General features: G+C 41.1%; 11 protein-coding genes across 11 annotated transcripts in view; 6 read left to right on the top strand and 5 right to left on the bottom strand.

Annotated features, from left to right (window-relative positions):
* The first annotated feature begins 9,677 nt into the window (after positions 1-9,677).
* Positions 9,678-10,679, top strand: LOC118713471 (olfactory receptor 52K1). Its single transcript, XM_036428074.1, has one exon. It carries the CDS (start codon positions 9,695-9,697, stop codon positions 10,637-10,639), a length of 945 nt encoding a protein of 314 aa, XP_036283967.1. The 5' UTR covers positions 9,678-9,694; the 3' UTR covers positions 10,640-10,679.
* A 5,856-nt stretch (positions 10,680-16,535) lies between these two features.
* LOC118712450 (olfactory receptor 52M1) lies at positions 16,536-17,489 on the bottom strand. Its single transcript, XM_036426165.1, has one exon. It carries the CDS (start codon positions 17,487-17,489, stop codon positions 16,536-16,538), a length of 954 nt encoding a protein of 317 aa, XP_036282058.1.
* Positions 17,490-28,345: 10,856 nt separating this feature from the next.
* LOC118712880 (olfactory receptor 52M1) lies at positions 28,346-29,395 on the top strand. The gene has a single exon (XM_036427123.2). The coding sequence runs from the start codon at positions 28,346-28,348 to the stop codon at positions 29,297-29,299; it is 954 nt and encodes a 317-aa protein (XP_036283016.1). The 3' UTR covers positions 29,300-29,395.
* Positions 29,396-37,518: 8,123 nt separating this feature from the next.
* On the top strand, positions 37,519-38,506 carry LOC118712881 (olfactory receptor 52I2-like). The gene has a single exon (XM_036427124.2). It carries the CDS (start codon positions 37,534-37,536, stop codon positions 38,482-38,484), a length of 951 nt encoding a protein of 316 aa, XP_036283017.1. The 5' UTR covers positions 37,519-37,533; the 3' UTR covers positions 38,485-38,506.
* A 3,869-nt stretch (positions 38,507-42,375) lies between these two features.
* On the bottom strand, positions 42,376-50,866 carry TRIM68 (tripartite motif containing 68). The gene is made up of 7 exons (XM_036427118.2): positions 50,758-50,866; positions 48,785-49,267; positions 47,003-47,098; positions 46,042-46,299; positions 45,465-45,487; positions 44,875-44,975; positions 42,376-44,672 (listed from the first exon to the last, which is right to left on the bottom strand). The coding sequence occupies exons 2-7, from the start codon at positions 49,208-49,210 to the stop codon at positions 44,122-44,124; spliced, it is 1,455 nt and encodes a 484-aa protein (XP_036283011.1). The 5' UTR covers positions 49,211-49,267; positions 50,758-50,866; the 3' UTR covers positions 42,376-44,121.
* An 8,021-nt stretch (positions 50,867-58,887) lies between these two features.
* On the top strand, positions 58,888-59,979 carry LOC118713404 (olfactory receptor 51D1). The gene has a single exon (XM_036427885.1). The coding sequence runs from the start codon at positions 58,950-58,952 to the stop codon at positions 59,922-59,924; it is 975 nt and encodes a 324-aa protein (XP_036283778.1). The 5' UTR covers positions 58,888-58,949; the 3' UTR covers positions 59,925-59,979.
* A 5,616-nt stretch (positions 59,980-65,595) lies between these two features.
* LOC118713420 (olfactory receptor 51E1) lies at positions 65,596-73,657 on the top strand. The gene is made up of 2 exons (XM_036427920.2): positions 65,596-65,757; positions 72,566-73,657. Exon 2 carries the CDS (start codon positions 72,608-72,610, stop codon positions 73,559-73,561), a length of 954 nt encoding a protein of 317 aa, XP_036283813.1. The 5' UTR covers positions 65,596-65,757; positions 72,566-72,607; the 3' UTR covers positions 73,562-73,657.
* Positions 73,658-80,733: 7,076 nt separating this feature from the next.
* On the bottom strand, positions 80,734-81,782 carry LOC118713419 (olfactory receptor 51I2-like). The gene has a single exon (XM_036427919.2). It carries the CDS (start codon positions 81,772-81,774, stop codon positions 80,812-80,814), a length of 963 nt encoding a protein of 320 aa, XP_036283812.1. The 5' UTR covers positions 81,775-81,782; the 3' UTR covers positions 80,734-80,811.
* A 9,332-nt stretch (positions 81,783-91,114) lies between these two features.
* Positions 91,115-99,297, bottom strand: LOC118713473 (olfactory receptor 51E2). Its single transcript, XM_036428077.2, has 2 exons — positions 97,284-99,297; positions 91,115-94,234 (listed from the first exon to the last, which is right to left on the bottom strand). The coding sequence occupies exon 2, from the start codon at positions 94,191-94,193 to the stop codon at positions 93,231-93,233; it is 963 nt and encodes a 320-aa protein (XP_036283970.1). The 5' UTR covers positions 94,194-94,234; positions 97,284-99,297; the 3' UTR covers positions 91,115-93,230.
* A 987-nt stretch (positions 99,298-100,284) lies between these two features.
* LOC118713474 (olfactory receptor 51F2-like) lies at positions 100,285-107,457 on the bottom strand. Its single transcript, XM_036428078.2, has 2 exons — positions 107,320-107,457; positions 100,285-101,539 (listed from the first exon to the last, which is right to left on the bottom strand). Exon 2 carries the CDS (start codon positions 101,502-101,504, stop codon positions 100,560-100,562), a length of 945 nt encoding a protein of 314 aa, XP_036283971.1. The 5' UTR covers positions 101,505-101,539; positions 107,320-107,457; the 3' UTR covers positions 100,285-100,559.
* A 12,426-nt stretch (positions 107,458-119,883) lies between these two features.
* Positions 119,884-120,695, top strand: part of LOC118712918 (olfactory receptor 51F2-like) — a 945-nt gene continuing 133 nt past the window's right edge. Inside the window, exon 1 of the mRNA XM_036427175.1 lies at positions 119,884-120,695. This exon is cut by the window's right edge and continues 133 nt beyond it. Within this exon, the coding sequence (XP_036283068.1) occupies positions 119,884-120,695 (812 nt within the window).

Below are 120,695 nucleotides of genomic sequence, written 5' to 3'. Positions count from 1 at the left end.
ATTCCCTTAGTATTAATCTTGACAAATTGGATTTGTGTGGCCATGCAAACCCTCATACACCATCTTCCACAAATGCATCATGTATTTTTATCTTCTGACTTCCTTATCTTCTCAGAGACTACTGTTTAGTAATTATATATTTTTATTTCTAGCTGTCTCTATCTCTATATATATGGCTATACATATTTAGCTTTGAAAGATGATTTAAATGCCCACATGAGATGGAGTATGGGAGGTTGGAAACTACCAAAGAGGGAAATATATAGCGAGAACCATCTATTGTTTCCCATCTCTGCTCTCATAATTATCTCTGACAAAAAAAGTTGTTTTACTACTAGTTTTTCTTTGGTTAAAAACTTTATGCTTGAACACATTTTATTTCCAAAACTAGATAAAAATACTACAATAAAATAAGATTATAGACCAATATCCTTGACAAACATAAATGCAAACATCTTCAACAAAATACTAGCAAACCAGATCCAGCAAAAAGATCATAAACCATAATCAAGTGGGATTTATTTCTGGAATGCAAGATTGATACAATATCTGCAGATCAATGAATATAATATAATACACAAACAAAATGAAGGATTAAAAAACACATGGTCATATCAATAGATGAGTAAAAGCATTTGACAAATACAACACTCATTTATGTTAAAAAATCTCAGCAAAGTGGAAATAGAGGCATCATACCTCAACATAATAAAGGCCATATATTGATATTACAAACCAAAAGCTAAATTATACTCAATGGAGAGAATCTAAAAGCATTTCCTTTAATATCAGGAATAAGATGGAGATGTCCACTTTCACCCCTCCTAATCAACACAGCACTTAAAGTCTTAGCCACAGCAATCAGACAAAAAGAAGGCACCCAAATTGGAAATGAAGAAGTAAAGTTGTCATTATTTGCAGATGAAATAACACTGTAGATAGAAAACCCTAAAACTCCACCAAACCAAACCAAACCAAACAAAAAAACTGCTAGAACTGATAACTGAATTCAGTAAAGTAGAAAAATACCAAAATAATATTTAGAAATAGGTTGCATTTTTATACACCAATAATGAACAACAGAAAGGGAAAGTAATAAAACAATTCCATTTCAACTGTACCAAAACATAATACCGATGAATAAATTTAACCAACGAGGTAAAAGATCTGTACTCAGAAAATTACAAGACACTGAAGAAAGAAAGAAAAATAGATATACATAAAGGAAGCATATATTGTGTTTGTGAATAGGAAGAATTAACATCATGAAAATGTAGTACACTAAGCAAATTATAGATTTAATGCAATCCCTGTAAAATATTAATAGTGCTATTTCAAAGAACTAGAGTGAATAATCCAAAAATTTATATGGAACTGCAAAAAGTCCTGAATAGCCTCAGCAATATTGAGAAAAAAGAACAGAGTTTGAGATATCATGCTGCCTGATATCAAACTATATACTACAAGGCTATGGTAATCAAAACAGAATGGTAGTAACATAAAAACAGATATAGATCAATGGAAGAGGAAAAAGAGCCCAGAAATAAACCCACGTCTATATGGTCAATTAATATTTGACAAAGGAGGCAAAAACATACAATGAGATGAAAACACATATTCAAGAAATAGTGTTGGGAAAATTGGACAGATACATAAAAAAAGAAAAGAAAAGAAACTAAACCACCTTTTTATACCATACGTAAGGATAAACTCAAAATGGATTAAAGACTTAAATGTAAGAATCAAGTTATAACAATCCTAGAAGAAAACATAGGGAGTAAAATCTTGAACATTTAACTTAGCAATATATTTTTCTGATATATTGTATTTCCTTGGGCAAGAAAAACATAAAAAACAATGAAAACAACCACCACCAAAAAACAAATCGGACTACATCAAACTAAAAACTTTTTGCATAGCAAAGAAAACCATCAACTAAACTAAGAGAGAATCCACCAAATGGGTTAATATATTCATCAATGAGATATTTGATAAGGGGTTAATATCCAAAATTTATAAAGAACTCATACTACTCAATCCCACAAACAACCCAAATAAAAAATGGGCAAAGAACCTGAATAGAGATTTCTCCAAAGAGGACATATAGATGGCCAATAGACATATGAAAAGATATTCAGTGTCACTAATCATCAGAGAAATGCAAATTACAGCTACAATGAAATATCACCTCATATCTGTCAGAATGGCTAACATCAATAAATCAACAAACAAGTATTGGCAAGGAGGTGGATGAAAGGGAACCCGTATGCACTGTTGGTGAGAATGCAGATTGGTCAAATCATTGTGGGAAGCAAAAAATTAAAAATGGAACTGCCTTATGACCCAGTGATTCCACTTTGGGGGATTTATCTGAAGAAACCTAAAACAAGAAATTGAAAGAATATATGGAACCTTATGTTCATTGTAGCATTATTTACAGTAGCTAATCATGGAAGCAACTTAAGTGCCAAGCAGTATATGAGTGCAGCGTTTTTCAACCGTGTGCCGCGAGATGTTGCCTGGTGTGCCGTAGGTGCAGACAAGACAAGAATTTTATAATTTTTCACTATTTTGTTTACTTAATATTTCATAATAAAGTAATTATAAAATACTTTCTTTGTGTTTATTTGATTCCTATTCAAGAGAATTACTTTATATATAGTCAATATAGGCACAGAGTTAAATTTTTTAACATTTTCTAATGGTGGTGTGCCTCGTGATTTTTTTCATGAAACAAGTGTGCCTTTGCCCAAAAAAGGTTGAAAAACACTGTATGAGTGGATAAAAAAGCAATGGTATATACCCTGTTTCCCCGAAAATAAAACAGTGTCTTACATTAATTTTTGCTCCCCAAGATGCGCTAGGTCTTATTTTCAGGGGATGTCTTATTTTTCCATGAAGAAGAATACAGTACACATTTATTGTTAAATGAAAATAAAGGAAATTTATTACCTGTATACGGTACAGTAGTGCGGTAGTTGTCAACACAAACCAGACAAACTGTGAATCCTACAGTATTAAGAATTTACTCATTTATTCAATGACAATCATGTCATCATCTTCTGGAACATCATCATAACAATCCAATTCCTGAATTTTCTGGTGAATTTCTTGTGACTCCATTTCTTTCAGAATCAGTGGACCAAATCTCTCACGTTTAGCCTAGGGGGGCCTTATTTTCGGGGATGCATTATATTTCACTCAGAAGGAAACCTGTAAGTAGGTCTTATTTTCGGAGGATGTCTTATTTTTGGGGAAACACGGTAGTATATACAATAGGATGAAATCTTACCATTTGAGACAGCATGCATATACCTATAGGGTATTATGCTCAGTGCAATATTACCCATCAGAGAGAGATAATTACCATATAAGTTAACCTATATGTGGAATCTAAGGAACAAAACAAACAAAATTGAAACAGACTCATAGACATAGAGAACAAACTGGTAGTTACCAGAGGGGAGGGGCATTAGAACTTGATGAAAGAGGTGAAGGGATTAAGAACCACAAATTGATAGTTACAAAATAGTCATGGGGACGTAAGTAAAGCATAAGGATTATAATGTAGGTACCAAAACATTATCAATAATATTTTGGTAACTACGTATGGTGCCCGTTGGGATACTAGAAGTATCAAAGGGAACACTATGTGAATTCTATGATTGTCTAACCACTAAATTGTACACTTGAAACCTATCTATCTATCTATCTATCTATCTATCTATCTATCTATCTATCTATCTAAAAGCCTAAGTGACTGAATGACTGAAAAACCGGGTGACGGGTTGCTATGATGCTCACTGACTACCAGGGAGCAAACACTCAACACAGGAGCTGCCCCCTGTCCCCCTTCCCTGGTGATCAGTGTGCTCTCATAGCGGGAGTACTGCTCAGCTGACTGACCCAACCCAACGGATCACCAGCCTGGTGGCAACCACTCACTTCCTCAGTAGTCCTGCAAGTCCAATCTCTGGAGAACGGGCCAGGCACCAAAAGATTGGCATGCCACTGGCACGATCCTGACAGCGCTACCAGCCTCCTGGAAGTTGGTCTCAGGTACCATGGCCGCTTCCCTTCCTTAGATACTCTGCAGGGAAGAAATGATATAGAAGCAGCAGCCAGGTGGCTCCCAACAACTGGGATGGATCCAGATCCCTGGCTGGCAAGGGCGTCCCACCTGGAGGGATGATAACATCCAGACTATCTCCCCCCCCACCCCCCCCCACCCCCTCCTCCGCCACACACACACACACAGATGGGCGCCAGATGCAGGCTCAAGGCTAATGAGGCTGCTGGGGTGGCGCAAGCTTCTTTCTATAGGGACTGACTGTGGCAGGTGTAGTGGGGCCAGAATGAGCAGGAGCTGCAGGTAGGAGTGGCAGGCAGCGTTGGACTGTCAGTTTTGCCCCAATCTCTGCAGGCCACGCTGAGAGACCCCACCTGTGCATGAATTCATGCACTGGGCCTCTAGTACAAAATAAAATGGAAAGAAAAGAATACTCAGAAATAAAAAAAACTTCTAGCTTGTTTCTTTTGAGCATAGTTGGGACAGGTAGAGTGCTTTAAAATAGCAGAAATTTTAACAACATACAAATACACACAAAGAGCAACTGGAATTTCTGTCCTTCTTGGTCTTTGTCAGACAGAAGTTGGTTTCAGTTTTTGTTTTAGTGAGGTTCTCTGTCTTAGGAGACTCTGCAAGGAAGGGGTAGAGAAAAGTAGACACATATCAAAGACAAAGCCCAGACAGTCTCTATGTGAAGTGCTCACAGTCTCTGGAGTGTTAAGCACAGCTGGCTCCTGGGAGGCATGACTTAGCACCAAAAAGGAGGTGGGGATGTAATCTGCAGGACCCTCAGGGTTGGGAGCTCTGTGTCAGAGTGGTCCCTCAGAAAATAAGCCATAGTCTTCCATGAGCCTCTTAGAACCCTTCTCACATGCAGCAGTGTTTACTTCCATATCCCTTTGGGAGAAGAGTGAGGGTTTGAGGATAAAGGCAGTGGCTCTCCTCCCCACTCCCTCCCTCCAAAACATCTATCACTGGAATATAAAGGCTGCATTGGACCATGGACAGAGCTGGACTAGCAGAGACAGGAAAGAGGTGACAGGTGTGGTGAGTGGGAGATGATGGGGGCACCTCAGTTACTGCTGGCATTCAGTTCTAGTCTTAGGCATCAGCTTCCTGCCTGCTCCCTATTTCTTTATTGCCTTTACGTTGGCTCTTCAATTGAAGAAGCATTAAGTCTTGACAGTCCAACCCAAATACTATGAATACATACTCCAGACAGGCGTCTTCAAACTACGGCCCGTGGGCCACATGCGGCCCGCAGAGGAGTCTGATCCGGCCCGCCAGGTTTTTTGGGCAGTGAGCGCAGCCGAGGTGTTACAGTAGGAATTAGTAGTTCATATAGTCCGGCCCTCCAGCTCTCTGAGGGACCGTGATCTGGCCCCCACTTTAAAAAGTTTGAGGACCCCTGCTCCAGACACTCCCTCCACTATAGATTTTTGCCTCCTTTCTATGCCAAACACTGTGATCAACTCCAAGCAGTTTTAGCTGATTATACCAGCTTGGATCATGTCACTTCTTACATATCATTTCTCCTCCCATCCCACCAATATCCCTGTTCCAATTAGGAAGCTACTGCATTAGTCAGGAGAGAGAAAATGAAGTCTGAGCTAGGAAGATGCAGGGAGAGGTAGAAATACATTTCCTATTGGTTCTTCCACAAACCACATCCTTTATTTTTTTAATTTTTAATTTTTAGTTTTTAATTTTTTTATTTTTACAGAGAGGAAGAGAGAGGGATAGAGAGTTAGAATCATCAGTGAGAGAGAATCATCGATCAGCTGCCTCTTGCACACCCCCTACTGGGGATATGCCTGCAACCAAGGTACATTTCCTTGACTGGAATCGAACCTGGGACCTTTCAGTCTGCAGGCCAATGCTCTATCCACTGAGCCAAACCAGTTTTGGCACAAACCACATCCTTGAAGGACCTTAGGTGAGTGACTATTTTCCAGATTATCTTTCTGATAACCCTCTTATGATAGAAGTGTAGACTACAAAATATATGCCAGTGTTGAGTACTCTCTGTCCATGGAGACCCATTTAAGCACTTTGGGGAAAAGCAAAGAAATAGAAAAGTCCTCTGATCTTATATGGACATTTTGACTTCAGAAACATAGAACAGGCAGGATAAAACATTCACTGCAAAGCAGGTTCCTATGTTTTGGATGTTTGGTAAGAAAGAAGGCTTCATATACTCCCCTCTTCTGAGATCCTTATTCTAGGAGAAATATATATATATATATATATTATATATATATTTAATTATATATATAAATAAAATTATATATATAATTATATATATAATTTTACTTATAATTATATAAATATAAATATATATTTATATAATTTTATTTATACTTTTGATTAATCCTCATCTGAGGATATTTTCCCATTGAACTTTAGAGAGAGTGGAAGGGAGGGAGAGAGACAGAGAGAGAGAGAGAAACATTGATATGAGAGAGACACATTGATTGGTTGCCTCCCACACACACCCCAACCAGGGCCAAGGATCGAGCTTGCAATAGAGGCACGTGCCCTTGACTAGAAACTAAGCCAGGACCCTTCAGTCCATGGGTCAACACTCTATCTACTGAGCCAAACCAGCTAAGGCTGGTAGGGGTATATTTTTAATGTGCTTCAACAGAAGTAAGGGTCATGTGTTATTGGATATCCTGTATTTGGGGGGAGAAATTGTTAGAACAGATAACTTTTTGTTTGTGTGAGGAAGAATGGATTGGACACAGGGTGGTTACTCATGTTTAGTAGGTAAAGAGAACAAGTCAGGGAGATGTAGAGACTCAGAAGTAAAATAAAATATGTTCAGTTTTGTTAAAAAAAAAAAAAAGCATATTTCCTGAGGGTGATAGTGCAACAGTCATTTATAGACTATCTGATCTGTACCCGGCACTGAAGATATAACAGTGAGAGAAAAAAAGTTCCTGCTGCATTTCCTACAAAGTCAAAGTGCTTTGTTCTAGCAAAGATGTTCAAGACAGAGAAAAATACTTTAACTTAGAAGATTTGATTCTGAAGCATGTCACCAAGGTTGGTTTGGTTTCTTAGAATGTATCTCCTGGTTGAATGTTAAATGGGAAGATAGCCTATTATTGGATCAGCTAGGGATATCTGAGCATAGTGAGAGGACATTTTCAAGTCTGGTTGTCCATTCTTCATTTGGTGAAATATTCAACAAAAATATATACTAGAAGCTGCATTTATAGACGTGAATAAGGCGGACCCTTTATTTTACAATAGGCTGATGTTTGTGGAAGGATAGCAATGGGAGCCCAAAGACAGAGATCTGCACACATTTTAAAACTCTTGTTTCTGTAGTAAATGGGACACGATAGTGTCTTGAATAAGTGTTGCGGTGATTGAAGTGGAGTAGGCAATTTTGAGATATTTTATGGAGGCTGACCCAATTGGACCTGCTGATGGATTGAATATGGTGCAGGACGTAAGGGGTAGATAATAATTCTGGATTGAACAACTAGTTGGAGAGGATTTTATGTACTGACATATGGAATGCACATAGAGGGATGAAGTCAAGCATGATAGGCTGAGATAGCTGTGAAACTTATGTGGGGATAGTAAATTAAGAGTTCGATATATTAGCTTGTGGCTAAAAGGGAAGATATGATATAGAAACATATTTTCATAGTGTTGGGAGCTGATAACAAAATTCATGGTAAAGAAGTAGAACACTAGAAAGAGGATGATTTAAGAACATTTCTGAAGCAATATTCTTCTTTCTCTTGTATATTTTGTTTTCACTTGTTACTGGGTAAATTCTCTTCAGTTTAATAACATGTCTTTTTCTCTTCCTTTTTAAAAACAATTGAATACACACACACACACACACACACACACACACACACACACACTCTCACACACACAGACACACATCTTCACTTCCCTCTGCAGCTGCCCCTTTACTGTTTGCCTTTGCAGAAACCTGAGCCAATTAACAAATTTCAATTTCTCATTTTTCTCACTGAATTCCATCAAATCTGGCTTTGCCGTCCTCCACTCTAGCAAAATTTTTCTTACCAAGGTATCCAACCCATTGCACTTCTAAATACAAGCCCATTTTTTGTTTTATTTTGGAATTATTTGATTTATTGGTAGCATTTAGCACGGTAATAATTTCCACCTCTTTAGTCCGCTACCTTCAATAACTTATCAGGACAACACATCATCTTGGAAACTTTTCTGATGTTTCCCACTCTCAGTCTCTTTTGCTGACTCTTCTTCCATCCAGCTCCTCTCTCATTTTAAAAAATATTATTATTTTAAATATTTTTTATTGATTTCAGAGAGGAATGGAGAGGGAGAGAGAGTTAGAAACATCAATGATGAGAGAGAATTATTGATTAGCTGCCTCCTTCATGCCCCACACAAGGAACTGGGCCAAAACCAGGCATATGCCCAGATTGGGAATCAAACCATGACCTCCTGGTTCATAGGTTGATGCTCAACCACTGAGCCATGGTGGCCGAGCCACTTTTGATTTTTTTATATAACTTGATATTGCTTTCCACAGTGGCTATCTCAATCTGTATTAAATACATAATCTTATGTAATGCTCATAAAAACCACAATAACTGAATTCTATAAGAGAAAAATGGCTGTGTAAAAACTGGGCAACTCCAATGTTTAAGGATTTGACAGAGGAGAAAAATCAACAAGAGAAGAGGGAAAGATGAAAGATTAACAAAGGGCACTAATATGGAAGTCAGAGATCAGCTTTGCTAAACATGAGTTCAGTGATGAAAATGAGGGAGCTAGAAGACTGGAGGGAGAGCCACATGAATAGGGAGCTTAACATAAATTTAGATGGAAGAGAACCAGAAGAAGAGGATCCTTATTTTCTTAGGAAGTTGGAGGTAGGGCTATATTTACAGAAATTTGTGGATGGGGAAAGGACCTGGAAGACATATCTGAGAATAGCTCTCTCTAGTAGAACTTCCTACAAGGATGAATATGTTCTGTATCTGAAAAATCCAGTATGGTCCCACTAGTCACGTGACTTTGGGCACTTATAAAATGTTAGGCATAACTGAGGTATTGAATTTATATAAATTGCTGCATGTGGCTAGTAGCAGTCCTATCCAATAGTGTAGTACTAGAGAAAATATACAAACTGTGCAATTAACAGGGACATTAGAAATTGCAGGCTTTATTCAACTTATACAAGCACCCAAACCTGAGATTTCAGGACAAGAAATTGGCTTTTGTGGTTGTGAGCTTAGCTTGATTATCATGTATTTTGGTACCAATGTATGTTCTAAAGAAATGCATTTGTTTAGACATATTTCTACTTCTTTTAACAGGGTATTCCTGACATCACTCCAAACACAGAAAACACTACCTTCTCTCCATTCCTTTATGAAAGCTGTTTTGTGATATCAGTTCTAATCATTTTTAACATTCTATCTACTCAATGAAAGTTAAAGTTCCTTGAGGTAATGAAACATGGGTTATGCTTTTCCATTTCTATGAGGCCTAATAACTGATTATGTTTAAGGTCTAGCAATGAAAATAAGAGCTAATTCTCCTAAGAAGGTATATATAGAAGGTGAAAGGGCCCATAAAAACTGACAAGGGGACTTTCCAGAAGTCATGTCAGCTTCCAATATTACCTCAACCCATCCAGCTGTCTTCTTGTTGGTAGGAATTCCAGGTTTGGAGCACCTGCATGTGTGGATCTCTATTCCTTTCTGCTTTGCCTATATTCTGGCCCTGCTAGGAAACAGCACCCTCCTCTTCATTATCCAGGCTGATACAGCTCTCCATGAGCCTATGTACCTCTTTCTGGCCATGTTGGCAACCATTGATCTAGTCCTTTCTTCTACAACACTTCCTAAAATGCTGGCTATATTTTGGTTTAAAGATCGAGAGATCAACTTCTATGCCTGCCTGGTCCAGATGTTCTTTCTCCACTCCTTTTCCATCATGGAGTCAGCGGTGCTGCTGGCCATGGCCTTTGACCGTTATGTGGCCATCTGCAAGCCACTGCACTACACCACGGTGCTGACCAGGCCCCTTATCACCAAGATTGGTATGGCTGCTATAACTCGGGCTGTGACACTAATGACTCCACTCCCCTTTCTGCTCAGACGCTTCCACTACTGCCGAGGACCCATGATCGCCCATTGCTACTGTGAGCACATGGCTGTGGTAAGGCTGGCCTGTGGGGACACTCGCTTCAACAATATCTATGGCATTGCAGTGGCCATGTTTATAGTGGTGTTGGATCTACTCTTTGTTATTTTGTCTTATATCTTCATCCTTCGGGCAGTTCTACAGCTTGCCTCTCAGGAAGCCCGCTACAAGGCCTTTGGGACATGCGTGTCTCATATAGGTGCCATCTTGTCTACCTATACACCTGTTGTAATCTCTTCAGTCATGCATCGTGTGGCTCGCCGAGCTGCCCCTCATGTACACATACTCTTGGCTATCTTCTATCTGCTCTTCCCACCCATGGTCAACCCCATCATCTATGGGGTCAAGACCAAACAGATTCGTGATCATGTGCTCAATCTATTCCGGAGAAAGGCTAAGTAGATGCATTCTTTTTTCCTTACTCACCAATCTGAGTGGGTGGTGGATTAAAGCATAGAGGAAATATTTCAAGTAGGAGAATTGCAGAGTCTCCATGTTTGTTAATTCTCAATAATGACAAGGAAAATAAAGTGCTAATCTCACAGATCTACCAGTAAAAACAAAACAGGTATGTCATATAGTCTGATAGCAGAGGTTTGACCTTCCTATTTTCATAGATGCATCACATGGTTAAAGAAAACAAAGAGCCTTCCAAAATGCTATTGTCATATCAGTGAAAGATAGTAGGAATATTGGCTGAGACTGAGTGAACTCTTTATCCAGACTGTGAGTGAGGAATTGAACCCAAATTTTGTTACCAAAAGGCTAAAACCACTTATAGTACTGGAAATAATTCCTTATCTCTTTTGATAAGTGGTTTTCAGCCTCTGACAATCTTTAGCTACTACTGTTGTAGTGGCTTTACAGTTGGACAGCTCCTTTTTTAAGGATACTTATTCCTTCCATTAAGTCAGTTCTTTTCTGACCCATAGTAATGGTCAATTCCTTATTGCACAATTAACAAAGGAGTCTTGGGATATCACTTTATAAAAAATTATATTATGGTAATTTACTTCTCACATGCATATGCCTTTTGTCTCCAAAATCTTTACTAATATTTATTATATGAATTCATAGAAGAGCTGAATAGACTGTGGCAATGTACTCCCCTCTTCAAGATGAGACTACTGAAGCTCAAGAAGAAAATAGTTACAATATGTAGTTGTGATAGGTTATTCTTGTTCACAGATATTTACTATCCTGTTCCTTTCTCCCTGAAGGGGAATTTCCTTACTCTAGGGATGTTAATTCTTCCTATGGCTTCCTTTGGCCAATGGAATTTGAATGGCTTTGAAATGTGTCACAATAACCAGAAACTTGGGGCCTGGATGAGGCTGGTTGACCTATTTGGAAATGTCTTTTGTGTGAAGTGTATCATTGGGCATGTGGAGGTATTATTGATATGAGAAAATGCTAAGTAACTGATTTACTGTCTGAAAAGGGATTTACTATGGGGAAAGGGAAGGAGGAAGAGACTGAACATAAACTGTGCACCTATGGATGAGGACAATGGGAGATGGGGAGGGGACGGAGGGTGGAGTGGGAACCTGGTGGAGGGGGAAAAAATGAGGAACCTTTGTAATAATATGAACAATAAAGATTGATTAAAAAAATAAATTAAAAAAAATGTGTTTGCGTGGTTTGACTCAGTGTCTCTTGCTTTTCACCTCTGCTACAAAAATCAGTATGTTTCTCACGAGTTTTTTCCCCCTCCAACCTAGACCCATGATGAAGAGAAGATACACAGAGCACTTATGAGTCTAAATCACTGCCTGGAACACAGCCACAACTGGCCCTCAGTGTTCATGTAACAGGAGCAAAGAAGGTTTTGTTGTTGTTGTTTTTTCTGTAAACTACTGAGATTTCGGAATTGTTTTCTGGGATGGTGAGTTCTTTCTTGCACTCCAATCAATGTCAGTTCTTGCATGACAGTTCAAGATTCCAAGTACTTAAATAAAAAAAGAAAAAAGATGAAAATCCACTATTTCTTTGTCTAGCATATCCTGAAAAAGAATTTCACTTCTCTGTCTGCTTTTGTCTCCTTATAAAAACTCTCACAATTGAACATTAAAGAGTAAGACTGATCATTCTGGTCAGTTAGCACAGGGTCCTATAGCTGGAATGAAGGTATGAGCATTAGAAAGATTCAGAGTGGACACTGCCACAGACTTGTGGGGATGTGACAGCAATCTCATTCAATCAACAGTATCTGAGAATCTATTGTAGTAGAAGGAGGTCATTTCCCACAGGTAACAATGTGAAGAAGCACCAAATTACAGCACAAGATGTGTCTGGGGTCAGAGCCCAGATAAGATACAAGGAAGCAGGGACAGTCCTTTCCCATGTGACTGGCCACGATGGTAATTTATAAAAACCCATTCATCCCCTACTGCAGTTTTAAATCTAACATAAGGAAGAGGGTGATAGGAAAACTCCTGGGGAAATTTTTGAACCTGTATCAGACTAAATTATATATTGAAATGGACTATGAAATAATTAAAGTGGACTGGATTTGGTCAGAAGTGCTATCTTCTATAACACTTTGATTTTATTTTTACTCTAAATCCTATTGTGAAAACAAAAACATAACCCTGAATCAATGACATATTTTCACAACTAAATCTGTACTATAAATTTTCTGTTTGCTATACAAGGAACTATTTAGAGGTACTTAGCCTTTTACTGTCACAAGACTAGTTATGTGAGTATCACTAATTGGAAAGCCAGAGGTGTACATGAGTGGGTGCTGGGTGGCCAAGGAGAACAGAAGAAAGCGGGCTCTGTTATGGCTTTCTACAAAGAAGCCAAGAACAGAGTTTTCCAGAGTGGAAGCTGGTGTATTTCTAACTGAGGCACAATTACAGACATTATCTGTTTTTCCCAAGAACTAGTTCCAGCTACTCTTCTGCCTTATTATTCTTCTTTGGGCCTTTTATTGCACAATAAAATACTATTATTTTTAAGAGGAAAGTTGTTTTTTCTTTATGCCAGGCACTGGCATTTTAGATTCATTATCTTATTACATCACTAGAGGCCCACTGCATAAATTTGTGCATGGATGGGGTCCAGCCAGCCAGCCCCAATCAAGGTGAATTCGGGCTGGGCCTGTTGGGAGGAGGAGATCAGTTCCTACTAGGACCAATCAGGGCTGAGAAGGCTGGAGGGAGGGGCCATGAGCAATCAGCCAGCAGGCCCTGCCCCTGATTGGGGTTGTGGAGTAGGGCAGGCCATGGGGAGGGCTGTGGGAAGTGGGTTAGCTGGCCCCACCAACGAAAAGTGTGGGGGGTGCCAATCAGGGGCCTGTGGCCTGGGGGAGGGGCCATGGATGGTTGGCTGGCCAGTCCTGTCCCTGATTGGGGTGGAGGAGGCCAATCAGGGGTAGGGCCAGCTGGGGGAAGGGGCTGGCTCCACCTCTTGATCAAACCGGTTTGCTGGCCACAGTGGTCATAGTAATGACGAGCCACTGGCTTTTTATATATGCAGATTATGACAAACCCATAAGGAGTTAGTATCATTTTCAAGGAGAGGAAACTGAGGCTTAGATTGTGCAACACATCCAAAGTCTGACAGTTATTGATTCAGATCCATCTCTGTCATTACTGTAATTCCAGAGCCCAAGTCCTTAACCACCTGTGCCATATGACCCTTTACAAATAATTATAAAAATGACTCCTCCCTCAACTGCTTCCCAATTTCACTTTTCTATGAAGTCTTGCAGACTCAAAAAAGACTGATGAGAGTGTCCTTTACTCCCACTCTGGGGCGGGTGATAAAAAGGGAACAGAGATATTTGTGTGAAGAAGTAAGATGTTGGCTTTGAATAAGAGAGAGATTCAATTATTGGACTTCTGTCAGCTCCCTATACTGCATTCACCACTATGCATTCCCTCCCATCTTGTTCTGAGATAACCCCTTCACCATGAAAGAGCCCAGCAATGAGTATAGTTGACAATGGAATTAAATGCTCTACTATAACCAAGTTCACGCCTTGAGTCTGATAGGAATGGATGTTGTCACGGGTGCTTATCCCTGTATCCAGGACCATACAGACAGATGGCATTTTCTCTTCTTTACCCCAATCATTCAATGGCATCCACATAAAGAAGCTAGAGTTGATTGATATTTGGTCTTGATCTAAGGTAGACCCAGCAGATTTCCAAAGAGAAACACTTTACTGTGAGGTTTCTGAGAGGATTTGGTCAGAAATTTAATTACATTTAGAAGGATTAAAACTAAGTCCAGATTAAAAGCCCTAGATCTCCATATATATTCTCTGCTTACACAGTAAAAATGAACTTTAAGCATTATGTCAAAGAGCCATTCCATGACAAAATTTTCTTGTCATTTCCTCAGCATCAGTTCTAGTGATACTTTTTCTTTTTTCTCTCCAAAGCCTAGGATCATGATCAGGAGATATTTTGTAAAATAAGCTTCTATCACTGAGATTTTTATAGTATCTCTTTATCGATTCCTACTAAAAACATTTGGCACTAAAATTATGTTCATAGAACACAGCCTTTTGTAAGTGGGCTTGGTTTTGGCACTTCCAGGGCCCTTGATAAGAAGATGGGGGAAGGATCAACCCTCATTCCAAAACAATGGAGAAAATATATATATGAGCCAACCAACCTTAGATTTAGGAATAGGATTATAAAGAAATAGAAATTTGAAATTAGCTAAATTTTAGAAAAGAGTTTGAGATATCCTAAGTTCCTAATTTTTCCTTTTTTGGGGTGTGTGTGTGGGGAATGGTAGGCAAAACAAGGAGGTAAGATGTGCATTTTAAAGTCTAGAACTGAAATAGACATGTAATTCTGAATAACTACAATTAATAGTGATTACTTCATTTCATTTTTCATGCATTAACATCATTTCTTAGATTTCTTGCCTGGAATAGTAATTTAATTATGAAATTTCTATGATCAAGAAAAAGAAAAGGGTTAAAATAATATAAAATAAATAAGTATGAAGCAAGAATTCACCAAAGCCGAAACCAGTTTGGCTCAGTGGATAGAGCATCGGTCTGCAGACTGAAAGGTCCCAGGTTCGATTCCAGTCAAGGGCATGTACCTTGGTTGTGAGCACATCCCCGGTAGGGGGTGTGCAGGAGGCAACTGATCAATGTTTCCCTTTCATCGATGTTTCTAGCTCTCTATCCCTCTCCCTTCCTCTCTGTAAAAAAAAACCAAAAAAACAAAAAACAAAACTGGTGTCTGAAGTTATTTCAAGGTTTGTATCTACCAATGTGTCTCTATTCTCATCGCCTTTACTCCATTCTCTACCTAATTCTTTTAAGTCAATCCCACTGTGACCTTCTCATGTCCTTTTATTATTTTAGTATAGTTGTTGTCCTTCATGTATGCCATTTCAAGGGCTCCAAAATAAAATCCCAAATTATCCTTTTGTCTCCTCCCATCTGCTTCCAATGAACTCTATCATTAGGAGAAGATGTGGGATATTACATTTCCATATATCTATTAAATGGGGGAAATTATCTGGCTTGAGGACTTTAACTCCTATGAGCAGTAAGGTCCTATTAGGTTAAGATTTCTAACATTCATATTGCCTCCATTCTCAACAAAAGGTCTTTTCTGGGGCAAGCCAAAAGGATTGGGAGAGCTTGCCAACACAGTTGGAATTTTCCCAGGCCTTTGCTGACAGAATTTGTACATAGTCTTCAAGAATGTATTAGGGTAGCCTGGCCAGTGTTACCTAGTAGTTGTGTGTTGATTGACTCTTGAACCAAGAGTTCACTGGTTTGATCCCCGGTCCGGGCACATACCCAGGTTGCAGGCTAGATCCTGAACAGGAGGTGTACAGGAGGCAGCCAGTCAATGATGTTTCTCTCTCATCAATGTTTCTCTCTTTCTATTTCTCTCCCTTCCTCTAAAAACCAATAAAAACATATTTAAAAAGAAGGTGTTGGATAATTTTACCTTCTAGAAATTGTTCAAAACATTCTCCAAAGAGAAACTAGAAATCCTTTAACCAAAAAACATCAAAAATAAAAATAATCCTAGTTCTGTGGTTGTGCATAATTTGATGAAGTCAAATAGGAAAAGGGATATTGTAGTATAAAAACTTATTTCTTGATTTCTCTCCACTGTCATATGTGTTGGATGTTACCCTCTTCAGAAAATCCATGGCCAAACAGAATATATTTTAGCATTTGTCATAGACCCTTATCTCCACAACTCCAGTAAGACCCAGTTGCATGGGCCTTATTGCATTGGCTGCCTCAGTCAGAGCCTTTTCCTTCCATCACCAAATATCTACCTGCCTTATAGGTGCAGAATCGTCACTTGGGATGAGCCCCTGCTTTGAGAATGTAGAGAAGTCTCTCTCGAATCTTTCTGGTACGGACAGCATAGACAACTGGGTTGAGGACGGGTGGGATTAGGAGGTAAAAGTTGGCCAAAAGGATATGGATATGGGGAGGCACATGATGTCCAAAACGGTGAGTGAGAGAGGAAACAGCAATGGGGATGTAGAAGACAAGGATGGCACAAATGTGAGAACTGCATGTCCCTAGGGTTTTAAGCTTAGCCTCAGGGGTGGCCAGTCCCATTACAGCTCTGAAAATCATCACATAGGAGGCAGTGATGGCTAATGAATCCAGGATCAATACTAGGAACCCAATACCCATTCCATAAAAGTCGTTGACTGTTGTGTCACCACATGCAACAGTGACCACGGCCATGTGCTCACAGTAGGAGTGGGCAATGATCTGGGTCCGGTAAAGGGACAGCCTCAGGTGAATCATCAGGGGCAGGGGTCCAATGTAGAGTACTCCACGGAGGAGGGCAGCCAGACCCAAGCGACTCACCACTGTGTGGGTGAGCACCAAAGTATGGTGTAGTGGGTCACAGATGGCCACATAGCGATCAAAAGCCATGGCAAGGAAGATGCCTGACTCAACTGTGGCAAAGCAGTGGATGAAGAACATTTGTGCCAAGCAAGCATCTAAGTCAATGCGGTGGGCACCAAACCAGAAGATGGCTAGCAGTTTGGGCATGGTAGAAGTTGACAGGACCAAATCAATGACAGCCAGCATGCACAGGAAGAAGTACATGGGCTGATGCAGGCTTCGCTCCACCTTTACCACAGCCAGGATGATGACATTCCCCACCACAGCCACCAAGTACATGGAGCTGAAGGGGATGGAGAGCCAGATGTACATAGACTCCAGCCCGGGGATGCCAGTGAGCCAGAAAGAAGTAGGCACCAAGCAGGCATTGTTAGACACAAACATATTTGAGGGTGTGAAGTAGCCAGAGGACAAAAGCTCTTATTTTTAGATTTTTACTTCTATGAGAAATATTGACTCTGGAAACCGTAGGCTACTAGTTCTTTTTTTTCCATCCTGGGGAACTGATGGAACCTATAATAAAGCAGGATTTTAAGTGCGTTTTTGAAAATTGGCATATGACATATTTACAAGAGACTATGCATAAAAACACCCACTACTGGTAAATGTAGAAACAGGCATGCTCATGATTTCTACTGCTAAATTACCCTACCCCACTGTAGAAGTCCCCAAAATGTTCATCCCCTTCAATGAATTTTGCTTTTGGAAACATTTTTTTTTTTTAAAAGAAATGGAAAAATACAGAAAAGTTCTATGAGCCATGATTAAATGTAAGTCTATGTAATGTGTTTAGCTCAGTGTCTGCATATACTTCTCTTATCACTGTATATACAGTATAGTAACATGGTAACATTAACAGCAAACAATGATTAGCTATTTGTAATTATTGATTTTATAATAATAAAAAGTTGGGAGAAATATATATTCAAAAATAAAGCACTGTTTAAATTCTAGTACATGCATTCAATGAGCTAGAATTATGTTTATAACCTTTTTAGAGCTATAATTTACATAGTAAGATGTTTATATATTTCAGTAAGGGAGGGCATGGCAGGAGGTATATTCTGATATAATTATTTAAAAAGATATGTGTGGCATTTAAAGACACATTTTAATGTAAAAATACACCCTTTTTTGACTTTTCCTTTTGTATGTATATTGTGGTGTTGTTTTTTTAAATGGTCAAGAGCTTTAAAATAATCTTAAAAATTATTAGAACTCAATAAAAAAAATTTTCCTTAGTAAATTGTGCCCTTATATTAGTCAAGTGCAATTCCCTTTTCTCTAAAGGTTTAACACTGATTTGGTTATATTTTCAAATCAAATTGATTTCTTCAAAGATACTTGACATGAAACCTAATATTTCAAAGAAAAAGGTCTCTCATTTATGGCTGCCTAGATTTCTTGGTTAAAAAGATGATGAACCGATATAGTTCCTTAAGAAATGTTTAGTTTAAGGACAGACCCTATTAAACTTTCTGAGAATCTGAGCATTGTATATAATTTGAGGTAGATAAAAGAAGAGGTGTATCTTTTTATGAGCAAATCTCACTGGATGTTTAGTCCCATTATTTGATGATAGTGATAAAAAAGAATAGACTGACAGAGATCAAGAAGTGTGTGATCAGCCGAGACCGGTTTGGCTCAATGGATAGAGCATTGGCTTGGGGACTGAAGGGACCCAGGTTTGATTCCGGTCAAGGGCATGTACCTTGGTTGTGGGCATATCCCCAGTAGGGGGTGTGCAAGAGACAGCTGATCGATGACTCTCTCTCATTGATGTTTCTAACTCTCTATCTCTCTCCCTTCCTCTCTGTACAAAATCAATAAAATATATTAAAAAAAAAAAGAAGTGTGTGATCAATGAAAAGGATCCTGTTGACTGTTTCCTATTCTTTGAAGAGACAAAGAGGTCGGCATGAAAGCACTGGCCACCACCTGTCCAACTCCTTGCTCTTTTGCCCTTTAGGTACCTCTTGCTAAGCATCTAGCAATGGCTCCTATGGCTTCACATCCTTGGGGTGCAGAATCTGAGAGTCTAATTTGCATCCTACTCTGCCTTGAGCTTGACATCCTCATGTTTTCCACCAGATACTCAGCAGAGTCAAGTCTCAGACTTCCCATGATCTCACTCACCAGGGTGCCTTCAAATAGCCATGTTTTTGCTGACAGGTTTCACCACCTTTTGACTTTTATCCAGGCAAATTTCCTCCATTCTTCAAGGCCTGTCGCAGATCACCTCTCCTCTACACAGCCTTCTTTGTAGCTCTAGTCTATACCAGCGTAAGTGGCCAATAGTCAATGCATTCTCCCCAATTGTCTCAAATAAGCCATGCACATTTCAAATATTCTTGTCTAAAACATAAATAGCAAATATATTTTCAAAGCAAATAAGCATAAGAAATACCCCCATGTAACCTCATGAATTCTCAATTCATGCACCAACATGATTTTAAGTTTTTTACACGTTTTCTTATTTCTGGTTCAGGCTTTGGGTGCTAAAAGAGAGAGAGAGAGGAGAGAGAGAGAGAGAGAGAGAGAGAGAGAGTAAGTTTTATAAATTTTAAAATGGTTCATAAATGTTCTCTTATATTAACTCCGACTTTACAATTCTGTGAATTGGGTACTTAATATGCTAATGAGGGAATACATGTATGAAATAATTTCCTTGGGATCAAATAGATGTTTCTGTGAATCTGCCGAGACCGGTTTGGTTCAGTGGATAGAGCGTCAGCCTGCGGACTGAATGGTCCTGGGTTTGATTCCAGTCAAGGGCATGTGCCTTGGTTGCGGGCACATCCCCAGTATGGGGTGTGCAAGAGGCAGCTGATCGATGATTCTTTCTCATCGATGTTTCTAACTCTCTATCCCTCTCTCTTCCTCTCTGTAAAAAAATCAATAAAATATGTTAAAAAAAAGGAGAAGTTTCTGTGAATCTACAGGATAAGATAGAAAAGGGAAAGAGATCTCGGGAGGCAGCAACAGGTCAGGCACCAGCTTCACCATCTTGTAAACAAGTGTTCCCACGCCAGAGCTTCATCTTACTCAGTGTTTGGGAAGTGTCTAGCCTCTTAAGGCCAAGTCATTTTATCGATATTATGAAAAATGAGAATACCAACTGTAAGAACAAGTATAAAGAAAAAACAACATAGGTGTGAGACTCTTGGTACATAGCAACAACTTCTTTTCCCTGGATTCTACTGTTCATGGAGGGGAGAGGCCAGAAATGTACATTCTGCAAGTTGGAATAGTTTCCTGTGTTTCTCTGTTTCATGGAATGTGCTAAAGGATGCCTTAAAAGTCCAGGAATTGTATAGATGGAACAGAGATTTAGGCGGAACAATAGCTAATAAACAATTTTGTCTCATAACAGGGAGGATATATGAAGTGATCTCTGAAAATATTGTGATGAACCACCATCCTAAAGTAGAAAGGGGCCTAATTACTCAACGTAGTGGCTACTCATCACAAAACAATCAATGTTCATAGGATTGAGTTAAACCCTGTCTTATAACTTAGATTTGTGCTAGACCCAGTTTAATCAGCGAAACTGTCTTAGGCTGGGACAAAGAGAATGTGAACATATGTATAAAAATAAAACCCACCAAGTTTATAATTGGCACCTTGAGTGGTGGTTTGATCTAGATTGTGGCACCTAAGTTGTGTTACTTCACCTAGAATATTTCAGAGAAATGTTTTCTGTGTCAGCCTACATAAGGGCACTAGTAACGTTCCTGGACACGAGTAATGTTCTTTCAAGTCCTGGTAGAAGCATTCTGACGGTGGGTCTGAGGTTCCTGAGAGACATTTTGTTATGGTGAAATAAACATGGATTAGAAGTAATAGCCACTTAGGTTCACATACTAACTTCACTGTTCCTGGCTACATGACTTAGGGAATGCAATCTCTCTACCTTGACTTTCTATTCTATTTCCCTGCCTGAAATGAAGGGAGTGATAGCTATGTTAAAAATGCTTGAACTGTGTGTGTGTGTGTGGTCAGATGATAAGTGCACTCTCTTCCTAACCGATCCCTCCCCTCAGTCCTTTGCCCTCTTCCGCAGAAAACAGACACAGTGCTCTCCTTCTTCCCCAGCTCTATGGATAGACCTTAAGACATGGATATAATCAATTGAAGAGACCTGTTTATCGTGTAAGGATCAGCTCAGGAGATCTTGCCTGACTTGAGCAGAAGGCGAGAGGTCACATCTGGCTGGAATTGTCCAGTCTTTCCCTTGTGCTATGGCGAGCACTAGGCAACAAAGCATTGAGAAAACCTTGGGATATTTCCTCTTCCTTGATTCATAATCTAGGTCAAAATTTGCCAAGTTATTTCCTCAACTTTTGACTAGAACTGTGAAGAAGGTAAGCCCTGGATGGACCAAAAGACATATGTGGTTTCTGAAAATTGGAGTGTTTCCAATGACTTTGGTTCCATCTCTGGATATACTTACCCACTGGGGTGCCGTCCACAGAGCTGTAGGCTTTGTTTCTTACAGTGGTCACCTTTTCAGGATGCTTGGACGCATTTAGTTCACAGGCAAGGGGGAGGGCATGGCTCCCATCTCTTTACTATTTTCTCTGCTGTCCCTCCCTCTTTATCCAGATGCTGAAAATAGACAGTTATTTCTCAAGGGCTGCACAGAGAAACCTGTGCCCTTCCCTTGGGACCTTCAGTTATTCTCCTTGGGAGCAATTTTCATTCCTTATCCCATTCCACCTCCTAGGACTAGATGATAAATTTATATTTCTATTCTCCTGATGGGGTTCTTGGCTGGCCCCAGGTCACTCTTCTCTCCCTAAGCCTGAGGTTTTTATTTTATTATTATTATTATTATTTTTAATAAACTAGCTTTATTTCTTATTTTTTTTTTAAAATATATTTTATTGATTTTGTACAGAGAGGAAGGGAGACAGATAGAGAGCCAGAAACATCGATGGGAGAGAGTCATCGATCAGCTGCCTCTTGCACACTCCCTACTGGGGATGTGCCTGCAACCAAGGTACATGCCCTTGACCAGAATCGAACCCGGGTCCCTTCAGTCCCCAAGCTGACGCTCTATCCATTGAGCCAAACCGGTCTCGGCTGCACTTGATTTCTTTATTATAGATTTAAGATATTATTCTATGGGGAAAATTAATTTAATGGTCTTCTGCATATTTCATATGCATAACTCTATAAGTTTTAAAAGGTTATCCTTTTTTTTCTGGGATATTGATTTATTTTTGTTTTTTGTTTTATTTTCAACCACAATTTACATTCAATACCATTCCACACCAGTTCCAGATGTACATTAAAGGGGTTGGAACACCATGCAGACTAAAGAGTGGCCCCCCTGCTGACACAAGCACCCACCTGGGCCAGATCCAGTTGTTTTATTCCAGCTTCTTTCTTCCTCTTCCTTCTCATCTTCCTCCTCTTCTTCCTCCTCTTCTTCCTCCTCTTCTTCCTCCTCCTCCTCCTTCTTCAAAATAACTATTTATTGTTGAAAGTATTACATATGTCTCCTTCCCCCACTCAATAACCCTCTCCAGACTGCCTCCACCCCCACCCCGGGCCTTCAGCACCCTATTATCTGTGCCCATGGGTTATGCATATATGCATACAAGGTCTTTGGTTAATTACCTTCCACCCACCCTGCCCTGCCTTCTCTCCGGGATTTCACACACTGTTCCATGCTTCCGTGTCTCTGGATTTACCCTGTTCATCAGTTTACTTTGTTACTTAGATTCCATATATAAGTGATATCATGTGATATTTGGCTTTCTCTGACTGACTTATTTCACTTAGCATTTCAAAGGGTAAGAGATTCTTTCTTTTTTACTGCTGCATAGTATTCCATGATATAAATGTACTGAACTTTTTTTTTATCCACTCATCTCCTGGAGTGCACTTGGGCTGTTTCCAGATCTTAGCTATTGTAGATTGTGCTGCTAAGAACATAGGGGTGTATATATTCTTTCTGATTGGGGTTTCGGGTTTCTTAATATATATTCCTAGAAGGGGATCACTCAGATCCAGTTATCTTGACATTACTGGCTATATTCCCTATGCTGCAGACCACATCTCTGTGGCTCTTCTGCAACTACCAAATTGTACTGCCTGATCCCTTCACCTTTTTCACCCAGTACCCCAAGCCCCATACCCTCCTGGAACCATCAGTTTTTTCCTTTGTATCTATGAGTCCATTTCTATTTTGTTCATTAGTTTTCACATATAAGTGAAATCATATGATATTTGTTTTTCTCTGACTGGCTTATTTTATGGTTGTCTTGAGAGTTGGCACATAAAGTCAAATTATTAAAGGAAGAAGCCTTACTACATGAACCTTTAACAATATAATTCAAGTCTAATTGATTTGATTTATTGAATACTTATCATTTTTAATATTATACAAGACGTCCAGGTATTAAACATCCTAGCTTACCTACAATTACATTTTCAATTTAAAGGCAGAGCTCAGTTGGTGGTGATTACTGAACCAATTTTCAAAAGCTAGATATGAATCTGTATGGAATGGCATTCCTACGTTACTTGACTGAGGGTATAACATGTGCACAGGCATAAAAAGAATAAACAACTATGTATATTGCAGCAACTGAAAGCAGTTTTACATAGGATGTAAAATTTAAGGTTGGGGAGCAGGTAGAAAGCGTCTAGAAATTCCTAGCTTTTCCTGAGGTTACAGAGAAGTCAGATCCTCTGAAAGGGGTATAGGAATTGAAAATTAGATCCTTTCTGTACTGATTCTATTACATTACCCCTGCTCTGACCATCTGAGCTCCTTATCTGAAAAAGACAATTAGGATGTCTCTTCTAGGCTTATGAGAGCTAATCTCTCTCAAAGACACAAAAACAACAGCAATCATGTTGACAACAAGGATGCTGTTTATTAAGCACCTAATATGTTTGTTTTCTTTTTAGCTTCTTTCCATCCAGTATCTCAATGAATAAAAACTCAATTATAAGAACTACCCAGAGCCGGGACCGGTTTGGCTCAGTGGATAGAGCGTCGGCCTGCGGACTGAAGGGTCCTGGGTTCGATTCCAGGCAAGGGCATGTACCTTGGTCGGGCACACCCCCAGTAGGGGGTGTGCAGGAGGCAGCTGATTGATGATTCTCTCTCGTCGATGTTTCTTTTTCTTTTTTTTTTTTTTTAATATATTTTATTGATTTTGTACAGAGAAGAAGGGAGAGAGATAGAGAGTTAGAATCATAGATGAGAGAGAGTCATCGATCAGCTGCCTCTTGCACCCCCCCCACTGGGGATATGCCCGCAACCAAGGTACATGCCCTTGACCGGAATCGAACCCGGACCTTCCAGTCCCCAAGCCGACGCTCTATCCATTGAGCCAAACCAGTTTCGGCTCTCGTCGATGTTTCTAACTCTCTATCCCTCTCTCTTCTTCTCTGTGAAAAATCAATAAAATATATTAAAAAAAAAAAAAAAAAAGAACTACCCAGAGACAGGCATTATTCTCACTTTATCCTTAAAGCAATGGAGCTCAAAGTTACATAGTGGGTACGTGTGTAGAGAAGGCCTTTGGTAGTAGCTGTGTTGGCTTGCAAACTTAAACCTTTGGTGCGTCAAAGGCCATGTCTTGACATGCATCCTAAAGCGTAATGCCCCAGCAAACCATGAGGATCCTATTAAGATACAAGAGAAACTGCTCTCTCCATTTGGCTTCTCTTCTTTCTATCGAATGGAACGTTAGGTTGGGAAGGTTAGGTTAAGATGTAAGAGAGATGTGCTGCTCAACCCACAAGACCACAAATGTAAACCAAACTGGGGAGAAGTCTGCTGTATCTAGTTTTTAGGGAATAGCCTTAGGGATTTGTCTTAACGTTAGTTCAAGACTCTACCATCACCCTCAAATGCTGTAAGGATATCAAACTTCGTTAGAGATTTGCTTCCAGGCTGAGATCTAATCTCAAGGATATTCTTCATCCCTCCTTTAGAAAGGCCTTTCTGATTTCTATTTGGTGTCCTTAGAATAGCTTCAGATTCCAGGGAGGCCAGCAACGAGCAAGAGCAGGAGTTGGACCCAAGGGATCAGACTCAATTAGGTCTGTCTCCTTAGACTTCTCTGGACCAACCCTGACATAGCAGGGATAGCTGTGCCTAAATTTAGGTTCTGTGTCCATCCTTATCTGAAAAAGACAATTAGAATGTCTCTTCTAGGCTTATGAGAGCTAATCTCTCTCAAAGACACAAAAAAGCCTGCTATTTCCTTCTCCACTGAGGGAAGTGAGAAGGTTATGAGTCCAGGTGGAATTCTCTCAAGCCCTGAATAGAATGCTTATAATGTGCCAGGCCTCAGAGGTATTTGCAGAGCCACAGGCTCTTGTTCTCTGACACTACCCAGCCCAGGTAAGAGCATCTTATAAAGGGGATTTTAGGAAAGAAACAGGGGTCATCAGGAAGAGTTCCCAGTCTATAAGGATGAACAGTTGGGACACTTAGCTTGTGCTCTTGTATAAGTCTCCAAGATAAGATTTAGAAGGAAGGAATTCTCTCAGAGTGGGACTTAAAAGGGGTGGAGTCCACAGAGTCAAACACAAGAAGGCTAAAAAGGCCTTTAATCCACTAACACCAATTCAAGTCCTTCCGAAAACATCTCCGGGTGCTTTAAGTAGGTACAATATTTTATTCTCATTCAACATGTGTAGACATTGTGTTAGCAAAGGGATTACACTAGAGAAAAAGAGAAGGCATGCTTTCTGTTCTTTTTTTTTTTTTTTTTTTTTTTTTAAATATATTTTATTGATTTTGTACAGAGAGGAAGGGAGAGAGATAGAGAGCTAGAAACATCGGTGAGAGAGAGTCATCGATCAGCTGCCTCTTGCACACCCCCCACTGGGGATACACCCGCAGCCAAGGTACATGCCCTTGACCGGAATCGAACCCGGGTCCCTCAGTCCCCAAGCCGACTCTCTATCCATTGAGCCAAACCGGTCTCGGCTATGCTTTCTGTTCTTATGGAACACATTCTGTTTGGGGAAACATGCATTTAATCAGACAATTCAGAGCATTATGTGTGCAGTACAAAGACAGGTACCAAGCAGAGAGTAAGTGTTGGAGCAGACCATTTAAAGGTGACATCTAAGTTGTGGCAAGGTGCACATGTAAGGATTAGCCAGGTGGAGAAGATGAGAATATTTCAACATCAGGAAAGAGCATAGGTAATTCTCAAGAGGCAGAAGACCATGATACCGTTAGGAAATGGACAAAATTCAGCCTTGTTGGAGGGTAGGAGGCAGGATGAGGAATGGTAAAAGCTGTGGTTGATGTTGGCAAATGTACCTGGGTAGAATTCAGGTGGGAGGTTGTTCTTCCGTGATTCCTTACACCCTCACGGTAACCTTGAAAAGGAGGTACAGTAGCCTCCTTCTGTTGTGTTTAAGGTGTGAGGGCTGCTCTGACTACAGAAACATAGATAAGGAGTATTGGGATCATAGGGAAGAATGAGTGGTCACCAATGGTCAGCCTACCCCCATCTAGCAGCTGAAGAACATCTCTCTAGTTGTGAGATGAGGCCTGATTGCTTTCAAGAGAACTCATATGCCCCTAATTCGTTATGCATACAAATTTAGCCTCATATTTAATTTGGGCTGTGAGATGACAAGACTTTTAGGTCCAAATCTAGAAGGGAATAACTGCCCCAGGGTGTGATTGAGTAGTGATGAGACACAAATGGCATCAGAAGGGAAGACAAACTGCTAACACAGTTTCCTCACTAACAGGAGAGTAATTTCTGCAAGCATGGGAACAGTAGGCATAGTCACATGTCAAGTCCTGCCTATTTTTCCACTTCAAGGACTCTTGTTTTCCTGGAGTAAAACAACATTCTCCACATTATTACACCTTTGCTTAGTATAACATAAAGTTATAAAAGTCAGTTAATAACTGGTAAAAGTAAAATAGACAAGTCCCCTTTTATTGTTCTTAACTTTTTCTGTCTGAGTTATTTCGCTTAGCATGATATTCACAAATGGCAGTATTTCATCTTTTCTAATGGCTGAGTAGTATTTCACTTTACTGTTACTGCTATCACTGTCTCTATTTCCATTTGTAGTGATCTATGAGAACCCTGAGATGGTGAAAACACAGTTTATGGAGAGGAATTCTGTGGGATAAAGTCACCACAACAGATTTACATAGGTTGCTATCCTCCAGAATCATGGCTCCCTTCAGCTACAGGCATTCTAGAGTTCTTTGGAGTTGATTGAATGTATTTTGGGTTTTGCACATTATTCTTTTTTTTGTGTGTGTGTGTATTTATTGGTTGCTTCTTTTTTTTTTAAAATAAGTTTTTATTGTTCATATTATTACAAATGTTCCTCCCCCCCCCCCCACCATTGCTCTCCTCCACCAGGTTCCCACCCCACCCTCTGCCCTTTCCCCAGGGTTTTGCACATTATTCTAAAAAGATATAATGCTTGGTGTTATTGTGTCAGATTAAATTAGAAAGCATTTAATGACTTCTCTAGGTCACAATGGCCTAAGTCTGTTGTGGAATGAAGTTAGTTGTATTTATCTAATGAGTTAAAGTAACTTGTCTAAACTCCTATTACCAGGATCTGACACCATATCTGGGAAATTCTAAAGCCCAGACTACTTACTAACTACTCTGCTCATTCAACCCAACTGGTTCAAAATATAGAAGACAAAGCTTCTTCTCGTCCTTGACATTCCTGTAATATAGTACATAGGAACACATTCTGGTATCTCTTAGACCCTGAAAAAAAAATACACTGTAAGAATGACATGACATAAAAAGTGCTGAATAAAATTAATTGCTATTTGTATTTCTCAACATTAATATGTCTCTTCTTTCAAGGAATCCTCGCTTTGAAGCAAAATATGATCCTGGGAGATACTACACAGTTCTGAAGAGTTAAATGACTGACTAGATACTTGTCTGCCTTAGGTCATTTCATTCCTTGATGCAAGAACATTACTCCTTGAGAACTATATTACAAAAAGATGTTCAGACATTTCATCAAATATGTATTTTGGCCTGTGCTTGGTAAATTTGTAAGTACTATAATAACAATAATATGACATTTACACTGTGACATTTTATAATTTCATCTGAGAAAGAAGTTTATGGCATCTTATCAATGATCTTATTCTTTATTATAGGACTTAAGAATAAAATCCTCTTGTCTTTTATTTCTAGAAAAAAAGTTCTACTGCATTTTGGGGTCTAAGGGAGAAGGTTCATTTATGAATAGCTATGCTCACTTTTCATAATGTCTGCTCGGTACCCAGCTCCTTCCAGCTCACTGGCATCCCAGGGCTGGAGTCCCTGCACATCTGGCTCTCCATCCCCTTTGGCTCCATGTACCTGGTGGCTGTGGTGGGGAATATCACCATTCTGGCTGTGGTAAGAGTAGAGCGCAGCCTGCACCAGCCCATGTACTTCTTCCTGTGCATGCTGGCTGTCATTGACCTGGTTCTCTCCACTTCCACCATGCCCAAACTGCTGGGAATCTTCTGGTTTGGTGCTGGTGACATTGGCCTGGATGCCTGCTTGACCCAAATGTTCCTTATTCACTGCTTTGCCACGGTCGAGTCAGGCATTTTTGTTGCTATGGCTTTTGACCGCTACGTAGCCATCTGTGACCCACTGCATCATACCACAGTGCTCACTCATATTATGGTGGGACGTTTGGGACTGGCTGCCCTCCTCCGGGGTATACTCTACATTGGACCTCTGCCTATGATGATTCGCTTGCAGCTGCCCCTGTACAAAGCCCGCGTCATCATGCACTCCTACTGTGAGCACATGGCTGTGGTCACCTTGGCGTGTGGTGACAGCAGGATCAATAATGTCTATGGGCTGGGCATTGGCTTTCTGGTGCTGATCCTGGACTCAGTGGCCATTGCTACCTCCTATGTGATGATTTTCAGAGCTGTGATGGGGCTGGCCACCCCTGAGGCCAGGCTTAAAACCCTGGGGACATGTGGTTCCCACATCTGTGCAATTCTGGTCTTTTATGTTCCCATTGCCGTTTCCTCCCTCATTCATCGATTTGGTCACCAGGTGCCTCCTCCAGTCCACACTCTGTTGGCCAACTTCTATCTCCTCATTCCTCCAATCCTCAATCCCATTGTCTATGCTGTCCGCACTAAGCAGATCCGAGAGCGGCTTCTTCAAATCCTGAAGATACAAACTATGATCAGATGACTACCCCTTTCCCCTCTCTCAAATAAGTGCATGTGTTTAAATATGGGCAGCCTTCCAAATGGGAACTTCAAGAAGTCTGAAATGCTAAGCCCAGTGGTCTCCAGCTTTAATAATTCTAAAAGAATGCGAAGAAAGAATGTACAGCTCTGAATTCTAAGAGGAAAAGATATTTGTTTAATAACTGTAGGATATTTGAGATGTGGAAGGTAAAACAAGGACAGTATCAGTAATAGAAATATCAACTAATGTTTACTCAGCAATTACATATCGTGTAATTCTTACAAATGTCCTGACATCTTATGAGGTAAGTAGTATTCACATTTGATACATGAGGAAATAGGACAGGATACTCTTACTTTATAAACTGCACATAAAGTTTAAGCTGCGTGGATCAAATGGTTTGATTAGAAATTATAATATATTGTGGTGTTATATAATACTCTCTACTCTGTTTTCTGTGTATGTTTTAATATAAGTCCTAAAAATCTGAGGTCAGCCTAACTAATGTGCCTCAGTGGTTGAACATTGACCTATTAGCCAGGAGGTCACGGTTAGATTCCCAGTCAGGGCATATGCCTGGGTTGCAGGCTTGATCTCAGTGGGGAGTGTGCAGGAGGCAGTTGATCAATGATTCTCTCTCATCATTGATGTTTCCTTTTCTTTCTCCCTCCTTTTTCCTCTGAAATAAATAAAAAAATATATTTTTAAAAGTAAATAAATATAAATCTGAGGTCATTTTATTAAAATGGTCTGAGCTACAAGAAAAGTATTTTCATAATCAAGAATCTGCTAAAGATGCATGTACTAATAAAGCATTAAGTATTCTAGAAAAAAAACACTGATCTATATGCCTGACTGGTATGGGGAATTCCACTCATGCAAGAATGTGGCCTGAAAAAAAATATCAGCTCAATGAAGGAAATGAGGCAAAAGACCATGTCTCAACATTGCTCTCAATTTTCTCTGCAGGCCTGATCCCATCAAGTGGCCTGAATCTTGTGAGGGCTCCATGGAAAGAAACACCTTCTCCTTCTCACAGAAACACTCCTTAGTCCCTGGGTCTGCCCACCGGTAGGATCCTGGATCATAATGTGTTTTGTGAATGGGTCACACAGTGAGATAAAGTTATGAGTTCTAGCATTTATAGGAACATTGGCTTTACCTTCCAGGTAGAAAACGGATAATATATATAAAGCACTAAGCTATTTAAATTCTATGAATTTAAAATTACTAATGTGATTCTTATAACTACACTGAAAGGGCAGAAATTACTCTCCCCAAATTTCAGATGAAACTGAAATTCCCAAAAGTGGTAAAACAATTAATTGTCCAAGGTAAACTCAGTTTATAAGAGGTAATAATTAAGCCTTAAAAAAACAAAAACAAAAACCCTCCAGAGCTTCTACTCTTTCTTTGATCCTCATTTTCCTTAACTGTGAAAGAGCTGAAAGGCCTTTTCCTCAAGGTCTGAATGGTTGTGCATTTAACATTTCGAACACAGCAGACATTAGCTGTACCCTATTCCCCAAACTGGGAGTGCACAGATCAACAAAGCAGTCTCCTCTCAGTGTTCTCTTCCCAGAAGGATGACAAAGGATAGAGCTGGATTCATTACAAGTCTGATCACAATGCCGGGACCGGTTTGGCTCAGTGGATGGAGCGTCGGCCTGCGGACTGAAAGGTCCCGGGTTCGATTCCGGGCAAGGGCATGTACCGTGGTTGCGGGCACATCCCCAGTAGGGGGTGTGCAAGAGGCAGCTGATCGATAACTCTCTCTCATCGATGTTTCTAACTCTCTATCCCTCTCTCTTTCTCTCTGTAAAAAATCAATAAAATATATTTAAAAAAAAGTCTGATCATAAACTCCATAACACATTAAACAAAATAGGCAAGAAGACGTTGCAATTATTGGGCTTTGGGTATGCAAAACACTATCATTGGGCATGACACAAAAGGAGGTAATCAAGTGCAAAGGAAAGACCACTACATAATAACCACAAAAGTGACTTCTGATTTTTCTTTGGGTATTCCAGTTACTTGCCCCACGACTGGGATATCCAAAATGTATGATCACTTAGGGTTCCAATTATATTCACACTAGGGGAGTTCAGTGTGTGTGTGTGTGTGTGTGTGTGTGTGTATGTCCCTCAGCCTGGGGATGTTTTCCAATCTGGAACCTCTCTTATAATCCAGGACTACTAGCTCCCAATCTCTCACCTGCCTGCCTTCCTGATTGCCCCTAACCACTTCTGCCTGCCAGCCTGAAAACCCCCTAACCACTCCCCTGCAGCCTGATCGAAGCCTAACTGCTCCCCTGCTGGCCTGATAGCCCATAACTGCTCTCCCCAACTGGCCTGGTCACCCATAACTGCTCTCCCCTGCCAGCCGGGTTGCCCCTAACTGTCCTCCCCTGCAGGCCTTGTCCCTCCCAACTGTCCTCTCCTGCCAGCCTGGTTGCCCCTAACTGTCCTCCTTTGCAGGCCTTGTCCCTCCCAACTGTCCTCTCCTGCCAGCCTGGTTGCCCCTAACTGTCCTCCCTTGCAGGCCTTGTTCCTCCCAACTATCCTCCCCTGAAGGCCTGGTTGCTCCTAATTGCCCTCCCCTACAAGCCTGGTAGCCCCCACCTGCCCTCCCCTGCTGGCCTGATTGCCTACAACTGCCCTCCCCTGCTAGTCCTCTTGTGTCCACATGGGGGTGGCCATCTTGTGTGTTGAAGTGATGGTCAATTTGCATATTACCTCTTAATTATATAAGGTTTTTTCTAATACCTCTAATTTTCATTTCATCATGATATTTAGCTTTCCTGAACCTGATGTCTGAAATCAATAAAAAAAGAAAAAGAAAGGAACCATGAGACAGATGTAACAAAAGTCATAATTTTAAAATATAATCAACATTAAGACTAAAATATAAGTAAAATTTAATGAGATGCAATGTGAACAGATATTATAACAAAAATACATTCACTTTCTCATTTTTTTAGTACTGCTTTTGATTCAAATATAAAATAAATATGAGAAACAGATACATTTGGAAAGACAAATTAAATGCTCACTTAAGTGTTGTTTGTATTTATTGGTTAGCTTTCTAGCAATGGATACCTTAAGGAAGGATGCATGTAGAGAGTTGGAAGTAAAGAGTCTCATGACAGAAAGCCAAAGATCATAAGAATTGATGTGACCCTATCTAAATCCTGACCGCAAGAGACTTGTTACACTGAACCAACTGTAAGGAGAATTATTCTGCTGAATGGAAAACTTGGCTGTATTTTATAATAAAGAGACGCTTTTTCTAAAGAAGCAACTGAAATCTTCTAGACTGTTTTCATTGGGTGGCATTGTGGCTGGATTCTCTGGCACAAAGTGAAATTTTTCCCTGGGGTCCTAATGAAAAGCAGCTCAAGTGAAAAGGGCTGTGTGATTGAAAGTGGTTGTGTGTCAACACTTACTTGCATTTACTCTTATATACAAATGCAAACACACCTACATACAAGCCTGACACTGGCCCTTATGCCTAGGTGTCATGTTCAAATAAAACTTTGGCCTAGTGAGTTGTAGATTTAATCTTTCTTATTATATTCCAAAGGGTGGGAAATCAAAGATGTTGAAAGCTCTGGCTTCTATTGATATATGGAATACTTTTTCTCTGTATCATTATTCTGTTGAGTAATCATCCTTTGGGAATGCTTCTTCTTCTTTTTGAAACCCTTCTGCCATGATTCTGGGTGTGGTGAGTTTAAGGCCACACCCTGTTTATGAGGATCCACTCCTGCCATTGATATCTTAATAGGAAGCAGGTTGAATCCCAGAAGGAAGTGATCCATCTATCCCATTAGTCTGTCACAGTTTAGCCTCATATCATGCTGGGGCCATTTGGGTGGCACCTCCTTTGTATTCTTCATCTGATTGCCCACCTTTCCTATCAATATCCCACATTGTTGTTAATTATGCTTATGCTCTGGCCTGTTCTCTGACTTATCCTATAGGCAACAGAAACTCATAGGCTAAAGAATTTAAACATTTAAGTACAGCAGTTTTGGGACTAGTTCTCCCACAGGTTTGAAGACTGGACCTTAGGCTAGTAAATTGGACTTCAATCACCCACTTCCATTTTTAGGATTGTGATGAGTCAGGTTGAGGAAGGCATGAAACACTCCCCTGCCCCCCCCCCTAAAGGAAACAAAGGCCTCTCACCAATCACCATCACTAGTAACTGTATCTCCACTGAGGACCTGGGGCACTGGGAACAGGTAGCATCAACTCCAGATTTTTCATATTTCCATATGGCTCTACTTCTTTTGCCATTAAAAAATTAATCTTATATCTTGTGCTTGTTGGCTTCTTTCTCTTCACTTTATTTCTGCTCTGTGATGATGTCCAGGTAGAAGTCATGACTTTTAAGATATGAACCATGCACCTCATTTATTTTCTGGCCTCATTTATTTTCATTCTTTTTCAAGTACTTACCCTATGCTCTACCTTCTCTGGTTTATTCTCTGTTTGGAGAATATTTTGTCTTTTCATATCTTTGCCCTTCCTTTAGTTTGAAAAGCTTATCTTCCTTGATTTCCTTACACTCTATTTTTATTTTTTCAAATAGGACTTTATAATAGAGACACATGAGAAATATTGAAACAGCGAAGCCCACCTCAAGCCCCCAGGTAGAACTGAGGAGCTGAACTGAACAATGGAGTGGTCTTTGAGAGATTATGTATATTATCAGTGTGAAGAGTTCTGTACCAATGAAATGAATTATGATTGCTAGAATGTGAATCCTGACTCTGGCTTACTAGCTTTGTGACCTCTGTTCCTCAATTTCGTCTACAAAATGAAGATGTAATAATGGCAGCTACTTTAGAAGGTTATGGCAATTGAATGAGATCATCTTTGGGAAAAGCCTTCAGCAAGGTCTTGGCACATATCAGGCCTTCACAAATCTAATTTAGGTGTTTTCTTTTCAGAATGCACTCCACATTCTTCTCACTCTTAGGTACCCTCTGAGGACTTGAACAAAGATTCTTTATCCACTAAGCATCTGCTTCCTCCTGCAATCTGGAAAACCTCAGGGGACAGAGCACAGAGAAAATCCAGTCTCTGGAGGAGTTACAGTGTTTGGCTAATGGGCAAAGGCCAAAGGGAGCTGGGGTGTCCAGAAAAAAAGCAGGATGATAGAGAATCTAAAGAGGAAAGAAGGCTCGCAGTGGGACATCTTTGAAAGTGGCAATGACTCTCTGTTGTTCATATTTGATTGTAAGCTGCTCTTGAAGGATCCTGTATAAGTCTCCATTCTTTAGAGTAAAAGACATGAGGACACATCAGAGGATGTTGAATAGAGAAAACTCCAGGAATGTAGGTAACTGACCTGGGACTGGGTGTTGGGCTGATAAGTCTGAAAGCCAGGGTCATCCTAGAAAGGAGAGATAAGCCTTCCATTCCATTTAAAGGTCTGGGCAAGTCAGGTGGGTACTTCTGATGTCAAGATCACCTTCTGGAAATGGTGAGAGGATGGAGAGAGGGAGAGAGTAGGGGGCACATGACTACTTTGGTAGAAAAAGGGGTAAGTTCCACCATGGTACAATGGAGAGAAAGTTTTCGGAGACCACAGGAGTTATAAGAGAGCAGTAGGCCTGATTGAAAGCATCTTTATTTGGTTGGAGAGGGGAGGCATAGGGTTATTATAAACACAAAGGCTCCATAATATACATTACTGCCTTTACTTTTAAATAATTTTAATTTGGATTGTGTATTTCCCATCCTTTAAATAAGAATGAAAATCCTCACATCTCTTACGGTCCATTTCTTGGAGTTAAGTGACTTATCTAAGCTTTTCTTCAGCGATTGGCCCTCCAGGTTTTTATGTGAATGTCATAGCAGGACTGAAGGCAGAGGCTGGTTCTGTGTTGGAAGTGTCTTAAGAGAGCTCTTGATCAGAGTTTTCTGAAAACCATCTTAACCAGGGAGCAACTGTGTTAGTATCTTGCTCTAAGTAGTGGTCATGTGGTGTGCTTGTATGTTCTCTTTATAAAACATTATAAAGCTGCATACCTGAGATTTGTGCATTTTACAGTATGTAAAATAAAAAAAAGGAGTAGGCAGTAATAGGAAATGTTTTGGATAGGTCATGTAAAATTTAAAAAATGAGAAGAAATAATTAAATTGGGCATTATGGAGATCATTGTTGATCTTAAGAGAAACTTTTCAGTAATAGATTGAAGAGAGAAATAAAAAAAAATATATGATCAACAACCCAAATGTCCTGTCATTTAAAAGGAATAAAATATATGAACCTCTTAGCAGAATTAATTCAGAAGAAAAAAATAAGAAAAATGAAAGCCTCAAAGAAATGAAAAATATGACCAGCTAGAAGTTGCCAGAGTGCAGAGAGGAGGGATGAGCAGTGCACAGAAAAAAGGTAGATTTGTACAGGATATGTATAACAAAGCTTTCCGTTTTCTTCTCATGATCTATCACTGAAGATGTCTCATTCAGTGACTATAAACATCAAGGTTGTTTTTGTTTTGTTTACTTAAATATGTTTTTATTAATTTCAGAGAGGAAGGGAGGAGAGAGATAGAAACATCAATGATGAGAATCATTGACTGGCCGCCTCCTATACTGGGGATCGAGCCCACAACCTGGGCATGTGCCCCTGACCGGAGGCCAAACCCAAATCCGCAGGCTAACACTCGATCCACCAAGTCAAATCAGCCAGGGCACATCAAGGTTCTTTTTTTTTTTTTTTAAAATAAATTTTTATTGATTTTTTACAGAGAGGAAGAGAGAGGGATAGAGAGTTAAAAACATCGATGAGAGAGAATCATCAATCAGCTGCCTCTTGCACACCCCCCACTGGGGATGTGCCTGCAACCAAGGTACATACCCTTGACCGGAATTGAACCCAGGACCCTTCAGTCTGCAGGCCGATGCTCTATCCAGAGCCAAACTGGTTTCGGCTCAAGGTTCTTTTAATATGACCAGGAAGCAGAGCTTATTATTTTATTCAGTCTATTCCATTATAAGGCATTTCTTACAATTAGGCTTTGTTGTTGTTAGTGGTGGTTTATCTGGTTCAATAAAGACCATGGTTTGCAATCATATCCTCAAAATTCTAAATAATAAAGTTTTATTGTACTTTTCAATGTCTTTACAGCTTATCAGAGTTATTTATATAGAACACATGTGTCAAACACAAGGCCCGCGGGCCAAATCCGTCACGCCAGGCCTTGCAATGTGGCCCGCACCGCGCTGTCATCACTGCACTCCGCTGCGTTTCCATCACAATGACAGTTTATGACTGTTCAGTAAACCATTTGGCCCGCGATTTAGGCTGGATTTTAGATTTTGGCCCCTTCTCTGATTGAGTTCGACACCCCTAATATAGAAGAATCATAAAAACCTATTGAGGGTCATCGTTAAAGGAGCTCTAAAGTTTTATTTGCAGCTATTTAATCTATTAAATGAACCTAGCTCAACGAGGAAATCCGGGCTGAAGTAAAGAAAAGGTAAGGATTATAAATATTTCCAGTTTATTATCTCCTATGAAAAATTATGTTGTTCTTTAATGACATTTTCATGAATTCACCAATTCATTTTGTTAATCAGAAGGATGCTACATTCATCTTTTGCCTAGCACTATACTGGGGATACAAAATATGATATGTATAGATGTTCATTATCAGGAAGTTCATTGTTTCATTAAAAATATTAGGAACTGAACATATAAAGATAAAAGAAAAACTCTTCTGATTTCTCATTCATTCATCTGTTTGCTATAATGAGCACACATATCTTCTTTTAATGGACTTGCACACCACAGCATGTGTCACAAACTTGGTATAAGTCCAAGACCAAGATACATATGATTGAATGTAATAAAGTCAAGGGTAGAGCATTGGAATTGTTAATTTAGGTCCCTCAGAGGTCAGTATGTGAGATTCATTGAAAGCTCAGAAGGTATATAATTTAGCTTTGACATGGAATGGCGGACGAAGTACAGAAGAGACTTCCAAAGGAGGTAACCCATAAGACGATCTTTGAATAATGAATAATGAGGCAAAGAATAATGAGGTGGATGGGAGGTGTGGCAGGATAACTTTGTCAGATGTAAGTTTTCTAGTTCTGAACTGACAATACCACCAGGCTTTCCTAACACCACAGCTAGGAATAAATCTCACAGGATTGCATTCTTTTCTTACATCATTTTATGCAATTAACAGGAAAACAGACTCATCTGTGATGATGGGGACACCTTACAACCACACAATGGAAACCCCTGCCACCTTCTTCCTTGTGGGTATCCCAGGTTTGCAGTCTTCACATCTTGGGCTGGCTATCTCAATGAGTGCCATGTATATCATAACCCTTTTAGGAAACACCCTCATCTTGACCATAATCTTGATGGATTCCACTCTACACGAGCCCATGTTCTGTTTCCTCTGTGTTCTGGCTGCTGTGGACATTGTTATGGCATCCTCTGTAGTGCCCAAGATGGTGAGCATCTTCTCCTCAGGAGGCAGCTCCATCAGCTTTAATGCTTGTTTCACTCAGATGTATTTTGTCCATGCAACCACAGCTATGGAGACTGGGCTGCTGCTGGTCATGGCTTTTGACCGCTATGTAGCCATTTGTAAGCCTCTACACTACAAGAGCATTCTCACGCCTCAAGTGATGCTGGGAATGAGTATGACCATCACCATCAGAGCTGTCATATTCATGACTCCATTAAGTTATATGGTGAGTCATCTACTTTTCTGTGGCTCCAATATTGTTCTCCATTCCTACTGTGAGCACATGGCTGTGGCCAAGTTAGCATGTACAGACCCCATGTCCAGTAGTCTTTATAGTCTAATTGGTTCTTCCATTATTGTGGGCTCCGATGTGGCTTTCATTGCTGCTTCTTATACCCTGATTCTCCAGGCAGTCTTCAATCTCTCCTCAAAGAATGCTCAGTTGAAAGCATTAAGCACGTGTGGCTCTCACATGCTGGTTATGGCTCTGTACTACGTACCTGGGATGGCATCCATCTATGTGGCCTGGCTAGGGCAGGACATAGTGCCTTTGCACACCCAAGTGCTGCTAGCTGACTTATATGTGGTCATTCCACCTGCTTTAAACCCCATTATCTATGGCCTGAGGACCAAACAAATACGGAAGCAAATATGGAGTTTGCTGATGCACTCTCTTTGACCACTTCAACCTGGGTTCATGAATACAGTCTATTCAGGTCTTGAGCATTCAAGCCTACTTCAAATAGTATGTCTTAGAGATATGAGGAGATGGTTTGTTAAAAAGGTGTCCTAAGATGAAACTGTGAAGAATATCCTTGTGTAACTTTTCAATTTCTAGCAAAAATGTGAATGGTTAATTTTTTGACATGTTCAATGGTTTCAATCAACTAGTATCTGAATTAGGGACAAATTTGGGCAGAAAAATACAATAGATTTGGGGTTTTTCTTTCTTCAGCTTCTGACCTATATTTCCAACTTAATATCCCTCTGCAAAAGAAACAAACTGTTTGGCTTCCTCACACTTGGCTGATTTGATCAGAATTGTCCATTTCCTTGTGTGATTATATGGAAGCAGCTATTAATATATGACTCTGTCTTCTGGCCCATTGATGAATCCATTCAACTTGGGGCATGTGCTCACCCCTGGTCTAGAGTCCTTCTCTAATAAAAACAGATTCCAGTTTATCCCAGGAGATGTAAACTTGGGATCACTGATGGTGGCCATTTTTCTAAAACATGAACGTGGAAAGAGAAATCTATTCCATAGCAGAAGCACATTTATAAGACGGGATGAAGAAACTGAGTCTCTGATTCTCTGGTTTCAATCCATTTTGGATACTTGAATATACCTTTATTATTAAGTCCTATAGGATCCTGCTATTTCATTTTACTATATCCCCATTGTTAAGCTAGTTGGAGTCGCTGTGTTAATTACAAGCTTTTTATTGTATTTATTTATTTTAAATTATTTCTTTAAATATATTTTATTGATTTTATACAGAGAGGAAGGGAGAGAGATAGAGAGCTAGAAACATCGATGAGAAAGTCATGGATCAGCTGACTCTTGCACACCCCCTAACGGGGATATGCCCGCAACCAAGGTACATGCCATTGACCGGAATCGAACCCGGGACCCTTCAGTCCCCAAGCCGACACTCTATCCATTGAGCCATACCTGGCCACAAGCTTTTTATTCTTAAGCAACAGAGGCCAAGGCAATGTGAGTTCAGTTTTGGACATCTTTCACTTTTCTTCCTAGTCCTGCTTGTATAACTTAACTGTAGACACAGAGGAGAGGAATCAAATATAAAAGGTCTTTCTTCTTTTGAACACCTCTCAGTAAATGTGCTCAGGGATGAAAAGGTTAATAGAAAACAATAGCAATATCAATAATGAAGCTGAAATGTCACTGCTCTTCTCCAGCTCACCAGATACTTTTTATATTTTACTTTTTCAAAAAGTCTTAAAGAGAATAATCAGTATAAGCTTAAAAAAAAAAAAGGTTTCATATGTAGGAGTACATATGTTTAACTCTGATAGAATTGAAAATCTTAATAGAGCTGATAACAATTATATCTGAATATTAATATCTCCTTTCTATTGATGGAAGAACCAATGATAATTTATAGAGGGTATTAAAATAAAGGATAGCTCATAAGATTAACATGTTGTACATACTTAAAATATATGCCCAATATCTCTCTTTTAAAAAATTATTTGAATTTAGAGACAGAGGGAGGGAGGAACATTGTTTTGTTGTTCTATTTGTTTATGCATTCCTTGTTTTTTTCTTGTATCTTTTATCTTTTATGTATCCTAACTAGGGATGGAACCTATAACCTTGGTGTATTGGATGATGCTCTTACAGTGGCCGGCAAACTGTGGCTAGCGAGCCACATGGGGCTCTTTGGGTTCTTTGACCCCTTGAGTGTGGCTCTTCCACAAAATATCGTATGTGGGCACACACATACGGTGCAATTGAAACTTCGTGGCTCATGGGCAGAAGTCGGTTTTCAGCTCTCAAAAGAAATTTCAACCATTGTGTACTGTTGATATTTGGCTCTGTTGACTAATGAGTTTGCTGACCATTGCTCTAACCAACTGACCCAGTGGCCAGGGCTACACAATAGATTTATAATTCAATGATTTGAGGTACTATTAGAACTGCAGTCTTCTAATTATCATTCATGTAATAATTCTTCCAAACAGACATGCTATATTCATACCTTTTGCTAACATTAGACTTGTCTGTCTACTAGGATATATTCTGTTTCTGAATACCAGTGGAGCAGAAATCAGCCTCTAAAAATCTGATAATGCATTGAGCTCCCAGAGTAGTAAAAAGAAATCTTCCTCCTCTTGCAAACCCATTTATAAAAACAAATCAAGATGAGGTGGTTCAGTATATTTGATTTCTATTTTGAAAAGTCACACTATTCTTTCTTCATAAGCAAACCAAATAATTGACTAGTATCTGATGAAAAGCAACAAAGGCACAGTCTAGCTCGCCCCCAAACCAGAAATGTCTTCACAGCATTTCCATTAGAAACCTACCCTGCAGCTGTTTCATTCACGTTAGTATTCCCTGAAATTGGGATCCACTATTGGACCTCAAATCTTTACTGAACTGAATCCTTTACAAAGTGGACTGGTTCCCTCCCTTGGCTATACCCCAAACAGAAAGTCCTGTGCTTCCCCCATACATTCAGATACAACTCCTACCATATCACATGAAGCAGCTTGTGCTCATTTAACTAGTGCCTATAATTCACAGCACTCTCAATGTTTGCTTTTAAGACATTACAACCAATCCTGCTTGAAAAAAGGTAGACTATATTTCCTGTGGGTTGTAAACCCACCTATTTGCCCTCTGTCTCTTCCTTTTGCAGAACTCAAGCACTTCACCCATTTAGTAGCCTCTCCCTCAAGGCTCAGGCACTGTACCCCTTGGTTTCTGTCAGTAAAACAAAAATAGGCAAATCTCATGCCTGAACCCTGCCTTGTGGTGAATTATCACATCAAATTGGAGGTGCCAGGGTAATAATTTTCAGGGAATATGCAGGCACTTTACCCTTCTCATAGCTATTTGCCTCTTCCCCTTCCAGAACACTTTTATAATTATTCATCAAATTAGTTTTTGAATAAGATTAGAACTAAATGTTATCTAGTCTTTCATGCCCCTTTGAGGCAAGGGGAGCTTATTTTTTGCTTTGATTCTATGAATAAGATTCAAAGTTCCCTCATTTGTTTATTCACACACACACACACACACACACACACACACACACACACACACTGCTAGACTGAGGGTACAATGGTGAACCAGACAAATAAGGTCTTGTTCTTTCTTCATGGGGTTCTTAGAAGAGAAGGGCACATAAATACCCTAAAGAAAAGGGTTTTTCATATGCTTAAAAACTCCAATCTTCTTGCCTGGTCTTAACAATCAGAAAATATGAAATAACGTGCCATCACTTAACCTGTAATTCTTCTAACAAACAATCATAGCTCCAAAATGATCTTATAAGTAAAAAAAATCCCAAAGCCCCCCCCCCCCAAACACACACACACACACACACACACACACACACAAACAAAACCAAAACCAAAACCCCAAAGCCCCCAAAGAATACTTAACAAATTAAGCCATCCCACTCCTTAGTTCATTCTAGGTTTGAATGAATTTATCAACTTTTCTCTGAACCTTCCAAGGATGATCCTAATAAAACAATAGTAAAAGAACAATACTGACTTTTCCCTAGCCTCTTTTGCTAAGTGTCTATGGACATCTAATGGGAAGCACTTCCTACAGAACTATTTCTCAAGTCCATAAACAATTCCCAGGTACTCTACCCTCCACATGGCTACTTGCCTACCTGCCTCTTCCCCCTCTGGGCCACTCTGAGTCCTCCCCACAAAAAGACACACGGCCCCTCTACTTTAGGTCAGCTCAGTGCTTTGCCAAGACCAGGTCTGTGACTGATGCACCAGTCCATTCCCCTTCTGTTAATGCTCAAGAAGTGACTTGGAAGCCTGGTGGGCAGAATGAGTTTATTTTTCCATTTTGGCCTTTTTTTTTACCTCTTTCATTTACTAACAAAGTAGAAAGGCAGTTTTTGCTATTATTTATTACAGGAATTACTTTACTTCTGTCCATACATCATCTACTATCTTCTTTGCTGTTCATTCCTTCCCCAACATTATTACCTTCACATCTAAAGTACATCAGAAATTGTGTCTTTATGTTGTAGCCTCTCGCAACAGGCAAAGCCATGAACTCTTCATGCTAGTCTTGCAGTTCATTTCTAGACACAACCGTCCCACATCACACTCCTAAGGCCTTCAGTGAGTTATTTTTGCCACACACAGCAATCACTCATAGGCCAATAGCACAGATACAGTCTTAAGTTCCCCTTCACTATAGATACAGCTCCCAAACTGGCTTCTGTGCCTAGTCCTACTCTTTCCCTCACACTGCCTCCCATTTCTCCTTCTGCCACAGATTTAAAGAAGACAAAGGCAGGGAGAATGTTACATAGTTACCAGAACAATTCAGACTCCCTTTGTGACACAAAAAGATCTAAACTTTAGCTCAACTAGCTTATAGGCGAGCGAGTCTTTTTCCTGGGCATTTTGTTTTTCATTTTAAATTATCTCGTCTCTATCCTGTGGTCACAATCCCAATTCTAATCCAAACAAGAGACAAACCTACAACAGATACACAGAATACTAAGTAGCCCAGAGTTTGCCCTGGGAGGGCCACCTTCTGTCTAAAGAGCTCTAGACTGTGAGGAGAGGCCTCGAGACAGAGGCCCTGCTGTAAGATGCTGGCTGAGAATGTGAGATAGGAAGGTAAGATGGGCAATATTCTCAACTTGCCTTCCTCTGTCCCTGAGAAAGGAACACAAGTATGGGATGGATCCGAGATCCTCACAAAAACCCTGTGAGGTAGGAGAGTATACAGCCACTCCACCCATTTTTCCAGAGGCTGAAAAGCCTTTCAATTGGGTGGGAAGTCTCAGACCCAAAAGTAATGAATGACACGCAGACATGTGACCCGAGAAGTGAGCCTTGCCGATCTTGATTCGTTTGAATGTGAGAAATAAGTTATAATCTCTACAATCTGCTTTCAATAGCTCTGCGAGAAATAACTTACTCTATTAAGGCCATTTCAGTTTTCTCTTCCACAGAGTGAAACTAAAAACAAGGCTCACAGGTTCTCTGATTCTTCCAGCAAGAAGGAGACACAGGCCTCCTTAGAGCTTGAGACAGTGGTGTGCCCAGCTCGTGCTGAGGAGGAGGGCCACTGGAGTGGTCTGGGCAATCCGCAACGAATGACTCTAGTTTGCATGTCAGAGAGCAGAGCTCAAACGTTTGCTCATCAGCAGCAAACCTCAGGGGAGGCCTCCTCCAACTGGCCTCTATGGAGCAGCCAGCTCTGGATGTGAGCTGGATTTTTTTGCCAACAGGTTTCCAGAAGGTAGGATCTACTTCATCGTCCTTCATGACTTAGTTATGGCACCAACAGGGACTGAAAAAGAGGGGCCTGAGCTACAGAAAGGACAAGTTCTCCTGTGAGAGTCACTGGGTCCTTCACCATCAGCCCTGTCATGCTTCCCTCACAGGGACAATGCCCATGTGACTAAGCCTCACCTCCTTCACATGAGAAGTTTAGTGAGAGATGTGGGCTGAGGAGCAGCAGACCACTGGGCCAGGCAGAGGAATCCCAAATTCTACGCTCAACTCAGTTTAAGGGAACCCTTGTCAGGGGCGGGGCCCTGCGAGACCCCTGGGGCCTCTGGCTGGATGGTGGGTCTCAGTCCTCTCCGTCCAGGGAACAGATGGCCAGAGGGGCAGTGTTGTTGGCACCGATGCTGTAGCAAGGACTAAAGTAGGGCAGGAGGCGCCCGGGAAAGGGGTGGTGGGGGAAAGTGAAAATGTGGGAGCCGTTGTCGGTCACGTTGTAGAAGGAGATGTCTTGGGCCTCATAATCCAGGAAGACACCCACCCGCCGGGGAGGGACTGGCAAGGGCAGGAGGGGGTACTCGTCAGTGCCTGCCCGGTACTCATTGCCCTTCCTCAGCCTTATCACCCAGAAGCCATAGTTGGGGGATAAATAGACCACCTCCTTCCGGTCGACATCTTCCTTACACACTCCCAGGCCCCATTCAGACCTGTCTCCCACCTCCACCTCCCAGTAGTGCCGGCCTGAGGAGAGGCACTGGCTGCCCAGGACGATGTTATAGCGGTAGAATCTCTCAGGATTGTCGGGCAGTTTCTGGTTGGTGTCTCCATAGCGCACGCACTTTCTGTCTTCAGACACGATGAGGCGGGAATAAGCAGTGTCGGGATCCAGGCGCACATCAGCTAGGGACAGAGATCCCGGTTGGCAATGCTGGTACAGAGCAAGGGGCCCTAGGAGAGGTCTCCCTGATAAATACAGCCCCGGATTTCTCAGTGACGGGTGGGAGCGGGGCCGGTTGGGATATTCAGAAGACACTGAGCGGTCTTATTTTTCTGGGCGGGGACCCTCCCACTGCCCATCACAACCTCCCCCAGCACTCATTACCTGCATACGTCTTCAGGATCTCCCTCAGGCCCGGCACCCGGCAATCTGTCTTCAGTTCCAGGGAGACTGGTTCTGGCCGCTGGAAGCTCCAAGACTTGCTCCTAATAGAGGAGGGGTAAGCCCTGGGTCGAGGAGTCTTAGCTCAGCCACATGGACCCTCCCTTAGTACAGGGAAGAGGGGCTTGGCAGGGAGGTGCCATTCCCCAGCATCACCAGGCAAAGGCTGTGATGCGTATTCGACGGAGAGGAAGGTTTGTGGCACAGACAGAACATTCACCTGACACGGGGAGAGGAACCGCTGTGCCACACTCAGAGCTTAGAGACTAACGGACACGTCTGTGGTGTTTTTCCCTCCCTGAGAGATCTATTTGAAACCACATATTTTATAACTTTTCTGAGATTCTTATTGGTAACACTTGAAACGAATCTGATCAAGTACAAAGAAGAAAGGTGACTAAAGCTCCTTTGGCCAATGAGAGGAAAGAGGGAGAAGATTATGGAGCAGCCCCCCGGTTCTCTGCCGCATGGGTCTCTGTTCCTTTCCCACTTCTGGCCAGGCCCCTCCCGGGGCTCCAGGGATGGGAACGTACCTGTTTAAGACCTCCCGAATGCCCTGAAAGGAGAAAAAAAGAAATGCAGCACATGAGTATCTGCTGTTCCTTGGAGGGACCAGACAGACATTAAGCGCCGGGAGGGGGTTTCTCTAAGGCAGTGTTTCCCAAAGTGTGGTACACGTACCCCCAGAAGCACGGGAAGAGTTTGGTGGGGGTACGCGCTGCACCGGAGTTTGGTGGGAATATGCACTGCACTGTGCTTAGCTGCACCTAATATACCCATTTTTTTTTTTTTTTTTTGACAAGGGATACTCAGTGTTACAAAAATTATAGAAGGGGTACACATATGTCAAAAGTTTGGGAAACACTGCTCTAAGGGAAAGGGAGGCACAGAGCAAGGCTGGAGAGAAGGTGTGCAGAGGTGGACGGGAGAAGCCTATGGGAGGGGAGGATAGGCTGAGCCGGACTGGCTGTCTCAACAATCTGGCCAAAGGAGCAGGAGTGCAGAGCTGCCTGAACACCGCCCCGCCTACCTGCCTACAATGGGCCAGGGCATCCAACCAACCAGGGGCAGGAGAAGTGCAGGGATGGAGGTGGGTACGGGTGCACTCACCTGCAGCATCCAGCGGACAGGCCTCTGAGACCTCTCTTCCAGCTCTGCGATGAGCCGGCACAGGACCCGGCTCTGCTGGATGAGCGTGTCGTGACTCAGCTCCAGTTTCTGCCTCGTGTCCCTCTCCTCCCGCTCCAGGCTGGCGAGAGCTGAGGCTGCCTCTGCCTCCAGCTGCTCACCGGGTGGCTTGTGCTTTAGTAACTGCCGATACTTCTCAAACTCCCACACGATACTCTGCTTTCGGGTTTCCACCTGTATCTACACAGCCAGGATCGGAGAAAAGCGCTGATATTGTTCGTGCAAGGGCCACCAGGGACTGTGCAAGCCCCCCCCCCCCCCCCTCTGGAATGTTTTGGTACCAACTGTATGCCTGGCACTGTAGAGGCCAAGTTAAAGGCTACTATTTTTCTTATCTTCTGTTCTCACATGCTTCTGGGGCCCTATTACTGATCCTTGTCCACTTCAGTAGGGCCCAGGCACTATGTGCTCTAGACTGTTTCCTATTTTCAGAATAGTATATGCTACTTTCAAAATAATGACCAGAGCATTACACTTGAGCCTCTAAGGCAGGTAACAACTACACTGGTAGATGCTTTTGCTTCCTACTGGTATTATCCCGGTTCAATACGCTATTTTTGACTGGTTCAGTGTTACCTTCTGTTGACCTAAAGTTCTGATAGTTTGGTAGTTACGGCCACAAATTTATTTCAGAGGCGATCTTCCAGTGTACGTGAGGTGTGTATGAGGACATATGAGGTTATCCCTACATCACAATCTAGAAACTGGAGTGAGAAGAACGTGGCCAGCCTAGGGCTGCACAACCTGTGGAGGAAGCTGGCATGAGGATCCCTGGCTCTGAGTTCAATCCCCACATTGTGCTTCTAGAGATGACTAAGTCACCATGGCCAGCTCCAGGACAACACCGGAACCACCCAAACTCCTTCCCCAGGCGGCAACCTGCCTTCCAGGTGGCAGTTCGTTTCCTCTCACCAACTTCCAGCTTCCAGGCCTCTTCTTGCTCTTTCCTCAGGTGTTCCAAAGCCTCGTGGAGTTTCCACTGAAAGAGAGAAAACCCCCAGCCTGGTTGATAATGAGGCTTGTTAAGTAATGGGGGGAAAAGCGTCCCTCCGGTGATGAGCCAGAATGAATGCTGGGAGCAAAGTGATGCCAAGGAGGGAATAGAATCCTGCCCACATGACATCCAAGGTAGCTCTCGTTCTGAGAATCATTTCAATTCCCACAGTCTCTAAATTTCTGCGGAGTGAGAGAAAACGTCTGTTTCCAAGCTCCTTGGACTTCCTACCCAGCATCTTTATACTTGTCTTCTACATTACCCTATGGCCTCCTAAAATCTTCCTATGCAAAGTGTGGACTAAGATGGTCGACAGCATCAGCAACACCTGGAAGCTTGTTAGAAATGCAGAGTCTCGGGCCCACCCCAGACCTCCTGAATTAGAATTAGAATTTTAGCAAGAATTTGGGGTGGTTCAAATGCTCATTAAAGGTAAGAAGCACTATCCTAGAACACTCATGCAAAAGATTACTACTGGAAAGCATAAAGTACTCTGATGATGATATTAACCATTTTGTTAAAAAGTTACCAATGCCACACATACGCTTAAATACTAAATAAACATTCAATACTCAACCTTGAGACTGGGATTATCCCCATTGTACAGATAATAAAACTGATGCTGAGAGAGAGAGAGAGGGAGGGAGGGAGGGAGGGAGGGAGGGAGGGAGACATGCTCAAAGCTATTCAGCTAGTAACTGGTTGAGCTGGTACTTAACATGCTTATGTGATACCGCCTTCTCTATTCTAATACTCAAAACAAAATGAGCAAGTAAATACTTTTAATTTTGTAGAAATTCTTCTCACATATAAAACAGCTAATTCTGGGAATTTGTGTTACACTCTTACATTCTAATCTCAACTTCCAGAAAGGAAATTAAGACCAGTATTGCATCAGAGTTATTGGCATAATGATTCTGTAAAGGTATGTCAACACAGACAACTGAGGAAAGTATAAGAAGCTGGAAGTCGATAAGGGTAGATTAAAAAAAAAAAAAAAAGGAATAGCAGGGGTGTCAGAGATGATCCTCCCTACAGGCCCTCCACAGTGGCCCCCCCCCCCCCAAAAAAAAAGGCCTGAAAGAGGAGAAAGAATACTGGCCCAAAAGCAAGACCTGAATCATATTTGATCTTCCTTTAACTAACTTAACGAAAAGTAAAACCTAAATGTTTCAGCCATAGTCTCTTCCAGCTCTAAAACCAATTATCATGATCTCAAATTTCTAAGCCTCAGTTTTGTGTATAAAATGATGGGGTTAGAGTGACTCACACAATGTCAAATGAGTATTTGTGGCATTGCTAGGGGTTTGCAGTTCCTGATAGCTGTAGCCTTGACTACCCCATACCAGACTCATTCAAGGCACCAAGAGCTCCAGCTAAACCAGACTGCGTCTCCTTCAAATTCTCGGTAAGGAAGCATCTACGGGTTAGGCATTAAGCCATTTTGGGGTTGGGGATGGGGCACGGAAGTGGGAGGGAAGGAAGTCAAAGGAGGTCATAGATGCAAGGAGAGACGTGGCTCCCTGTATCAGGTCCCAAGGCTCTGTGGACACAAGGAGCAAAGGAATCAGTTCTCCTTTGATCTCTGGGGCCTCTGGTCAAGTTCCTTATTTAGACATAGCCGCGTGAGAGGCGGGGGAGAGATCGGGGTAGCTAGCCTCGGCCTCCCACCTTGTACTCCCAGGCGACATCCTCCATGGGCACGACGCTGTGGGCCTCGTGCTCAGGGGACCGGCTGCAGGTCTCACATGTGACCAGGCCATCCTCTTTGCAGAACATCTTCAGCTGTTCTCCATGGAGCTCACACACATCGCCCTTCAACCCCATTCCTGGGTGCAGGCCTAGCAGGCAGACTTTTTCTACCACGTTGGCCAGCTGCCAATTAGGCCTCAGGTTCCCTGGCTGGACGGGAGTCCGGCAGAGGGGACACGTGTAACCCCAGTTCTGGGATTCCCCCGGGACCTCCCAGAGCCCGGCGAGACAGCTGTGGCAGAAGCTGTGGCCACAGTCGATGCTCACGGGCTCCCTCAGGTAGGCCATGCAGATGGGACAGGCCAGCTCCTCCACAACGGCTTCCACCAGCGCTGCCGGGTCCATGGCTCCTGGTCACACCCTCCTCGGAACATGAACAAAACCACGCGGAGGCACTGGAGGCTGAGAAGAAGAAAAGAAAAACAGGTAAGAGGAAAACGTAACAGAGGGCAAAGGGATCCCTAAGTGGGATAATTCATGTGTGGGGAAAAAACCAAGTTCCTCCTTCCAATCCTTCCTCCGTCCTTTACTGACCCTCTTTAATAAACCCTGGCCTTCCCAACAGAAGTTCTGACCGGGCCCTATTACTCACACCACAGAGGGCCATCGGGGGATGCTGGAGCAAGTGAATGCTGGGAATTCTCACTGTTCATCCATTCAGTCATCTCTGACCCTTCTCTGGGGTCATGAGACCCACCTCAATCATGCTCTTCAAATCAGCATTATTCCTCTGGAACTTGGATAAGGTCACAAAGATGGGATGTTTCAGTACCTAAACTAAGGCCAGAAATACCCCTAGTCCCACTCTCCGGTAGGTTTATTCATATACTTATATACTTCAAGGGGCAAAAAGAGGCTGTGTCAGAAACCCATTGCCTACATACTCAACTGGCAGATAAAAAACAAAGGTCATCTGATGTTAACCAAACCCATATGATGAAGGCATTCCCCAGGAAGACAGAGGGGCAGGGCACTAAGAGCTATCACAATACAGGTTGAGATCTATGATTGAAAGCTACAAAGATCAACAGGAGAACTAAAAATTAAAAAAAAAATAGAATGGAAAACCTGGTGGGAGGTAAAGAAAGAGCAAAATGATAAATCAAGAAATGCGGTGTAAATAAGGATATTATTTAGATTTAGATTTCTGCATAAAAAAAGTTAAAAGCGTGGTCTCTGTAAAAAGGATTTAGAGGTGGGTATCTACTACTCTTAGGATATAAAATCTGCTTCATTGTTTCCTTTGTTCTGCATAAATTACTTGGACGAAACTTTATTAAACATTTAATTGCTTCGAAATTGCCTTTGGCAGGGCGGGGAGTCAGTCTAGGAAAGACCTTTTATTTTTATTTTTAAAAAAAAATATTTTTTATTGCTTTTTTTACAGAGAGGAAGGGAAAGGGATAGAGAGCTAGAAACATCGATGAGAAACATCGACCAGCTGCCTCCTGCACCCCCCCCACTGGGGATGTGCCCGCAACCAAGGTTCATGCCCTTGACCGGAATCGAACCTGGGACCCGCAGGCCGACGCTCCATCAACTGAGCCAAACCGGTTTCGGCTAGGAAAGACCTTTTAAAGGGAGGGGGCAAAGCTTGGAAAAGCCTTGCATGGGGGGTGGGGGGGTTTGAGTGGAGGCGGCGATCTTCCGGGTTCGAGCAGAGGTGGGGGGCAGGGGTGGTAAACCCTAGGCCCAGGGCCGGGGGCAGGGCCCCAGAACAGCGGCAGAGTGAGGAGACTTGGCAGGACCTCTGACTTCCGAAGCGGCACGGCTGTCTACCCACCTCCCCCCTCAGACCGCAGTAGCGCCCATGGCGACCGGGGAAGTGGAGATGCCACGTTCCCACGGCCGAGCGTCCGCCACGTCCGAGGCGGCCGGACCGCAGCACTTACCGCCCGCGGGCACAGGTCCCCGCCGCCGCCGCCGCCGCCGGCTCCGCGGCCTCTCGCCGGCTCCTCGGCCCTACGCCCGCCCTCAGGCCCCGCCCACAGGGCCGGAGCCAATGAGCGGCGGGCGAGGGCCCGGCGCCGGAATTCGTCCAGCGGCATCTTTGTGGAAGCAGCCAATCACAGACAGGGATCAGGACAACCCTAGCCAATCAGAGGAGGGGACGGGGCCTCGGCGCACCTGTCTGGGCATGCCTGTTTTTTAATCTGTTATCTGGATGTTTGTGTCCCGTTCCACCCGCCCGGAGCCCCTTAAAACCGTAAACGGACCCAGGAGGCCGTCCCAGGACGAACCAAACCGAAGGGTGGGGCTCTGGGATGCGGGCGCTCAGGCTCGGTATTAGCGGAGGCCCAGTTGGTTCCCGGTCCCAGGAGCCATGGACGTCCCGCGCTTCAGCTCCAGCTGACCAGCGGCTGTCCTGAGCGGAGCTGTTCCTTCCGGGTGACGACATCTAATGCTGTTCCTTTGCCAGTTTCCTGTGTTAAATTCACCAACATGTGAGATCAGCTATGCCTGGTTCAATGACTCAAGGTAGCGCAGGTCTGAGCACACAACTGAGCTCTGCAGTTTTCCAGCAAGAGAAGCGACCTCTCCTGGCTCCAGGCGGCGGATCCTGGGTTTTTACAAAACCTTCTTCCTGAGTATTTTAACAGGCAAGGTTCATCACTAGTGCTGCAACACGCCTTAAAGTTAGAAGCAGATATTGGGAGCTGCTGGAGTGAAAGTGAAATGGATGCTTGGTCACAAGTTGTCATTAAAAAAAATTTTTTTTTTAATTTTGTTAAACAACTGATACCCCTCCCTCACCAAAAACAGACAGCCAGGCTTCTATACAGACATACAGCGTCTAAAGGGAATGAATTGGATTTTTCTTTGGACTCCCTGCACCTTGTCCTTTTCCTGACATTTAGGTGTGTACTGAATAAGCAGATAAAGGCACATGTAATCTACATGGGAAATAACAAGGAAATCCTCCAATTGAAGCTCATTTCCATTTTTTAAAAAATTTCTTTTAATTGAAACTCTGGATCCTCAGGCCAATGTCAGGACCCAGGAGACGGTTGAAATTCTGAAGGGTGAGGCCCAGAAAATTTCTGAGACAAATGGGGGAGCAAAAAAAGAAGAAAAGAGATAACTGAGGTCTGAGCTGGACCTTCTGCTCCACCTGAATCTGGAGAAATGGCTGCCAGGACAGAATAGGGAGTGGATTCATTGAAACAAGCCACTTTAAACATTTATTGACCATCAGCTTTTTGCAACATTTTGTGCTGGATGCTGGGATTGCAACTGAGTCACACAGTCTCTGCTCTTAAAAAGCAGAGGATCAAGTTGGTTGTGTTACAGGGCAGTAAGGAGCTCAGAAAATTGCAGGGCAAGTGGAATAGGGAAACAGACAGGAAAGTTAATGTCAAACAATGTGGGAAATTTGTAGCCAGTTTATAAATAACAAGCCATTATCTTCCCCAGACAGGAGCAAATGGTTAACCTCTCTAAGGAGAGAATGCAGAAAAGGAAGGGGGAAGGTGAAAGGAAAAAAAGGCCAGTTTTATTCCCGAAGCAGAAAATCCAGCAGTTTTAAGGCTTGACAGGATAAAATGGCCAGGTGCTTCTCATGAATTCTGGGAAGGCCACATTAAAGTAAAAAGCGTCCTTGATCTGTACCAAAATATTCAGCAGAGGAATTCTGAAACCTATAGATAGAAGGATTTTGATGGATTTTGATATTACATTTAATTAATCCATTTTGAGTTTATTTTTGTATATGACATAAGAAAGTGGTTCAATTTCATTTTTTCTATGTATCTGCCTAGTAATCACTTACTGTAGAGACTGTCTTTACTCCATAGTACCAGTATAGTCTTGTCTCCTTTTTCATAGATTAATTGATCATATACTAGTAAGTGAGGATTTATTTTTGGGCTATTTTGTGCCATTGGTCTATATACATTGTATCTGTTTTTATGCTAATACCATACTGTTTTTTTAAAATATATTTTTTTTATTGCTTTCTTACAGAGAGGAAAGGAGAGAGAGAGCTAGAAACATGGATGAGAGAGAAACATCGATCAGCTGCCTCCTGCACATGCCCCCTACTGGGGATGTGCCCCAAACCAAGGTACATGTCCTTGACTGGAATCAAACCTGGGACCTTTCAGTCTGCAGGATGACTCTCTATCCACTGAGCCAAACCAGTTTCAGCCATACCGTTTTTTTTGTTTATTTTTTAATTTTGGGGGGTGACAGTGGTTAATAAAATTATATAGTTTTCGCCATCTGTATATTGATTGTATTGTGTGTTCACTCCACCCCAAGTCAAGTCTCCTTCTAGTACCATGTTTTGATTATTGTTGTTTTGAAGTATAATTCGACATCAGGGACTTGTTTTTTTCTCCAGATTTTTTGGGCTCTTTGGGGTCTTTTGTGGTTCCATATAAATTATTGTATTAGTTGTTTTAATACTGAGAATACCATTGGTATTTTAATAGGGGTTGCATCAAATCTATGTATTGTTTTAGGTAATAAGGATATTTTAATAATATTAATCCTCCTAACCCATGAAAAGGTATATTCTTCCATTTATTTGTATATCCTTTAATTTCTTTCTTCAATATCTTACAGTTTTCAGAGTACAAGTTTTTCACTTTCTTGGTTAAATTTATTCCTAGGTATTTATGCTTCTGATGCAATTGTAAGTGGGATTGTTTTATTAATATCTCCTAATTATTCATTATTTATGTATAGAACACAACAGATTTCATATATTAATTCTGTATCCTGAAAGTTTGCTGAATTCATTTATTCTAATAGTTTCTTGGTGGACTCTTTAGGTTTCCTATATTAGAGTATTATGTCATCTGCAAATAAAGTTTTACTTCTTTCTAATTTGAATGCCTTTTATTTCTTTTTTCTTGTCTGATAGCTGTGGCTAGAATATTCAATACCATGTTGAATAGAAGTGATAGTGATAGTGGGCATCCTTGCCTTGTGAAAATATTAAAACAAAAATATAAGGATAGAGTGTTATTTTAAAAGCCATTCCATGGTCAAACTTACACAGTATTCTTATTGCTGACACAAGTAAAACACTTCTTGAAAAGTTCCTTTGGAAAATAGTCATTTAAAAATGGAAACAGCATGGTGCTTGATGTTGGTACCAAAAACGTAAGGGGATCTTCCCATTAAACATGTCTCAATAGAAGTAATAGAAATGTGAGTTATGAGTGAACATCAACAAGAAAACCAGTAATCTCTGCATTAAGAGGGAACTAAAAAGGAATCTGTAAACCTCCTCCTTTAACTGTGCACATCAGTGTCCATCCCCCCTACCAAAAAGGAGGATAAGATTGCTCAGAGGTATGAAAAAAATTAACTTCATAATGTTAAGTGCTTTAAGTTAAACAAAAGGAAAAGAATAGCCAGTTGGAGAGTCTGCCTGTTCCATCAAGGTTAGGAGTCAGGGAAGATCTTAAGCAAGGATGTTTAAACAGACATCTGAAGGCTAAGTATTAATCAGAACAGGAGTAAAATTAATGTCCTTTCCATGGGTAAAAATATGTGAAAGCTGAAGGGTGAGAGAAGGCTTGGCACATTGTAGCCGTGGGGTAATTTTGGTACATCTGGGACTCAGTATGCAAAGGGAGGTAGACTTGCTGGTGATGGGTTTTAGACGTACACAGAGGTGACTCATGGAGGCCTTATGAGCTGGGGTAAGAAGTATGATGCCTCATGTTGTTACCAAAACTTTTCATTCTATGTCACTGGGAAGATACTACAGACTGACTTGTGCTTTGAAGGTTACACTGGCCACAGTGGAGAGTAATAATTGGTAAATGGAAAAATATTCAGGGAGGCTGTCCAGTGAACGAGTTATTCTAATGATCTTATTTTGGCTTGAACTGGAGTTAAGACAAAGGAGATGGAGAAAAAGAATCTAATTCATGAGCTATCCAGGAGGAAAACAAAGAAAACTTGATGGTTTTTTAAAATTATTTTTCAATTGAAATGGTATAATTTCAATACCATTTTGTATTGGTTTCAGGTGTGGCTAGACAATTATATACTTTACAAAGTGTTCCCTTGGATTATTCCAGTACCCACTTGACACCGTACATATTTACTACAGTATTATTGACTTTTTCCATATGTTGTACTTTTCATCCCTGTGACTATTTTATAATTGCCAATTTGCACTTCTTAATCCCTTCACCTCTTTCACCCAGTCCCTCAATGGCTCCTACCCTCTAGTAGGGGGAGTTCACTGTTGGGGGATTGGGTCCAGTCTCTGTGTCTATGAGTCTGTTTCAATTTTGTTTGTTCATTTATTTTATTCTTTAGATTACACATATAAGTGAAATCATATAGTATTTGTTTTTCTCTAATTGACTTATTTCACTGAGTATAATACCTTTTAGGGCCATCATGCTGTTGCAAATATCATTTTTTAAAATGTCTGAGTAATATTCCATTATATATGTACCACAGCTTTTTTTTATCTATTTATCTATTGATGGGCACTTGGGATCCTTCCACATCTTGGCTATTATAAATAACACTTTGATAAATATAGGAATGCCCTCCCTTCTCCCCCCCCCCCCCCACACACACAGAGAAGTGTGACGATTAGTGGTTTAAGGAAGAAAGAGCTGTCTTGAGAGAAAGGGAGAGCTAAGGTGCATATATTCTTTCAAATTAGTGATTCTTTTGATAAATCCTTATAGTGGAATTGTTGGGTCATAAGGCAATCCATTTTTAATTTTTTGAGGAACCCTCATATTGTTCTCCATGGTGGTTGCATCAATCTGCATTTCCACCAATATTGCACAAGGGTTCCTTTTTTCTTTTGCATCCTCGCCAATACTTGTTTGTTGATTTATTCAAGGTGGCCATTCTGACAGGTGTGATGTGATGTCTCATTGTAGTGTTAATTTGCATTTTTCTAACAATTAGCCATGTTGAGAATATTTTCATATGTCTATTGACCATCTGTATGAAAAGGACTTGGTACTTGACTGGATGTGTTTGGAGAGGGAAGTGAGAGAGAGACAGGAAAAAGGTGGAGAAGATGGTTTCTAGATTTCTAGCTTGGGCAACAGAATCATTTCTGTGACAAGGAACAAAGCACACTGGGGCACAGACTGGGGACCAGAGATAATGAGCTTAGCTGGAGGTACTGAGTTTAAGGTGCCTTGGGGGCACCTAAATGGTGATGTCCTATAGACATTGCCATGCCTTGAGTTCAGGATATTGGTCTGAATTGTTTGGGAGATAAAAACTGTGGGAGCAGGTGGTATTACTCCCACTCTACTCACGGTTACCATGTGGAGGGGAAAAGACAGAAGGTCGACCAGGGTCATAGCTTTGAAGAACTCCACTAATAATGTGAGAAGTAAAGGACAGAGAGCCTCTCAACTAACTCCATCTTCTTGACATTTGTGCTCAATCTTTTCTAGCTCCAAAATACACATTTTAAAAACTCATTTGAGCTATCAGTTCTTCCCACTGTCTATTTCCCTGCTTCTCTTCAAGTGCAAAATTATTTTAAAAAGTTATCTACATCCAGTTCTCCATTTCTTCCCAACACACTCCTCATTCTACATTCAAAATTCTGTTCCTACAGCTTGCTTCACACTTATCCCAAGGTAACCAGTGGCCTCTATTTTCACTCTATAAACTGCTTGATCTCTCCGCAGCCTCTGCACTTCTGTGTCCCCCCCCCCCCCCCCAAACACACCAAACACACACACACACACACACACACACACACACACACACACAGACACACACACACACGGGCGCTGCAAACCGAAGCAGGATGATTAGTGGTTCAAGGAAGAAAGAGCTGTCATGAGAGAAAGGGAGAGCTAAGGGCAGCATAGTACTGTGGAATGAGTTGATTCCTCAGGACCTTAAGGGGCTGCAACTCCCCAAGATTGCCACAAGAGGACAGTATTAAGAAGTGAGAAGCTGCCTGAGCACAGCTCTGGACACCCTTGGATAGTGCATTCTAAGCTCAGGTAACAATATCCTTGTCTGTGTGTGCCCACACTGCCATTCCAGTAGCTCCTTTCCCCCCCAGTGTGGTTCATTCCTTTTCTTCTGTCCAACCTACAGCACTTGCCTTCCCTCTAGTCTCCTGAGCTGGCCTTACAATAGTAACAGAGCGCAGCCCCTTTGGGTAGAATTCAGGGCTCAGCTTTCCCGGGTCACCTGAGCAGAGCGTGGCTCCCAGAGAGCCTGGAGTAAGTCACTCTTCATTATTCCTCACACTCCCCAAGGTCCCAAAAAGCTATATATGGGCGGTGGCTTTGGACAGAGATACTGTAGGTGAGTGCGTTAGGCTCAGCTCAGGTAGGGTAGGTGAAGCTTGACACAGAGACCTGTAGGACAGGAGGCATTTCTGAGGAAGCCTGGCCTTTGTGAGACAGCCTGGTTGCTGGAGAGTCTGCCTGCTCCTACACCTTCCAGATGACAGAGGCCTGAATTCCAGACCTTATTCAGAGACCTACCCAAAGAGGAATTTCTTCAAACCACTATGAGACCTATTCTGAACTTTCAACTCCTCAGTTCCAGCCTCCCACCCTTCACTGAAGAAACAAGGCAAGCGAAATTAATTTACCCAGGAAAATTATGTGTGGTGATGGTGGTGGTGGTGATTGGTAATGAAGAAGGAAACCGATGACTGGAAGGATAAGCTGGAGTCACACTGTGAATGGCCTTTAATTCAGACCAGGTGATTTCAGCTCTATCTTGACGGCTTTGGGAGTCACCTCAAGTTGCTAACTAGAAGCCTGACATGGCAAGTTTGCTGTGTAGGTGGTGGTAGTGATGTGAAAGGTGGATTGACACAGACTGGGTTTAAAGTCAGGAAGATGAGATAGGAAGCACTTTTCATAATCAGAGCAGAGTGGAGGATGTAATGAGGTTGGGAGAGAGGGAGTGTGTGTTAAATAAGGGGAAAAGCCATAGTAGATTTATTGGAAAACAAAATTACACCTGGAGGTGAAAGAGTGGAGAAATCAAGGTGGGACTAGACGGGACTGGATGTCTTGAGTGAGTGTTTCCATTCAGAAAATGTCTCTCTTTGGGGCAAGATGTGTATGAGGATAGGCTATCAAGTAGAAGTATGAAGAGGCAGCAGGTTATCCTGCTGGATCTCAGGACAGAGGCTTAAAATACTGAGTGGTCTAGGTAGAGAAAAGAAATTGAGCCTGGGATGTTATGGGTTCATGAGGGAGAGGAGTGGGGGGAGAAAGGTATGCATGTGGACACCAGATAGCACCACCAGCCACATGGACTGATGTTCTTTCCATGTCTCATGTGCATCTGGTTTACATGTTGCATCCCAGACAAGCAGAATCTAGGTCTGACTGTTATGTGGGCCTTGAGAAATCCTGATGAAAGAGTCTGTTCTTTTTTTTGAGTCTGTTCTTTCTTGGGGCTAAAATAACAGTTTTCTTTACCCTCTCTCCCCCAGAACTTCAGATGAGCTTTCCCCAAATTTCTTAGATTAAAAACAAACCAGCTTGGGAAAAGAGTATAATAGCCTTTTTTTTTTTTTTTAACTGAATTTCTGGATCCCTCTCCTGGAAATTCTGGAGTAGGACCTGGGGGTAAGTTCTCAGTAACTGTTTCAGATGAAACTATCAGGGAAGTCTGAGAAGTGCTGCTCAGGACTAAATAAAAATTTGTCTCTTGAAAGCCAGTCCCAGACTCAATCCCTGTTTCCTGCCCTAAATCAGATCAAAGTGATCTTAAAGGCAACTACAGACTGAAGCTCAAACTCGATCCAAACCAACCCTAACCCCACATGCATTAGAAGAGCTGGGGTTAGTGTAGATGGGAGATTCTGTGCAAGGCAGTCTACTCTGTTGGGGAAGTGGCCAAGGTCAGCTCTGGATGTGAAGAGCTGTTGAATATGCTTTCTGAGTGTGTCATCACACACTGAGATTAATGGACCTCCAGGGAGGGATGCACAAGGATGATTAGAGTAGAGGGAAGATGGAGTTCAGAATTAGTGTACTCAGTCTTTCTCTTTGTTACTTCGGTACTTCAGTGGTCTGTCCTTATGTCCTTTCTCTCTGCTGAGCCACTAACTGAAGGATGTTTCTCTTTTTCATTTCATAGTCGTTGGACTCGGATGCAAAAGCCTCAGCTCTTAGGTCCTGTCATGGCTACTCCAAATGGAACTGTGGTCCACCCAGCATACTTCCTGCTGGTGGGCATCCCTGGCCTGGGACCTAACACTCACTTTTGGTTGGCTTTCCCACTGTGTCTTATGTATGCTTTGGCCACCCTGGGCAACCTGGCCATTGTCTTCATCATCCGCATAGAAAGGCGCCTGCATGAGCCCATGTACCTCTTCCTGGCCATGCTTTCCACCATTGACCTAGTCCTCTCCTCTGTCACCATGCCCAAGATGGCCAGTCTCTTCCTGACAGGCACTCAGGAGATTGAATTCAATGTTTGTCTGGCGCAGATGTTCCTTATCCATGCTCTGTCAGCAATGGAGTCAGCTGTTCTGCTGGCTATGGCTTTTGATCGCTTTGTAGCCATCTGCCACCCACTGCGCCATGCTTCTGTGCTCACAGGGCCTACTGTCGCCAAGATTGGACTAGCTGCCTTGACCAGGGGATTTACATTCTTCTTCCCACTGCCTTTCATCCTGAAGCGGTTGTCATACTGCCAAACACATACTGTCACACACTCCTTCTGTTTGCACCAAGATATTATGAAGCTGTCCTGTACTGACACCACGGTCAATGTAGTGTATGGACTCTTCATCATCCTCTCAGTCATGGGTGTGGATTCCCTCTTCATTGGCTTCTCCTACATCCTCATCCTGAGGGCTGTGTTGGAGCTGTCTTCTCGGGGGGCAGCACTCAAGGCTTTCAACACCTGCATCTCCCATCTCTGTGCCGTGTTGGTCTTCTATGTACCCCTCATTGGGCTCTCAGTGGTGCATAGGCTGGGTGGCCCTACCTCCCTGCTCCATGTGATGATGGCTAATATCTACCTTCTACTACCACCTGTGGTCAACCCCATTGTCTATGGAGCCAAGACCAAGGAGATCCGTTCACGGGTCCTCCACATGTTCTCACAGGGTGGCAGGTGAGCAGGTTAATCTTCCCAGTATCTTCAATTCCTACCAAATATGGGAGGACAAGGATCCTGTTCACCGTTGTGGTGATTGGATCATCCATCCCATTGGGCTGTCATTTAGTTATCTAAATGGATCTTGAATTCTGTTTCTAGGAATGTGTCAATATATAAGAACTCATGACTCAGTCTGAACCAGCCATCCTAGAATGGTTACCCTAGTGTCTCTGCTCTGGTGGCCTTGCCTTATTTCCCTCCTCCAACTAGAAAATATGTAGTTTTTACACAATAAGGCTATAAATGCCATAGCTCAGGATAATTCCAGTTTTGATATATGATTTTAATTATTATTGTTCCCATGAACTCATGTCATTAAAATTGTTTTGGTCATAAAGCTTCTTTTTTGAGTCCCAAGTGGTTATGCAGGTTTTTTTTTGTTTTTGTTTGTTTTTGTTTTTGTTTTTGAGGGGCAGGGGTGGGGGTGGAAGGGAAGGTGATAGTAATTGAGGAGAAGGGAGGGAGTTGGTACAGGAGATGAGGTAGCTCACATAAAGTGTTTACATTTCTGGGTTGTATTTATGTGGAAGGAGCTATGAGAACAGGGTTTGATGAGGGATAGGAAGAGAGAGAATGGGTTGTATTTATGTGGAAACTGCCAATGCTCATCAATGTGGCCCTACTGGAGATTGCTTTTCCATAAGAGTACTCTGTATTCTGAGTGTGATAATGAGTGTGTAGGTATATTTATGTGGGTGTATGTGATTTTTAGTGTGTGTGTGGTATGCGTGAGTGTGTCTGTATACATAAGAAATGGGCCAGTTGTGCAGTTGGTGAGTGTGATAGCTATGACTTGGCATATATATTTCATGAATAACAGATCTGATTGCACATTTATTGTGTTTATATGATCTCTGTTAGTTGTTATGTGATATGCACCTATTTGAGAATGTTGAACAATATCTTTATGAGTATCAGATGAAAATTTTGCCTCTATCTTTTCTTCATATTTGTAGTATGGAAAATGTAGAGTGTAATATGTAGAATGTAAAATATTATATATTTGTAACAATGTAGAATATGTAATATGCATGAGTATATGGAATGTATGGTATTAGGATGGCAATTTGATGTTTATCTTTGGGCATATGCCTGTTGTGCATAGTATTTGTGATATGAAATAATTTTGTGTGATACATGTGTCTTTAGTCACATGTAGGTAGAATGTAATGTCTGAAAGATATGTGTGTACACGTGTGTGTGTGTGTGTGTGTGTGTGTGTGTGTGTATGCAGTATTTTAGGGCATATGTCTGCTGCATATACTTCAGGATACATTTCTTTTATTTTTTATTTTTTGAACTCTTATTATGCTTCTAATAAAAATGAATCTGTTATTCCTGAAATGCTTGCATCTTCCTCTCCTTCTACATATTCTCTTCTTCTACACTGAGATCCAAAAGGAAATTGAAAAATTCTAGCCATGCTGTTGATGCAGGTGATACTTACAGGTCATCGGTCTTGCCATTTTTCTCTTAGTGAATAGGTACTTCTTTACTGATTCCCACCTGATGTTCTCACTAATCTCATTCTCTCTCTTCCTATCCCTCATCAAACCCTGTTCTTATAGCTCCTTTCGATGCTACTTGCAGTGAAGCCTGATAAAACTATAAATGTTGGACTGCTCAAAAATAAATGCATTTCTTTTTTTAAAAAAATCTTTATTGTTGAAAGTATTATACATGCGCCTTTCCCCCACCCCATCAACCCTCTCCAGCACACCTCTGCCCCGCTCCCCAGGCCCTCACCGCCCATTGTCCGCAGGACACATTTCTTTTGTATGGTAGGTGAGGATTCTATGGCACAAGAATGAGTATACTAACTGTGTTTCTGGGCGGCGATTATTGACTGATGTCTCTATGTATTGGGGATGGCAATAGGAAGTTAAGGTCCTGATTATGGAAGTAATTTCCAAATCTGAGAGCAATGTCAAAGGCCCAGTTTCTTGGTCTGGGCTCAGCATGGGCATGGCTCAGCCTCTGGAAGTGATAGGAGAGGAGAGTGCTACCTCTTTACATCTTCTCAAAGTCCAGACCACACCTTCTTTTTCCTGACCACATGATTTGAGGTGCTTCTGTTACCTCTTCCCATCTTTCCTCCCACACTTTCTGCTCTTCCAGAGGCATTGAACTCTCTAAATCCCTGGCATCCTACCTCAATATCAGGTCCCAGTATCTTCTCCTTTCCCTTCCCTTTCTTGCTGATCTACCAAACATGTTTAAATGGCATTGGTTCTAGGGAGGTCCCCAAAACCCACTGGGGAAGCAGTGAACAAGAATGAGGGGGTTGGGGGCACTGGTATTAGACGTTTACAGGCTCTGGCATCTCCTAGAGATAAGAAATGTTCACATTGATGAAAAAGTAAAAAATTAAAAAATGTTCCCTGTGAAGAAAACAATGCAGGTTCATTTGAAGCAGAGGAAAAACTACTAAAGTAGTACTTATGAGGTTAAAATCCTGAAAATATCATAAAGTGGTATACCATATAACCACCCTGGATCTCATTTCCTCTTCTATGTAATGAAATACTATAATAACAATGATGCTATAAAGCTCAAATACTATAAATATCCTTTATAAGTTGCCAAGTATTGTAAATGTGCAATAAACTATTATATTCATGTTTGTTTTATTGCTTTAGGAAACATCCACCTTCTGGTCTTTGTGAATAGTGCCTCAGAAATGTGCATCACCAGTTTGGCCTGATTTATTGTTTTAATAAATAAATTAAAACAACTTTTTATTTATTTATTCATAAATTGTTTTCATGAAGCTTCAAAGAAGTTGAAATTCATTTTCCTGTGAAATTAAAATTTACGAGTGAAATTCAATGAAAGCACAACCTTGCCAAGAAATTCTTTTAAATGTGGTTGATATTTATATCAAGAAAAGAGATATTGTGGGCTTAAAATGAGGTGCCATCTAGGTTAGGATCACTAGCTTTGATATTTAGGCATGTTACTTAGCTTACTGAACCTCAGTAATTTGGGGGACAGTAAGCACTGTAAAACAGAAACATACTCCTGTGGGTGGTTGTGGGTTTAAATAGAATAATAGATGTGAAAACTCATGGACAATAGAAAGTGATCAATAAATGTTGGTGCCAATTCAGTCATTCCTCACGTTAAGTAGGTCTTGTGACTTTAAGTGAAACGCTTGAAAGGAAACCAATTTGACCACAGGCTAATTGATACAAGCAAGACTTAAGTTCATCAATGTTATAACAAAATGACATTATTCGAGGACCTGCCGTAGTTTTAAATAATAAAGCAAATAAAATAAGATACGCTTATTTTATTTTGACAACCAATAGGTTTTTGTATTAGAAAAATATTTAAAAGTATAGTCATCTTCACCTTTCATAACCACATTCTGTGCCACGGCCAGAGCCAGTCCCTGATCTATATTGCAATGTCCCTGGTTTTAGATGAACTCATGGCCTTCTTTTTTAGGAGATCTGGGGACATCTCTGAGTCCCCTAGAATCTCTATATCTAAATAACTGGTGGTAAGTGCAGTAACTGTTGCTTGAAAACCTGGCTAATAGCTCAATAGATTTAAGATTTCCTCTAGGCTCCTACAGGCTCTGTGCTTTCCTCTATCATACAGTTAGGGCTTTACATCCAACTGGATGTTTACCACTCTGTCACAGAGCTTAAATAGTTATATGACTGTGTGTTCATCCTCTGTTATAGAACTTAAATATCCATATGATAGTTGTTATGTCTCCCTTGAGGACAAGGGCTAGGTTTTCTTGTCTGCAGCACCGGGCATATAAGGTGCTCAATGGCTGTGGGGTTGGGGCCTTTCCAAGAGAGGGAAAGTCTGAGCAGTTTTTTTACTTTACATAAACAAATTTACTCTTATCCCACCACCTACTCTCATCTCTTCTTCCTTTCTCAATAAATTATAGTCCTTAAATTTTATAAAGTCCACGAAGTAGTTTCTGCAGCTATTAATGATCAATTATGATCCAAACATAACATTATATTGTAGGCAGAGTTTGGTTAAACATTCTCACTTCTGAGGCAAGATCCTTCTGTATTCTCCACTCATTATGTCATGAATCTTCAAGTTTTCTTGTCTGGCTGAAGTCACTATGGTTGACCCTAAGTGAGCACTGGATATGCAAAAACTAAGCTTTTCTGGTGGAATTTTCCCCAGTTTGCTCCCATGCATGTGCTGATCAGTGTTCAGATGAATTTTTGAGGACCCTCTACATATCCCTGGAGTTCTCTCTCTGTGTAGAACTCTCATCTCTAATCCTCTGCATTCAAATTCTAGCTAGCTTGGTCTTCCTGAACTCTCAGCTCCATATCCTCATATGAAGGTGTCCTCTGTCTGGGGCCTCCGCCCCTGTGCCACAGCATGAAAACTCTCTAAGGCTGTGAACTGAGAACCACAGGTTCACCTCATATGTTTCCCATGTTTCAGGGCTCATTGTCCTTTGTTGCCTGATATCCAGTATCTCCCAAACCAATGTTTTATATATATTGGACACTTTAGGTCTCTCTGGGTGAGTGTTACTTTCTGTTACTCCACCTTGGCCAGCAATGGAAGTTTCGGGGGTATTTTTAAAGTCTTCACACAGTGTAAGTCTAAATGGGAAGTTGTGGGAGGTGGCTTAAGGGAGATGACAAGAGTCAGGCTGCAGGTGTGAAGTTACCTCGAGCCCTTGTAAGCTTAAGTTTTGATGTGGTCTGAGTTGAAATGACCTGATTCGACATTGTCTGTTTGTCCACAGCTTAAAGTCAGCATACCCTGTGTTGTGAATTTAAAATTTACAATTGCAAAATTAGTCAGTAAAAAGTAAGAAGAAATCAACTAGAATTCACTTTGCTTTATTTGTAGACATTTAAAAAAATTTATTTAAATATGTAAGGTATTTACTTTCACATTCAAATTGTTTTCCAACTCCCTAAAATGTTCTCTCGCTATTTTTGTCCTTAAGAGAGAAAGCAGATGTCCTTGGTCTTATATGGCTGGCGTTGGTGTTAGGGGAGGATTAAAGAAATCACATTCTCCTTCCTCGGCCAGACATTCAGAAAGCCAGGACTAAAGAAGAAGGCAGAGGCATGGTCCCTGGGGACCACTGGTATGAATTAGCTAGACACAGGACCCAAAGGCTGGAACTAAAGAAGATGAGCTTTGGGGGAAGGCAGATGGGTCCATAAAGCTTGTTAAGGACCCAACCAGGTGCCACCAATGGAAAGAAGGTGGACAGTGACAGCTTCAGGAAGGTAATGAGCTGACACTTAGTCATGGGGTCTTCCTAAAAGCATATGTAACCTTTCCTCTGGCTGAGTTTGATGAACCTTGGAAGAATCTTGGAGAAAAGCCCCTCACATAGACCATGGACACACAAATGAGTGTTGTTGTTTTTTTGTTTGTTTGTTTGTTTGTTTGCCTTCCCTTGCTCATTTCCCATGTCTAACTTCACATTTGGAACTGGCGCAGGGCCCATCTGAGGAGGACTCTAGGGATCTCAGCTCTTTCTGCTCCTCCTTCCCCATCCCCCAGGCATACCTTCCCTGGACACAAAAGCCAAGAAGGACATAGGACCACAGTTGGCTACTGAAGGGTACCTGCTGATAAACCCTCTGGGCAGCACTCCTTCCCGCTGCAGGGAGAAGCAGAAGGAGGAGGAGATAAGACAGGGAATAAATAAATAACCCTGATCAGGGAAGTCCAAAGGAGGGGGCAGAGACAGAGACGGCTGCACTGCAGTGTAGCTGCCAGACCTCTTCTGGAAAAGTACTGGAGAAAAGGGCACAGGTTCCTGCAGTGCAGCTGAGGTGAGTGCAGGGAAGCAGGGGTACATCCAGGCATAAGGCTGCTTGCAGATAGGGTCTCCCAGTAGACCTGCTGAGTGAATGAGAAATCAGACTGAAGAACCAGAAGCATAGGGGTGGGGCTGGGGATATGAAGGTGGCCCCTGACTCATATGACAGAACAGCCTCAGCAATTTCTATGTTTGTGTGGTAAAGGGAAGAACGAATGGTAGTTTTCAAGCAATTTCCCAGTGATCAGTGTACTGGGTGCCCAGCCAGAGCCTGGCATGAAATGGCCTAAATGAAGATGAAGAGGGACAGAGAACAGATAGGGTAGAAATAGACTGTGGTTTGGTGTGTGAACAGGGCTAGTTCCGGGTTGGTAGTGTGGTCCAAGCTCAGTTTGTCGTTAGGGGATCACACTATAGCTCTGTTGGGGTGTGAGCTCTGAATGGGGTTCAGGCTAATTGGATGCTCTGCATCAGGAGTCAGGCTGTGGCTGAGATTGAGATGTAGCAATCTTCCTGAGGCTCTGTGCCTAGAATCAGGATTTAGTCTTCAGCCCATTTAGAAAGTGAATTCGTGTCTACACTGCAGTGTCCCCTGGCTTGTACTCAATCACTTCCAGCTTCCTAAACAGGTATGTTCTCTTTCTCTCTGGTTCTTTGCATTTGTGAGAGGGCACTTTTAAAAACAAATTGGATCAGGTCTATTGCTTAATTTCCTCCAAGACTCTCAGAAATAAATCAAAACTCCTTGACTGTAGGCCACTACATGATCTGGTTCCTTCCCTCACTCTGCCCTCATCTAAAACTCTCCTGTGATCTTGATGCTCCAGCCACAATGACCTTCTTTCTGTTTTGTGAAACTTCAAACTCATTCTTGCCTCAAAACCTTTTTCTCTGTTATCTCCTCTGTCTGTAACAATCTGCCCTTAGATCTTGGAATGGCTGGCATATTTCATCACACAGCTCTCAGTTTATGTGCCACCTCCACTGATTTCCATCTCAAATATGGGTACCTTGTCCCTGTCTTTTGCCTTCTATTGCTCTGTCTTGTCTTCAGTGCTCTTATTTTTGTCTGAAGTTTTCTCGTTTATTCATTTGTTAATTTTTTTTTTATTAGTGCATGAGCTCCCTGAGAACAGTGATCTTTTCTGTTGTACCCATAATTTTCTCTCCAGTTTGGGGTAAATAATAGGCACTCTACATGTTTTTGTTGCCTAACTGAACATTGCTGTCTCCATGCCCCTGAGCTTGCTCTATTAACTGCTACTAGCCCCCCCAACCCCGCCCCCCAAGTCTTGGCTCAGATGTCACCTCCTTAAGGAAGCCCCCTGAGCATGACAACTTGGTGAGCTATTGTCTATTTGCTTCTGAGGCCCTTGTAGTTTCCCTGGTCCTGGCATTTATCACAACATGCTGTGATGGCCACATCATTGTCTCCGTTTCTCCCCACTGTGGGAAGGATGAACTATGACTTACTCTGTATCTTAATATCTCCAGCCTCTCCATTGTAGACAGCCAATCAATAATTGTTGAAGAAATGAGTGTTTCAATCAAAGTCCCAGATCTGACTCTCCACTGCACCATACTTCCCTGTGTGCAGGCAGGAGCCAGAATAGCTGTGATGGACACTGACAACTAGGTCAAGCTTTCCAGCTCTCTGGGACTCTGATTGGCTCTGGTCCTCCTTGGGAAGGAGAGGGGCAAAGACCAGAACCCCGGGGCTCTGCATAGGAGTGATTTTAGAGGGCCAGGATGACTTGTGCTGAGTAGAGTGGGGCTGGGAGTCTCACTTTCTATTGAGTTAGAAATTGCACTCTCTTATCTTTTAATTCTCATCTTGGCCAGTCTAAAAAAAATGGACAAGCCGAAACCGGTTTGGCTCAATGGATAGAGCGTCGGCTTGGGGACTGAAAGGTCCCGGGTTCGATTCCGGTCAAGGGCATGTACCTTGGTTGTGGGCATATCCCCAATAGGGGGTGTGCAAGAGGCAGCTGATCGATGACTCTCTCTCATCGATGTTTCTAACTCTCTAGCTCTCTCCCTTCCTCTCTGTGAAAAATCAATAAAATGTATTTAAAAATAAATAAATAAATAAATAAATAAATAAATAAAAATAAAAAGAATGGACAAGACCCTTGCAAGGGTTCATCTGCTTTATCAAATACAGAGAATATGATAATTTGGAGTGGATGTGATTCTGGGGCTGCCACCCTGATGGAGTACTAGAAAAAGGGCTTTTCCACAAATTGGGTGAAGAACTCTAACCTCCTTGCTGATCACAGCATTGCCCCTGAGGCTGGCCTTCCCTCTCTGGGCCTGGGAGCAGAAGCTAGACTCTCCCAGGTATCTCTGGACTTCCCTCTAGAAACATTCTCTGACAGATGCTCCCACAGGGGCTGGCAGTGGTACCTGAGACCTCCACCCACTGTTCCAGGCTTCCCAACAGGCCAGGCACTACACATGTGCACAAAATTAAAAGAAGCTAAAATCAGGGGAAATGTATAGGCCGTGGAGTTAGACAATCTAGGTTAAATTTTTGCTTTACCAGTCAACTGTTAAACCCTGGCAACATTGTTTTTCCCCTTGGGACACCAGTTTTCTCACATATAACATAGAGAAGATACACAGAATTGCCATCATGCAACCTTGTTCTTGGGCTAGGGATACACGATGTAGTGCCTGGAATTTTGCAGGCTATCGATGATTTCTGCTATTATCATAAAAACAATCAAATCAGTGTTGGCAGTGACCTCGTTGTTCTGTTTGGTCAGAAGAGGTGGAGCTGAGATCCCGGCCTGTCTCCCTGACTGCTTTTCGGTGGGTCTCTGAGAAGGCTGGAGCTGAGAGAGTTCTGGGGAAGAGTGTGAGGAGGGGCTGATCATGAGGGCGGAGCTGGCCCTGGGGGAGTCTTGGAGGCCATGGAGGAAGGAATGAAGAGGATTTAAGGCCTCAAAGTGGACTGCCACTCTTTGTAGCTGGGGGCTCCTGGTCCCTCATCTTTAAGAAAAAGCCAAGATGTCCTTCACAGTCTCCAAGAAACATTCCTGGGACTTGCTAAAATAGTGTGACTTTTTCAGAGAATTATCTTAAGCACAGGATTATTATTCCTTAGTAGCAAGAGCAGTGTGGGTGGGCTCTCTAAGAGAAAAGGAAAGAAAAGAAAAAATTCCTTTATTTTTCCTTGATTATGCCTTATTTTCAAATTAGAGTGATTTAGTTCCAATTTCCTCCAGATCCCTCAAGTCCTACCCCTGAGTATGTGCCAGTGGATCTAATTACCAATAGCTGCTCAGGGTGGAAGTCATTGGGTCCTTCTGCCTGCCTCCTGGGAGGACTGTGGGAGACGGGGATGCTTCAGAGATGGGCAGTGTGAAGGGTGACACCTGGGCCCTCTGGCTGGCTCCCTTACCCATTCCTTTATTTCTCTCCTGCTGCAGTCTTCTGAGGTGTAGCCGCATATTTTACCTCCAGCGATAGCTGCCTGTTTCCTGCTGCCAAGGCACCTCCCTTCCAGCATGTGTGTGTGTGTTGTATGAGTGTGTGCTTCCGGTGGAGTGCAATGAAGGAGACGAATAGGAGGGAAATAAAATGTTGTTAGAAACTTCATACCTCTTTAGAGATCTTCTTTCTCATTTTTATGGAAATGTTCAGAAACAGTGTTTTGCACACTGAGATACAATTTTTGCAATGTCTTTTGACATGCCTTATATGATTTTGCAGCAGCACTATGATTTCTTATTATTGCTGAGACTTGCATTCCTAGCCCCAGGACTCTGCTCATCACATCATTTTACCCTCAGAATATGGCAATCCACAATTCCTTCCCAACACATTGCCTAAGGCAGCACATTTTAATTCTAGTCATTCATTGTACTGCACTACCACGTCTGTTCATGGGAAATTTCTGGATGACATGGGTATCTGGCTCTCTGGAAAACCAGAGCCTTCTTGCTAATGTCTCCAGGTGAGGCATCCTAGGTCCCCTCCTCTCTTGGGCATAAATGTCCTCTTTACATTTATATAGAGCCAAGACTTTGCACCTGCTTTGTTCTCTATGCAGCTTCTCATGCCCTCTGACTCCCTGGGTAAGAAAGACTTTTCTGTTTGACCTAAAAATTCTTGTTCTGAAGTGAATACCACCCCACCCAAACCTTCCAAACATTTTTTTATTCTTCTCAAGAGTCTCTAAAATTTAGACAACTAGAAATCCTTCCTACACTCTTGATCTTGTTGTTCTCATTAGATGCCTATTGAGGGATTCTTCTTTTTAGAAAACTCATTTTACTTTTTAAACAAACACTAACTAAACACTAATAAATATGGTAGGGTTTCTACTATTAAAAAATCATAATTCAGGGGAAAACTATAAATATGCAATAATTATAGTTCAGGAGGATAAATTCATAAAATGAGACCTAAATGAAGTTCTTTGGGAGCATAGAGCAGGAAATATTTCATTATACCCAAGGGAAAGAGAATTAGGAAAATAGCATAGGAGAGAGACAGTAAAACCAGGATGTGAATGGTGAGTAAGATTTTGCTCTGTGGAAAGACAGGAGAAGGTAAGAGACATTCAGAAAAACACTGATGTGAGAGAGACATATTGATTGGTTGCCTCCTGCACGCATTCGTGATTAAGGTATGTGCCCTTGATTGGAATTGAACCTGGAACCCTTCTGAGGGCTGACCTATCCACTGAGCCAAACTGACTAGGGCTCAAAGGAATTAAAAAAAAACACACAACACAAGACAATGTCTAGTGACCTGATTTCTTTTGGTTAGAAGTCTATTGGGATTGTGCCAATGAAAAAGATTACATGAGAGTCATGGCAGTCAGAAATGGAATATCTAGCATGTGTGACTATTTCAGCCACCCTAACAGAAAAGAGGAAAAACTAGAGAAAAAAAGTTAACAACACAGACAAGATTTTTGCACATTAACTATGTGCCCAGCATTGTGTTAAATGTTTCATCATCTCATTTGTTCCTCACATTGACATTTTTTATTTTATTTTATTTATTTATTTTATTTATTTATTTTTAAAATATATTTTATTGATTTTTTTTACAGAAAGGAAGGGAGAGAGATAGAGAGCTAGAAACCTCGATGAGAGAAAAACATAGAACAGTTGCCTCCTGCACATCCCCTACTGGGGATGTGCCCACAACCAAGGTACATTCCCTTGACCGGAATCGAACCCGGGACCCTTCAGTCCGCAGATTGATGCTCTACCACTGAGCCAAACCAGTTTCTGCTCATTGACATTTTTTAGTCAGGGACTGTTATCCTCATTCTAAAGAGGCTTAGAAAGGTTAATTGGTTTGCCCCAGATTGCACACTTCAGGAAGTCTTTGACTAGGATTTGAATTCAGGATTGATTTCATACCTCATATTCTTAAAAAAAAAAAAAAAAGATATATATATTATTGATTTTTTTTACAGAGAGGAAGGGAGAGTGATAGAGAGCTACACACATCGATGAGAGAAAAACATCAATCAGCTGCCTCCTGCACACTTCCCAATGGGGATGTGTCTGCAACCAAGGTATAATACATGACCTTGAACAGAACTGAACCTGGGACCCTTGAGTCCTCAGGCTGACGCTCTATCCACTGAGCCAAACCAGTCAGGGCCATACCTCATATTCTAAAGAGCTATACAACCATGCATCTGTAAGAGTTTGTTTTTGAACAGGGAGAGTTTGATGTTCTTGAGTGACAGACAGGTAGATCCTTTAGTAAGACAAAAGATAATTCAGAGCTTGCTATATAGATTTTGGAGTCAATAGTTTATATGTGACAAATGGAAAGGAATGAGACGGCTCCAGAAGGGGGATATAGAACAAGAACACCGAGGATAAAATTCTCAGAGCATTATCATTTAAGAGCATGCTTAATGATCAAGCAGAGAAGACTGAAGATCCAGAAAGGAGACCAAGAACTAGTGATCAGAGAGAGATGAGGAGCAGAGGGAAGAGGGAGAAGTTATAAGAAGGAGGGATTTGCTTCCAGTGTCATGCTACAGAGAGGTCAGGACAGAAGACTTAATGACTTTGATTCTTTGCCTAAAAATCTAGGTTAAATATGGCTCCTTATACCTTCTCCCCTCAGCAGTTTGAATTAAGTTGTTATTTTCTGTTCTAAAACTTGTGCTCCTAGTGTTCCCCTGAGTGACAGTTTAATGGTAGAACAAAGATTATTGACACATCCTGAACCCAGTGTTAGATGCAAGTCCTTCCTATGAGCTCTTCTTCACACTCAACTCTTCTCTGGTTACCCATGCAGAGAGGTCCTACCCTGTTGTCAAGAGCCAGATCTTGTAAATCTACCCTGGATATTTTCTTCCCAAGATAAAACTATCTGAAATATACCCTAACAATAAATGTCACTATTTCCATAGCTAGCTTCCAAATTATAGCTGAATGTGTGTGTGTGTTGTAAATTTATACAATTTACATAATCTCATAAAAAGTAGGAGCATGTGAATATTATGGATGGTAGAAAAGAAAGGAGGAAGTTAGTTAACTCTAATTGTTTTAATTAAGAGAGATGATCTGAGCAAACTCATGTCTGACATTTTCACCTCAGCAATCTCTACTTACATCCCTCACTTTGTAGCCAAGGGTGGGGTTGGTAATCATGGCTGGGTGAATTATCTGAACCTTGGCTTTTGAAGGAGATTAGGTTGAGTTTAGAATAGGCTCAGAGGGTGGATAGACAATGACATTAGCATTAGGGTCAGAGAATGGGGCATCAGCATGGAGGGAAGAGGTGTGGTGCTGTGATTCAGGAGGATCTGATAATTGTTTATCTTTTCTTTCCAGCCTCCCCAGGTCTGGCATTGATTGCAGCTCAGCTTCTTCACTATGGTGGGCCCTAATGGCAATGAATCCAGTGCCACATATTTCGTTCTAATAGGCCTCCCTGGCTTGGAAGAAGCTCAGTTTTGGTTGGCTTTCCCTTTATGCTCCCTTTACCTTATTGCTGTGCTAGGTAACTTGACAATCATCTACATTGTGCGGACTGAGCACAGCCTACATGAACCCATGTATATTTTTCTTTGCATGCTTTCTGGCCTTGACATCCTTATCTCTACTTCATCCATGCCCAAAATGATGGCCATCTTCTGGTTCAATTCTACTACCATCCAGTTTGATGCTTGTCTGCTACAGATGTTTGCCATCCATTCCTTATCCGGCATGGAGTCCACGGTACTGCTGGCAATGGCCTTTGACCGCTATGTGGCAATATGCCACCCACTACGCCATGCCACTGTGTTAACACTGCCTCGTGTTACCAAGATTGGAATGGCTGCTGTAATACGAGGTGCTGCACTTATGGCCCCTCTGCCTGTCTTCATCAAACAGCTGCCTTTCTGCCGCTCCAATATCCTTTCCCACTCCTACTGCCTACATCAAGATGTCATGAAGCTGGCCTGTGCTGACATCCATGTCAATGTCATCTATGGCCTCATCGTTATCATCTCTGCCATTGGCCTGGACTCAGTTCTCATCTCCTTATCATATCTGCTTATCCTCAAGACTGTGTTGGGCTTGACACGTGAAGCCCAGACAAAGGCATTTGGCACTTGTGTCTCTCATGTGTGTGCTGTTTTCGTATTCTACGTACCGTTCATTGGATTATCTATGGTGCACCGCTTTGGCAAGCGGCAGGACTCCCTCCTGCCCATCATCATGGCCAACACCTACCTCCTTGTCCCTCCTGTGCTCAACCCCATTGTCTATGGAGTGAAGACAAAGGAAATCCGGCAGCGCATCCTTCGTCTTTTCCATGTGACAACCCTCCCTTCAGATCCTTAGGTGTCAATGATGAAACTTATTTTTCACTCAAAGTTCTTTAATTCAGATTTTAATATCAATATTTTGAGAGACAGTATTAGGAGAAACACATTTTCCTTAATGAAAACACAATGGGTCCTTCAAAGATGAAACTGGTGGGAACATCTCCTGTGGATAGCGGCAGCAGAACAGTATACTCCCAATTCCCATTTTTAAATATTATTTCTCCCTCTAGTTATTTTCTATATATAATTATTAAATTCCTGAGGTGGTTGTAGTTGTAGGATTATTATTTCCCATTTAACCATCCAAGTCCAGTTCTCTGAACTGCTTGTACTAGTCCACAGCATTCTGAGATAAGGTTGCTACATCTGAAGCATATTTACCAAAGGCTTAAGCATGAGATAAACTTAAGAATACAATACAATCAGATACTTTGGCTTAAAACTATGATTTTTTTTTCTCCCCAGAAACCATATTGGATCTCATAAAAGAAGCTATACCTGGATTTTCTTCTTCAAAATGATCTCCAGAAGAAATAGATAATCTGTTTTCTTTTGGGGCACCAGCCTTTAGGAGGGAGGTTGGAAGTAAAACCTTACAAAAATGACTGTTATCTGCATTAATGAAAGATGACACACTGTTCTGAGAGTTTTTACAGCCCATGGATACTTCTTTTCAATCTGAATAGAAATATAATTAGTACCTCCACTGAACTAATGGGGAAGTTGATGTTCAATGGGACACGAGGTCACAGAAAAATGTTGTCTTTTGATGCTTAATCCTATATTGTGAGCAGGAATTGTTAGGCCATTGGGATAGTAAATTAGACATTTCCATAGTCTTACATTTTCTAGGGGAGGTATTTAATTTCCTTTCTCACTCATCCAGTATTGTATGTAGACATTTTCCATTAATATTGTTGGTGGCTTTAATCCCAATAGCTTCTGGTCCATTTACCAATGAACCTGTGAAGTAGAAGCAGGTGTGTGTTTGGGTAATTCCTAACCAGTGGCTAATTTGGGAAATAGCATGATTGGCAGTGGAAGCACTCAGTGGGTATCTGGAGAGGCACTTTATAAAGAGATGTATCAGAAGACACCTTGAAGCTCATGGGAGAAATGGCAGGTCTACCACAGACCAGGCAATTATGAGCATGACACATCATGAGACTGAGGAAGCGCACGGGGCTAGCCATGAAGCAAGGCTAAGGCAAGCATAGGTCCACAGAAACAGAGTAGAGCATATAGGTGGACAACTGCATCCCCAGGGCTCTGAGCTGCCTTACAGGGGAAGCCCACAACATCAATGTTTGGAAAACAAATATACAGGAGAGACCAATAAAGCCTGCTTTCTTGCCAGTTATAATAACAGCATAAATGTGGTCCCAGTGATCCCAGGACCCCCACAAGCTAGGTAGCATAGCACTTTCCAAAGGAAGCTGAATGGGAAAGGTGGTTATGGGCTCCACAGAGTGCAATAGGAATAAACAGGGCAGAAGCAAGACCACTACCCACAGGGGGAGTGCTAGTCAGACCCAAAGAGAGGTAGCTAAATGTGAGAAGCAGGTAGTATAGTGGAGAACATGGCACAGGGCCAGACAGACTTTTCTGGCCATAGCACAAGATTACTTAGTAGAGAGGATATGGAGTGAGCATATCTGATTTCTTGGACTGGAATCCAGGAGGCGAGAGTTGTGAATAGTATGGAATTTAATATACCCAGATGAATGGTGGCCAGCATCACTAAGAGCAAAAACTTGAGTCATTGCAGGCTTCATTTGGAGGGAATGAAGGATTAGCCCATTGCCTAGTCGAGTCCAGACACTGGGACTGAGAGAAAGAGACAGAATGAAAGACAGAGATCGGCATATCATTTTTTTTTTCTTATTAGGAAATCAACACATGATTACTATAAATATAAATTTTAGACATTGTGAAAATATTTAAAAAGTAACAATATATCGATAATAAAAATGCCAATAAATTTGTCACCTTAAAAGAAAATAATTATTAGCATTTTGGTGTTTATTTTTTCCGATTTATATTAAGTGCTTGTATTCATGCTTCTGTAGAGGCATATGTTAAATGTGTATGTCTGTTTTATATTTGAAGTGCTACTGGAGACATAGATAGATGAATAATAAAAAGATAAATATAGATCCGAAACTGGCTCAGTGGTAGAGCGTCAGTCTGCCGACTGAAAGGTCCCAGGTTCGATTCTGGTCAAGGGCATGTACATTGGTTGCGGGCACATCCCCAGTAGGGGGTGTGCAGGAGGCAGCTGGTCGATGTTTCTCTCTCATCAACGTTTCTAGCTCTTTATCCCTCTCTCCTCCTCTCTGTAAAAAATCAATAAAATATATTTAAAAAAAAGATAAATATAGAGATGTCAATTTCATTATTTCAGATTTTAGAAGGGATTCCAAGTCTATGGTACTTAATATATTCTGGATAACATTTCATAGATTTTATCCTATATGACTTAAACATTTTGTGAGTGTAAACACACACACACACACACACACACACACACACGCACCCTACCATCTCAGCCACTTGGACCTTTTTGAATCCTGAAGAAGTCTGAATGTTAAATCTGTCTATAAGTCACTTAAAAAAAAAAGGTTTTATCTGTTTATAAAACAGTTTATGAACTGTTTTACAAACATGTCTTGTAGTCTCTATTCACCAAACATAATTCCTCTCCATTCTAAACACACAGCTAAGCATTTCTCAGCCTCTTTTGAGATGGGTATGATTAAATGCTCACCATTACTTTCAATGTGAGTGGAAGTGACTCACATTGTCACTTCTCTGCCAGGCTCAAAAATATTTGCATGTCCAGTCTTCCACATTTATATCAAACGTGACTTGGGAAGCCATTAGTTGCACATGGTAAACCATAAGCAGCCTGGGTTCCTAAAAATTATATAGAGATAGATCCTTCATACCTGCCACCCTCCATCAACTCATATTTATACTAGGCAGTTGAATAAATAAAAAATAAAGTACTAATGTGTTAAGACTTTGTACATGTTTTTGTTGTCCTTTAGTAGGGTAGTCTTGTAACAATACTAAATAAATAGTTATTGAATAAAGTGAAAGAAATAAAACCTGGAAAGTAAGGAGCTGAGGTAAGACTGCTTTTTATCCTTTTAGAGAAAATACTGAATGTATAATATTTATCAAAGAGGCAGGTATTTATTTACATTAATATAATTATCAAAAGTCTTAATCAAGCTGGGTCTAATATAGATTATTTATTTATTTTAAAAATATTTTTTATTGATTTTTTTACAGAGAGGAGGGAAGAGGGATAGAGAGCTAGAATCATCGATCAGCTGCCTCTTGCACACTGGGGATGTGCCCGCAACCAAGGTACATGCCCTTGACTGGAATCGAACCTGGGACCTTTCAGTCCGCAGGCTGATGCTCTATCCATTGATCCAAATCACTTAGGGCTCATATAGATTTTTTTTTTTTTTAATTTACTCTGGGTCAATACCTTCTCATCTTCTCAGGAAACTTATGTTATTGTTCCTTCTCCTTATTAGATATTCAACCTCACTATTTCAGTCATTGTTAGCATTTATTATGTTCCAGTCTCTTCCATATTGAAAATGACAATGTGAAGTATAATCCTGCCAAGATACTATATTCTTCTTTTAACTCTTCCCTTTCATAAAATCTCTTAGAGAAGTTAACTGTAACTAATTTTTACTTATGCATCCCTCATCTAGCTCTTCAGTGCTCCAATATAACCATAGCCCTAGGTGGAATTGCCAAAAGAACTTTTACTATCATCATCAAGGATTTTAGTTCTTATCCTATTTGACTTCTCAACAACATTCAACACACTTGACCATTTCCTCTTTCTTGATACAGTTTCCCCTTTAGCTTCCATTGCTTCATACTCTTGGCTTTCCTCTTATCTCTCTTGATACTTCTCTGTTTCCTTTGCACCTACAGTAGTCTTCTTCCCTTGATGAGACAACATGTTATAAGAGAGCCTACAATCAGACTTTCAATTGTTATGCAATCACATTTGTGTTGATGGTGTCTATAGTAGGTGCTGTGGCAAACCCTGACTACTCTCCATGACTTAAATTTATCTCTCTACTAGACCATTCAGCTAGTCTAGTGCCCCTTTCCCTATTCAAATTTATTTGCACATTTAAAAGAATTATCGCACTGCTATTATTTCATGAACACCACTAGACACTGAGTATATGTTGGCACCTTTGGAGTTATGGCATAGTAGGGGGGCAGAATATTTCATATGTGCAGGAGACAAATAAATTCCAGTGGGTAATATGGAAAAGAAAATTAATTGGACAAGATTTTCTGAGAAATTAGACTTATACTTGACAAATGAGGAAGGTAGCTAGAAATGTGATGTAGAGTGGGGTGATAAGAATGTTGCACGCATAGTAAATGGTAGACCTGAGACCAGATAAAACTGATTGTGTTTTAGGTTGTAATTTGCAATTCACACTCCTAAGTTATTTTATAGTAAAAATATTTAATAAATAATTTGTATGTATTAGATACAAACCAAATTACTTAGTATAGTATGTGCATTCCTTTATAATCTACCTTTTTGACTTCATCCCATCTTTAAACTCTATGCTGCAGGCAAATTGGTTAAGATATACAAAGTGGTAGAGATGTAAAAAAGTGCAGAAATGCTCATCTTTCCACAAACACATGTACTGTTTCAAAATATTGAGCCTGTTTTTTTATATTGCTCATTTCCCTCTTAGGTTTTTCTCTTTTAAATTCCATTCCTATGTTGCCTAGGAAAAAACACACACCATCCTACATTTTTTTTTCAAGATGAAATGAAAACATCCTCTTCTTTGTAGAGGTTTGTCCAATCTTTCTAGGCAAGATGTAGCAACTACTAATTTGCAGTCTCTATTAATTTCTTGCAAAAATTTTTATTATGATACTTATAAGTCTGTATTCTAGTTGTGTAAGTATATGTCTTTAACCTGGTAGAAAATTGTGAGTTTCTGGAGAAGACCATGTTTTATATATTTTCAGTCTTTAATTCTTAGCACAGCTTCCAGTACAAAGCAAATGGTGAACATAAGTTTGTAACAGGAAGAAGCCTGATGGCCCTAACCAATTTGGCTCCAAAGATAGCAAGGTTGTGCCGAAACCGGTTTGGCTCAATGGATAGAACGTTGGCTTGGGGACTGAAGGGTCCCGGGTTCGATTCTGGTCAAGGGCGTGTACCTTGGTTATGGGCACATCCCCAGCAGGGGGTGTGCAAGAGGCAGCTGATTGATGATTCTCTCTCGTGGATGTTTCTAACTCTCTATCTCCCTTCCTCTCTGTACAAAATCAATAAAATATATTAAAAAAAAAAAAAAAAGATAGCAAGGTTGTGTGAGACATAGGTGTTGAGGGCCCGGATGTGCTTTCTCAGGGAGGCCAGCCCCAGGACTGTGCACAGGATGAGAGTGTAGGACAGGATGATGAACAGGGAGTCTATGCTCCCAGTGGACACAACCACATAAAGCCCATAGCAAATGTTTATGGTGATATCAGCACAGGCTCTTCTCATTACATCTGGATGGAAACAGAATGAGTGGGACAAGATGTCAGAAGTTAGGTCAGAAGTTCAAACGTTTAAGCAGGAATGGCACTGGGAGGAGAGATAACATAACACGGGCCCCAACGGCCAGTCCAATTCTGAAGATGACATTATTTGTGAACACAGGTGTTCTTTCTATCCCTTATTTAGGGCCGTAGACCTACTTATCCAATAAGTAGACCTCCTTATTTTTCTTCCAGCTCATTCCATCCGCTCATTCCCCATTCCATTGGCTCCTATACCTGGCAGCAGCTAACATAGAAGGAATGTCAGACTCACTAACCCGGTCCCCCATTCTTCTAAATAATATAGATGGGATTGTGCCTAGGCCTCACATTACTCATCCTGCTTGTTGTGACAGCCCTCTCTGCCTGCCCACATTCTGAAGGAGCCCAAGACAACTCTGCAACTGAGATGTTACCTTTATGCCACTGTCTGGATGCCTTAGTGAGTTGCTGCTCCCCAGATCACAAAGGAGGCTTGGTGTTTATGTTTTTCTGAGCAATGGGAATGTGTGGGCTACCAATATTGTCAAGGAGAGTTATAAGGAAATACAGAGAGATAATTTTTAAAAATCTACATTTTTTTTTCATTATTGGTGACACTGATAATTTTAGCTTCCATTCTTTTTTTCTCTCCCTAGATTCTTACAACTTCCAAAATGTTTTCCTTGCATTCTTTCTCTCTTCCACTTTCACCTTTTCAATACAATTAAACTGGTGCAACATTTTACAATTTAATAACATTTCCATGCCTGATTTTTATACATATTTTTAATCTTTACACAAGAATATTTTTCCATTGATGTTTAGAGAGTGTGGATGAGAGAGGGAAAGATAGAGAGAAACACAATGATTGGTTGCTCCTGCATGTGTCCTGACCAGGGCCGGGGCAGGGCAGGTGCCTGCAACTGAGTTAGGTGCCCTTGATTGGAACTGAACATGGGTCCCTTAGGTTCATAGGCTGATGGTTTATCCATTGAGCAAAACCCACTAGGGCTCCATGCCTGACTTTTAAACAAAGGACAAAGGACAAAAGCTTTAATCAGATCTGAAAGACCCAGCAAATCTCACCATCATCCTTAGATCATCTTCTGTCTTTTCCCCAAGACTCACACAACTTTTGAGCCACATATGCCTACTCACCTTTATGCAAGCAAACCAAATATTTCCACACCTCAGTTTTCCCCCCTTTACTAGGTGTGTCTTCCCCTTGCCCACCTTTTCTGCCTGACTACCTCCTCCTCACCTTTCAGCCTCTTTCTTCCTGTTTCCTTTTTGATTTCCTCTCAACAAGGCATTAAACCCTCTTTGAGGTTCCTCCAGTACTGGGTGTGTATCTATCGTAGCCTCATTACATTTGGTTTTGGTTGTGTATTTACAAGCCCCTGTCCTCAAAAGAAGGGGAGATATCGTGCACAGTTCACTTTAATATATCTAATAATGAGCACAGGTTCTTACACAGGTAAACACTGAACAAAATAGCTGAAATTAATGAGTGCAGAAAGGAATCAAGACTGTTTTTCACCTGTCAATCTAAGGGTTTCATTTGCTTACTGTACTCTTGATTGTGTGTCTGAGTCAAGGTTCTAAACAAAGGCTTTCTGGACATCAGATTTGACTGTTTGGCCATGTTTTCCTCAGACTCTTGGTTTATAGTTGGTTGCATCAGCTTTGCCACTTCTCCCTCAGCACCCTGAGCATGGCCTCCCTGATGGGCTTGGATTTCACACTGTAGATGATGGGGTTAAGTACAGGGGGCACTACCAGGTACACATAGGCAATAAGAGCATGTACAATGTGAGGCAGGTGCCTTCCAAAACGGTGGATCATGGATACACCTATCACTGGTATGTAGAAAACCAGAACAGCTAAGATATGAGAAACACAAGTATTGAGGGCCCGAATGCGCTCCTTGGGAGAAGCCAGACCAATCACTGTATAAAGAATAAGGGTATAAGATAGTACAATAAGCAAGGAGTCTACACCTACTGTGGACAGAACTACATACAACCCATATAGGATGTTGACAGTAATATCAGCACAGGCATTTTTCATGACATCTGCATGGAAACAGAATGAATGAGACAGGAGCAGCTTGCTAGGGCAAAAGTTCAGTCTCTTCAGTAAGAAGGGTACTGGGAAGAGGGACACAGTGGCTCTTGCCACAATGGCCAGTCCAATTCTGATGATGACATTGTTTGTGAGGACAGCTGCATAGCGCAAGGGGTTGGAAATGGCCACAAAGCGGTCAAATGACATGGACAGGAGCACCGAGGACTCCACCACAGAGAAGGAGTGAAGGAAGAACATCTGCACCAGGCAGGCATTGAAGGCGATGAGACGATAGTCAAACCAGAGCACAGCCAGGGTGGTGGGCATTGTGGACAAGGTGAGACCCACATCAGTGAGGGCCAGCATGGACAGGAAGTAGTACATGGGCTGGTGCAGGCTGGGAGTCCTCCTCACAGCCAGGAGGATGAGGCAGTTTCCAGTGAGGGCCACAGTGTACATGCAGGAGAAGGGAATGGAGATCCAGCCATGAATGGCCTCCAGCCCTGGGATGCCAATCATCAGGAAGGAAGCTGGCTGGAAGAAGGAGATGTTGACATAAGACTGGGAATGGAGCATCTTTGGAGGACAGATTAGGTCTCTAGAAAGTTGTGATCTGAAATCGGGCAGAAAAATAAGTAGACATGACAAAATTACTGGAAAAAAACACCAACTCTAATATTAGGTGACTGGGTACATACACAATACCAAATATAAAGTGGATAGATTTAAAAATATATTCCAATCATATGATTCTTGTCTCATATGTGGGATATAAAACACGAAGCAAGAAATGGACAAACAAACAAACAAGCAAATTCATAGAGTCAGATAATAGAATGATGGTTACCAGAGGGGCAGGAGGAGTGGGGAGATTGAAGAGGGTAAAATGGGTCAAATATAGGATGATGGAAGGACTTCAGATGGTGAGCACAGAATGAAATATACTGACACTGTATTATAAAGTTGTACATCTGGAATTTATCTAATGTTATTAATCAGTGTTACCTAATGTATTTTATATAACAAAATACTGCATCTAAAAGCAAGCTAGTTAATAACTATACTTTAATTTATTGACTATAAAAGTATCATTTCATAGTGTGAAAGACTGATCTCTTCACATATCCTATATAATAAAGAGGTAATATGCAAATTAACCCTCACACCCTCACAAAATGGCTGTCTACAACCAGGCTGGCATAGGGATTAGTGAGGGACAACCTAATGACTGAACAGCAGGCTGTGTAGGTGACCAGACCAGTGGGGAGGAGTGGGGGTGCTGTGAGGGGTGACAGGGTGGGGCAGTAAGAGGCAAACAGGCTAGTAAGGGAGCAGTTAGTAGCTACAAGACTGGTGGGAGGCAGTTGGGGGTGATTAGGTTGGCAGGGGGGGGGGCAGTGAGGGGTGACTAGGCCAGCAGGGATCAGTAGGGGGTGACCAGGCCAGTAGAGGGGGGCAGTTGGGGATGACCAGGCTGGCAGTGGGGGGAAGTTAGGGGTAACTAGGCAGGCAGACAGGTGAATGATTAGGAACCAGCTGTCTAGGATTGTGAGAGGGATCCCAGTTTGGCGAGGGTCCAGGCTGGTCTGAGGGGACCCAAATGCTCAAATTTTGTGTACCTAGTTTCTAGTAGGTTAATAAAAAAACATAAGAGAAACCACCACCAAATATCTTTTAGCAGAGATTTCTTTAACAACCACCAAAAATAGATCTGTGAGCAAAGAGAGTTTTAGTCTGAACACCAGGGTGTACAGTTATGCCATATTTAGCCAATATCATGGGCTTGCTCTGAAGGGAAAAATGACCTTTTTCTTTCTCATTTAAGTTTGTGGGGGTTGCTTCTACAGCAGAGGATTATGCATATTCTGGTAGAAGACTTTAAAAGGAAATAAGTTGCCCATAGTATCAGTTTTGCATCCTCCATTCCTTCTCTTTCAGTTACTGTTTTGAGCAAATATGAAGCTCTGGTGGAAGTCACCCCATTAAAAAATGAGCAACAGAGAAGGCCAACAGAATTTGAGCAGATGTATTTTGTAAAAAATCAAAGGGATAAAAGAAGATACAGATATTTGAAAATACTCTTGGAGATAATTATTCAAAAAGAGAAAAAAAGTTTTTGCACAAAACTTTCTTAAATAAAGAAATGATTAACCAAATTAAAAGTTTTTGATATTAGAGTATAAAAATAATCTGGATTCTAATGAACAAAGTAGAAACAGAGGCCTGGATACAAGGAACAGACTGATAGCTGTCAGATGGGAGGGGGAAGGGGGAACTGCATGAAAGAAGGTGAAGGTATTAGCCAAAGAACATATATGCATAACTCATAGTCACAGACAACAGCGAGGTGCTGGCCAGAGGGAAAGGGGATATGGGGACTGGGTAGAGGTGGGCAAAGGGAGTGGAAATAGGAACATCTGTAATAGTGTCAACAGCAACAACAACAAAACTAACTGATGAGAATGCCAGATGAGAAGAGGACTTGACACATCGTCTCATCCACTCCTGCTCTTGAGAGACTTTAGGGGACATCTCTCCCCAGAAATGTGGTCTGGGAATCCGGTTCATCTCTGACCTGTAACTTTCTGAACCTCAGCCAGGCAGCCTCCTCAGGCCGTCCTTTTCAAGCAAAGGATGAGACCACTGTCTCTTGTGTTGTCCAAGACTGACTTTTCTTCTTCTCTGCATTACTTCCAGACCTGCCCACTGATATCTCCATCTGAGGCTAAGGTGCTGGCAGTTACCCATCTAGGAAGTGGAGAGGCAGGTGTGTTGGGGGCCTGATTACTCACCCTGGCTGTTTCCTAGGCTGCTCTGCCGCTCCACATGCTGCAGAAGTCTTTGTGGCAGAGGACTTGTTTTATCCCAGTGCACAGAGACGCCTTAGCAGCAGTGCCCAATCTCCAGGGAAGGCGAGGTTTGGGCCACAGAGGAAACACTCCACTCAGGTTCCTGGGGAATAAGAAAGTTGGAGAATCTTTGGAATCAGGGGAAATTGTTTAGAGGAAATAAACACTAAGTGCGAAAGAGAGGCAGAATCATAGACTCTACAATACCCCATCCAAGTTTAAATGATGATAATCGTTGATTATCAGCTTCAAAGGCCCATCTGAGTTTGAAATCTTTCCAGGACAACAATCCTGGTGAGGCTTCAGAATGAGTCCTACCGGAGTTCCCAGTCTTTGCAGTGGGTAGGGATGTAGAGTGATGTGTTGGGAGCCTAGAAGTGTTGGCCTAACCCAGGCTGAGGGAATCAGGGAAGGCTTCCTAGAGGAGGAAGAGAGGGAGCAGACTTTTGAAAGGCCTACAGACATTGTTCTAAAAACTCAGCTCTCATTCTGGCACAGACACCAGGACTCTGGGCTTATAGCTGCCAAAGATTGTGCCCACACTTTTTAGCCTAGGACTGACCTGATGAATCAGGCAGGTGCAAGAGGGGTGTGTGTGTGTGTGTGTGGACAGTGAAAAGAACATGAACTGTTACAGAATTTCCCAGGCAACCGAAAAAAAATACGCAGGAGTACTCTGAGATTCAGGATAAACCCATTTATTTCCAGATGTACTAGTACCATGACTCAGGGAAGCCTGTTTTCAAATCCTGAGCAAGCCAATATGGAGGAAGCTTTCTCTTTATACCCTTTGGTTTCTTTGCCCCCCTAAATATGGATAAGACTTCCAGACCTTTCACATGCTTTGCAAAAAGTCCCACGTATTAGGATGGGGGCCGGAGACCACACCTAAAGGCCTGGCCTGGCAGCAGCACTGATAATGCCCTCCGGGGGTTGTGTATGGTTCATGGTTTATGGCCTCTGTAAAATGGGAATATTTAGGTATCGTAAGCAGGTCTTGCAAGACCAGATAATTAAGGAAGGGGCAGTGACGTGCATATAGATTAAAAAGAATGTGATTAGGAATACTGATTAACTAGGTACAGAGTCAGGCTGCTGGGCCATCCCTCTTACCCCCAAATAAAGTCTTATTTTCCTCATCAGAACTACAGCCAGTCAGACATGGGTTCTAATTTTTGCTCTATTTCTCACCACATACAAGGCCTGTCCTTGTTCTTTCTCCACCCCCAAAATAGCTGTGGCCTCAGATGTTTCATAAATCAATTTGCACTAAGGTCATTGACCTGGAGCTGTTTTCTAGGGACCCATTTGACTTTGACTTTGATCGCACTCTCCCAGCTGAACTGGGTCCAGCCTGTTACTTTTTTCCTCTTAAGGAAAATTTTGTATATATATATTCTCCCACTCTGTAAGTTGTCTTTTCAACCTCTTAATTGAAGCTCAATATAGCAACAGGTTTTAATTGAAATAAAGCCCAATTTATGAAAATTTTCTTAAATAAATTATGCTTTTGGTGTCAATACTAAGAAAGCTTTGCCTTGGATCCTGAAGATTTCCCCCCATGTTTTTCTAAAAGTTTTAGATTTATACTCACATTAAAAATTTTTTACATTTAGGTCAATGATCAATTTGAGTTAATTTATGCATGTATTGAGGTATAAGTGTAATATACTTAAAGTGTACAATGTGATGATTTTATATACATATACATTGTGAAAGGATTCCCACCACTGAGTTAATAATATATTCATCACTTCACATATTTACCTTTATTTTCTGAGACTATTTAAGTTCTACTCTCAGCAAATTTCAATTATACAATATTGAGTTATTAACTCTTAAAACCATATTAAACATTAGAATTTTTTTTTTTTAATCTTATAACTGATTGTTTTGTCCTGATTAAAGAAAGCGCACTCCAACTTGGCTGAGTCCTGGAAGCTCACTTAGAAACTCGGCCCATCCTCCACACCCAGGAGCTGCCTATTATGATGCAAAGATGAACAACATTTGGAATCGCCAGCCCTTTGAAACTCCCAGCCCTTTGCATACCTGCAGGTCTTTGCAAACCCCATTTTGCATATCCATTCTTATTTCTTTTGCTTCCTTCCCCAAGTAATCTTCCTCCTTCTACCCAATATAAGCAAGCAGCTGGCTTATGGTGGGGGGAGGTCACTAGTGGTGACGATGCTGGTGGCATTATTGGAATAAGTGCTCATATACGGTTCAACCCTGTCTCTGCTCAATTGGCTCAAGTAGGGACAGGCAGCCCTGACCCATTGATTGTCCAGTTACACTTAGACCGTGTGCCAAGGAGATCCCACTCCTGCAGGAGGAGTGGAAGCCTGTTGGACTCACCTGAGGCAGAGACATCCCACATGTAAGTGATGCCATGCAGTATTGGTCTTTTTCTGTTTGGTTTATTTCACTTATCACAATGTTTCAGATTCATTCATCTGGTCGCAAATAGCAGGATTTCCTTTTTTGTTTTTAAGGCTGAATATATGTGTTGACATGTATACCACATTTGCTTTACTCATTTTTTTATCGACAGACACTTGGGTGGTTTCCAATATCTGGGCTGTTGTAAATAATGCTGCACTGAATATGGGAGTATAGGTATCTCTTGGAGATAATTTCAGTTCCTTTGGATATACACCCACACAAAACTGGGATTGCTGGATCATACGGTATTTTTAACTTTCTGAGGACCCTCCATATTTTCTACAGTGGTTGGCGCCAATGACATTCTCCCCAACAGTACACAGGATTCCTTTTTCTCCATGCCCTTGCTAATACTTACTATCTCTTATCTTCTGGATTCTATTTGACACCCACTACAATATCCTCTATTCTTTATTTTTGGATTTTCTTCACCTTTTACAGGGCCTGGGACACTGAAATGATTTTTGAATATTTAACATTGAATGACATCAAAGAAATGACCACTGGGCATGACTTTTGGCACCAGCAAAAGAATTGGTGGTGATCATTGTGGGAAAGAATCGCAAATATGTGATGGTGGTAATCTGGTCATAAACATGTACTGAGAGTAAATATTGCCTTTAATTATAAAAAAGGCCAGGGAGAACTCTCTTACTAGAAACAAACAAACAAAAAAATTATGTTCTGTCCTTATTTTTTGTTAATTCAGTTTGGGATAAATGATGTGCTACTCAGAGAGGAGAGCCTCAATGAAATTACTGGGGGATGAACTGTTCTAGTTAAGAGACAACCTCACTCAGACTCTGGCTCTCAAGGGGACGTGGCTACCTAAACTAGTGCCCTTCATCGACCAGGCCAACATAAACATGGCTGGGAACGGGGCAGTGTTTTTATGGTCTTCGGTCCCTGGAGGCACTTTTTCCACTGGGAAAGATGTACTCACTGTGATGAGCAATTGCCTGAGACCCAGAGTTCTCTCATAGCAGCGCAGCGGCTGCCTGCCTGGGACCAACTCTGTTAGTTAACTCAGCTCTCAAGCACCCAGAGGTTATCCTCTTGGAAGCTCTTCCTGATCACTGGGAACCAGAGGCAAACACTCTCTCAGAACCCTGTGAACAAGTAATAAACAATGGCCATATCCTGCTTTAGTTTGGCATCCTCTAGAATAGTTACGTTTTTTTCTGGAACAGCTTTGAAAACTATGACCTTTCTGTCAGTCTTCATCCTCTAGTGCAGTGGTCTTTGGCCCCTTGAGTGTGGCTCTGCGTTAGAACCACCTCTTCAAAATAGACTTGCCCAGGCCAAAAACTGACTTCTGTGAATGGGCCACGAAGTTTCAATCGCACTGTACTGTACGCCCACAGGTGGTATTTTGTGGAAGAGCTGCCCAAAGAGCCGCATGTGTCTCGAGAGCCACGTGGCAGTTTGCCAACCACTGCTCCAGTGCATAAGATCAGTCATTTCAATCTCATTTAAATCCTACCTCTTTCATCTACCATACTATACTCCCTTTTACCTATCCCCAACCTCAGACCTGGTACTGGTGTGTGTAAGATGGTGTGTGTTTGGGGGAGGGGGGGAAGGAGAGGGGCCGGAGAGGAGGTTGGGAGGGTGGGGAGAGATGGGAAATCCAGTTTTTAAGCTCCAAACTCCCAGGCTAATATGACTCAATGAATGTTCTGTGTGGCTTGCTTGTTACATGAGAACACACATTTTTATTCTTCCAATATCCTGTCAGGCAGGGATTATTATTTGCTCCTCCCTGGAAGTAATAATAATGAATAGTTATTGACTACATACTTTGTACTAAATACTATCCCAAGTATTTTACATGGATGATTGTACACAATTCTCATAAAACACTGATGGTACTGTTATCACCTCTAATAAACAGATGAGGATAACAAGTCTCACAGAGGATGGATTGACTTCATAAGGCACAGAACTGTCTGCGCTTTCTGTTGCACTGAGCTTCCTTTTAGAGAGCTTGTGAATACCTCCAGGATTGGCTTTTGGAAAGAGCCTTAAGTGGTAGATTCAGGGAGTAGGAGATTGAGTTGGTACCATGTTTGGGAAAACAGCAGGTGTGGCCTCAGGAAAGGGGTCCCTGAAGGTTTTCAGCCTCACAGGCTCATGGCTTCTTCTTCTTCTTTTTTTATTTTATTTTATATTTTATTGATTTTTCACAGAGAGGAAGAGAGGGATAGAGAGCTAGAAACATCAACGACAGAGAATCATCGATCAGCTGCCTCCTGGACACCCCCCACTGGGGATGTGCCCGCAATCAATGTACATGCCCTTGACCGGAATCGAACCTGGGACCTTTCAGTCTACAGACTGACGCTCTACCACTGAGCCAAACTGGTTTTGGCGGCTCATGGCTTCTTAATGCTCAGAGATTACATCAACTAGACAAGGTCATTTACAGAAACCATAGCTCAGAGCTCACAAATCCCTTTCCAGGGCTACGTCTCCCTGGAATGCATTAAATATCCTCTCTAGGCCTTGTATTAAAGAACTTTAAATAATATATTTTCTTTATCCAAAATACAATCATTTCAACATGTTCTTGATCTAACATTGATAAGGAAATAGTTTATATTCTTTCTTTGGTAAGTATTGTAGTAAAACATATAACATAAAATTTGTCATTTAAATTTTTTAAAATATACAACCAAGTTGGGTTAAGTATATTCACATCGTTGTGCAACTATCACCACTATCCATTTCTACAACTTTTTCATGATCCCAAGCTAAAATTCTGTACCCATTAAATAGTAACTCCTCATCCTCCCCTCCCTTCAGCCCCTGATAACTTCTATTCAGCTTTCTGTCTCTATGAATTTGCCGATTTTCTATACCTTACATAAGTGGAGTCATACAATATTTGTCTTTTGGTGTCTAGCTTATTTCACTTAGCATAATGTTCTCAGAGTTCATCCATTTTATAGCATTCATCAGAATTTTGTTCCTTTTTTATGGATGAACAACATTCCATTATATGTATATACCACATTTTGTTTTTCTGTTGAGTTGCTGATGAACACTTGAGTTATTTCCACCTTTTGACTATTGTAAATAGTGCTTCAATGAATATTTGCATAGAACTCTTCACTAGGCTTTTTTTAAAATATATATATATATATATATATATATATATATATATATATTGATTTTTTTACAAAGAGGAAGAGAGAGGATAGAGAGAAACATCGATGAGAGAGAATCATCAATCAGCTGCCTCCTGCACACCCCCAACTGGGGATGTGCCCTCAATCAAGGTACATGCTCTTGACTGGAATCGAACCTGGGACCTTTCAGTCCGCAGGCTGACACTCTATCCACTGAGCCAAAACAGTCTCGGCTTCACTAGACTTTTTAAAAATAAAAATCGTAGGGCAGTGGGAAGGGTAGGAAAGACAGAAATAGAATATGAATATATGTTGGGCTTGGTGGGACACAGTGAGGAATTTGGGAGCAAGAGATACCCACTTTATTAAGTTATTTATTTGACCATGCTCTTAGGCATATGGAAGTAGGCAGGAGGGTTTAACTGAGATATATAGTAATGCTCAGGAAGACAGAAGCAGATGGAGGTGGTGGGGACCTCGTTATTTGGAGTGAGGCCAAAAATCTGACTCTCCATTTCCACCAAGCATGGACATATCTTTGTTTCTTTAGGGAAGTTACAGCTTTCTTCCATTCTCTCCTTCCCTCAGTCCTGAACTAGCTGCATTGATTGGCTGCATGACTTCACTGCTCTGAGTAGGGAATCAGTTGAATGCTCTGAGGTTCCCTCTTCTTAAGCAAGAGCCCACAGGTTGGACTCTCCACATGGTTTGTCCACCCATCTCCCCCACCCAAGGTTTGTTCAGTGAAGCAACTGAAGGAACATATAGGCCCAAGGATTGCAGTCAGATTTCAGCTTCTCATCAGATCCTGAGAAAAGATACATTAGCATCTTTACAAATGGTACCTATCAGGATTCCTGCACTGGTGGGAAAGAAGACTAGAAAACCTCTTGTATCTTCAAATCTGAGTTTATAGGATTCTGTAATTATAAAGTCAATAGGCATAACAGCAAAATTTAAAATAAAATTTTATTTTATCTTATTGTAGAAGACCAGAGAAACCCAAGCTACACTGAAATAAATGAAGTTACACAGCTTTATTACTAGGGTGATCTCAGAGGAGTTGCATCCAGAGTCTGAGCAAACCAATATAGTGGAAGCCCTTCCTTTATACCCCTTTGGTTTCTTTTGTTCCTCCATGTGTGGGATAGGACTTCTGGATCTTTAGTGGGCTTTGCAAAAAGCTCCGTGGGTTGGGATGGGGTCTTGAGATCATATCTAAGGGCCTGGCCTGGCGCCAGCGCTAATAACCCCCTCTGGGGGTTCATGGTTTATGGTAGGGGTGTCTTACTCAATCAGAGAAGGGGCCAAAATCTAAAATCCAGCCTAAATCGCTGGCCGAATGGTTTACTGAACAGTCATAAACTGTCATTGTGATGGAAACGCAGCGGAGTGCAGTGATGACAGCGCGGTGCGGGCCACATTGCAAGGCCTGGCGGGACGGATTTGGCCCGCGGGCCTTGTGTTTGACACGTGGTTATGGCATCTGTAAAATGTGAGCATTTAGGTACCAGGTCTTGCAAGACCAGATTGTGGAGGAAAGGGGCAGTGAGTTAATAATAAGCTATCAAGAATGTACATTAGGTTACGGGTACAGATTCAGATTGCTAGCCCCCCAAACATCAGTGTTACATTGGAATTTGTCTTTTAGCCTTCTCATGGTAGTTAAGTTAAAACTTAGACACTTGAACTGTTTGACAGATACAAAATGCACTAAAAAAAAAAAAAAAAAAAGGGAGACATAATTGAGAAGGTGCAAGAGGTAAATAGACAAAAAATGTTATTCTCCCTTAATCTGGAAAGAAGCAGGATGCAGAATATGAAAGGCGGTTGTCAAACATGAAAAGTAATCTGAATTTGTTGCCCACTACAAGGGCAGGGTTAACTCTCAACACACATAGTCATGCATCTCATTAAGCACACAGCAGAGAGAAAACAGAATTTGCACAGGCTGAGGAAATCAATGGCAGATGTTAAACAGGAAGCAATATAACATAGAAATTAAGTAACTATATTTGATCATCAAATGTAACTTCAAATCTTGGGATAGCACACACAAATTGTATGAGTTGTCTTGTTAATGTAAGCCTAATTTCTCTCACTTATAATAGGGGACAAAAATATACTTACCTCGTAAAGTTGTTGTGAAGATCAGATAAAATCCATAAAACACTCATTACAATGCCTGGAACATTGTAAGCACTCAAGATATGTTCATTGACATTATTATTTAGGGCTTAGATAAATTTCCAGATAATGTGCTAAGCCCTGGTTTATATAAGTTATCTGTTTTATTTCCCCTTTAAAAAGTTACACATGCCAGCTAAACATGACCTCCATAATAAATAAATTTAGAAATTAGGAACAAAAATAAGTCACTAATGATTTGAGCACATTTCCTTCAAGGCATGGTTCATTTTTCAAGTTAGTTTCAATCATGTGTCTATTGTTTTTCTTAAATTAAAGCATTTTTTTTATAGCAGAGTCTTTAAAGGCCATATAATATTTTTTAATATGAGTTATTCCACATAATATTCCATTAAGTAAATGGACCATACTTGAGTTTGCTCTTCCTTATTTTTACACATTATGGGAGATTTCTAGTATATGATTACTGTAAATAGTGGTGTAATTAATATCTGTTTTGAAAAACCCATTTTCTGCACTTAAAGATATTTTGTTAAGATGCATTTTCAAAAGTGTGATTTCAGCATTAAAGCATACAACTTTTAAAAAGTTCTTATTTCATACTGCCAATTATATCATCAACTGTGATATTCAAGAATACACAGGGTGTCTCCAAAATGTATACACACTTTGAATGATTATTAAGCTAATGTTTATTAACATACAGTTCATTTTCAAAATTTAAAAGAATCTACAGAAATGAATAATATTTTTGTCAATGCCTGTTTTCAAACTGATCATTCTAGTCCAGGAACTGCTAATAACACGAAGCAATGGAATCACAAACATCAAGAATCATTTTGTTCAGTCTTTGTGTGCCCTCAATTCATTGACTGTTGCTGGTTTCGTACCATAGACTTTATATTTTGTCTAGTGGTACTTTAGGATAAAGTTTCTTTGTTCAAAGCCTTGTCTGGCTTCATTCATTATTTCAAATCTGTTAAAAATGAAAAGGAGTGAAAATTAAGTGAGTTATCAGCTGTTAAAGTGTGTATACATTTTTTGGGAAACATATATGTTTTAATATAATCTCCTCTTTTTATTGTAAATTTTCACTATTAAAAATTGCCAATTTGATAGACAAAAATGCTACCTTGGATTACTATTAGATAGAATAATTTGTCCCTTGTTTCAAAGCCAACTGTATTTTTGTCACTCTTCTTTATGTTTTCTTTTTAATACCAGTAGTTATCGGAGCACTGGTGGATTTTCTACTTGCATTTTTTATATAGTAAAGATATAAATAACTTTTTGACCTATGGAAGGGAATTACGGTATCTCCCCAGATTTCACTCTGAACTGAGACAGAATTTGGAAATCAAATTAGAGAAAAGCATTGGTATGCTTATCGGCTAGCATCAGTCAGTCATTATCAAGCCCTTAAGGATAAGGGAAAATGGAGTCATAAAGGTCACCTGCTTCACACCGCCAGAGGGTCCTTGTCACAGCTGATCTTGAACATAGCCAGAACTCGAGTTCTGATCTGTTTGGTTTTGGCAGCATAGATAATAGGATTGATCACAGGAGGCAGGAGTAGGTAGACATCACCCATGAGAACATGCACAATGGGAGGAAGGGTTTTTCCAAAGCGATGTACCACTGAGAGGCCAATGAGAGGCACATAGAAGGCCAATACCACACTGATGTGTGACACACAGTTTCCAAAGGCCTTGGCCCGCTCTGACTTGGAAGGCAGTTGCAGAACTGTTCGGATAATCAGAAAATAGGACAAGGAGATGAACAGGACGTCCACGCCCATAATCAGCAGAATGGCAGTCAGACCATAGACCATATTGGGCAATATGTCTGTTTGGGCTAACTTCATCACATCCTGGTGTACACAATAGGAGTGCGAGAGCACATTGGATTCGCAGAAGGCCAGCCGTTTGATGAGCAGAGGCAGTGGGATAAAGAAGAGGGATCCACGGACCACGGCCACTACACAAATTTGGGCTGTTACTGTGTTGTTGAGCACCGCAGCATGGCGCAATGGATGGCAGATGGCTACATAACGGTCAAAGGCCATGGCCAGCAAGATGGTGGACTCAATGGCTGAGAGAGCGTGAATGAAGAACATTTGGGCAATGCAGGCATCAAAGGTAATCTCCCTGGAATCAAACCAGAAGAGGGCGAGGATCTTGGGCATGGTGGATGTGGACAAGGCCAGGTCAATGGCTGCCAGCATGCAGAGGAAGAGGTACATGGGAGCATGCAGGCTGCGTTCCGTCTTTACGATGAAGACCACGATGCAGTTTCCAAACACAGCCACAGCATACATTGAAAGCAGAGGGAAGCCCATCCAGAAATGGATTTCTTCTAGTCCGGGGAAACCAATAAGCACGAAGGTGGTGTGTGTGAAGTTGCAGGAACTCATAGCTGGCATGGAGAAGAGGGCATGGGAGAGGGTCAGGTCACATTGGCAGCCTGGTAGGAGATGGAGCACAGTCAGAGAGGTCAGCCCTGGAAACCTGGGGACTGATGCTCCTCAGCCCTCCTGCTTTTATTCTCCTCCCTCTTCTAAGCCTTTTAAACTCCTTCATAAGCTATGAAGCCCTCTCCAAAGAGAAAAGTGACAGCTCAAATTCATGTACTATCACTATTCTCAAAGCCCATTTATATTTTTAAAAGGAAACTTGGAAGAACATGCTTATCCCAAAATATATCTTCCTCAAGTTCCCCTAAACTCCTTTTCCTGGCCCATATCTGACACAGGGTGGTCCTTTTCTCAGATAGGTATTAAGAGTACCTTTTTGGGAACTTCCAGATACTGTGTCCTCTGTCCCCCTCCCCTCCTCTCCCCTCCCCTCCCCCTCCCCTTCCTTCCCTTACAACTTCCCCTTTCCTCCCCTCCCCTCTTCCTTTTCCTCTCCTGTCTCCCTCTTTTCTTCAATTTTTCATTCATTCCATAAACATTGACTTACATGACATACTATATATAAGGTTATTTGTTAGATGCTGTTGATACAGAGGTGAAAGATAGATACCTTTTGCCTTTCAGATGCCCTGCTTAGAGTGAAAAGGGGACAAGTAATCAAATTATTAGAGTTTGGGGATGTGCTAGCATAAGGTGTGCATTTAATGCATGGGAAGAGGAGAAACATAATCATATTCTGAAAAAGATCCTTCTGTTCATTTTTGAAACATAAGTAGAAATCAAACAGAGAAGGGAATAAAGGGATATTGAGGATAGGGAGGTTTTTTTTTGTTTTGTTTTACTTTGCTTTGCAGTTTTTCAGGATTCCAGGTCCCCAGGTCTAAGGTCAGGGTGGGAAGAAAGAAACACAATAGTATTTTTTAAAAAATTAAAAGGAAAAAAGAATATGAAGCAAAAAGGCCAAAAGTCAATCTATTAAAAAAAAGAAGGAAAATCTGGGGGTCATTGAATGAAAGGCAGGAGCTCCCTCCAGTAACTTCTCCGGAGATAAAAGTGCTGGCAGTGGGGGCCTCCAGCAGACCTTAGTGTCTGGCATGTTCCCTGTGAAGGCTCTTCTCCCTCTCCTTGCTGATGGGTTCCTACACATGTGAAAGCTGCCTACAAGGCCACTCATTGCCACAAGAACTTGGGCCGAGTCCAGATATTTCTAGAGCTTTGTCTTACCTGGAACATTGGCCAACATGGCATTGATAGGGCAGACATTTCCTTTTTATTTTTATATTTTAAATATATTTTATTGATTTTTTTTACAGAGAGGAAGAGAGAGGGAGAAAGCCAGAAACATTGATGAGAGAGAAACATGGACCAACTGCCTCCTTCACACCCCCCACTGGGGATGTACCCACAACCAAGGAACATGCCATTGACCGGAATCGAACCTGGGACCCCTCAGTCTGCAGACTGATGCTCTATCCACTGACCCAAACCAGCCTTGGCAGACATTTCCTTTTCAGAAACTGTGTGTTGTTCTGCCCACAACCTCCTCACCCTAAACACATGTGCTGTGACTTCATTAAATGTTTCCCTGCGAGGCTCCCTAGTGTCCTGGCTTTTAGAGCTAATTGTCTCTCAGGAGCTAAGGACATGGCTTCAACAAGAACCTCTGAATCTTGGGAATAAACTCTGCAGGAGTCTTCCTCAATTGTGTTCAGTTAACTGTTCATCTTGCCAAGATTCTTCTTCACTCCTAACCTCAGTCCTCAACTACAAGTGGGAGATGTTCTTCTATTTGGCCTTAGTGGAGATAGTTTGGAAACCAGCAGTCTTTCATAAATATGATAAGATGAGAACTAAAAGATTTGACTTGGATTATCCCCATTGAAGAAAAATTAGTAGTAACAAATCCAGGGATTAAAGATGATAAAATCCACACATCTGACTGCTATTTGCTCTTCTCTATCCTCAGAACATGTACAATGACACAACAGCTACCCTCCTTGACAAGCAAAAATGCAATAAAGGCATTCACTTCTTCAGCTTTTCTTTTCCCATCTTTTCTTTCAGTTGATGAAACAGACCTTGATGTATGGAAATCACTTTGGACCTTAGCTGCTGTCAGAGAATAAAAAGCCCCTTTCAGAGGCAGATAATTGCATCCCTCAGTGAGATCAAAGAAAGCTTATGTCTTGCATCTGTCCACCATCTATGTATCTGACATAGGTAACTTGGGGAAAGGAGATTCAGAAATCCAAACAAATCAGGCTGATAAGTATGTGGTAATGTTCAGGTAACTTCCTTGGAGGGAGGCCATATCACTGGACCTCTGTGTGCAAGAGAAATGGGGACCAGGTGCAGAAAAGGGTAGGCATGGAAGTAAGCGGGAGGAGCACAGCAACATATTTCTTCCTTTTCAAAACCTCCTACTCATCCCACTGCATGTAGCACTTATAGATATAAGGGTCTTTGATGGCTACAGTCAGCCACTGTCCTGACCCATCATTCCGCAGGACAAGGTTTCTGCTTTGCTGGCAGCAGTCTAAGACTGGGCCATCATATTGTTTCCCTAGTTAGCTATCCCAGAAGACCTCATGTCTCCCTCCCAGGTTGTCTTGCCTTTTGCCTAAGGTGACCCCTGGCTAGACCCAATTTCTGATTATCTTTGGGCCCAAATGTGGCTGTTGCATTTATACTCACTTGCTAGTGCTCTGAGACATTCCTTCTTGGCCCATGGAAGTGTAGGTGGCATGCAAGGGCTTTCCCTGCCCTGCTAAGAGGCAGTGTGTGGGGTCTTCAAGGTCCCTTAGGATGCAGGATTTGGGCTGCCTAACCCCAGATGAGGTTGCACTCACTTGAAAAACGGTGCAGAGAAAACAGCTGGAGCTGGCTTGCCCTTTCAGGCACAGGCCTATTTATAATGTTGCCCAGGAGGCCCATGGGAACAGGCTGTGGGAGCATGAGCTGGGGCCCCAGGGGCCTGGCAGACAGGGAAAATATCTCCCTGTCCTTTTGTGTGCCACTCCCACAGGTTTCCCACTGTTTCTGTCTGGAAGGAGGGAAAATCACAAGGGCCCCTGCCTCTGCCATCACTCCCACACTTACAGATACAGGGCTCTCGCCAATCTGTCTCCACTCTTCCAGGTAACTCAGACTCCCTCAGTCAGCCACAGTCACTGCTCTTCCTCATTAGCCACTTTGCCAAACACAGCAGCCAGTGTGCATTTACTGTCCTTGGGCTCTAAGAGTTCATAGTCTCTTTAAATACCAAGGTAAGCCCAATAAATGCGCAGTCCCATCCTTCAAAATAAGGCCATTCACTTCTTCAGTTTTTCTTTTCCCATCTTTTCTTTCAGTTGATGAAACAGACCTTGATGTAGGGAAATCACTCTTTATTGCACCTGTGTCACAGATAAAGATGAGATGAGATAAAAGCTCTTTGCATTATGTCATATAGTTCATTAGTAATAATATCAGTTGGATAACCAGATTATCTGACTCTTTATTCATTCATAGTCAACAAATATTTATCAAGGGCCTACAATGTAAAAAGAAAAATAGACAGCCCTCCAGAAACACCCTTTCCTCTCCTCCCCCCACTCGAATCCTCATGTAGAGGGACATACAATACATGAAGCTAATAGGAAAAACCAAAGAGCATGTTAAATAGTTTAAGGAGGAAAATAAAGGGAATGTGGGAACAGATAACTATCAGGGGGCAGTTGACATTTTCAGTGAAGCTGCCAGGGAAGGGCTCACATCATAGAAATATTTGAGGAGAAGCCTGAGGGGAGTGAGGAATCTGTCTGTGGAGATATTTGAGAGAGGCCATTTCAGGAAGAAGACCAAGATACAAATAAAGTTCCTGAGAAAGGGGTGTATCTGATATTTGGGACAACAAGGGAGTCAGTGTGCCTGTGTAGACAGACAAGGGGCAGAATAGTAGGGAGATGAAAGCACAGAGGTGATAGGCCCTTTAGGACATTTAAGGGTTTTCACTTGGGCTCTGAGTTCGGTAGCTACAACAGTGGTCATGTGTCTTCTTTTATTTTTCTCCTTAAACTACTGGCTCCAATTCAATATGAGCATGTCCACCGTAGTCATTACACAACATTTGCTTTGCATACCACCCATTCCTGATGTGTCCCTATAACCCACACCCTATGGATGAAAGCTTTTAAGTTTCCAAAATTGTTAGGCAGTGGGGCTGTTCACATGTTAGTGTGTGGGGGTGAGGTTGGGGAGATATCTGAGAAGTAGTGTGAGCATCTTGGCCATCTGGATCTTGAGACTGTTCCTTTTCTTCCCTATTTGTAAGACTCTGAGTAGCCCCAACCTTTTTCTCTAGTCTACGTCACTCTTGTTCTTTCTCCTCTTCCTCTTTCATACTCCATCTTATGTGGTGTGTTGAAACAAACCAACACCCACTTTGTTTGTTTCCACATCATCTGAACTTTTTTTTTTTTTTTTTTTTTACCAGTTTCCAACAGTGAGTAAAATATTGCCTTTGGTCTTGAGAAGTGGGCATAGAAGTGGGCTGGTTGCAATAGATTCTGAAGAGGGAAGTTGTGGATGAGAAAAAAGCACAGGTACTGTAGGAGCACCTGGAAAGGACACCAGCCAGACTTGAGCAGTCAGGAAGAAGCCTCTCAGGGATAGTCACTTTTAAGTCAGGAGAAGGGAGGGAGAGTGAAGGTGACACAGGTGAAGGTAAGGACTTGTCAAAGGAATAAAGTGAGATAGAGCAATCAGGGTTAAGGAAATGCAAGATGTTTGTTGTGCCTGGAGTACCACATACTGGGGAAGTAATAAAGCTTGAGAGGAAAATAAAGCTATGTCATCAGAGATTTTATTATTTTTACTATGTGGTAGGCCTTGTTTCAGGGTCTGGAAGACACCATAAATGAAGCAAAGGCCGTATACTCAGTGATCTTATCTTGTAATGGGGAACAAGAGAAGAAATAAACAGATATGTATTAATAGTATGTTGAGGAATGAAAGTGCTAGAAACTAAAAACAAGATGGGTAGAGATGAGAGTAAATGCAGACAGGAATTGAGGGAGAGGTGGTATTGTTATTTTTATGTCAAGAGCCCTGTAATAAGATGACACATAAGCAGAAACCTGCATGAAGTGAGACAGTAAGCAGAAACCTGCATGAAGTGAGACAGTAAATCATGTGGATACCGGGGGAAGAATATATCAGGTAGAAAGAACAGCAAGTGTGAAGTCTCATGTTGAAGCATGTTTGGTGAGTTTAAGGAAATATTGGAGGCTAGTGTGGATGTAGGATAAAGCGTGGAGTAGCTGGAGCAGTTGAGATGATGGAGAAAAGTCAGATATAACATATAATGACTGTGAATATTCCCTGGGTAAGAGAGGAGACCACTGGAACATGTTAAACAGAGGAAGTGACATGATTTGTCTTGTGTATTTGTCTTGTCTAGACTGTAAAGCAAAAGTGGATAAAGAAAGATCCATCAGGAGGCTATTATATTTCAGGTTCAAGATGATGATGGATTGGCTCAGTGGACAGAGCATTTACCTGAGGACTGAAGGGTCCCAGGTTTGATTCTGGTCAAGAGCATGTACCTTGGTTGTGGGTACATCCCCATTAGGGGGTGTGCAGGAGGCAGCTGATCAATGTTTCTCTCTCATAGATGTTTCTAACTCTCTATCTCTTTCCCTTCCTCTCTGTAAAAACTCAATAAAAAATATTTTAAAAAACCTTTAAAAAATGTGTTAATATATGTAATAAAACACACCTAAAGCTATGACTGGTCAAAGGAAATAAATGTTAGTTAAAATTATTATTACAGTTAGGAAGTACTCCCTAATTTTCATAAAGGAGTGAATTTTTTCATAATGTGTTGTTCGAACTGTTATGAAGTAGATGAAGTAAAAAGGATTTTTGGCAGGGTTAACAAAGTTTAGAATGAAAGGCTATGGGGAGAAGAAATTCTAGACTTAGGGCTTTAGGCTGTTTGTTCCTTTTATTCTATTTAAACAATTTTTAAAAAATATACTTTTATTGATTTTAGAGAGGAAAGGAGAAGGAGATAGAGATATAAACATCAGTGATGAGAGGGAATCATTGATTGGCTGCCTCCTGCATGCCCCATACTGGGGAACAAGCCCACAACCCAGGCATGTGCCCTGACAGGGAATCATAATTTCATAAGTTCAATGATCAACCATTGAGCTATGCCAGCAGGTGTCTCTCACATTCTTATGTCTGTGTATTCACATTTGTAAAATAAAGGAGTCAAGCTAGCTGATATTCTACATATTACCCAATCTGTAAATTTTTCCTCAGTTTTATTGAGCACTAGTTCTATTTTTTAATAACATGACTCGATGTAGAGTGGCTAGAATTCTGAGTCTATATATCTTTGGAATGGAGAATTTTTATCACAGCTCTACGTATCTGTTTGGTCTTCACACTGTAGATGATGGGGTTCATCACAGGTGGGATCAGCAGGTAGGTGTTAGCAATCATAGTATGTACATATGGTGGAGCCTGTTTTCCAAATCTGTGAACAAAGGATAGACTGATCAATGGAATATAAAAAATAGCAACAGCCCCAATATGGGAGATGCATGTGCTGAAAGCTTTCTTCCTCTCTTCTGGGGATGCAATGCTGAGGACAGTCTTAATGATCAAAACATAAGAAAGGAGGATGAGGATTGAGTCTACCCCAACAGTAGAGATCATGGCTGTCAACCCCACCACATTGTTGATCTTGGTGTCTGTGCAGGAGAGCTTCATTACATCAGGGTGGAAGCAATAGGAGTGGTGGAGCACGAGGCTGTGGCAGTAGGACAGTCTTTTCAGAAGGGCTACCATTGGTGTCAGTGTCAGTGTCCCCCTGATGACAATTGCTACTCCAATTTGAGCTATTCTGGAGTCAGTTAAAATGGTTGCATACTTGAGAGGATGAGAGATGGCTACAAAGCGATCAAAGGCCATGGCCAACAGCACCGAGGATTCCATGACTGTGAAGAGTTTAATAAAGAACATCTGTGACAAGCAGGCGTTAAAGCTGATCTTCCGGGCATTGAACCAGAATATACCCAACATGGTGACTAGGGTGGATATGGACAAGCCGAGGTCAGTGGTGGACAGCATGGAGAGGAAATAATACATGGGTTCGTGGAGGCTGGGCTGAGTGACAATGGCAAAGAGAATCAGGCTGTTTCCCGAGAGGGCTGCTATATAGAGAAAGCAGAAGGGGATGGAGATCCAGATGTGGAAGGCTTCCAGCCCAGGAACACCAGTTAGCAGGAAAATGATGGAAGAGGATGTGGTATTCTGCAAGTTGGACATGCTGAATTATAAGTACAGAATTCCAAGGTGAAATTCTAGAACAATGAAAAGACTACATTTAAAAAATTAATCTAGACTACAATTAATTTAAACTACAATTTAAAAATAAAACCTATAATTTTATTGAATCCCAAACAAACCCAAGATGAATATCTGTATACTACATAAATATGAATAGTTCATTTAAATTGATAAAAGAATTGTAAGTTTCCAGCTGCTGTAGTAAGTACGATTTAAAATGTTTGTATTTCTTATTTTTTGAATTTATCTCAGTCCACAATTTTTCTTCCCCGGGGGCCCTTTGCTTGTAGCTATGTTTATACTATGTGACCTTTTCATTCATTCCTCTTGTCAGAGATGTCTGGACTAAATAAAGACATTTTACCAAAGAATGGAAAATCATATTTCATTCTTTTTGCAATGTTTAAATTGTGATAAAGAGGTAGCAGGTTGAGTTTCCTGTATAGTTGACATAAGAGAAACATAGATTGGGGCTTTAGAGCAGCAGTATTATATCAGCCATAAGTATAGAATGCAGAGACTCTTAGGACGATTTTGGAAGCCAGAAAATAGGAGCAATGTTTATAATACATGGAACACATATCAAATGATAATAAATGGCTTAGGCACCAGCACAGTGTGTCTACAGTATCTATCCTTTGCAGTGACCCTTAGAATGCAGCACCTGGCATCACATTTGAATGGGATGGAGAGTTAGAGCACAGATCTACCACCACAGGGACATTTTGTGCTGCCATGTTCAGCTATATTTGTTTCTTCAATTTGCCTGAAGACTAGTTGTTCTCCACAACAGATATTCTCCATTTTGTTAAGACATTCTTTTCAAGAGATACCTAGTACACTGTTTTGCTTTGGAGGAAAAGATAAAACTTTATGGAAAACATCTTGTTTCTTTTTTCATTGAGTAGAAAGTTCAAATTAGGCATATGGGTTTGTATGAGTTGGAAGAGAGGGGTCTGGAAGAGAGCAGAATTTAGGGTTGTGGCTGAAGAGGGCTTGATCAGTGAGAAGTAATTGTTCCTTTCGAGAACCTAAGAGTTTCCAAGACACACAAGTTTACCCAAATAAAGTGCTACCTCAAGGATTACCTAAAGAAATATTAGATTGAAAATTGGGAAATTTTGGCCCTGGTTGGTGTGATTATGTTAATATGCAATGACTGAGTTATAATTTTGCTCACTGAATTCTAGGAAATTTTATGAGATCAGTTTTATTTTAAAATTATCAATTGCTATCTAAAATTTCTCATTCATCCTAGCTTCTTTATAGCTCCCCTTACATTATTTCATTAACTCAAACAATTTCTTCATTGCTCATTTGCATTCTTCTTATCAATGTCTTCCCTTTCTTTTCTGGCTTGGATATCAGAGGAAAAACATAGAGTTTAGGTTGAAATGATCTGTGCTGAGTCTGGCAGAAGGGAGCTCCTCAAAATCCTTTTTCCCCTCCTTCTACATCTTCCTGCACTTGCTCCTTATACATGCTGGGCTCCAACACAGGGGATTTCTTATTCCGTTTCATAGCCAGTAATTCCACTCAAGCTCTTGATCATCCCTCATAAACACTAGTTCATTTCAGTATCAAACTGAGAGCACACACTGTATTGTGTCAGCATTAAGCATATGAAGCAAGTAAAATAACAGTCGTTTGGTGTCTGAGAAAACCAGAAAGTTTGCCAGGACCTCATCTTTTGGCTCATAAATTGATGCTTAACCAATGAGCCACATAAGATAAGCAGAATCTCATCTTTTTAAAGCTGAAAACCTTATTTTTAGTAAGACACCAGTAATTCTTTTGAAAATAAGAAATGAAAAAGTTCCAATATTGAATTACCTACTAAATGCTAGGCACTGTATTATTTACATATCAGAGAATATGTAACTCTACTGCTACCTGTAGAGTGCACAAAGATAAGATACTTCTGAGCAACTAGAGGCCAGGTGCACAAAATTCATGCATGGGCGGTTTCCTTAGCCAGTCTGCACCCTTTCCAATCTGGGACCCCTCTGGGGATGTCTGACTGCTGGTTTGGGCTCGATCCCAGACATCCCTCTCACATTCCTGGACTGCTGGTCCTATTCGCTCACCTGCCTGCCTGCCTGGACACTCCTAACTGCTTCCCCTGCAGGCCTGGTTGCCCTGAACTGCCCCCTCTGCCAGTCTAGTTGCCTCTCAGTGACTCCCCTGCCAACCTGGTTGCCCCCAACTTCTCCCCCTGCCTGCCTGGATGCCCCTCATGGCCTCCTCACTGGCTTGGTCACCCCACACAGTCTGCTGTTCAGTTGTTTGGTCTTCCCTCACTAACCTCCCGGCCGGTTTGGTCGTACACAGCCATCTTGTGAGGGTGTGAAGGTTAATTTGCATATTACCTCTTTATTTATGATAAGACAGAAATAGCGTGGGGTGACAGATAGTGTGTGTATGTAAGAATGTGTGTGTGTCAAGAATTATTAGTTCCAAGAAATCTTAACAGAGTAGATAAAATATAACTGTATAAAGTTCTGATGAGCGGAAGTGAGTTCACAAGGATGAAAAACAGGAAACAGTGTTTTTGACATAAAGACATAAGCAGGAGCTGAGTGAAATAACAAAATACAAAAAAAATCACTATGCTGGAGCCTCACATGCAAAGCTAAAGGAATTGGTGGGGGCAAGGACATGGAACTCTTGCATTCTAAGGGAGGCATAAGGAACTTATATTTTTAGTTGCAGAGCATCAAGAGCCAGGCATTTCTAAATATTTTATGAATAAGTAAACAAATCATTCTCATCTCTTCTGATTTAACTCCAACAAAATTCCTTTCCAGTTAAGTATCTTATTTTGCAACATTGGCTCTCATTTGGCTTTCTACAATATTCAAGTTTTACCCTCCACCTCCCTCACATTTTTCTATAGATATTTTCAACACACACTCAATTTACCCAAGATATATTGACCATACCTCATAACTGGCCATTGTGCTTAGCTAGTGAGGGCAGTAAGACAAATCCTGTTTCTCCCCTCCATTCTCTGCCATATATTTTATGACAAAAAATGTTCTTTGGACAATCTGTTTCAACTTTAGTAACAATCTGAAAATTTTCTGCAACCACTCACAGAAAGTTCTCCAACTAATGCCATCAATGACTTTCTAAACAGCAAATCCAAAAATTTATTATCAGATTTGTTTCCCTCCCCCTCTTCTCAAATTTCTTCCATGTTGCCCCCTCCTCTTTGAAACTTTCTCCTTAATTACCTTCCAGATAGTTATTCTGTGGACTCCCCACTACTCCGATTTACCAAACAATCTTTTAATTGTGGTATTCCTTAAAAGTCTGTTTTTAAAAAAAAAATGTTTTTATTTATTTCAGCGAGATAGAAACATCAATGGTGAGAGAATCATTCATTGGCTGCTTCTTGCAGTCTCCTTACTGGAGACTGAGCCTGTAACCCAGGCATGAACTCTGACTGGGAATCAAACCTCAACTTCATGGTTCATTGATGCTCACATGACCTACTGACCTACACTATCTGGGCTTTTTGTGTGTGCTTCTTTTTGAGAAGTCTCTCTCTCTCTCTCTCTCTCTCTCTCTCTCTCTCTCTCTCTCTCTCTCTCTCTTTTTTTCCTTGCTATCTCAGATATTATACTCTCCTTGGGATATCTTAGTTATTCCTAGGGTATTAAATAGTATTTATATCCAAATGACTTGCAAATTTGAAGTCTAATTGTGGCCTTTCCCGAGTTCTATATTTCAGAAATTGATAAAATTTTTAAAGCTGTGGCAAGGTTTCAAACTTGAAGGCAGTAACAAATTTTGGAACTAGAATGAGATCACATCAACAATTTGGAAAATGCTGGAATCAATAAGTTCTCTGCTTAGTGCCAATGAATAAAACTTTATCTCTCCCTGAGGGACAGCTTCAGTCGTAATCCCTCAGATAACTCAACCTCCACATGAGCCATACCCAGGGCATTCCTTCCCCCATTTCAACTTCTCTCTCTCTTCTATGCTTTATTTGTTACAAAATGACATTAAATTCTAGCAAATCATCTACTTAGCATTGCTTTCCTCCCACACACAAACATATACACATGTTCTTCTCTTCCCTCTCATCCTCTTCATGCCAATATTAATTAAATTATTATTGATTTTACTTTTGAAATGTCAAAAATGAGAGCATCAGGTGGTCTACATATGAAGATTAAGGACTAGCAATATGGTTGCTAGTGGGTACTTGAAGCTGTATTTCATTGCATTTTCTTACATTGAAAGGATGTAACTGTTTCATATCAAAGAATAAAGGAGAACTAATGAATACTTTTAGGGAGAGGCACTAAAGTTCCCCCAAGATACTCTTTAAAAAAATTATTGATTTCAGAGAGGAAGGGAGAAGGAGAGAGAGATAGAAACATCAGTGATGAGAGAGAGTCATTGATTGATTGTCTCCTGCACACCCTCTACTGGGGACTGAGCCAGTAACTCAGGCCAGAATCGTACCTGGGACCCTTTAGTCCACAGGCCAATGCTCTATCCACTGAGCAAACCGGCTAGGGCTCCCAACTTACTCTTTTGCACTGCAATCACTCTCAGATCTGTTCAATCCATCCTCTCCAATCCATGCACAATCTTCATTTTTTTTTTGTGTGTGTGTGTATGTGTGAGAAATGAGCTACAGTCTCTCAACTAATTTTTCTGTCCACTGAGATCACAATGATTCTCTTTTTTTGTTGTTGCACTGTTGTGAGCTGCAACTCATGTTTATGTCTTTAACTGTTGAATTAGAATTAGACCATATGACATTATCACTATTATTCTAGCCATGGTCAATGTGTGTGACTGATGTGGGTTCAGATCCTTTCTCAAACACTAAGTAGTTTTGAGACCTTATACAGCAATACTAATTAAAAACATTAATCATAACAATAGTTACCATTGATTGGAGCTTGTTACTTGAATGTTATGTCACTGTACTGAGCACTTTATAATCTTACTTTTTAATTCCTATGAGGCAAGTATTATTAAATTCACTTTAAGTTATTTTTTCTGATAAAGAATCTGAGAGGTTATGAAACATATTCAGGGTCCCTCACAACCAGTGAATGTCAGAGCTGGGATTCTAAAATCAGTTCTTTCAAATTCCAAGGCTCATGTTCTTAACAACCATTGTCACCTGCAAGTAATATAAACTTTTTTTGATCTAGTTTCCTCATCTATAAAGAAGAATATGCCTAATGCACTGCCTGGCATAAAGCAGATGTTCAAATTGGCATTTCCCCCCCATTTTTTATTAAGAAACAATGATACTTTTCCTTTGATTTTTTGAAAGAGTGGAAGGAAGAAAGGGGGGAGAGAGAGAGAGAGAGAGAGAGAGAGAGAGAGAGAGAGGTGAGAGAGATGCTTCTGACTGGGGTCAGGATTGAGTGAGCCCACAACAGATGTATGTACCCTTTACCAGGAATTGAACCCATGACACTAACCACTGAGCAAATCAGCCTGGGCTAGAAATAAGGTTTTAAGCCCCTGACAACCTTTTTGGTTTCTTAAGCACCGAACCAGTAACCATCATATAAATATATTAGCACAATGATTAGATCATATAACTAACAAACAACCAGCTAACCAAACTATGCCAGGAAGAAAAAACACATATTTCCTAATAATAAATAATTCTATAATTCTACCATCCACCTCAGTCTATCACCTCACTGTCTAATCTAACTTTAAACAATGTGAGGAAATTCTTCCCTATGGATAAGACATCTCAGCTAATCCAGAATTAAGCCTTTTCATTGAACAAAACATTTTTACTTACAGAGCCAGTTCTCTCGGGCTGACTTAGAAGGCTGAGGAGGCTTTAGATTCCAGGGGAGATCCGAGCTTATGAGACTTGTTCCAGCTTGGCTGCAGACAGTCGGAGAGCTGAGAGACCAATTCCTTGTGGTGGTGTAACTCACTGAGTCTCCAGTGTCTAGAGGTTCCCAGAAGACTTCTTTTCCCCCCTCAGATAGTCTTTTTATATCTGTTCCATTATGCAATTACTTATTGTGGCTATGTGCTTCATAGGCTGATATAATTTTTTAATCCTTGTGTACTCTTTTATGGGAGGGCTTAAAAACAGTTTTAGATATAATTTATATACCACTGAATTCATCCATTTATAAATACAATTCAGGAGGTCTGTACATTTACAGACTTGTGCAATAAAAGGCTTATTATCACAGTCCAATTATAAAAAATGTCATCATTCCTACAGGAAATCCCATACCCAGGGACAGCCACTCTGAGGAGGCTTTTTAAAAATGAAATCTATACCAGATTGTGAAATGGCATCACTCCATAGCATCAATTGCTATTCATAGCAATTATGGTTCATTAACCTACCTGTGCTTCTTAGCATCAATTCTTTACACTATTTATTGCCTTGTAAGACTCTCAGCCCTGAATTCTGCTTTTCTGTTTCTTGCTTCAGCATGACCATCCATATTAGCTGCTACATGCATGAATTGTAAAGGTTGTATAACATCTTACAACGGACTATAAATCCTTCACTTATGTGTCACTGAGAATTTTTGTTACCTGTAGTTTTGACTACTGTTGTGAACAATGCTGCAATCAATGATCCTCTCTGTAAAACATGGCCTGTGCCTCTGATATTTTGCTTTGGATGAATTGCTAGAAATAGAATATTATGGGCCTGTTGAGGCAATAATATACTGGAAAATTCACTTCCAGAAATCAGATATCATAAAACAGTGCTTAGTTCACCAAACACAGAAACATAACTCTGTGTACTGTAAGGACAGACAAAGGCCTCTCTCTTCCTTTGCTGTGGCCTTCCACCACTTATGAGAAGCACTTGGTAGCTAGATGCCAAGATTGTTGGCTCCTCTAATTCAAACTGCCCCTCTATTCAAACATGGGGAGGAAATAAGACTATACTCTCAAGTTGGCATTTTTGCATCCCCCTCCTCCCTGCTGTTTTAACAAGTCAGGGATAATTCACAACAGGGAGCCTCTAGTTGGTAGAAAGTTCCCTCCCACCTCCCTTTCAGAAAAGTCTCTTTTGAACTCTTCATAACTTGTTCTGAAGTTTATAACTAAAGCTTGTTTTAGTTATTTTATTTTATTTTATTGATTTAGGTATTACATATATGGCCTTATTGCCCCATTGGCCCCCTCCATCCCTCACTCATGCCTTCAACCCCCTGTTGTCTGTGTCTATTGGTAAGGCTTACATCCATACATACAAGGTTTTTGGTTGATCTCTCCTCCTTACCCCCACCCTCCCCTACCTTCCCTCCGAGGTTTGGTGGTCTGCTTAATGCTTCTCAGTCTCTGGATCTGTTTTTGTTCACCAGTTTATGTTGTTCATTATATTCCATAAATGAGTGAGATCATGTGATATTTATCTATCTCTGACTGGCTTATTTCGCTTAGCATAATGCTCTCCAGTTCCATCCATGCTGTTGCAAATAGTAAAAGTTTCTTCTCCTCCTCCTTCTTCTTCTTCTTCTTCTTCTTCTTCTTCTTCTTCTTCTTCTTCTTCTTCTGTTTATTCTTCTTTTTTTTACAGCAGCATAGTATTCCATTGTGTAGCTGTACCACAGTTTTTTAATCCACTTATCTGCTGATGGGCACTTAGGCTGTTTCCAAATCTTAGCTATGGTAAATTGTACAGCTATGAATATAGGGGTGCATATATCCTTTCTGATGGGTGTTTCTAGTTTCTTGGGATATATTGCTAGAAGTGGGATCACTGAGTCAAATGGGAGTTCCATTTTTAGTTTTTTTGAGGAAACTCCATACTGTTACATTGGTTGGCTGCACTAGTCTGCATTCCCACCAGAGGGACGAGGGGTTCCTTTTTTTCTGCATCCATGCCAGCACTTGTCGTGGGAAAAATACTGATGAAGACACCTCCTTAAGACATTTGTTGGACTGTCTCTTGGAATGCAAACAAACTGTAACTTTTTAAGACAAATCTCCTTTCCTCCTCATCAACTCAACTTTAACACAGTCCCCCTTCCTTCCTTGACTCTTAGCAACAGCAACCACTGGCTCTTTAAAAAGAAGCCACTCTTTCTTCCCTGCCCTGTATTAACTATAATACACAGGCTCTTTTTTCCCTTAGAAAGTAAAATAAATTTCCTCTCTGCATCTCTTCTCTTAGTTGTGAATTCTTTCAAGCCTACTTCACTGGCCAAAACCTAACATGTATTTCATTAAAAAAACAACAACACAAAAACAACAACAACACATTTTCTGATTTGATATAACTAATTTATCCATACAGATATCTAGTAAATATTTCCACAGGGTGTCCTACATTTCAAACATCATGCTAATGCTAAGTAATGGGAATTTTTTAAAAAAGAATACAACATAGTTTTTACTGCCCATAGTCTCCCAGTTTAGTGTAGAAAACAGACAAGTTAACCAATGATTATCAGTATTGATATTTAATAAAAAAGTGATCTTTGAGGCATGAACAAGTGCTTTATGAATATACCCTGTTTCCCCAAAAATAAGACAGTGTCTTATATTAATTTTTGTTCCCAAAGATGTGCTAGATCTTATTTTCAGGGGATGTCTTATTTTTCCATGTGCTAGGTCTTATTTTCGGAAGATGTCTTATTTTTGGGGAAACACGGTAGTAGGTAAAAATCTCAGTCTACAAGTTAGGTGTATAGAAGTAAAGTTTTATTTACTTTTTAATAATTCAAGCTATTTACTATTTTGAAATCCCACCCGACTAGGTAGCAAAAAACGAATCACAATAGTTTGAGGTATTTACCATCTGTGTTCACATTTTGAGCATCTTATATCACAGAATTTGGGTAGATGTATCTGGCCAGGAATGTCATCTGATGTGAGACGCCTGTTTCCCTCATTAGTCTTTAGTAAATAGTCCCTGTAGATCATGTAGACTTATGGCTCCTTTGGAACCTCAGATTTTCCCACCATTTTCAGTCCTCTCTTGAGCATGTAAGTTCTGGAGTGACCTTGATTTCTGCCTCCTGCACTCTGTATAAAAACTCAAATATCCTTCCAATATCTTTGAAAGCATAACCAGAATTTAATCATGTTTCATCACCTCCAAAAATGCTCCTCCTATCCAAATCACAAGTATCTCCCACTTGGATAATTTTAGCAGTTTCTTTACCATTCTCCTGGTTTCCATTCTTTCTTTCTTTCTTTCTTTTTTTTAAATGTATTTTTATTGATTTTTTTTTTTTTACTTTATTGATTTTTTACAGAGAGGAAGAGAGAGGGATAGAGAGTTAGAAACATCGATGAGAGGATGAGAGAGAATATTCGATCAGCTGCCTCCCGCACACCTCCCACTGGGGATGTGCCCACAACCAAGGTACATGCCTTTCACCGGAATCGAATCTGGGACCTTTCAGTCTGCAGTCTGACGCTCTATCCACTGAGTCAAATCGGTTTCGGCTCTTGGTTTCCATTCTTATCTCTCCCCACCACCCAATCTGATTCACCATGGAAAATGTCTTGGCATGAAATTTTATTCTTTATAATGCAACAAAAACAGTAACAACAAAACAGTATCTTATTATGCATTCTATCGTCCAATCTATTATGTCAGATGTTTATGATAGGCCAAATAACGACTCATGAAGATGTTCACATTCTAATGCCTGGGACCTGTGAATATGTTATCATTACATGCAGAAGGAACTCTGCAGATATGATTCAAGTTGAAGATGTTGAGATGGGGAGATCATCCTGGATTATCTGGGTGGGTCTAATCTAAGCAAATGAATCCTTAAAAGTAGAGAACTAGAAAGATGACAGGATGAGAACAACTTGATTCACTGTTGTTGGCTTTGCAGAAGACAGAAGGAGATCATGAGCCTAGCACTGTGGGAAGCCTGTAAAAGGAGAAAACACAGGGTTTTTATTCTCTCCTGGGGTTTTTATTCTATTCCTTTAGAAAGGAATGTAGCCCTGCAGATGCCTTAATTTTAGCTCAGTAAGACTTGTGAACGAAAGGAGCCACATGCTGACCTGGCAAGCTCAGGGGAGGCCTGCGTGGCAGACTTGCAAAGTCAGAGACCTAAAATAACCACAAATGATGGTTTGGAAATTAAATATTTAAACTACAAACAGGTTATAGTGGGTAGTCTGTCCTAGGCCGATATTTTCCCTGACAAAGATCAACTTAGATCTTCTTTACTGAGCCCATTTGCCTTTTTTCCTCTAAGATAACATATCTGTGAGATGTCTGGGTAACTTGTAATTTCCCCTTTTCTGAAGCCCCTGGGGCACAACCAAATGTGGTGAGTGCCAGAACAGATGCCTAAAATTCCTTCTTTATCATGTTAATTGTTCCTGTACTCACTTAAGTATGTGTCCATCATTTTACTTTTGATCCAATCCCAGGGGTTTCCCAGCGCTTTGCTTTATCCCACCTCCTTAATGGTCACCAATGAATTTCATGGAACCCACCTATGTCCCTCCTTTGATTGCAATGTATAAATAGAAATGTAACCCGCCATTCTTTGGAGCATTATCTCAACTTATTGAGGTTCTGCTTCCTGGCATATAACTCACTAAAAATTCTTTACAGGTTTCAATGTTTTCCCCCCCTCATTAACAGTCTCATTTCAGACTTTTTACCTACGCAACTGGAAGATAATAAGTTTGGTAGAAGAATCCATTATTACTATGACTTATGCTGTTACCAAGGATGAAAGGGTTTATTTAGGTCTCTCAGTTAATTGTCACAACTAGTATTCAAATCTTGAGTTATTTGGAGACTTTTTCAGTTTTTAAAATTCAGTTCTTAGAGAATCTTCACATCCTCCTTATAATACTAATTCCTGTTCAAGCCATTCTAAACCCTACAGCACACATGCTTGCCAACACATTGTTACTTGTGTAAGCTCATATTTGACACATGAAGTTTTGTTCTCTTGTGTGAACTCATTGAGATTTTTGAAAACATTTTCTCTACCAGGCTGGGCAAATTCTAGGACAGTGACCGATTTCCCATTAGTTTCAGAAATGACTTGGGAATGATTACATTTATTTTTACTTTGGCTGAGAGAATGTGACTTTGTTTCTCAGAGCAATAGTTATTACAGGATTATCACGTACATTCTGTGCCAGTGCTTGGTGCAAGCTCTTGGAACTGGTGTGCAAACTGGTACAGCACCGACGCACACACTGGCACACTACTTTCAAAATATGGCTCTTCTCCCGGCTCTCCTCTCCCGCAGCCTCGCACAAGAGTCACTGGTAATTTGATTCAAGCTTTTAAAAGTCTGAGCAAAGAGTCCCTCAATAAAATCACTTAGCAACAGGAACATGCAGTTGTCAATATCAATACCATTCACCCCAGGAGACATACCACAGTCTGTGACGTCATTTACCTTCGCATTAATGTTTTCCAAACTTGTTAATCCAAACAGGAAGAGCAGAAATAGAAACAAGAGAACTGTGCCATAGGGACTTGCAATAAATATTATCTACTGAGTGTCAACATTTTACTACAGTCAATAGTGAAATATTCTTGCCTATAAAATCAGTAAATTTTTTTTTCTTTTAAAACATAGTACATGCTAGAGTTTGGCCAATGAATTCTTGAAGGAATTCACAACTAAGAGAAGAGATGCAGAGAAGAAATTTATTTTCTTTTCTAAGGGGAAAAAAGGGCCTGTATTTTGCTAGTCAATACCGGGCAGGGAAGAAAGAGTGGCTTGCACTTTTGAAAGAGCCAGCAGTTGCTGTTGCTAGGAGACAAGGAAGGGAGATTGTCTTGAAGTTGAGCTAATGGGGAGGAAGGGAGAGTTGTCTTAAAAAGTTACAGTTTGTTTGCATTCCAAGAGACAGTCCAGCAGATGTCCTAGGAGGTATCTTATGAGCATTTTTCCCAAGCCTGTGACACAAGCTTAGCACAAGTTATGAAGAGTTTAAAAAGGCTTGTCTGAAAGGGAGGGGGGGGAAACTTTCTACTAACTAGAGGCTCCCTGTTGTGAATTATCCCTGAGTTGTCAAAACAGTGTGTGTGGGAGATGTTGGTGCATAAATTCAACCTTGAGAGTATAGTCTTCTTTCCTCCCCATGTTTGAATAGAGGGGCGGCTTGAATCAGGGGAACCAAGTGCTTCTCATAACTGGTGGAAGGCCACAGCAAAGGATGAGAGAGGTCTTTGTCTTTATAATACACAGAGTTATGTTTCTGAGTTTGGTGAAGTAAACAATGTTTTATGATATTTGTATGAACTTTCTGAAAGTGAATTTTCCAGTATATTATTGCCTCAACTGGCCCATATAATCTATTTCTAGCAATTCATCCAAAGCAAAATGTCAGAGACACAGAGGAACATTGATTGCAGCATTATTCACAATAGTAGTCAAAACTACAGGTAACAAAAATTCAGTGACACAGAAATAAAGGACTAGCATTCAGTTGTTAAATGTTACACTGTTGTAGTGTAGCCCCCATCTTACAAAGGAAGCCTCAAAAAAGTCGAATTATGGAGTCATTAATTAAAGGCTGGTGGCATATGAGGGGTTAAAGCTCCAAATCTTGCAGCACCAAATTGCTTGACATGCCTTGCTTATATTAGCAGAATATCACAAAAGTATCGATTATATCTTTGGAATGAGGAACCTGTTTCATTAAAAAGCATTTTTATAGAAACAGAATTTGAGCAACTTAGTTATCTACAAATCACTGAATCAGCAGAAACACATTATCTGGGACAGACCACCTGGACAATTTAGAATAATTGTACTATCCAGATTCTGGGACCACTGAGTCAACAGGAATGCACTATCTGCAGTTACTAAGGCAATTTAGGATAATTGAACTATCATGGGTTCCAGGAATGTGCTTCGATGACCAGTGAGATCACAATCAATGGGATATTCAAACCGCCATCAAGGGAGTATTCTATCATACATAAGTTCAGAAAATCAAAATAACTTTCTATTGTTTTAGCAAGTAAATAAGTACAGAACCCAAACAGCAATTTCTACCTGAGATGATTGCTACCATACTTCAATGCAACCTTTACAAATCAACCCTGTACTAGCAGCTGATATGGATGGTCATGCTGAAGCAGGAAACAGAAAAGCAGAAGTCAGGGCTGAGAGTCTTATAAGGCAATAAATAGTGCAAGTTCTGAAAGAAACAGAGATGATGAGATAGGAGTAAGTGGCCTGAGGGACTCACGTGACAATCCTGTTTGAGAGTGCATGTAGATCACTTAAGTGTTGGGATAACCTAGCCTCATGTGTCCGAGGGAGGCTAATCAAATATGTTTGCTAAAAGGAGGTCTGAGGAAACAAGAATAATAACTAATTAAACATACTTCTTGGCATAAAAAGCTGGGCCAAGAATTACATTGCCTTGCAAAGATCTACTACATGGAAAAGGGTGTGAAGTAACTCTTTCCAGGGGAGCTAAGAAGGAAGGCAGGAGAGTAGAGGGTAGTGCGAGGAGACGATAAAAGGTTAAAAGAATGTTTTAAGCGCAGTGGGCAGCTGTGGTGTTTCATCCCATAGGCAGACCGAGCACTACATTCAGAAACCACAAAGCAAGGCAACTGAACACAAACACAAACACAAAACAAAACCCAGTGAAATTAAAACACACACACAATATCCAGCTTAATTAATTTATCTTCAATTTTGAAATAAGAAAACTTAGGAAAAAAACTATCTAAAAATATTTTTACTGATTTCAGAGATAAGGGAGAGGAAGAGGGAGAGATAGAAATATCAATGATGAGAGAGTCATTGATTGGCTGCCTCCTTTACGCCCCCTACTGGGGATTGAGCCCACAACTTGGGCTTGACCCCAATTGTACTCGGGACACTTCAACCCATTGGCCAAAGTTCTATCCAGAGCCAAACCAGGTAGGGCTGGAAAAAGCTATTTTAATTGTAACGTAAATGTAAGTTTTATAACAGTAAAATATCTTTTGAGTGACATTTGAGGCAGAATAAACACCTACGTATTGCCATGGAGAACAGGATGAGATAAGGCTCTGAGGTGAGCAAAGCGTGCCATGTTCAGATGTTTAGTGCTGTCAGTGTTTTGGATTTTGGCCACATGTGTAGTGGTATTTCACTGTTTTTTAAATTTGCATCTCGCTAATGACATGTAATGTGGAGCATGTTTTTATATGCTTGTCATTTCCTATGCCTGTGCACAAGTTAGTAACAACTCCCAAGATATTCATAAATCACAGAAAAGGTCTTGGGCTCTGAAACACATAGTATTGCACTAGTGTCAGTGAATAGTTACTCAGCAACTCTTTGCTATATGGGCTGTCTTATGATTGCTGTGCCCTGGCAAATGAATGGGGAGTGAACTCATGGGAGATTCATTAACAACACTTATCTCTTACTTTTGCACTTTGCAAAGCTTTGATTTATAGCTGTTCAGAGGTCAAATTGCTCTTGAATGAGAACTGAAATCGTAGTTCATCTCCAGGCCTCTCCTTTAGGGAAATAAGAGTGAAGCTAGACTGAAAAGAAGTTGCCCTTTATAGTCTGTTGTTTGGGCCACAGAGAATTAGCAGGGCACAGCTGGATAGAGTTTCCTCCTAGGAATTTGTGTTTTTGCTGGGTAAAGGCCTATCATAAGACAGCTTCTGGGCTCTTTATAAAGGCTCCCTTTCTCAAATGTGATAGCTCTTCATTCCTGCGACGTCCCTGGGTTCTTCTGCAGAAGAGATATCTTTGGAGATAGGGCAGGATTGATGAGAGACTGTTTCCCAGCCTTAGCCCTTTCTGTCTGGCTTTAAGAAGATTCGCTGTTACTGACTGTCTGAGGTGACTCTTTCAAAGAGCAGGGGGTAGGATCAAGTAAACTCCCTTTCCAGACACAAGAATTCTTCTTTGCATGAGGTCAGTATTGTAGTTTATCCAAGTCTTTTCCGAGTACATCAGGGACTGTATAATTTTTGGATAGTTTATAAAACCAACAGTTTAGAGGAAATTGGTAACCTCAGTAGTATGTATTTAACATATTTACATATTATATGTATTCATATATTATGTAATTAAAAAATAATTTCTATATTGTTCAAAATAGTCATTAAAATATAGACTGCAGTCTTGAAGTTGTGAACATATACTCATTCCACAAGTTGTTTTTAAAGTTGAAATTCTTTTGAAATAAAGAGTGGCAAAGCATGTGGTTTGGAGTCAGAGAGAAGAAAGTAACATGATTCCTCTGAGCCTTGGTTTTCTAATCTGTGCCTCAGTTTTCTCATCTGTAAAAAGTAGCCAACAATACCCAATACATGTTGCTGTGATAGTGATTTGATATGAAGCTTTGTAGTTGGGGCAATCTTATACATTCTTGGTGATCTGGCTTAAAGAATAAGTCATATCCCTGGAAGAATTCTCCTCAGGAAAGAACAAAGCATTAAAATGTATCTTTCCAAGAATAGTTATTTAATATTTGCTCATTAGGCTTAGTGAAAAAACACACTCAAGGGTGGTTTTAAAATCATAGAATTGAAAACCAACCAACCAACAAACAAACAAAAAAACAACAACAAAAAAACCCCAAAAGTTATTCCTGCCCAGAAGCTTCACAAATAGAGTTCCATGCATTGGAATAGTCTTACTATGTTGCTTTGCTTATGTAAGTTGAACTGAAAAAAGATTCCAGAAGAATCATGCAGAGTTATGGAAAGAAGGATTCTGAGAAAGAGATGTAATAAAGAAAATTCTTGGGTACTTAGGGAGTATTTAACACATTATTAGTATTGTTTTCAAAAAGAAGGCAAGCTATGCCCTAGCTGCTTTGGTTCAATAGATAGAGCGTCGGCCTATGGACTGGAGGATCCCAGGTTTGATTCTGGTCCAGGGCACATGCCTGGGTTGAGGGACAATAGGGGGCGTGCAGAAGGGAAGGTAGTTGATCAATGATTCTCTCTTATCATTGATGCTTCTATATCTCTCTCCCTCTCCCTTTCTGAAAAAAAAAATAAAATAAAAATTAAGGCTAGCTTGGACACTTAAATAATCCACTGGGGTCTCTTAATTTATTTGCTATAATAAAGAGAGCTTTTACTTGAAAACTGCTTCCTCATCTTTAAAATAAAGAAAATATATTTTAAAGGTCCTTAATACTCTATCTAGAAAAAAACTGTTTTTATCATCATGTCTAAATCTGAGCAAAGTCCTAGCATCAAGGATACATACCAAATTAATAAGAATACTGTTAGTTTGTAATTTTTTCTTTTAATACTGTATGTGCCCATTTTGTTATATTACTTTTACATCTAATTTGATGGAATCATATATCAGGAATCACAATATGTCCCTGATTGTAAGTGTCTCGGGTCTGTAACTATGATTAGACTCAATTCCTTTTTTTAATTCAACACACCCTCTTAGATGTTATTGCGCCAGGCATTTTTCCTGGCTCTGAGGTCACAGGTCTGGGAGAAACTAATGAGGTCCTTGTGTGTTCCTGGGGGTCATTCTCACCTTAGAGGCAATGCCTCTGAAATATTTTTTTTTAGTTATTTTTTGATTTTTATTTATTTCAGAGAGGAAGGGAGAGGGAGAGAGAGAGAAACATCAATGATGAGAGAGAATCATTGATGGGCTGCCTCCTGCACGCCTTTTACTGGGGATGAAACCAGCAATCTGGGCATATGCCTTTGAACGGAATCAAACTCTGGACCCTTCAGTCCGCAGACTGATGCTCTATCCTTTGATCCAAACAGGCTAGGGCATATGCCTCTGCAGTCTTAACAGAAAAGACTTCTTTTGTCTTTTCCTTAAACATTGGTATTTCTCAGGGCTGTTTCCTCAGACCTCCTTTCCCTTAGATTTTATTACTCCAAGATATTTTTACCACTCCTGTGACTTCAATCCCGACACCAGTTTGACAACTCTCAAGACGTTATCAGGAGGCCATCACTGAGGTTCTTGCATGAATGTCGCAGGTGAAAAAGTGAGGCTTGTCTTACAACTGATGTCCAATGCTCACTCCAAACCTGTGAATTATATATATTTTTTGCATTGTCTCAAGTCAAGCTTTCCAGCCATTAAATTTTTAGTGAGTTCTCAAGAGGCTTTCTGCATTGAACCTTTCTTCAGATACCCAGAGAAATACCTTCTTGGTTACATTTCCTGTAACCAGTTATTTTCACTCAAGTTGAAGCTACTGCCTGTTAACTTAAGGGGGTAGGAGAGTGGGGTTTGAAATGAGACTCTCCAAGTTAACTTACACTCAGATATTTTCTTTTCAGTGTCATGTATGAACCTTCTTGGAGTACCATGTCAAATGCTAGTTCTGTCCATTGTACGCACTGCCATTTGGTAGGTATATGCATATTTGTTGAGAGAAAGCATGCATTAGTGACTGAAAGAGGAAGGAACATAGACTTTAAAAACCAAACGTTTTTTCTGTAGATAAAAATAGGGTGTCTGAGAAGTTAGTACAAGAATCAATATAAGGAACTTCTTTGATCCTATTAATTTCTTGATCTGGCTGAATGCATGCTCATATCCTCCAGCAGTGTGGGCTTCTTAGGGAAGTCCCTGCCCAATATATTTTCAACACCCTTTGGCAAAAACAGAACAAAAAATAAACTTTTGAGATATCTTCTCCAATTGATATTTGAGATTCTAATGAGTTTTATTGTTCTTATTGAGCCTATGTTTAGGCCATCTATCCTTAGGGAGAATTTTCTTAAATAATAACAGGCTCACAGCTTAAATATTAAACATTTTAATGTCTTGTCTATCACTCACTGTGGTCGGTTTGAATAATTTAAATTGGTTCTTTCCCAGTATTTAGTGTGTTTTTCCCCCCCAATAGTTGTTTTGTATTTGTTCAACCAGAAGTCTTTTTCTGATTGAATTTTCTGATGATTATTAACTATTATCTTTACTATCTTATTTTAATTGGGTACACAATGACTTATAAATCTTATTATCCTCTTAAGGGTTTTTTCCTTGGAAACTGGTAAGTGAAGAAAAGCAGGATGAATTGCTTTTTGTGTTGTATGGTTGCCCAGAACTAGCCTATCTGCCCATGAACATAGATTGTAAAACTGGAAAAATGTTACTGTTATCTATCTAATCTCCTGTTTCATACATAGATGGAAATATGATACAACATGTGGGAGTCTTGCTAAAACCCATGTGTCTTCATACAGTTTAGTGATCTGTCTCTTTCTCTAGTTCACCCAGATTAACTCTAAACCTAAGAAAATAATAACTGGGTTTGGACTTCTCTTCTACTGAAGAACAGGACAAGGTTCATAGTGATCCTACTTTATGCAATATATAGAAGAGAATGAAAACCATTTTCTTCCCTAGTTTTACAGGATATGCTTTTCTTTCCCTAGGGAAAGCTACTTCCTTCACTCATCATGCCATCCTTCAATCAGAGCATCTTTCACCCTGCAGTTTTCTTCCTCACGGGCATCCCTGGTTTTGAAACTTACCATGGCTGGATCTCCATCCCCTTCTGCTGTCTCTATGCCATTGCCATCTCTGGGAATGGAATGATCTTGTTTGTCATCATCACTGAGTCAAGTCTTCATGAACCCATGTACTATTTTCTCTCTATGCTATCCTTCACGGACCTAGGATTGTGCCTTTCCACATTGGTCACCATACTGGGTATTTTCTGGTTTAACGCTAGAGAAATCAGCTTCAATGCCTGCATTGGCCAAATGTTCTTTATCCATGGTTTCACCTTCATGGAGTCCTCAGTACTCCTGGCGATGGCCTTTGACCGCTTCATTGCCATCTGTAACCCACTGAGATATGCCACCATCTTAACCAACTCAAGGATCATCAAAGTGGGCTTTGCAATCGTTATCAGGGGAACAACAGCTCTAGTGCCTTTACTTCTGCTCCTTAAGCGTCTGTCCTTCTGCCGTAGTCATGTTCTGCACCACTCATATTGTTTCCACCCAGATGTGATGAAGCTTTCATGCACAGACACCAAGATCAACAGTGCATTTGGCCTGTCCATTGTTGTCTCTACTGCTGGCTTAGACTCCATCTTGATCCTCCTCTCCTATGTTCTGATCATCCACTCTGTGCTCAGCATTGCCTCCCCTGAGGAAAGGAAAAAGGCCTTTGGAACCTGTGTCTCACACATAAGTGCTGTTGCCATTTTCTACATCCCCATGATCAGCTTGTCACTGGTGCATAGATTTGGGAAGCACGCCCC

Source organism: Pipistrellus kuhlii, unplaced genomic scaffold, assembly GCF_014108245.1.
Source record: "Pipistrellus kuhlii isolate mPipKuh1 unplaced genomic scaffold, mPipKuh1.p scaffold_m20_p_9, whole genome shotgun sequence".
Lineage (NCBI taxonomy): Eukaryota > Metazoa > Chordata > Mammalia > Chiroptera > Vespertilionidae > Pipistrellus > Pipistrellus kuhlii.
The sequence above is the reverse complement of the archived record's forward strand: the minus strand, read 5'-3'. Positions and strand labels throughout refer to the sequence as shown.

What these genes read in the sequence shown, in the direction of transcription:
- LOC118712880 (XM_036427123.2), top strand. Translation starts at nt 28,346, where the DNA reads ATGCTCACTTTTCATAATGTCTGCTCGGTACCCAGCTCCTTCCAGCTC.
- LOC118713473 (XM_036428077.2), bottom strand. Translation starts at nt 94,193, where the DNA reads ATGCCAGCTATGAGTTCCTGCAACTTCACACACACCACCTTCGTGCTT.
- LOC118713471 (XM_036428074.1), top strand. Translation starts at nt 9,695, where the DNA reads ATGTCAGCTTCCAATATTACCTCAACCCATCCAGCTGTCTTCTTGTTG.
- LOC118713420 (XM_036427920.2), top strand. Translation starts at nt 72,608, where the DNA reads ATGGTGGGCCCTAATGGCAATGAATCCAGTGCCACATATTTCGTTCTA.
- LOC118712881 (XM_036427124.2), top strand. Translation starts at nt 37,534, where the DNA reads ATGATGGGGACACCTTACAACCACACAATGGAAACCCCTGCCACCTTC.
- LOC118713474 (XM_036428078.2), bottom strand. Translation starts at nt 101,504, where the DNA reads ATGTCCAACTTGCAGAATACCACATCCTCTTCCATCATTTTCCTGCTA.
- TRIM68 (XM_036427118.2), bottom strand. Translation starts at nt 49,210, where the DNA reads ATGGACCCGGCAGCGCTGGTGGAAGCCGTTGTGGAGGAGCTGGCCTGT. An exon ending in ATGTCGCCTGGGAGTACAAG is followed by an intron (nt 47,099 to 48,784) that starts GTGGGAGGCCGA and finishes TCTCTCTTTCAG; the next exon opens with TGGAAACTCCACGAGGCTTT. An exon ending in ATTCGGGAGGTCTTAAACAG is followed by an intron (nt 44,976 to 45,464) that starts GTACGTTCCCAT and finishes CTCCTCTATTAG; the next exon opens with GAGCAAGTCTTGGAGCTTCC.
- LOC118712450 (XM_036426165.1), bottom strand. Translation starts at nt 17,489, where the DNA reads ATGTTTGTGTCTAACAATGCCTGCTTGGTGCCTACTTCTTTCTGGCTC.
- LOC118713419 (XM_036427919.2), bottom strand. Translation starts at nt 81,774, where the DNA reads ATGCTCCATTCCCAGTCTTATGTCAACATCTCCTTCTTCCAGCCAGCT.
- LOC118713404 (XM_036427885.1), top strand. Translation starts at nt 58,950, where the DNA reads ATGCAAAAGCCTCAGCTCTTAGGTCCTGTCATGGCTACTCCAAATGGA.